General features: G+C 36.1%; 3 protein-coding genes, 1 long non-coding RNA gene and 1 other non-coding gene across 10 annotated transcripts in view; all 5 read right to left on the bottom strand.

The window, feature by feature from the left end:
• LOC115211485 overlaps nt 1-10,889 on the bottom strand; it is a 114,778-nt gene extending 103,889 nt beyond the window's left edge. For both annotated transcript variants that reach the window (XM_036502691.1, XM_029780120.2), the window contains exon 1: nt 10,741-10,889. In XM_036502691.1, the coding sequence (XP_036358584.1) occupies nt 10,741-10,854 (114 nt within the window). In that variant the 5' untranslated portion in view covers nt 10,855-10,889. The remainder of the gene's footprint in view (nt 1-10,740) is intronic.
• Nucleotides 4,487-7,564, bottom strand: LOC118763318. Its single transcript, XR_004999062.1, has 2 exons — nt 6,533-7,564; nt 4,487-5,507 (listed from the first exon to the last, which is right to left on the bottom strand). It is a non-coding gene; the product is annotated as an uncharacterized LOC118763318 (long non-coding RNA).
• Nucleotides 10,890-10,914: 25 nt separating the features above from the next.
• Nucleotides 10,915-44,839, bottom strand: LOC115211501 (SREBP regulating gene protein-like). Its single transcript, XM_029780121.2, has 5 exons — nt 44,688-44,839; nt 19,858-20,017; nt 17,320-17,471; nt 14,435-14,548; nt 10,915-11,540 (listed from the first exon to the last, which is right to left on the bottom strand). Exons 1-5 carry the CDS (start codon nt 44,778-44,780, stop codon nt 11,451-11,453), a joined length of 609 nt encoding a protein of 202 aa, XP_029635981.1. The 5' UTR covers nt 44,781-44,839; the 3' UTR covers nt 10,915-11,450.
• Nucleotides 44,840-54,006: 9,167 nt separating this feature from the next.
• Nucleotides 54,007-134,629, bottom strand: LOC115217443 (DNA repair protein RAD50). 5 transcript variants are annotated; one of them, XM_029787147.2, is made up of 41 exons: nt 134,056-134,551; nt 131,295-131,441; nt 130,446-130,532; nt 126,670-126,771; nt 125,711-125,812; nt 124,208-124,281; nt 122,775-122,880; nt 118,944-119,012; nt 117,351-117,440; nt 115,432-115,492; nt 114,518-114,595; nt 112,442-112,518; nt 110,492-110,593; nt 108,434-108,503; nt 105,805-105,905; nt 104,209-104,313; nt 102,272-102,373; nt 101,010-101,122; nt 99,294-99,392; nt 96,475-96,561; nt 91,979-92,071; nt 90,606-90,640; nt 89,845-89,935; nt 88,656-88,791; nt 87,241-87,354; nt 84,695-84,790; nt 83,922-84,075; nt 82,696-82,759; nt 81,071-81,272; nt 79,335-79,364; nt 76,228-76,308; nt 75,470-75,531; nt 73,341-73,488; nt 71,368-71,541; nt 68,628-68,753; nt 64,741-64,793; nt 62,441-62,526; nt 61,320-61,459; nt 59,071-59,204; nt 57,813-57,938; nt 54,007-54,171 (listed from the first exon to the last, which is right to left on the bottom strand). In XM_029787147.2, the coding sequence occupies exons 2-41, from the start codon at nt 131,421-131,423 to the stop codon at nt 54,102-54,104; spliced, it is 3,969 nt and encodes a 1,322-aa protein (XP_029643007.1). In that variant the 5' UTR covers nt 131,424-131,441; nt 134,056-134,551; the 3' UTR covers nt 54,007-54,101. The 5 variants fall into 5 exon arrangements, 4 of the variants coding, with proteins under 4 accessions (XP_029643007.1, XP_036358581.1, XP_036358582.1 ...); XM_036502688.1 differs by lacking the exon at nt 134,056-134,551 and adding an exon at nt 133,730-133,853; XM_036502689.1 differs by lacking the exon at nt 134,056-134,551 and adding an exon at nt 133,655-133,671.
• Nucleotides 134,630-135,637: 1,008 nt separating this feature from the next.
• Nucleotides 135,638-135,709, bottom strand: Trnaq-cug. Its single transcript has one exon. It is a non-coding gene; the product is annotated as a tRNA-Gln (tRNA).
• Nucleotides 135,710-144,179: the final 8,470 nt, after the last annotated feature.

Genomic DNA, 144,179 nt, shown 5'->3' with positions numbered 1-144,179 from the left:
CCCGCGCTCAACTGGTACTTATTTTATCAATCCTGAAAGAAGACCTTGGTGGAATTTGAACTCAGAACATAAAGATGGGCGAAATACTGCTAAGCATTTTTTCCAGCATGCTAATGATTCTGTAAGCTCACCATCTTAATAATAATAATAATAATAATAATAATAATAATAATCTGTTCTACTAAAGATACATGGCCTGAAATTTGGTGGGAGGAGACTAGTTGATTACATTGACCCCAGTGTTTTACTGATACTTAATTTATTGACCCTGAAAGGATGGAGAGCAAAGTCGAACTCGGCAGAATTTGAACTCAGAATGTAGTGACAGGCAAAATATCACTAAGCATTTCGTCCAGCGTGTTAACAATTCTGCCAGCTCTCTGCTTTATTAATACTACTCCTACTACAACTACTACTAATAATAATGATAGTAATAATAATCCTTTCTACTATAGGCACAAGGCCTGAAATTTTGAGGGAGGTGGCTAGTCAATTACATTAACCCTAGTGCTCAACTCGTACTTATTTTATTGACACCAAAAGGATAAAAGGCATACTCAAACCTTGGTGGAATTTGAACTCAGAACATAAAGCAGGGAGAAATGCCATGAAGCATTTTGCCCAGCAATTCTTCCAGCTTGCCACTTTAATAGTAAGATGCAATACCAGGTAGTGGCTCTCATCACATCTGATTTTAACTTATTGGAAGTGTTATCATGTATATTTTGTTATGGTTAAAAAGATGGGCTACAACAAATATGCAGTTCAATACCACAGATCTGCTTATCAGTTGCTTGATCTTAACCAATTGAGCATGATCCTTAGTGGCTGACAATATGTGCATCTCTGATCACAAGCAGGAGTAGTGGAAGAGCATCATAGCCAGGTGTTGAGAGGAATTCTTTGGGGTTTAAATAATTCACCCCTGGAAACAGGTGTTTCATTCATCATTCTTAAATAGCCCTTATTCAGAGACCTTCTGAACAGAATGAACTACTTAACCTGGAGGAATTTCTAGCTGGGCCCTACCTACAAGGTCATGCATTATCTTGATATAAGATCACCATGTCACACACATATGGTTATGATGCATGTGCCTAGTGTACCCTTATGAGACGGGTAGTCATGATGTGTATATTGGGCTTTGTATACTTGTATCCCAGTGTCACTTTGATGGCATGCATTTCTCTCTCACTCAATAATGATAAAAATAATGATAATAACATGCAGTACCAGACAGTGGCTCTCATGGCTTCTAATTTTAACTGTCTGGAAGTGTTATCATGTACATTGTTTTGTCTTGGTATAAAAGATAGGCAAATATTCTGTTTAGTACCACAGATCTGCTTGATCTTAACCAGTTGAGCTTAACCCTTAGTGGCTGATGATTTGTGCATCTCTGATCACGAGCAGAAGTAGTTAGGGGAGCATCATAGCCATGTTTTGAGAGGAATTCTTTGGGGTTTGGATAATTCACCTGTGGAAATGAGTGTTTCGTCCAACATCCTTAAACAACCCTTATTCAGGGACCTTTTGAGTGGGATGGGCAACTCAAACTGAAGAAAATTCTAACTGGGCCCCACCTGCAAGATCATGCGCTGTTTATCTTGATATGAAATCACCAGGTCGTGCATATATGGTTGTGATGCATGTGCCTGGTGTACCCTTATCACACAGGTAGTCATGAAGAGTATACTGGGCTTTGTATATTTTTACCCCAGTGTCACTTTGATGGCATGCACTGCTCTCTCATTCAATAATAAAGTAGACATCATTGCATTATGGATTAATAATGATATTTATTTCAAATTATTTCCATTCAAACATACATGATATAGATATTAAGGAAACAATACAATTTTGTGAGGGGATTTGGGGAATAAAAATGCTCTGAAATGAAGGTAGAAAAAAAAAAATCAGGGAGGAAAAAAATGAAAATGTTTGTTTTTTTAAAGACCTTATTGCAACGTTCCATTTTTGTTGCCTTTGTAAAATATATACGAATGACCATTTTCATGTAAATAATTGTTTAGATGGTTTAAAGCCATACTTGAGATTTTTGTTGAATTTTTTTTGTTTTTGTTTTTGTTTTTCATTGAGTGCAAAGATTGACTTTAAAATATTTACAAATGATTTTGTGTTTTAACCCTTTAGTATTCAGATACTTATGTATTCACATTGTTTTGAATTAATCGTGCATTATCTTTTAGCTTCAAGGTTTTGATGATGTGATTGCTTATTTTGAGGATGACATTGTAGAGTATGTGTGAGAGGCCAGATTTGGCTGGTTTGAACATAAAGCATGTAGAATATTTAGGCCTGATATGGCTGGTTTAAGTGCCAAAGGGTTAAATATTATGGAGTAAAAGCCAATGGTTCCTTTCTTGTAGCCTAATGGCTATAGGCTTGTTCCTTCTCTTGAGAAAGAAAGGAGGTGAATGCAAAAAGAAACTGGGACAAAATGAAAGAAGACCAAAATATTGAGAGAAATGATGCAGTGCAAAATCTGAATCAGTCATGGGTAAAATGGGACTTGCAGGCTGCATTGCATCCCATAGGACTTTCTGACTGGGATGCCTAATAAAAGTAATGTTTATCACCAATTTGTTAAATATCTAACAAAATTTACCTTGAATTTTTTTTAGTAGTGCAACCCAACCGATGATAAGCCATGACCCATGCAGCCCACTAGTTTGAGAAATGTTGCCCATGCCTGATCTAAATGTTGAACAATTCCAACCAAAATTTGAAAAAAATTTCATGGGAAAAGAGAAAAAAAACAAATCATCTCCTCAGTTCCTGTCCCCAGTCATACAATTTACACTAGGTTTTGTAAAATCTGTTAATGCTGCTTCAACTAAAATGTTCAGTTTCAGATACAAATTAAAGTGCTCCAAGCAAAGACGAAATGTAGAAATGAAAAACAAAAGGAAGGAGCAAAAACCAAAAGGATGAAAAAAGGAAATACATAGGTCTACATGAGATGTGCCACACCTCTCTCAAAGTATTAGATAAGCAAAATAAATATTTGATTCTGTTTTAACTAAAAAAGTTAATAGATGAAAACAAATGGAAAGTCGTCTGTACATATGTCAGGGCTATTTGACATGGTGATATCAAGCCGAAAGCAATAAATAGTAAAAGTATATACATAGTTGGTATTTATCAGCATTTTATTCTACTACTATAAGTATTCCAGTGTGGACTGTATCCAACCTATAAGAAATATTATTCATTTATCATCCCAATTCACTGAACTGACATTGGGAATAAGTAGCTGAGGAATAATATCCTGGGGGTTTAAAAGCATTGGCACATTCATCTTGATGGAAAATTCAGGTCTTCAGACATTAAGGGAATTTACCCCATCATATCGCACAACCATCAACCATCGCACAAACAATAACTCTGAGCACCTCTTCAAACTCCACCCATCTAACACCCGTGGACATATTTACAAAGTAAGAAAACAGCACAGCTCCCATGACTTTAGGAAACATTTTTTCACGCTGAGAGTTGCTGAAGCATGGAACAAACTGCCGGCATTGGTTGTTAGTTGTCGGAGCACTGCATCCTTCAAAACTTCCATGCTTCCTGAGATTCGCCAACACTACACTTGATTTTCTCCCCTCCATACACACACAAGCATGTATCTGACTCATACATTGTTCGCTTTCCAGACATTTCTACATTACTGCATGTACTTTATATGCACTTTCTGACAAGTTGTGGTGCACCTGAGCACTGTATACAATAATTTCATTATTATTATTATATATATCAAGGAACTCTGCACAAAGTGGGGTTGGACTGATGTTGAACAAGGTACTACAGGGCATCAGGTCAGAGAGTGATCATGTCCTTATAACTGAATTTGAAGGAAACTATTAGAACTGTTGTAGATAGCCACTTGCTTCCAAAACTCCATTGACAAAGAGGATATGGAGGAAAATCTATGTAAGACTTTGTGTCTTACTAGTGCAGCAAATAACATATGACCATCTTTGGTGATTTTAACATCTGATTTGATTTGGAAGACATGTCCTTCTCATTATTTAACCTCACTAAATAGAATGGCGTCTTTTTAGGAACACAACCTCACCTCTCCTACTACAGTTTTAGAAGTGTACTAGTGAACTGTGGATACATGAGGGTTGTGCAGCTCTAGCCAAGAATAACTTGACTACATCCTCATGAGAAAAAAAAAGTGTCATGAGTGTGATGAACCCAAAAGTTTACTATAGTTTCAACACATTTGGGTCTGATTACAGAATTGTGACAACAAAGTGAGCCTGAGATACTAAGTCCAGGAGACAAGAAGAATGAAGATATCTCCGCCAACCTTATTGGCATTGACAAAAACTGTTGAGTTGAAAAGGGTGCTGAAGTTAATAGGATCCCACCTGAGGTGCTCAAGTACGGCAACAGGAAAGCAGAAGGACACAACCACAACAATGGTCTCTTTCAAACATAATCATTTTTTTTAAAGTCCAGATCACTTACCAAGACTGACAACTATCATGGTATCAGGGTAACCTGCCTTTCTGCAGCTCTATATTCAGATAATCTCTCACAAGATAAATGTAGCCATTAGTCCCAAGCTGAGATACAACCAGAATAGTTTCCATATGAAGCAAGCAATATTGCACAGATCCTGGTCCTTTCTAAGAATAATAGAAGAGATGAAAAACCTATTCACTGTTATCTTGATATTTATCAACTTCAAGAAAGCACTTGATTCAATTCATAAGAGTAAAGAAATGATGAAGACCCTTAAGGTATAAGGAAAACTACTTCATATCCTTCAAGCCAGCAAGTCCACACACATACATGGCACAGAATAGTGAAATTAAAGTGCTTGAGAAGCAGGTTGGGGTTCTACACATGTTATCATTTTGGCTAAGCCCTCAACAAGCAATTGGGGATAATAAGAAACTAGAATTCATCATTACACCACGGGAAGCTCAAGAAGATTCGTTTGATGACACTAATTGATTTGAACCTTATCAATGACATCACTTTGATACTGGAAGAAATCACAAATGATCAGATCCTTCTGTCAGGGATATAAACTCAGTGCAACAAAGTCAGGCTATATCATAAGTCACTCAAGTTATTGAAGGGACTCCATTCAAGCAGGTTTATGATTCCAAGTTCTTGGAAACATTCACAGCAACCTTGGAGAGGGTGGGGGCATCAAAGTGCATAGAGGGTTGACTGGAAACTGCTCAGTGATATAAAGAATATGTAAACCTCCAACCTTTTCAGAAAAGACAAGAATAATATCTTTACAGCAGAAAGAAAACCCTCCTTTATGGATGTCAGACTTGTATCTTGGCTAACTTCACATCTTTTATATGATCTTTTATCAGCAATAGATGCAGAAAATTACCAATGAATACGTCTATGGCAACATCTCCAAGTTAATGAAAGATAGAAAAAAAGATGGGTGTGACTTAACTAGCACTCGGGGTTGCCTACCAGCCAAGTTATCACTTCGGTGAACCCTAGGCACCATTCTAAAATCATAGTCAAGACCTCGATGGAGGGCAGCACTGCTGTGACTGCTGATGAACTCATGACATTCCAAATAGAATATATTAGATGGCACATCTCTTACTACACCTGAAATATGTGCAAATTGTAGTCAACAGAAAAAACTATTACATCCACTAATATTTTAAAGAAACTGTGTTATGCATTTATGTGTGTATAAATAATATATTTCTATTCTATTTAGTTTTTTATATAACCCATACTTCATCCAGAGAGTGATATATTGGAACAGAGGAGGACAGTGATATATTAGAACAGAGGATGAAGTATGGGTTATATAACTTGCTAAAAAAAATCAATGCTTTTATAGACAATTATTTTTCAATTTTGCTAATAAGTCATTAATAAAAAAAATAGAAACTGATTTCCTAACTTTTGTAGTTTTTTTTTAAGTAAATGTAGAGATACAAAAAAGATGACAAAAACAGTGTCGCCTAATATTTTGGTAGTTGGATGGAGAATGATGGTAAGGGTACACAAAGGAACCAAAATTACAAATATTAAGTTTTTATTGAAACCGATTTTTTTTTTTTTAAATGTCAACAGTGTAAGGGGAGTAACTCTTCATCGTGAATTTTTTTTTTTTGTTTATTTATTCAAAAATTGTCAAGTTAAGGAATAGTGCAATAAATGCCATACGCAAAATGTCTTTAATTGAAATTTCCCATATAGTTGGAGGTAAAAAAAAAAAATTTTTTTTTAAACTAGCAGCAATTTTGTTAATGATTTTCAAGGGAATGTGGAGGCAATTTCAAGAAATAAGGTATCTCGAATTACCTCCTCTTCTCTAGAATTCACAGTAAAAGATAACAGCAATTGATTCACTAACAATCGCTATCAGTCTCTTTTACTGATCCGCTACGTTACAGGGATGTAAACAAACTAGCACTGGTTGTCGAACTATGATGAAGGGCAATCAAAAACATACACACACGCATGCATGCACACACACACACACACACACACACACACACACAAAGGGATTCTTTCAGTTTCTGTCTATACAAAATAGACACACAAGGCTTTGGTCGGCCTAGAGCTATAGCAGAAGAGCAGAAGGTGCTATGCAGTGGGACGGAACCCCAAAACATACGGTTGAGAAACTACTTACCGCACAACCATGTCTGTGCCTATTAGTTAGAGAAAGGAAGAAAAAAATCTATGAAAAAATAGTCTGTGGAGAAAATTTTAATTAAGAATTTTCTGCTTGCCTTTTGTCCAGTTGAGTTATTTCCCTTAGTTAATTTTTTTTCAGAATTTTTTTTTTTTAAATAAATTGTTACCAACAAAAAGCTTGGGAGTATTTCATGCCACAATGGAAAAGAAATGCTACAAAAGTTCTAATTCTAAATATGTTTTCAGGATCTCTCGATAACAAATGTTGGAGTGAGTCTTATGCATAAAGAATATTGTCAATATGGTGAACAGAAATTTTTTATATATACTTTTAAATATGGAGTTCCCTTGTGAGGTGCAGGCACAAATTGGAAGTGGTTGGTGCTCAGGACTTTCAAAGGACATTTAGTAATTTCAATGAAACAGTTTCAACTAAAACACAAAACTAGATCACAGACGTTTTTCTTAGTCAAGAACCACTCAGACACCATCATGGACTGAGTATGCATAAATTCAGTCTGTTGTTAATATAGTTTTGTACTTTTTTAACAACAGTTGTTTCACAGCAAGGATGAAGATTTACAGATTACTGACAAGAATTAATAGGAAAGGAATTTTATTGGGAGGTAATCCTCAGTATATTTGGTGATAAATTAGTAGAATGGATAAAATAGTGAATTAGGAGTTCATGGATTATGAGTTCAAATCTACTACGTATCTATGACTTAATTGTTGAACCAGATATTTTATACAGCAAGCTTTCTTCACAGTCAAAAGGGATTAAATACCTATTTTTTCTGTTATAGCTATAGTATTAAAGGTAAAAGTAGTTTAACGAACAGAATTCAAATTAAAAAATTGTATACATGTATGCACAAACATATACACACACACACATCTTTATATATATATATATATATATACACACACACACACATATATACATATATATACATATATATACATATATATATATATATACACACACACACACAGATAACAGGGACATGCTGCCTGGGTAAACAAGGTAGGCAGTGCCTACCCTGAATAAATTGGATCAATAGTAACATTTTCCTTTTATGGCAAAATATGCACATAATTCATTAAAACTATGAAGGTCACTCTGATTACTATGCATAAAATGCAAAATATTTTATTTTTTTGTAGATTAGGTAGGCATAATTCGCCCCTGACTTTCAATCTCAGTATTAAAGCTATGCATAGTACTGCTGTAGTACACGCACTACGTACATTCCTACAACGTTTTCTTTATGTGCTTATAAAGGCAGAAGTACCTCCAACTCATTCGTGTGTCCACGTTTTGCTTATTTTTGTGTGTGTTTTACTACATAAACGTCACCAACTGCCTACCCTGAGTAATTACTGATGGCACATTCCTGATATATATATATATATATGTATGTATATGTATGTGTGTGTGTGTATGTGTGTATACATATACATATATGTAAATGGGTGAATTAATTATCCTTTGTTTACCGTTAACATGGAAAATTTAATAAACAGTTAACAGGGTAGTAAAATTCTTGCAAGTAACAAGGATGTAGCGACCTATTCAAAGGTAGGAACCAGACCTCACTGTCTTTTTGAATTTTCAGAGAATACCTCTATACACACAAAAAAACCCACCCCAGCACCTGAGAAACTTTAGCAAGGTATAATTTCTCATTAAGACTCAGTACATACATTTTATATATATATACATACATACATAGATAGGTGTGTGTGTGTGTGTGTGTGTGTGTGTGTGTGTGTGCGTGCGTGCACACACACAAAATCAAATTAAATGAATACTCTAGATTTTGTCTCTAAAATTTATCAAATCTTTTCTCACAAGAATATATTCCCATTTTAATTCCTTTAGCTTTATTTGAACAAATAATACCCTACAAAATTCAACATATACCTTAATCTAAAACTGAAAATAAATCACTAAAATCTAAGAATAGTTGAAATAAATTTAACACAAATGGATGTAAGAAAATTTAACGCTTAGTATAAATTATTTTTTAAGTTGTTCCTGTAGAAAAATCCACAGATAATTTCATATCAGAGTTCATAAAATCCATTTCACATCAGTCTAAGACAGCTTTAGAGTTTTGTTTGTTTTTGTTTTCTTTTTTGTTTAGTATTGTTTTTTTTTTGTTTGTTTGTTTTTTTGGCAAGGAGGATCCTGACATTTTATTAATCTTTTTTATAAATTAACAGTTATGTCTGTTTAATTGCAACTTAAAATCACAACCTCTTTGTTTGAATTTCTAATATCAAATTATTGTTATCTAATTCATATGACTATTGAAAGATTCTATAAATTGAAATATTTTTATATCAAAGATTCTGCAATTCATTTGTGAAATGGGTGTACTGTCTAGATACAAGTCAATCAACCATGAACATTAAGAATGTGATGACCCTTGGCTAAAGGAGGATGTAGTTAGGATTGCAACATAAATTAAACTCATTAATCAAATTAATTACTCAATCATCACATCATCACTCTGTAGCAAAACTGAATTTGTTTGAAACATCCTAAATTTACTTTCATGTACAGAACTAATCTATTTTTCTGAAGAACAGTATGTTATCATACAATCAGCTGGATTTTACACGGGTTCTTGAAAAGAATTCTATCCAGGAATCCAGGTTTTTGACACAGAATCTCAGAACTAGGTATTCATCTCTATAACACTGTCTTACGCAAGATATCTCTTCAAAAGGATCAAAAGAAGTTCGTTCGTTATTGATCTTAGAAAATTAACTTAATGGTCTGCAACAACATTATCCAAATAATTGCATTTCCTTTCCTGTATTTAAATGATTTCTCACCTATTTTCCCCCACCCCATCATTACATGTATATGGTTTACTTATCCTCTGCTTAGTAGCCTGTGGGTCAACCCTTTAGCATTCAGATTATTCTGTCAAATATAAAGCATATTTATTCACATTGCTTTGAATTAATCATGCATTATCTCAAAGCTTCAAAATTATGATGATGGGATTGTTTGTTTTTAAAACAACATTGTAGGCTAGGCGTGAGAGGCCAGATATAGCCAGTTTGAACATAAAACAAGAAGAATATTTGGGCTGGATATGGCCAGTTTAAATGCCAAAGAGTTAGACATACTAGATATTCAAAACAATTGAAATGAGTATTGTCTGCTACAGTGATATTAGTTTCCCAAAACAGTGGCCCACACAAAACAATTTGAATAACAATAACTTGTAATAATAACCACAATGATATAGCTTCGTTTCAGATCTACTCCCTTCCAGATTTAACAGATTTTAAAATAATAATGAAAAAAAAAAGGAGGTGCTTGTGTGTATGTGTGTGTGTAATTCTTTTTAGAATTGGATTTCAAAGCACATAAATGCTATAAATAAAAGTATGTTAAAATTAGGCACAAAAACCCTTTTGGATAAAAAAAAAAAAAAAATGTTGAAGGCAGCCCATGGATCATGACCCCACATCTCTGGTAGACATGAAGGGCAGTCTTTGAAATTTTCTATCCAAAAGAGTTCTTCAACCCAATTTTTACATAATATTATTTATAGCATTTATGTGCTTCAAGATCTAATTCCCACCCCGCAAAAAAAAAAATTACTTCATGTTCTCTCAAGAGTTTATAAAATCTTATGACACAAACAATATATACATACATACATATATAAATATATATATATATATATATATATAATCTCTATAGTAATATTAGGGCTATCTATCAAAGTAAGAAAAATTTCTCACTGAGATGCAAGTTTAAGGGTAAGAGGGAGATCATGTGACATACATGCCTTTCCAGTAGCACTAGCAGGGTAAGAGATGAAGTGAATTTAGTTTCAGCCAAGAATCAAAAGTAAGTTACAGATTTACCTCTCTCTACACAACATCTATCATAACTATAATAATGGTAGGCTACCTCTAGGGTGGCTGTGTTTGTGTAAAGCAGAGCGCATATACAGAGAGTAAGAAAGAAAGGCAAAAACAAAAAAAAAGCAATTTAAAGTGAGGAGACATTTTCAAGGGAGACAAATGAGAGCTCACCTGTAACCAGGGAGCTCCAGGGTGGAGGGTGTATTGGTCATAAGCAGATAGCCATACATCCAGGTGAAACAGAGATTCATGCAAATCTAAATTTTTCCCTTCGCCTGCCATCATTGCTCCTGCTACTGCTGAAGATAACGTTAGGTTGTTTGCTTTATTTTGTCTTTTGCTGTCGTTTTTTTTTTTGCTTCTTTTTTATTTGTTTTATTTTTGTTTTTAAATTTTGTTTTTGTCTTTAAATAAAAGTCTGGCTCTGTAATTGGTTCCTTTCTGTGTTGATTAATGTAACCAGTTGAAAAGTTAAATCGCCAAGATGTTCCAGCATGAAATAGGACAATACTATTTCAATACAACAGAACATGATGGTAATTGAGAGACGAGAAGAAACATTCATTCCAATATTCTTGTTTTTTCGAAATGTTCTTTAACATAACATTTCCATATCTGTTCCTGTCATACAGAAACAAAACCAATGATAATGGGGGTTAAAAAAAAAAAGAATGGAAAAAAAAAATGGAAAAAGGTACTCTGTACATGTGGTTCGGTTCAGTGACAATGTGATTAAATAGCATGACAGTGAAGTTTCAAATGAGAACTGAAGATGTAGCAGTCAATGAGTGTCACAATGAAATATTTACAATAATGCTAACCCTGAGATGGAAATGGATGATCAAGATGAAAATAATTGCAGCCAGAAGCTGTAGTTAATGCTAGGGAATAAGTGGTTGTATATCTGGAGGATTTTCCCCATAACAGTGTTTAGCTTGTGGATTTCTATAGGAATTTTCATGTTGAACACTCTGAAAAGAAAAAGAAAAGAAAAAGAAAATTTAAATTAATATAAATGTTGACATAAAATTGTAATTTATATTTTTTTAACTCATTTCAGTCATTTGATTGCAGCCTTGCTGGAGCACTACCTTAAATGGAATTACAGAGATGTAAACACACCAACATCAGTTGTCAAGCAATGGTGGGGGCACAACACAGGCACAAAGACACACACACATAAATGTACATATATATACTGGGTGTGGTGAATAAATTATCGTCTAAATTACACAAAAATGAAAATAACACTGACATCTCATTTTAACAGATATATTTACCAAAATTACATTAAAATATCTTGAAATACTAAAGAGTAAATTTATTCAATAAAATCGCCCTTTGCTTCAACCACGGCCCCCAGATGACTTCAAAATCTCCTTCAACTCTTCTGGATGGCATTTTTGATGTTACAAGGAATTTTGCCCTACACATAATAATTCGAGAGGGTTGCAGTCTGGGGACTTAGGTGGCCAGATGTTAGGGGTGATGTGGTTGCAGAAATTGTCTGACAGCCATGACTGGATTCTTCTGCTTGTGTGGCATGGTGCAGAGTCCTGTTGCCAGACATAGGGTCTCCTAGCAGGCATCCTCTTGACCCAGTGCAGCACTATCTCCTCCAGGCACTTGATGTAGGCGTCTGAGGCCACGTGGGAAGATAAATGGAGGCACAGCATCACCATCACTAGTGATCACTCCAAACACTATAATGTTGACTGGATGTTTGATTTTTATCACTCTTGGTACATGTTCTCAGATTGCACTGTCCTCAGATTGACACCCAAACACTCTGGAATGTTCGTATTGGAGCTTCCAGCACGAATGCCTTGCAGTACAGCATGTCATTTTCAAATTTCTGTCAGTGTGTCATGGTGCTGTTTTTCTCACAGATGGTGCCCAGCTGAACCTACCGTACTGTGTAGTTGATAAAATCAAAAACAAACAATGCACATTGGTGAAATTAAAAACATAAAATGGCAACAATTTACCCATCACACCATGTATGTACGTACATATGTATGTATGTATGCATGTATGTACGTACATATGTACATGTGATTCTTTGTTTTAAGAATGACATTGTAGGGTAGGTGTGAGAGGCCAGATCTAGTTAGAACAGGAAGAAGAATATCTGGGCCTATATAGCCTGTTAGAATACTAAAAGATTAAAATTGATATTTTCAAATCTTTTTAATCAAGATGTACCCGAGTTCAGTTCCACTGCATGGCACCAAGGGCAAGTGTTTTCTGTTATAGCCTCAGGCCAACCAAAGCCTTGTGAGTGGATTTGGTAGACAGAAACTAAAAGAAGCCCATTGTATGTATGTATGAATGTACACAACTGGTACTCATTTTACTGACCCTGAAAGGATGAAAGACAAAGACAACCTTGGTAAAATTTGAACTCAGAACATAAAGATAGACTCAATGCTGCTCAGCACTTTTCCTATTGTGCAAATGATTTTGCCAGATCATTGCCTAGATACATTCTATTGTAAATTACTAATACAATAGTGACACTCGAGACTAAGCAGTGTGTAATATGCTGTAATGGTATTCTACACCAGCCAACAAATGTTACATCTGTCGAGTGCTCATTTCATTCATTCATTTATTTTTATGTTTTATCATGATAGTATCTGGATCTTAGATGATAATTCCATTCATATCTAGGAAGCTTTATAGAAATATTAAACCAATCCCAGTATCTGAGTGGTTACATCATTTTATTTACCTTCTCTTTCTGTCTCTTCATGTGCCATGCCTATAAGCATCAGTGATTATTTATCTCCTTATCAAACTCTGAAGATTTAGGATTTTTCTTAGGAAATATACAGCAGTGGTTTCTCATTACTTTTGCTGATTTATTTACAGTTTATTTTACTAGTGTCCTGCTCTCCCAGCTTACCCTTGAAGCATAAGATCTATATAACCCTTAAGAAAGCTGGGAGGTGGGGTGGAATGGTTCACATGACATCAGTTATGTCCACATACGTCCACATCCTGGTGGACATATGTAGCATGTCTATGGGCCAGTTCTTCCTTGAGACCTTTAGAATGAACTTATTGTATACAGTGCTCAAGTGCACTACAACTCATCATAAAATATAACCAAAACTGTATGAACACTATATAGAATACACACAGGAAGTGAACAGTGAATAAATCTACAAAAAAGGGGGAGGTTGCATCAGGTATACTGTTGGCATCAGATGTACATCTATCTTAGCTGCAGGACCATCTTCTGTGGGCCCTTGATAAGAACTACTTACTATCTTGGACCCGTTGGACCCAAGAGCTGTAATCACTAAGGAAAAACACCCTACCCACCCAAGACTAACTCTTGAACTCCCAAGCTGGAACCTTAACACTGAATGCAGTTTGCTATGTTACTCAGAAAATAAACCACCCTGCAAAGATGAAAGGCAAACTTTACATCAGTAGGACTTGAATTCAGAATGGTCTTCTATTATAGCCTTGGGCTGACCAATATCTTGTGAGGGAATTTGGTAGAGAGAAACTGTGGAAGCCCATCCTGTGTGTGTGTGTGTGTGTGTGTGTCTGTGTATGCGTGTGTGCATACCTGCATGTGTGTGTGTGTGTGTTTGTTTGTGTTTGTCCCCTACCATTTGACAGCTGGTGTTGGTTTGTTCACATCTCCATGACTTAGCAGTTTAGCAACAGGATAAATTCTAGACTTAAAAAAGAAAAAAACAAGTAATGGGATTGATTTGTTTGGCTAAACCTTCAAGGCAATGCCCCAGCATGACCAAAGCCCTGTGACTGAAACAAGTAAAAGATTAAAAACAAAAAAATAACACTGATGATTTTGCCACTCTATGGCCTACATCAATGAGAAGTTTACCTGTGAGGAAGTACGACACTTCATGAGACATAACTCGTAATGGTCCTTCAGAGATGAAAATAACTGACTGTATGTGTTAATTGGTTGCTTCAGGATCTTCTTTAGGATTTGTTGCTGAAACAAAGAACAAAAAAGACAGGTATAGAAGATGAAACTAATTTTTAAAAAAATACAACTGACTGGCATGCCCCAAACCAATCCAAGCTTTGTGAATTGATTTGGTAGACTAAAACTGAAAGAAGCTCATTACATGTGCATGTGTGTGTCTAGTGATTGTGCTTGTCCCCATCATACTTAGTTCGTTTCTGTTGCTGAAACAAAGAACGAAAAAAAAAACATCTATAGAAGATGAAACTAATTGAAAGAAACAACTGACAGGCATGCCCCTGACAAATCCAAGCTTTGTGAGTGGATTTGATAGACAGAAACTGAAAGAAGTTAGTTACATATATGTATATGTGCGTGTATGTGTCTGTGATTTTTCTTCCCACCACCACCACTTGGCTTGTTTATGTCCTTATAACTTACAAGTTCAGCAAAAAGAAATTAATAGAATAAGAGACCAATAGACTAGGCTTTATAAAAATATGTACTTGGTTCAATTAGTTCGATTAACTCCTTCAAAGTAGTACCCTAACGTGGTTGCACTCTAATGACTGAAAGAAGTGAAAGGTAAAATATTGATCATGTTCTCAGTGAATATTCAAGCAACTTGGCAAACTATTCCAGCAGCAACAAGGTATGACCATTTATATTAACCCTTTTTGATACCAACCCACCTGAGACTGCCCCAGGATCTATGACAAACTTTATTGTTTGGTCTAAATTTATCACTTTCTTTCTTCCATCTTTATCACTTTCTTTCTTCCATCAAAATGTTATACTAATTTGTCCCAGACCACAGTTTAATAATCATCATCATCATTATTTGACATCTGCTTTCCATGCTGGCATGGGTTAAATGGTTGGACTGGAACTGGTAAGTCGGAGGGCTACACAAGGTTCCAGTCTGATTTGGCATGGCTTCTATGGCTAGATGCTCTTCCAAATGCCAACCACTCCAAGAGCATAATGGGTGCTTCTTACATGCCACTGGTATGGGTGCCCTTTGCAGGACACTGGCAACAGCCACAGCTATGATTTCACAGGTGCCATTTATGTGACACTGGCGATGGCCACGACTATGATTTCACTTGGCTCGACAAGTTTTCTCAAGCACAGCAAATCGCCAATGGTCTCAATCACTTGTCATCACCTCCTTGAGGCCCAACATTCAAAGATCATGCTACCAGCAATGGCTATGATTATGATTTCGTGGGTACCATTTACATGATACCGGCAACAGCCTTGATTACAATTTCACTTGGCTTGACGAGTCTTCCCAAGCACAGCATATCATCAAAATTCTCAGTCACTAAATTCTTCGTTATTTTAAGAATTAATTGAAACAATGGCAGTACCTGTTGTTAGAAATATGGTAACAAAATGGTTAAAGTTTAAGTTAGGTCTGTCATGAGCCCTAGGACTAATAAGGTTAGAGCTTAAGCTTGTTTCAATGGCATATAAGTGATTGACACTGCAACACTCTTCCACTAAATAGGACACCATACCTTTGGCTGGGACTTGTTTACATCTAAGTAGACTGAAGCAACATGAACCACCTACATTTGGAGAGTGACTGCTGCTGCTAACATAACGCTGAGGAATTTGAATGGGTTAATGCAGCCTGTATATCTAGACATTTCTCAGACTGCTTTTCTTCTGAGGATGGGCCTTTGTGCTTGAAATATAAAGGTTTTGTGAAACTTTCTGCATTGTTTGAAGCTTTCCCACTTACCTTTTTTTCCCTTCTTTGATAATACAATGCTCTTATGAAATAAAGTATTTTGCTCAATGCACCAACCGGCCTGGGAATTGAAACCATGATTTCATGATCAAAAGTGCAACAAACTAATCACTAAGTTATGTGCAGCTATGTGCCTTCACCTAATGTTAAGTAAAATGAATTAAATAGAATTGAGTGTGTATGTGTGTGAAGGCAGAGCCTCTCAATCATTAATCAGAATTCAGCATGTTAAGCAACCAGATATCAAATTCCTAAAGATAAACGCTGATTGGTTTAGCTGAACTGCCACACCACTCACAAACACAGTACACAAACACATGCATACATACATAGAAAGGGGATACAAAACAAAGTGGGTGTGGCAACAAGAAAGAAAGAAAGAAAGAAAGAAAGAAAGAAAGAAAGAAAGAAAGAAAGAAGGAAGGAAGGAAGGAAGGAAGGAAGGAAGGAAGGAAGGAAGGAAGGAAGGAAGAAGAAGGAAGAAGGAAGGAAGGAAGGAAGGAAGGAAGGAAGGAAGGAAGGAAGGAAGAAAGAAAGAAAGAAAGAAAGAAGAAAGAAAGAAAGAAAGAAAGAAAGAAAGTGATAAAGTGTCTGTGTAAGAAAAGTGCATGGGAGAGTGTGTAAGAAAGGTAAAGTTAATATATAGAGGTGTAAGATAATGTGTGTGTGTGTGTGTGTAATAGTGATTGTGTCTATGTTTGTGTAAAAGTGACAGTGTGCGCATAAGACTAGTAGTTTATATATTTAAGAATAACTGCATGTGCATATAAGTGTCATAATGTTTGTAGAAGCAATAGTGTGTGTGTAAGAGTATTAGTGTATGCATGTAAGAGTGATAATGTCTGCATAAGAATAATAGAGTATTTGTGTCTCTGTGTGTGCATGTGCAGATATGTATGTAAGAGTGATAGAATAAATGTTCACATGTGTATGAGAGAGAAATGCATATGTATATAGGTGTGCATGTAGGAGTTAAAAGAAGCACAGAGAGAGAGAGAGAAAGGGAGATGGATGAGTGCATCAAGTTAAAATATCTTACCTTGTCAGGATGTAAACAGCAGGAAACACAGTACTCATAGATGACACAGCAGTGGTTCTCCTGGCAACTGTTACAGTTATAGCGACTGGTCTGTGGCACAGAGGCATCACAGCAGCCACCAGTCAAGATAGCTGACCGCTCACATACATAACCTGGCAAACAGAATACATAACTTTGCTATCAAAACAAGTTAATAGAGGAAATTCATGGGTTGGGAGGTGAAGCAGTGAATGTGGTAGTGTGTGGAAGTTGATGTAATTAACTAACCCCACTCCTTTTAAAATTGCCAACCTTGAGCCTAAATTCGAAACATTATTGTTACTCTTTTATCTCAGATTTTGTTGGAACTCCTGAAGACTTTTTATTATCATTCTTGAGTGAGAGAGCAATGCATGCCATCAGTGACACTGAGGTACAAATATATGAAGTCCAGTATACCCATCATGACTACACTAGGTACATGCATCCCAACCATATGTGCGCAACATGGTAAGCTCATATCAGGATAAACAGTGTATGACCTTGCTGGTGAGGCCCAGTTAGAATTTTCTTCAGGTCAAGTAGCCTATCCAAACTCAAAATGTCCCTGAATAGGGTTTAAAATGCTCGTGTTTCCAGAAGTGAATTATTCAAACCCCAAAGAATTCCTCTCATCACATGGCTATGATGCTCCCATACTAATCCTTCTCATGATCAGAGATGCACATATCATCAGCCACTAAGGGACATGTTCAATTGGATAAGGTCAAGCAACTGACAAGCAAAATCTGCGGTATTAAGCAGAATATTTGCTGTAGCCCACTTTTTATACCAAAACAAAACATGTTCATGATAACAATTCCAATCATTTAGATCAGAAACCATGAGAGTCAATGCCTGGTGCTGCATCAGCAGCATTTCGCCTGTCACTACGTTCTGAGTTCAAATTCCACCAAGGTCGACTTTGCTTTCATCCTTTTAGGGTCAATAAATTAAGTACCAATGAAACACTGAGGTCGATGTAGTCAACTAAACCCTCCCCCAAAATTTCAGGCTTTGTGCCTTTAGTGGTCACCTTAACTGACCATGGATCAAATTGAGCAGGCAACATCAATTATAAAGCATATGTGGTTTACTTTGTCCACCACCAATAAGTCTGGTTTGTTGTGCTCAAGCAACTGGTCTGCTTGAATTGAGAATTATTATTATTATTATTATTATTATAATTATTATTATTATCATCATCATCATTAAGGTGTATGGCTCAGTGGTTAGAGCGACAAGCTTACAATCATGAGGTTGTGAGTTCGAATCCCAGACCAGGCTGCATGTTGTGTTCTTGAGCAAGACACTTTATTTCACGTTGCTCCAGTTCACTCAGCAATAGAAATGAGTTGCGACATCACAGGTGCCAAGCTATATCAGCCCCTTTGCCTTTCCCTTGGATAACATTGGTGGCGTGGAGAGAGGAGGCTGGTATGCATGGGTGACTGCTGATCTTCCATAAACAACCTTGCCCGGGCTTGTTCCTAGGTGCAATCCCATGGTCAGTCATGGCTGAAGAGGGTCTCCACAAATTATCATTCAGGCAGTGAGCTGCAGAATTGTTAGCACACCAGGCAAAATGATTAGTAGTATTTCGCCTGACTTTACGTTCTGAGTTCAGATTCTACCAAGGTCAACTTTGCCTTTCATTCTTCCATAGTCGATAAATTAAGTATCAGTGAAACACTGGGGTTGATGTAATTGACTAGTTCCCTCCCCACCAAATTTCAGGCCTTGTGCCTTTAGTAGAAAGGATTATTATTATTATTCATTTTGAGTTCAAATTCTACCAAGATTGACTTTGCCTGTCATCCTCTCGAAGATAAAATAAGTACTAATTGAGTACTGGGGTTGATGTAGCCGACTTATCTCCTCCTCCAAAATTTCTGGCCTTGAGCCAAAATTTTGAAACCATTATTATCATTATTTAAAAGCAGCAAGCTGGCAGAATCATTAACATGCCGGACAAATTGCTTAGTGGCATTTCTTTCAGCTCTTTACATTCCGGGTTCAAATGCTGCCAAGGTCGACTTTGCCTTTCATTTTTTCGGGGTCGATAAAATAAGTACCAGCTGAGCATCGGGGTCAATGTAACTGATCAACTCCACCCCCCAAAATTACTGGCCTTGTGCCAAAATTTGAAACAACTATTATTACTATTAGTGACTATTTTATCTTGCAGTGATCAAATATAAATGTAGTGGTGGTGGTGTGGTGGTGGTGGTGGTGGTGGGTATGATGATGATGATAGATTAAAAAGACATTTGATGTGGTAGGGCAGTTTATATTACACAACACATAGAGTCAAGGGGTGGACTGGTCATATTCAGACAAACCAATTCTTCTGGGTTATAATATATGTATATACTATAAACATACACATATGTAAATTAGGTCACAAACAGTTAATAATTGGGAACATTCTCGGTTACAATCTTGACTACGCCTATGCTCTATAATTTCCTATATCACCAAATGCTGCCCTATAGTAAATATGACATTGTAAATACCTACCTCTGTCATCTGCTATTATTTGTATTCCTTGAATGGAATTCCGACATTTCAGCACCTTAGTTCCATTCTCATCGTCACCGATGTTTGGTTGCCATTGAAATGGTTGACGAAGGAGCGTGTGTTTCACTTCATATTCGTCAGTCAGCCAACCTTTTTCCTCCTGAAATCAATTAACAATGTCAATTATATAAACTAATAATGTATTAAATTATATACTTTATATAAATTATATATTGTTGTATTTCAGGATGGTCATTTTTTTTTTGTCAAATAAACACAGGCATTATATATTTGTTCTTCACTCGTTAATTACTGTTCTTATTTTAACTTATATCCATTGTCTGGAAATCTTTCATCACACATCTGTGACCTCTTCAACAACACTTTCTGTCCTTGTGCGTGCTCCTGCTCCAATTAGTCCATTCTGTTCTTCTATAATGTGTATCCTTATATGCGCATGCATTTGTGTCTGTATTTGTGTGTGTGTGTGTACATGTGCATACACATGTCTAAATTATATATATATATTATATCATACATAAATATAATTTATATATATTCTTTTACTTGTTTCAGTTATTTGACATGCTGGAACTGACTTAAAGGGTTTTTTTAGTCAAAGAAATTGACCCCAGGACTTATTCCATCGGTCTCTTTGTTGAACCACTAAGCTACAGGGACATAAGCACACTAACATTGGTTGTCAAGCAATGGTGGGGAGGACAAACACTGACACAAAGACATGCACACACATAAATATATACATATATATGACTGGGCTTCTTTCAGTTTCTGCCAACCAAATCCACACAAAAGGCCTTGGTCAGCCCAAAACCTTAGTTGAAGACACTTGCCCAAGGTACCACACAGTGGGACTGAATCTGGAACCATGCGTTGGAAAGCAAGCTTCTTACCACACAGCCAGTCCTGTGCCTGTATATATATATATATATATATATATATCATCATCATCATCATCATCATCATCGTTTAACGTCCATTCTCCATGCTAGCATGGGTTGGACGGTTCGACTGGGGATCTGGGAAGCCAGAAGGCTGCACCAGACTCCAGTCTTATCTGGCAATGTTTCTACAGCTGGATGCCCTTCCTAACGCCAATATATATATATATATATATATATATAAATGATATGATTTGAAATATTAAATTGGCCAATGCATGGTAAACGGATGTTAAACGATGATGATGAATAAATATAATATAAACATATTCATTTACTTGTTTCAGTCATTAAACTGCGACCATGCTGGAGCACTGCCTTGAAGAATTTTAGTCAAACGAATCAACCCTAGTACTTGTGTTTTTTTTAAGCGTGGTACTTATTCTATCAGTCTTTTTTTAACAAAGTGGTAAGTTACAAGGGTGTAAATACAACAACACCAGTTGTCAAACAGTGATAGGGGACAAACAGACACAAAGACACACACAGATATATATATATATACACGACAGATATATGTATATATATATATATACAAATTGAGATATGGGTTGTAAATGCAACCCTCCATATATACTCCAATATACTGCTAGTGAAGTACCCAACAAAGTTAATACATAAATGTTAATGATTGCGATGTAATCAATTCATTTACTGTATTATATGGGCAAAGGTAAAATGATTTACCACAAATTACTAATACAAGATAAGAAAATGGAGAAATACATCTAAATCAAATATCAATTATCAGATAATACTCAATCACATACTTTATTAAACCACCACATAAGAGACTGTAGGGTTAGATATAAAAGCAGGGGGTGGTGATCCCTGCTGTACTCTTTCACCACTCTTTCTCCCACTCTTTCTTCTGTTGGCCAGCTTGCTTAGCCAGCGGGGTGGCGTCATTCGAAGGCTAAAATAATGCGAACACATTGTGACCAGCGATGTGTAACAACATCTGATGGTCTGGTCGGTCACGTGATCACGTGATATATATATATATATATATATAGTGATGGTATGTTGTCAACTTAATGTGACAGTCCCATAAAAGGGAAGAATGTTACTGCTATTTAACCCTAGGAAACACTCTCTCTCTCTCTCTCTCTCTCTCTCTATATATATATATAATATATATATATATATATATATATATATATATAAAGGGAAAGTTTACGAAAATAAACAAAAAAAGAACGCAGGTGGTGTACAAACAAACAGATGCATTAGTATAGTACTCAGGAATAGAAAAAGTCTTTTCCGTTTCGAGCCTACGCTCTTCTACAGAAAAATACATAGAAGAAAACAAGGAGAGAAAAAAAATGTGTGTAGTAGCTAACGCTCTATCATGGTGTCTGACTTCGGACATACATACATACACACACGACAGGCTTCTTTCAGTTTCCATCTGCCAAATTCACTCACAGGGCTTTGGTCAACCCAAGGCTATAGTGGAAGACACCTACCACACTAAGCCCAGAACCATGTGGTTGAAAAGCAAACTGCTTACCACACAACCACACCTACGCCTATTAAATTATAAATAAATCTAAAATAAATTTTTTACCTAATTATATAGCTACACTATCATTACACAGATACTGAATTCATAATTATTTTATGTAAACCATAAAAAAATTTGAACTTACTTCACAACTTTTCTCTCTATCTAACTATCTTCTCCACCCACTATTCTTCACTCACTATTCTTGGGAGGGTTGATGGGGTAGAGACCCCGGGCACTTCTTCCATAGGGTCCTATTATTAGGCTTTCCCAAACATGACCAACTGAGACTATGGGTATCCAACCATTTCATTCTTGGACTACACTTAGATGTCCTACAACAACTTTAATCCTTTTGATACCAACTGCCCTTTGTTCTATGAAACAAATTTCCCTGTTTTAACCCTATAGCATTTAAATTGACCATATCCAGCCAAAATATTCTTCCTGTTTTATGTTCAAACAGGCCAGATATAGCCTCTCACACCTACCCTCCAATGTCAGTCTAAAAAATATAGGTACATAATCAAAATCTTGAGGCTACAAGAAAATCCAGGATAAATTCAAAACGGGGTAGTAGAGAAAACTGCCTATGGAGCAGAGACTGGAGTATCTGTTAGTGATTGAATGCTAATCAGTCAAGTGCCTACCCCCCAATCCCTCAAAAGTCCTAGTTATGGAGTGCATAACAAACTAAACTATTACCTTAACTACCATTATTTAAAATCCTTCATTAATATGGTTGTTGTTGTTTAATAGTCCTGTTCATTGCTGTGTCATTGTAGTTGCTTCCTGTTGCAGCAACTCATGTCTGAAAACCCAGTTTCATCTTTCACTTAGAAACTATTTCATTGTTCTACTGCTGCTGCCGCTGCTGCTGCTGCTGCTGTTGTTGTTGTTGTTGTTGTTGTTGCTTGTAGTACACCATACTTGCTACTATATAGGCTAAGACAAGCATAGATTCTGTGGAATTTAAATGGACTTTCTGCCAGTTTCAACAATAAATATCCCAGTTGTTTGATCAACAGAGTGACCTGTTCATTGAATTACAGTATAGATAATTAAATATCTATGGACATGTGTACTTTCAACATAATCCTCACCACCATCATTATTTAACATCCACCTTCCATGCTGACATGGTTTGGATAGTTTGACAAGAGCTACTGAACCAGAAGACTGCAAAAACCTCAAATGTCTGTTCTGGCATGGTTTCTACGGATGGATGTCTTCCTAATGCCAACCACTCTACAAAGTGTATTGAGTGCTTTTAACACAAGCACCAGTGAGGTCACCAAGTGCCTTGCAAGGCAAAACCCCTTAACTAAGAAGAGGAGTAGTATTGAGGGAGATGGCTTTGAACCAGGTAACAAGAAGTATGGTAGAGGGACAGAAATGAGTGTATTTCTCCAGAGGAGATACATGGCTACACCTGTTAAAAAGAGATTAGGGAGAGAGGGGGGAGAGAAGACAGTGGTGACAATGTGTTGGGCATATAAGTGAAGTGGTACAGATGATAGGAAGGGGTGAATGGGCAGGTAAGTTCATAAGAGGGTGAAAGGAAAGAAGGGATGGAGAGGAGGTGAATGCAGTGAGTAAACATAAGTGAAGGGGGTGGGTGTTAGGGATATGTTGTGGGGAATTGATTTGTCAGGGACAGATTACGTGCAAGGACATAGACATACACAACATGCCTTTAGGGCCTCAATTTTACTGAGATGAATGGGTCTCCTCAAGCACAGAATAATACCAATCATCATGGTCCTTTGTCATCACCTCTGTAAAGCTCAACATGTTATTTTATACGTCAAAGTTGACCCCCTTTAAATTACAGATATAACTCATCTAACAGGCTGCCACAGTTTTCATGTACCCAATTTCATTCACAAAGTTTGGGTTGGCCTGAAGCTATGGTAGAAGACACTAATCTAAAATGTCACAAACAGACCAAATTCAAGTCCCCATGGTTGCAATGGAAACTTATTCACCTCTTGGCCATGCCTATTATTATACTACACAAATGCAGTATAATAGTGTTGACATATTATGTGGCTACCAAGGTATAGTCCTAAAGAAAATAAGCAAACTTTGCAGGGTACATGACAGAGTACATGACAATTTAGATTTATGTGAGTCACTCTAAACTGTCACTCAGCCTGCCAGAAACAGCAGCCAAATTCTTTTCAAAACATACCCTGCCATCATAAAAATGGATATATTGTATTATGCAGCACTGGAGTTACCTGCACAAAGGATAAAGGCAAGACAGCCATGACTGGAATGTCTTGTTGATCATACGCCTATTCAATCAAGGATAACTAGGGGCTAAACAATAACAACTGAAGAAAGTTGTTGATAATCTAGCACAGAATATGAGACAGTGAAATGTTTGACACCGAAGTTGTTTTGATTACATATACTTTTGTTAACTTTGGGTCAGATGAGACATATATATATATTGTGAGTTGAGAATGATTTTAGAAGTATTATGAATATTAAGTAGGTGAGTTAGTTGTTCAGGACACAAAAGTTAGAACATAATAGTAAAATGAATTGTAATCTTTGATTGTCTAAGTGGTTTTTCAGGTGTAATATCTTTTTCCTGTGGGTGTGGTGTATATAAACACATGTATTGCCTCGTAGACAAGACAAATTATAATAAATTATTAAAATATATACATATTACAACTATTTTGGCTACAAAATAATAGCTGTAGTTTTGAACAGGTCTGAAGTTGCAGATCCACCCAATATTATGAATGTTAGTAGTAAGAACACAGGATAGGATAAGAAAGAATAGGACAAGATAGGATAAGAAAGAGAACAGAATAGAACACATGTACACTAGTTAAATTGCTAATAGAGGTTATATGAGATTGAAGTAACCTCAGAGTAACTTGAAATTAAGTAGTTAGGCCAAAGTTTAGAAAATTAGACATCAGATTGCCTAGTTTAGGAAAGGTACATATTCCTCTCTGAATGTTTAAACAAATTTGATAGGGTTAAATAGACATAATCCTTAAAATATCCACTCTCTGGTAACCAGGAGAAACTGAAGATCATAAATCAATAATTTAGGACTTAGTTTACTAATATAAGACATTAGGTTTTCTTATATCCTGAAACCAAATAACAACAGATAAAAGACAAGACATTGTGATAGTTGTAAAGTTTATGTCTCACCTACAGTTTTATTTATAACAGGTTTAACTAAGCTGCAGGCATGGCTGTGATTAAGAAGTTTGCTTCTCAACCACATGGGTTTGAGTTCAGTCCTACTGCATATCTTGGGCAAGCATTTTCTACTAAAACTCCAGGACAACCAAAGCTTTGTGAGTGAATTTGGCAGAGAGAAATTGAAAGAAATTTATCATATCATCATCATCATCATCATTAACCATCTGCTTTCCATGCTGGCATGGGTCGAACAGTTTGACATGGAGCTGGCTAGCAAGGAACTGTTCAGACTCCAATTATCTGTTGCGGCATGGTTTCTACAGCTGAATGCCCTTCCAAACACCAACGACTTAACAAAGTATGATAGGTGCTTTTTACATGCCACTGGCACAGGGGCTTTTTATGTGACACTGGCACCTGAAACAACAAGTGGAAGATGGCAGTTTTACTCAGCATATATATATATACTCTTTTACTTGACTGCAACCATGTTGGAGCACCGCCTTTAGTCAAGTAAATCGACTCCAGGACTTATTCTTTGTAAGCCTAGTACTTATTCTATCAGTCTCTTTTGCAGAACCACTAAGTTATGGGGACATAAACACACCAGCATGGGTTGTCAAGCGATGCTGGGGGTACAAACACAGACACACACACATATATATACATATATACGATGGGCTTCTTTCAGTTTCCGTCTACCAAATCCACTCACGAGGCTTTGGTCAGCTAGAGGCTATAGTAGGAAACACATGCCCAAAGTACCATGCAGTGGGACTGAATCCGGAACCATGTGGTTGGTAAGCAAGCTACTTACCACACAGCCACTCCTGTGCCTAAAGCCATATATATATATATATATATATACTAACTAATATAAACACTTCATCCAAATGTAAGATTTTTATTATTAAATTTCTGTCTGAAGAATTTCTAATAGGAAATTCCTTACATATCTATCGAACATTTAAAACTTTGTAATTCCTATTAGTAGATAAAACACATGTAATGGTGAATAAATAATATCGACAAATTTCCAATTTTCTGATTTGTTATATGTTTTTGCATGTGTGCACGTGCATGTGTGTGAGTGTGTTTGGGTAAGTATGTGTAAATTTGTGTCTCCTTATCGTGACACTATATAATAATTGTAAATGAGTATCACTGTCATTCATTTCCAATATTCTTCTAAAACATGTTTGGCCATAGGGAAATATTTGCCTTGCTGAGAGAACAAGTGAGGGTTAGCAACAAGAAGGGCATCCAGCTGTAGAAAATTTGACCCATGCAAGCATGGAAAAGTGGACATTAACCCTTTCAGTACTATATTTCAGTTGAAAAACATTGCCTTTGTTTCATTTAATTTTGAAAATTATGAAGAATTTAGAAAAGTAACTTTGTCATTATTAAGCTGGTGTTTGGAACATAAATTAACAGAGAATCTTAATGGGTTTTAAATTAGATCATTTTAAAACAGCAAGTTTGTACCACAGGGAGTTTGGTATCAAAAGGGTTAACTGATGATGGTGATGATAATGGCTAAAATTAGCTCAGAGCAAATGTAAATAGATTAGACTAAAGTTGGCAGGGAAAGGGGAGTTAAGAGTAGAAAAAAGAAGAGTGGTAACTACCAAGCTGAGTGGTTAAAAGGGAGATTTTACAACCAAGTAATTAAGCAATACAACAAAACTTGCCTTGACTTGCACATAAAAAATCAGTTATTTCTTTTATATGTTTCAGCTCAAAGGCTGTAGCCATAGTGAAACACCTCCATGTAGAGAAAACCTGAAGATATGGGAAAGAATGAATGGACAAAGAAAGAGATGTTGTTAAGGTAAACACATTGCCAGTGCAATGAATTAGCATGGGGTCTCTAAATCTAGAACAATGGAGGGTATCTGAAGCATGAACTGCTAAACTAATTGCCACATGCTACCATCATAAATCATGTATAAAACACAGTATTTTTTGTTCGTTATTTTAATATTTGCAATATGCTTTGTTTATGTGTGAATGTGTTTCTACAAATAGAAAGGTACTGTGACAATCATACGCCCCCCCATTTGTTTTTTTCAAAGGTATGGCTATGTGGCAAAAAGTTTGCTTCCCAGCCACATGGTTCTAGATTCAGTTCAACTGTATGCCACTTTTGGCAACTGTCTTCTACTACAGCCTCAGGCCAACCAAAATCTGTGTGGTAAGAAGCTTGCTTCATCATCATCGTTTAACATTCGCTTTCCATGCTGGCATGGGTTGGCGTGTTTGAGTGAGGACTGGTGACCCAGATGGCTGCACCAGACTCCAATCTGATCTGGCAGAGTTTCTACAGCTGGATGCCCTTCTTAACGCTAACCACTCCGAGAGTGTAGTGGGTGCTTTTACGTGCCACCGGCACGAGGGCCAGTCAGGTGGTACTGGCAACAGCCACACTCAAATGGTGTTTTTACATACCACCTGCACAGGAGCCAGTCCAGCAGCACTGGTAACAACCTTGCTTGAATGTTGTTTTTCATATGCCACCAGCACAAGTGCCAGTAAGGCAATGCTGGTAACGATCATGCTTGAATGGTGCATTTTATGTGCCACCAGCACGAGAGCCAGTCAGCAGCCCTGGCAACGATTACGCTCGGATGGAGATCTTAGCGCTCCACTGGCACGGGTGCCAGTCATACGGTGCTGTCATCGAATTTCATCGGGTGACCCTGTCAAAGGCTTTCTCCATGTCAACGAAAGCCATGTACAGAGGTTTAGCTTTGGCTAGGTATTTCTCCTGCAGCTGTCTTACCAGAAATATAGCATCAGTGGTGCTTTTCCCTGCCACGAACCCAAACTGCATCTCATCTAAACTGACTCTCTCTCTAATTAGTTGGACTATGAGCCTCTCCGTGACCTTCATTACTTGATCCAACAACTTGTTACCTTTAATTATTTGCATCTAAAGCATCACCTTTACCTTTGTAGCAGTTGACTATGGTGCTGCTACACCAGTCATTGGGTATGACTCCTTCGTGTATCACCTGGGTAACTAGGCTATAGCCAACACCACCAGAGCATCTCTACGATGATTCCTGATGGACCTGGGGCTTTCCCTGTCTTCATATTCTTAATTGCTTTATCTACCAAGGTACTGTCAATTCTGGTAGCTAGTCCCTCTATTGGGTCAACATTCGGCAGACTCTCTTTCTCCGATTCATTCTCTTTATTGAGCAACCTTTCATAGTAGCATCTCCAAACCTCTCTCTTTGCAGTCTCGTTTAACGCAAGTGAACCATCATCCATGCAAACACATTTCTCTTCTACGACATCACGATTCTCTCTCACACACTGTCTTGCAACACAAAATACTTCAAGTTTTTGGTCCTCACAGTGCAGAACATTGGCAAATTTTTTCTTATCTGCTTCTCCTCTGCCTAAATAAACCTGTCTCCTAGCTCCCCTTTTGGTAGTCTGATACAATTCCCTGTTACCACCGTTCTTCCAGTCCTTCCAAGCCTGTTTCTTTTCTCTGATAGCCCTGTTAACAACATTGTTCCACCACCACATTACCTTGGGTCGAGGGGGGACTCAACCATATAGTTCCGGGTTCAATCCCACTGCATGACACCTTGGGCAAGTGTCTTCTACTAAAGCCTCAGGCTGATCAAAGCCTTGTGAGTGGATTTGGCAAGTGGAAACTGAAAGAAACCTGTTGAATATATGTGTGTGTGTGTCTTTGTATCTGTGTTTGTTCCCCGACCATTGCTTGACAACCGGTGTCGGTGTGCATATGTCCCTGTAACTTAGCAGTTCAGCAAAGAGACCAATAGAATAAGTACAAGGACTTAGAAAATAAGTCCTGGGGTTGAATTGTTTGGCAAAAATACTTCAAGGTGGTGCTTCAGCATGGCTACAGTAAAATGACTGAAACAAATAAAAGAATAAAAGTGTTTGTGTGTGTGTGTGTGTGTGTGTGTGTGTGGTGTGTGTGTGTGTGTGTGTGTGCGTGCGCGCGTGCGTGTGTGTTTTATCCTTGCCTTGAAATCATGTGACAGCTGGAAATGTATGTAACCATCATTCAAGCAGTGTCCTCCATTTCCAATCTTCCAAGACATGTCTAGTCATGGGGAACTGTTAGCCTACATGGAAACAGGTGAGGATTGGTAACAAGGTCATTTGGTCATAGAAAATGTTCCCCAACAAATTCCATCTGACCCATGTAAGCATGGGATGTTAACATGGGGATGTACCAGTAAAATAATTGAATGAATTTACTTTAATCTAGACGCAATAGCAGCTCATGGACTTAGCTCTTTTAATGAAGCTCACCATGAACAAGAAAAAAATTTAATATATACAGAGAGAAACTATTAAATGTTACAAGACTTTTCTATCAATTCAACAAAAGGTTAAAACTTCAACAAATGACGAAGACAATAATCAAAATTCATACCAACTGTATTTCCTTAACTTTTTGGAGTTGAAGGCTACTAATTCTTTAATGGTGAAGACGATGGAAATATTTTTTTATTAGAAGCAAAAGAAATAGGGATGGTAATTAAAAATCAGTAAAAAAAATATCTGTATCTTAATATATGTGTGTGTGTGTGTGTGTGTGTGTGTGTGTGTGTGTGTGTGTGTGTGTGTCTGTCTGTCTGGAAATAATGAAATGATTGAGGGTTGATGATAAAAAGAACATCTGGTTGCAGAAAATCTGCTTTAACAAATTTTGTCGAACCCATACAAGCATAGAAAAGTGATGGTTAAAATGATAATGATGAGAATATACAATATATACTTATATATATATATTCTCCCTTTTAGCTTAAAAATGTTGTGTGTATAGATTGACAAATATAAGTTAAATAATACAAAGTAGATGTGAAAGTAAATCTTACCAGAATATTTATGATAATTGAGAACCAAATATATTGTGTTTCTATTAATTAATTTATATTAATGCACAGTGGATGTCAAAAGTAGTAACCTTGGTCATACACTTGTCAGAAGAAATACTGCTGTATATCCATCTAATCACTCTCACAATAAATACAGTGGTATTTACTTATTGCTATGAGTAACAAGACAAACCAATATACTTTTAAGTAATTTCTGACCTGTTTAAACTTGTTCACTGATCAAATGAGACTTGACCTGCCCTGACTCTATTTGTAATGAAAGGTCAATGCACATACAATTAATTCTTTTAATGGCCACAAGAACTCACATACAAAACATTAAGAGACATGCAACAACATAAAAGACAAAAACAGGATGATACAATGGGGCTTTGCACCCACAAAAGCAACAGGGGAAGAGCCCTTCTTTGATTACCTTTTAACAGGTGCATGCTCAGAATTGTTCCTCTCTTTCTGGCCATTCTTCCAATATTCACCCACCTTTCAACAAACCTGCTACAAGGCAACACTTCCCTCTCCACCCTCAACTTCATTTTCAAGTGAAGCTTGAAAAAGTTGATGAGGGCTTGGCTAAAGAGGAATGTGTTTGTCTTTAGCCCTTTCAAACAGGTCCACCATATTACCTCTTTAGCTACAGCCACTAGACAAATAAAAATTGCCTGCCCCTCCTGGCCAAAAGAGGGCAGCAGTGCAATCTTCACTATGGATTCAGCTGATAGCCAGATCCATCGTACACATGACACCAAGTGTTCGACATAAACCCACAAGTCAGCAATACTCAGGCACTGGACTAGGGCATGCAGAATGGTTTCATTGTTCTGGGCGCACCTTGGGCAGGCCTAGATGATGACACTTCCGTGCCTGTAAAGTTTATCCCAAACAGGCAGTGCCCCTCGGCAGCACTGCCAGGCAAGGGATTTCTGGAAGTTATCCATAGACCCAGGCCCAAAAGTTCTTCAAAACAGACAGGTTAGTTGATCTTCAATCATTGCCCAATGTACATACAATACAAGTAATATTTACCACCCCTGGTTATTTATAATGTATGGAGGATAATGCACAAATATAGCTTTATCTACCAACCTTATTTATAATGAATGTGCAATATACATACATCATCAACAACATCCGTATTCAATGCTAGCTTGGATTGAACAGTTTGATTGGATCCAATGGATTTTAGTAGTCCATAAGTGAGTCTGGTAGTTGAGCATGTGATGCTTGGCTAAATCAAAACTTCAACACTGGCTGCTCAGCAAGTTCTCTCGATTATATCAGCCGAAACGTTGAGTTAACAAACAAGATGAGGACAAATATCCATCAAATGTAAATAATGTACCTGCTATAGTCACTGACTTTTATAAAGTAAATTTTAAGAGGCATTGAGCAGATCTATTTTTTTATTCTTTTACTTGTTTCAGTCATTTGACTGCAGCCATGCTGGAGCAACATTTCAAAGGGTTTTTAGTCAAAGAAATTGACCTCAGGACTTATACTTTGCAAGCCAAGTACTTTTTCTATTGGTCTCTTTTGCCAAACTGCTAAGTCATGGAATGTAAACACACAAACATCAGTTGTCAAACAATGGTGGGGAGACAAACACAGACACAAACACAGCCTTGCCCTACTCCTAAGCAAATTTGAGAAGTCAAGCAGAGGCCACCAGTTCACAATTTTCCTGAAGATCCTATACAGGTTGAAGGGTAAAACCTAAATTATGTGAAGTCATTTACACATCTTGGTAGTAAAGTGAATTCAAGCGCTTCCCTTGATGATGAAATTATCAATCGTCTTGCAAAGGCAACCAATGCATTTGAAAAACTCCATCATTGCCTATGGAATGAAAGGGGCATTAAACTTGACACTAAAGTACATGTCTGTAAAGCTGCCATTCTTACTACTCTCTTCCATAGCTCAGAATCTTGGATATTCTATAGACAACACAGTAACCAACTAAACATCTTCCACAAAGGCTATCTCAGGACAATCTGCGGTTATTCACTAAAAGACAGAGTTTCTAATGCCAACCTGCTTAGCAAATGTAATATTGGTGGAATCGAGAGCTTCCTTATGCAGTTGCAATTGCACTGGGCAGGCCATATCGTCAGAACAAGTGACGAAAGAATACCTAAAGTCCTCATGTACAGCCAGCTTGATAGTGGGCACAGGAATGTTGGTCAACCATGGCTCAAATATAAGGACAAGCTGAAGAGTAACCTCTCAGCGATGAAAATAGCTCACAACACCTTTGAGTAAATACCCTGGAGTGAACAAAATGGAGATCACTGTGTCAAAATGATACAACTTTGTTGCCACCAGCATGAATAGGCTTAGCAGTGCAAAGCAAAGGTGAAAAATGGCTGCAAATATACCACCTGCACTGACCTGTAATCCTCATACTTGCAGCATCTTTTTGGGGCTTTTTTGCAAATCGTTGGCAGAATTTAAATGTTACATTCAACATAAGCATTGTGACTGACAAAGTAAGAGTAGGTTATCAGATCAGATCCACATCCACTGAAACCAATGAGAGAATCCATCATATGTACATATATATATGGTGGGCTTCTTTCAGTTTCTGTCCTCCAAATCCACTCATAAAGCTTTAGTCAGCCCAAGGGTATAGCAGAAGACACTTACCTAAGGTGCCATTCAGTGGGACTGAACCCAGAACCATGTAGTTGGGAAGCAAGTTTCTTACCACACAGCCATGCCTGTGCTTATAGTGCAGATGTTCAAACCACAACAAAAATACACAACTAATCTTATAGGTCAAAAACTAACTGATCAACATGTCCTCTTTTAAGACAGTAAGGCGTTATTTGAGAGAGATTTGGCTGCTATTTCTAGCAGACTGAGCAAATATGAAGAGGCTCTCACATTGGCTCCAGACTTTTGATTTGCATACCTTTTATGAATCTGAATCTAACAGACTGATTCACCATCGGTTTATCACCTATTTCTACAGTTGTCTAGTCTTTGTGTAACTTCAGTAGAGGAAAGACCTACTTCTTCCTGAGGAATTAATTATAAACAGAAAAGACATGTATCTCAGAAGGATCTACAAGCCAACACTCTCATACACTAGCATATTTATACAAAGCTACAATATTTTCATTGATTTTCTGGCATGTGTATTTAATTAAGAAGGTCTAGTGAACATTATTGACTCTGGACTACATAGAACAAGGTAATTATTTAACACAGCTGTCATATGCAATTAAAGTGACTGTTAAAATGACAAACTAGTCAATAAGCTACCAATATATTGTGATATCATCATCATCGTTGTTGTTATTATTAAGGCAGCAAGCTGACAAAATTGTTAGAGCACCAGACAAAATGCTTAGACACATTCGTCTTGACTCTTTACATTGGAAGTTCAAATTCCACTAAGGTCAACTTTAGCCTTCATCACTTAGGGATCAATGAAATAAGTACCAGTCAAATACTGGGATCAATGTAATTGACTTCTCCAACCCTTCAAAAACTGCTAGCCCTATGCAAAATTTGAAACCATTATTATTATTGTTATTATGAAAGATGTGGAGAGCTGGCAGAATCGTTAGCATGCCAGGCAAAATGCTTAATGGTATTTCTGCTCGTCTTTACATTCTGAGTTCAAATTCCACTGAGATCAACTTTGCCTTTCATCTTTTCAAGGTCAATAAATTAAGTACCAGTGAAGCACTAGGGTCAATGTAACTGACAAGTCCCCTTCCCATAAATTTCAGGCCTTGTGCCTTTAGTAGAAAGCATTATTATTATTATTATTATGAGTTTTTCTTCTTCTTTCAATTTTGTTTCCATTTCTTGCTGAGTGTCTTTCTGGCACCTAGGGCAAAGAAACTCACTGTATACATTTATAAACCGTTAAAATGAACACACCAAATTGTTCATTTACAAAATCAAATAAAGTTATGTAGAAAACAAATCATTTGCATGGAAGGTTATTGTTCTCACAGCAACAATGCTCTTCTCAATATGAGTGAAGTACCAGTTAAAACGATTCTTTGCACTTCTTGCAGGGATCATTCTCAAATAAATTTCAGGTCCTTTTTCTTTCATTCCTAGTGCTCCAATAATCACTGGTATTGCAATCATCTTGAGATGCCACATTTTTTCCAATTTTAATGCAAATCTCTATATTTCTTTTTATTAAAGGCAGCAATTTTTATTAATGGCAGAACCATTAGCACACCGGGCAAAATTTTGACAGCATGGAAGAGGTAGATCCAGGAAGATATGGGATGAGGTGGTGAAGCATGATCTTCGAATGTTGGGCCTCACAGAGGCAATGACAGAAGACCTAGACCTTTGGAAATATACTGCAATTGAGAAGACCCAGCAACTAAAGTGAAATCACAGCCATGCATGTCCGGCCCATTTAAAAGTACCCTTGATGTGTTGGGCAATATGATATGCTTGAAAAGACCTGTTGAGTCAAGTAAAACCAAAATCATAGCTGTGGCCAGTGCCCCCTGACTGGCTCCTGTGCTGGTGGCACATAAAAAGCTCCATTCAAGTGTGGCCAATGCCAGTACCTGCTGACTGGTTCCCATGCTGGTGGCACGTAAAAAGCACTATCCGAATGCATTTGATGCCAGACCTGCCTGACTGGCTCCTGTGCTGGTGGCACATAAAAAGCACCCACTACACTCTCGGAGTTGTTGGCATTAGAAAGGGCATCCAGCTGTGGAAACATTGCAAGATCAGATTGGAGCCTGGTGCAGCCACTGGCTTTCATAACTTCAGTCAAACCATCCAACTCATGCCAGCATAGAAAACAGACATTAAACGATGATGATGATGATGATGTTGTTGTTGTTGTAGCCATAGCTACATCTACTGATAACTGAAATTTATCACTACAGAAAAATAATCTTTTTTTACTGACAACTACTTTCCAAAGCTAAATGTATGTCAAAGTGTTCAGCATTCAAAAGACATCTTGTTCTCGAATAAGATCCCTGGTCTACAGAGTTTGGGCCAAGGGAAGATTTGAGCCTAACTTTAAATCCTTAAAAAAAAATTAAAACAGAAAGCAAACACTTGTCAATCATGCAGCCACTTGACATTTATAAAAGATAATGTACCTTTCAAGTATCTATTTATGGCCAGGTGAACTGAGCCATAAAAATCCCTTATCATTAGATCAAGACCATATAAATTTAGCCAGCTACATTTACTGATCTTTTAGCCTTTACTAATTTCAGTCAATGGGTTGTGGCCATGCTACAACACTGCCTTGAAGGATTTAGTCAAACAAATCAACCCCAGTACATATTTTTTTAATAAAGTCTAATACTTATTCTATCAGTTTCTTTTGCTGAACTGCTAGGTTACATGGAAGTAAATAAACTAACACCATTTGTCAGATGGCAGAGGTGACAAACACAAAGACATGTGTGCACGTGCTTACACACACACATTCATATACATAACTGGCTTCCACACAGTTTCTGTCTATCAAATTCACTCACAAGGGATTGATTGGCCTGTAGTTATAGTACAAGACATTTGCCCAAGGTGCCAGGCACTGGAACTAAACATGAAGCCATGTGGTTGGGAAGAAAGCTTTTTAACCACACAACCATTGCCTGCACCTATAAACATGGCGATTTCTAACATAGACTCATATATACCTCAGTTATTGACTAGTATTTACTTTATTGACTTCCAGAAGGATGAATAGCAAAGACAACTTCAGCAGGATTTGAACTCAGAATTTCAAGGATCATAACTAATTATATATGAAATTATGTCTAACAGCCATATAGATTACTATCCATCTAAAAATATTTTATTTCCTAGAAACTCTGTAAGTATATCTTACCAACCTTTACAGAGCTCACATGTTCAATCATGCTTATCGGAAGATCTTGTGTAAACTTATTTGCACCAAATTCCTATCCACATATTTAGAAATTAGATTTGTTTTGCTCTAATTCTGAAATAAACACAAACATAGTAGACATATATAACTAAATCATGATTTCTATACAACATACTTTTCTCATTTAAGCTTTACTTAACAGCTATATTTTAACAGCTAATATTTCCCACTTGCTATCAATTCATATATCTTAGTTCCAAGTCCACCAACTGTTTACCATCTGATGCACAGCAGTAGCTGGTATCCGATGCCATTTGTTGTCATGCATTGAAAGATGTACTCGCTGCTTTCTTTAAGGCTTTAACATATTAATATTACCATTTTTCATATCAGGTTCAAAGCAAAACAATTCCCTTTTATTTGAACCCAACTTTGATTCATTCTACATTAATTCATAGAAGTCAGTTGTATAGAATAGTCATGTGCGCTAGCATCTTCTGATGTTCATTCAGTTTTATATACATTCCTATCTATCTGCTACATAGATCAGACACCAAGACGTCACTGCTATATAGCAGTCAGTTCAGTTACAGAATAGACCTCCTAGCTGCATCACAATCCATCAACATGAACCATGACAGTTTGATGCTATATAAGAATCAATTCAGTCCAATAACTGAAACAATTAAAAGAATAAAAGAACATAATAACATTGCTCCATGAACTGAGTCTCACAGCTAAATGTATAATCAATCCATTCCAAAGACTAGACTTCACTGCTATATTACATTCAATCCATTCCTTCTACATCATGTATAATACAACCAAGCCATAGATCAACACCCACTACTACTCTCTTCAGTAAACAGAAGTTATTAATATTTGTGGCCCATGGGTTTCATCAACAGGTTTTTATTTCAGATATGCAACTCTTCATGGATTACATTAAGTAATATAGTATTCATTCTATTCTGCATCACTATCCACAGAAAAATCTCTTTTTCCATATCATATATTGATGCAGATTTGTGGAAGTAGTGTTACTATTTTCTTAATAGCCACAATGCTCAAGTGCTTTAAACACCCCACTGAAGCAAATGCTTATGATTCAGTTCAGCTTGTAAACAACTTTTAGCTACTTTCTGAAAGTGAGAGTCTTGCTACTAAGAGGAACCACTACATACCACTGTGACATCTGCAACACCTTTTTAATTTTTCTTTCATCCTTTTATTTTTTCTTTTAGTTATTTATTTATTTATTTTTAGATAGGCTCATCTAAATTGATGAAATGGATATTTAGTTTAAAAACACAGGAAAAACACTTCTGCATGGTCATCGAAACTGTTCTAAACAGCAACAAAGTCTCCCTCAGATAATACCCTTCTGTCTTAAAAAAGAGAATAACAAGAAAAACATATTTTATATAATGTGACCCTTAACACTCCTAAAAATAGAAGATGAATATGTTTGCTCAAGCACAACTGTCTTAGGACTAAAGAACAACAACAATATGTTCAAGAGGCAATTTTAGAGGGATACACAAGAACAAATTAGGTAAAGTGTTCTGCACAAAATCTGGGATGGGAAGAGTCATGAACAGGATGACAAGATAAAAAGAGACAAGTGAGCAAGGTGAACTGGGTAGAGTTGGTATGCAGACAGCTAGTTCAGCCCTTTAGCATTCAGATTACTTTGTCAAATGTATTTATTTATTCACATTTTTGAAAATTAATCATGTAATATCTTGTAGCTTCAAGATTTTAAAGATGTGATGGCTTATTTTTAGAATGACATTGTAGGGTAGGTGTGAGAGGCTGGATCTGGCCAGTTTGAACATGAAACAAGTAGACTATCTGGGCTGGATATAACCAGTTTAAATGCTAATGGGTTATAGAAACAAAGTTTGTTGTAGTAGCACAATAAGTGGGAGAGAGAAGAACCCATGTGTGAACTAATAGGATGTAGTGTGTTGGTTAGCAAATATTTGTAATCAGTTGGATGGTTTTTCTTTTATTCTGTGCAATCTAAAGTGTTAGTGTCTAGCAGCCATACTATCACTGACATGTGAACAGTCTTCAATGTAGGTTATATTTAAGATTTATAAAGAGCCTATAAATAAACAAAAGTGGAATATATTTTGGCCTAAAGATACACATTTGTCAACATTATATATGTGAAGTCACCATAGGAGGTTAATGATTTTCAAGCTTAACCTTCATAGCAACTGAAAGCTTTAGTTTCATGTTGTTCACACATAGAGTAAGTGTAATTTATTAGTATAAGTAGCAATTATACCTTTGTAGTTCTGAAGGTAACTAAGTTATGTTGCCATTAAATATTCTTCAAGACCTTTGTACACAGAAGTAGTGCATGTCTAGCATGAATTATCTAGATTGTATGTGAATGTTACCAAGAAAATTGGTGTAACAGAAAGCAAGTCATTAACGACATAAGTGTGTTGGAGACACAACTAAACTTTGTGGTATATCAATCGAAAGATTGTGAGGCAAAGAGAGCTCAGTAGTGCAAGTTTCATTGCACTATACACAGTAGGGCTCACTCCCATGGTCTCTCACCTTCCTCAGCAAAAGTTTTTGACTGAAAGGAGAAAGGCAAACAAATCTGGTAGATATGACTTCATAGAAACTAGAATGAATGTGTGTGAGAGAGAGAGAGAGAGAGACAGACAGACAGAGAGATCTTTTCAATGTCACATTTACTCACAGAAGAGAAAAAATTTTAATGGAAAAGCAGCAATCTCTATATAAGAAGGTCATTCGCTCTCATACAATGTCTGACACACTGCAAGTAGAAGAGATGATAATGATGGTGGTCTAGTCCCAAAATGGTGGACTGGTGACCATTTAAGTGTCAAGCAAAATGCTTTGCAGTGTTTGTTCCAGCTTTTTACATTTAGAGTTCAAATCCTACAGAGGTTAATTTTGCCTTTTCTCCTTCTGGGATTGATAAAATAAAGTACCAATCAAGAATTGGGGTTGATATAATCAACCACAAATTTCTGATTTGTACCTAGATAAAGGTTATTATTCAATTATTTGGAACTGATAGTATGGTAGAACAGTGAAAGCTCAATAGCCACAATTTTCCATTTCTTTCCTTTAAAAATATCAATTCTTGTGTGTATGTGAGACTCAATATTCATTATTATTCATTAGTCAGAGCCTTTAAGCCTCTTAAGTCCTCATAGATTGGAAGATTGAGGAAGGCTAAAGTAGTGTGGTTCATGTTTAATTTTAATTTAATTAACTGTGAGAAGTGTGATATAGTGTTTGAGAAAGATGAAGTTCTGGCAACATGTTTAGCATGAAACTGGAAGAAACATATATAGTGAAAAGATGAGATGGAGATGACAGAGTTAGCAATACAAAAGAAGTAGATGTCATTGTAGAAGAGACAAGTGAGATGAAGAAGAACAATGAGCCATTTGTTAATGAAAGGGAGTTTTTCTTAAGATCTCTTTCTAGGATGCAGTTTAATGTAAGTGCATGCGATTAGTACACACACACACACACACACACACACACACACATATATATATATATATATATATATATATATATATATATATAGCATGGATTATATTTGTGTACACAAATATTGGTAGTATTCTTATGTGGAGTGTATTTATGCCATCAAAGGGTTAGCAACTATCCAAAACTAGAGTATCTTTAAGACTTAAGGAGAAACTGATGTCAATTTAGATAAAACTTTATTATGTTAAGTCTTTGATGAGGATTATAAAATTAGCACGTGCAGTGATGACATATTGAGCTAAATATTTGATGCATGAGCTATTTATAGCATAAAGGTCATATACAAAAGACAATACTTATCAAATCTTCTTTCAACAAATTAAAGAAAACATCAATACTCATCTACATTATATTTTTCCATCTTGTCTTCTAGATATGTTCTTGTACTACCTCACCCATCCCTCTTAACTCACTCATCTTGTTACCCATATTGTTTGCATCCCACCCCATACACTTACCACTTTTCCTTAGCCTTTCCTTTCCAAAATATTATCCCTTTGCACTTTCCTCCTTGCCCATGTTTTTCCATCAGCTGTCAGTTATTCAAGAACATCAACTGTGTCTCTAGATAATTATTAAAATATAAACTATAATTTCTGGTCACTAATCACCCATACTAATGATTTATAATAGCTTTTAACAATATTTTCAGTTGTAAGGACATAAGCTGGTATAACTGTTAGCATGCCACACAAAATACCATTTCATCCATCTTTTTGTTCTGAGTTCAAGTTTTGCCCTATGTGAAATTGCTGGCCTTGCACCAAAATTTGAAACCAATATTTACAGTAGTATTTTAAACTGTTTCAATTCACTTCACACTTTGCATCTGTAATAGTCTGATAAATTGAATGTTTATGTTTCATTTGCCCTCTGCACACAACATGAAGGGGAAAATCTTCAGTAATGACCAAATAAATTATTGTTATATGTTCATTATATGCTTTTATTTAAAACCTAATCATTTACAAAATCACCTAAGCTGGTGATATTCTACTGCTCTATCACATTCCTTCCAATATCTCATACAGTAATGAAATAGGGCTTAACCCTTTCGTTACTGTATTTATTTTGAGATGCTCTGTGTTTCTTTGAATTACTTTAAATATAAAATATAATTTAGTAAAATAACTTGGTTATCATTCAGTTAGTGTTAGGAACATAAATTGTGACTTAGGTTTGGTGGAAGATTTAAATTCAAAACTTGTGAAAACAAGACATTTGTACTCAGAGCCAGAGCCGGTTTCAGCCGGGTTGGTAACAAAAGGGTTAAACAACCACTTTATTCATGACAGTAAGTTCTACTGCCTCCTTAGTCATTAATAAGATTTACTGCACAGCCAGTTTTGTAAAAAGACTTATTCTTTTATGTTACACATCAGTGGCCTTATTCCTGACAACTCTAATCCTTTAGCATTCAGATTTCTTTGTCAAATGTATTGCTAATTTATTCACATTGTTTTGAATTAATCACGCATTAACTTCTCGCTTCAAGATTTCAATGATGTGTTTGTATACTTTTAGAATGACATTATAGGGTAAACAAGAGAGGTTGGATCTGGTCTCTTTTAACATAAAGCAAGTAGAATATGTGGGCCAGATTAAATGTTAAAGGATTAAAACAAGGCAACATTGTTGCTCTTGACATCAGCAAAGTTAAGTCTTTGGCTCAGTCTTGAGAGACAGCTAAGTTGATAATGGGCTCTCTTGGATCAGAAGTTTCTTGTCAGACTACTTTATTGCAGTGTGCACACCTAGGGCTTTGTTCAACCCATACTAGCAACTGATATATTTTAAACTTGAGTTATATCTCCAACATTGTGTTGTATATAAATGGCCTAGCCTGTGTGATAAAAGGTTCATTACATTGGTGAATATTACCTTATAAATTTTAACATGTTACATGTTTAAATTAAAAAAACCAAAAAGTTTTTTTTAATTTATCTAAACATCACAGGGGTCATGATACTTATAATCCAAAATAAGTGACACAAAACATGATAGTTCTGTACTTCCAGACCCCAAATAAGACAAGAAGCAAACCAATGAGGAACCCTCAATGTAGTCGATCGATCTGCTAGGAAAAATAGTCAACTCTCCTTAATCACACTTTATTTAAAAACTAACAATACGTTGAATATGTAGCACTAAATACTTTGTGTTCGTCAAAAACAAAAACAATAAAAATGTAAGATGGTCACAGCTGGAGCTTCTTTGATAATAAGGTTAATCAATCAAAACTAGCTTGAAGCTCCTCCTTTGATTACAAGTTTGTTCATTCAAAGACTAGCTTAAGGCTAAGTAACAGGACAGAGCTAACACCATATTGAATGATAAATAACGTACGAGCCAACTAGGGAGCCGCTACATGGCGGCTCACTCCGTTAGAAATAGCAGGCTATTCTCCTGAATGTCTTAGAAAAGACAATTAGATAATGTGGTCCAGGAACCCTGCGCATAGAGAAAAGATGAGATGGTCATGGTTAGAATACCTTAGATCAGTGGTTCCCAACCTTTCCACTACCAAGATGAGTTATTTAAATGAGTTTTCCCATAGACCCCTTTTAATATGCTTATCCTGATATATATATATATATATATATATATATATATGTATGAAATTTTGAATTTAGTTCACAGACCCCCCCCCCAGTACTACCTTTACAGACCATCAGGGTTCCGCAGACCACAGGTTGGGAACCACTGCCTTAGATCATAGGTCTACTCAATCAGGGTTGACCTAAGAGTAAACAATAATGACAAGTAACATACTTCTCATAACAGACAATGTTTAAATACATTTTTAGAATAACACTTTTAAATAAACTGCTCTTGTTTCGTTATGAGAAGCATTCTGAAATATTTGCATTTGAACTGAACGTGTTTTGGTTTGCTGTCTAAAACTTAATGATTAAAATTTTGGAAGCAGTAGAACAAATAGGACGACCTCACAGTTATTTCTTTATCTTATTTTCTTTTCTGTTTGTTAGGGGTGGAGGATAATTCAAAGTCTATTTGTTTTGAAACTTAGTTAAGGGCACTTTATCGCGGTGCTACTCAAAATGAACAATTCTACCTTCTGGGACGGGGATAATGTGGATACTAGGACTAAAGGGGCGGTAAGGAGATTGTAGATTCATCTTTCAATTTTCAATTTTAATCTGTGTGCGAAGCATCTGGTAATATTAATGGTCGAAACCTTTTTTTTTTTTTTTACATTCCAAATAGTCTTTTAATAGTGATCAACCATCGGCAGCAAGTTTTTGCGGTGTATATAATTACGTACAATTACAGCAAAGGGGCTTTGAAAAAGGAAGCGAACGTTTGATAAGCACTGTTCTATCTGTATTAAATATTACTTTTGTAAACAGAAATATTCTGGCTAAGAATATTGTCGTTCATTGTCAAACTAAAATGGTTCAATTCCCTGTGCGACTGTTTGTTTACCTTTTATAAGATAATTTTTGTATTTAGAAACCATTTTGTATGCTTGTATGTATTTTTATGGGTTTATAGTAACTTATTGTGGTGGACATTATTACACTTTCAGTACCTTTACTAATGTTGTTTAACCCCTGCTGATTGAGCAAACCTAAGATCAAAGGCATTCCAGTTTTAACCATTGGCTGTATTTTATCAGGAATAGTAATATTTAGGACCAAATTATTTAATGTGTTTCACCTTTTTGTTAAGAACAATAAGGTATGACTGGGGGGGGGGGCTTCTGTAAATTGAACAACTCCGAGTTATGTTTATTGGAATCGGAGGTCGATAAAATAAGTATCAACCAAGCACAAGAGTCGATAAAATCGACTGTTCCTTCCCACAAAAGTTCTGGCACCGATGCAAAAAATCATTGTTACATATAAACATATACATATGCTCATCACGCAACTAAGATAATGCTACGACAGCAACAACCACCTTATATGAAAGAGATAAGCTCAAATCTTTTCTTGGAGACATACATACGTGGGTGACTTCGGGTGGAAAACAATATCAACTCGTTAATAATGGATTTATTTACTACCAACTACATGTGTTGATCAATCATTTGCAATGGTGTTTTGTTCAATAGAAGTTTTTAAAAAATGGCTTGTAATTAATGACTATAAACGCAGCAATAATAAGCGAGACGTCAGCGAAATTTATAAGATCAATTTACTGCTAAGAAAGCACCAGATGTTTAAACATGTGTCAAGGGGAGGTTTTTTAGCTGACTCTGCGAAAGTCGAAGATTTTACTCTTTTGAGTTGGTATCACATAAAAGCAAAATATTAATTCTAACGATGCACATTCTTCGCTTTATTGTGATTAAAACGAAATTTATATAAAAGAACTTCTAGAAAAAATAAACTAATCAAGGATGCGAATGTAATGCTAAAATAAAATTTACCATATATAAATTTTGGTAGTGTGTGCTTGGAAATTAAAGAGCAAAGATATAAAAAATATATATGTGTGTGTGTGTGTGTATATATATATATATATATATATATATATATATATATATATATAATTATTAGATATTGGCATCGATATAATCGATTGTTCCCCTCCCCAAATTTGTGGCCTTGCGCTTATGTTAAGCATGATCGTTATTATGTATTGACGGATATTTAATGTCTACGTACTAAAATAATAGAAAGATTCTATGTAAAGAGAATATTGTGTATTTTCGATATGGGATTGAATCCAAAGATTTCAATTTTATATCAAGTGTGTTTTAGTGATTAGATGGTGTCTTTTGATCGACGTCTGCTCTTTACTGGCATGGATCCAATTGGTGCGAGAAGATTCCCACTACCATTAAACAAACAGCAGGCTAAAGAAAATCATAAATAAAGGTTATTAAATGGAGGTGAGTAAAATAAATAGTAAATATAGATATGCCTTACCGGTCTCAAAAGTCTGACGATAAAATAGATAAAGGAACAAGCGAATATCACAGCTAAAACCCAACGTTTCCTAAGTAAGCGAGACGTAAACATCGGGTCTGGCGAAAAGTTGACATTAAGACGTTTAAAGTTAGCTCTGCTTGATCGCTTCGTATTCAAATGTGGACTTTAGCTTAAAGGAGTAAAGAAAACATTCCAATTTGATTTACATGTTATTTTTAATAGAAATCAAACACTATTCAGTTATTTTAATTTCAGGAGAAATATATTTATATATTGAATGCAGCATCAACCCATAAACAAATGTATAAATAGAAGTGTATATATAATATAAACAAATATTTCATGCAACTAGCTCTTTATGATTATATTTTGGTTTGTTTTTTGTCTTCGAATATTTTATTCTACTGCAGTGTTTACTTCCTCACCCAGTTTTATTGTAACTCTAATAATTCAGAGAATTTCTTCTTTAGCCTATGAAAATCCTTCTTAGTGTAGAAAGTGACATAAAGTTAGGGTGATCATTTCATCGAAAGTCATAGCGCTGTGGAAATGCTTCAGATTTCTTCAGTTTGGGTGGTGAAACCCTACTAACTGGAGATTTGGCATTTCTGTGACATAGAAGAAATTCTTTTGCATATTTTATCTTATAAACGACAATATTTCTCTCCAAAAAATGTAACAAGGGCAACAAACGGAAATAATTGTTGGATATACAGTGTACCACTTATTCGCAGTTCGGCTTTCGCGGAAACCACTGCATATTCGCAGAATCGGAAATATCATCCGCGATATTTTATGGCATTTTACGTGGCAATATATACTTTTTCACACTTTTCAAGGCTAAACTATTAATAATAATATATCGTATTTTCCAGTTTACTGGACGCCCCTTCGCTGAAGGTCCCTCTGATAAGAATAGCCGCGCATCAAGTCGCTTGATTTCTTTTAGATACAAGTACATTGTATCTTGTATCTCTTATTCCTGATTTCAATCAAAGCTTGCTAATTGGTATAGAGGCTACCAGGGGTTTTTGTAAAAATCATCGCTTCATTTTACCATACACAATGTTTATTTCAACAAGATAATTTTTAAGGTCGTGAGCCAATAAAGCTTCATTGAAATTAGGTTACTTGCTACTCTCTCTCTCTCTCTCTCTCTCATTATTATTATTATTATTATTATAGTATAGATTACTGTATCTAGAGGTAATATGAGCCAAATTTTTCAAAACCATGATTATTTTTAATCACTGCTTAATCTCCCATTGGTGGTATATGCATATTAGACGCAATGAAGATTTTTTTTGGGGGGGGGGGACTGCGTCCAGTAGCTATGCCCAGTATTTTGTTGAGTAGTGTTTTTTGCAGAGTGTAATTTAAGCTTTAAGGTGCCACCCAAACACCCTACACCTAAGCGACAGAAAAACGTTATGACGCTCCATGAGAAGGCACAACTGCTAGATATGCTCCAGGAAGGTAAAGGTTTTGCTTCAGTAGGTCACTATTATGTTGTCTATGAAAGCACCATGCTCTACATAAAGAAGAACGAGGTGGCAATCAGGACCACCGTAGCAGTAAGTTTCTGTGAAACGGCCAAAAAGATAATGATAGTGAGAAATAAACACTGTTGTGATGGAATCTGCCTTGGCATTGCGGATCAGTGACTGCAAGAAGAAAAACATTCCCTTGAGCAGTAACATCATCTGTGTGGAAATTATACCAGCAGTTTGACAGGAGACGGAGCAGAAAGCACCGAAGAACCGCAACCAAGACCATTGACAGCACCGAAGCCTGAAGATTTTCAAACCAGCAAGGGATGGTTTGACCATTTCCAGAAACAGTTTAAAATAAAGTCTGTTTAGCCACTGAGAAGAACCTTGAGACCTTCAGGTAGATCATCGAGGACAAGGGATACAAGCCAGAACAGGTTTTTAAGTATGGACGAGACTGGCTTGTTCTGGAAGAAGATACCTTCCAGAACATACATCATGAAAGATGAAACCAGAGCCCCAGCATTTAAGGCACAGAAGGACAGAGTGATGCTAATTACATGTCACAATGCTGCTGGCTTCATGATGAATCCAAGATTTAACTACAAGTCCTCAAACCCTTCAAAAATAAGAATAAAAATCTGCTGCCTGTTCACTGGATGTACAACCCCAAGGCCTGGATTACCAAAAGTCTAACTTTGAATTGGTTCCACCAATGCTTCATCCCTCAAGCCAAGGAATACCTCCAAAATGTTTGCATGGAATTCAAGGTGTTGCTTGTTATGGATAATGCTGGTGGTCACTCTTTGGATTTGAATCACAAAGGAGTTCAAGCCAAGTCCCTCCCTGCCAACACTAACTCCCTCATCCAGCCTATGGATCAAGGCATGATTCGTGCCTACAAGGCACTTTACACTTGGAACTCCCTCCAACACCTTGTGAATGCAATGGATTCAGACGAGAATTTCGAGTTAAAGGAGTACTGGTGTAACTTCACAATCACAACGTGCCTATCAGTCATCCATGCTGCTCTTAAAGACATGAAAGGACACGTGGCTGTCAACAATGCTGTGAAACAGGCAAAGGTACTTAGTGGCGAAGGTTTTCATGATGTCACACAAGATGAGGTCAATGACCTCATTAATGCCCACTCTGAAACCCTGACAGATGAGGTTTGTTGGAGTTAACAAAGTCTGTTAGCGAAGAGGAGGAGGAAGAGGAAGATGAGGTGGGCCTAGCAATCGAATGTCTGTCTAAACTTTTAAGGACAGCAAAGGAATTGCAAGGGAAGGTGGAAGCATGGGATCTCTATATGGTTCAGTCTCTCCAATTTAAAAACGCCATCGATGCTGCCATGCCGACATATAAAACTCTCCTCGCCACCATGAAGAAACGACAGCAACTTCCCATCACACTGTTCCTCAAGCCCACCAAGAAAGCCTTACACAAAGATATGATATCCCCTAAAACACCTAAAGAAAAGGCATCACTTAAAGAGCTTTAAATCTTCTATGCTGTGCAGTCATTACCTTCATTATTTTCATCATCATTTTCTTAAACCAATAGCATTCATTATTGGTGAGCAACAGTACATTTTACTTTAATTTTTATTCAATTATTATTAAATATTATATTTTACGTTATATTTTGACATTTATAGGCATTTTTCTGGACCACTTCCAATATTCGCGGTTTTTCACTATTCCCAGGTGCTCTAGGAACATAACCCCAGTGAATACTGGAGGACTACTGTACACAGAAATGAGAGGAAGCAATCTCAATAGATTAAGTTCATGGTGCTTGAATAGTTCCAAAGTCAACCATTTACTCTAACAACCAAGCAGATATCAATGTACATTACATTATGACAATCCATACATGGAAGACAGGATCAAAACCAGCTGCCATAAAAACAACCACCTGAGTATTGGTGGTCAACCCCATTGAAACATTTCGATTGGTTTAAATTGATCAGGATCCTATCTGTGTCAGGTTTTTCACCCACACTCTCAATGATGTATTGCATGAATTGCATATGGTGAAGGTGAAGGCATGGATAGATCATTTTGGCATGTTGCATGTTTGCGCATCACCAATTACACTATCATGTTTGTGCATCACCAATTAGACTACCAATGACAAGCACCAACCTCTTTACAAACATCTTGGCCAAAATTTTGAGCTCAGCCTCTTTTGCCAGGAGCCATAACAGGCCATCAAAGTAGGTAGTGAAATCCATCTTGCATTCGAAGCTACCATTTGTTCTGAACAGTCAACCAGAGTACTATTGAAAAGTTGTACACATTTGCATAGGATCAAGTAACATGCACCCATTATGTTTTATCAAAGATCAGATTATGGCTTTGCTGGCAATTTGTGCCTCTGCCACCAGGCCCATTGAACAGCTTTCATCCTCTTGTATCTTAAAGCTCACACCTTAGCTCTAAAAATGCAGTTTTTATATGCTTTGCATTGAAGAATTGGTCAAGGGATGATCTCACCATGACCACATCAGTTGTAATGCCTTCCTTCAGTGCCTCTTTCAATGTTTCTAAGTCACTTCCTATTTTAATTTTCTCTTCGTTATAACTTCACCAAACTTTATTGTTTCTACTCTAATCATTTTTGTCAGGGTGAACCACCATTTGTTGTTGACGACTGTTCCCATCAATACACCTACTTAGCTAATTCACTAATTTAGTCTCTGTAAGCTTAGTACACCAGGAGTGATGCGTTTAGCTTCCAGTAACTAGATCTCTGCATATGAAGCCTTTTGAGGTTGAACATACAAATTGATAAATTATGTACCAATCAAGGCCCCCACCCCCAAGTTCAGGCCTTACATATATGGCAGAATTATTTGATTATATTAAATGTAGTAGATGGCTAAAATCAATAAAGAGCAGGACAAAATGCCTTAGGGCATTACTGAAGACATTTTACATCAGTGTTCATATATATATAAAAGAAGAAAAGAAAATGGTGATTAAGAAGTTAATAATTGTTTATTATAAACAAATTGGTCATCTTCGCTTCTTACAGCTGTTTCATGACTAATTTGTTATTAATAATAACCAATCATTAACTTCCTAATCTCCATTTTCTTTTCTTCTTTTAAATGGATATAAACCTATTGTTTTAAGAGAATTTAATACCCCCAAATACTAGCTATTGAACCAACCACTCCACAAAATGTATGCTTTTTATGTGGCACTAGCACCTGTGCTTTTTACATGATACCTTAGTTTTAGGATTTCAGTTCTGTTGTGGTGGGCAGGTCTTCTCAAGTACAGCAATACACCACACATCTCAGTCCTCCATCATCTCCTTCATAAGGTTCAGTGTTTTGAGATCAGCCTTCAATTACTGTGTACCATGTCATGCTGGGACCATGTCCCTCTTCAACAACTTCCTTCCACTTTAAGTGATTAGAAGTTTTTTATACAACTGTCTCTTCTCTTGCATGCTGCATATAATTCCTCTTAAGACTGACTTCTTTCTTAATACACCAATGCTTTATTGTTCATGCACACTGACACTGCACATCCAGCCAAGCACACTAGCTTTGTTCCTCTCCAGCCTTCACATGACCTCTGCATTCGGGTCCCATGTCTCACTACCATGCAACATCCCAATTTATACACATACATCATACAATCTTCCCTTCACTTGGAGAGATAGGCCTTTGGTTGCCAACAGAGGTAAAAGCTGTCTGAACTTTATCCACCCTATTCTTATTCTAGCAATTACATTTCCACCACAGCTAATTAGGTAACCTAGGTAGCAGAATTTATCAACAACTTCCAGAGAGCAACTGGGACATTTAAGGAAATCAGTATCCCATGTATTTGTGGTACTTTATGACTCCTGTACATCTTCCACATATGAACACTGATTCCTCTGCACCTCTTGTATGTTCATAGTTTGCACTGAGTACACTAAATGGAATTTCTGCCTATATCTTTTCTACGTATCATGCAAGGCCATTTACCAGAATGGTTCTGTCTGATTTCTTGCTTACTAGGACCTTGGTCATTGCTAAGTTTACTTTAAGACCCTTTCACTCCAGGTTCTGTTTCCATACCTGGAATTTCATTTCTAGTTCTGTTACAGATTCTGCTAGTAGGACAAGATCATCAGCATATAATAGTTCCCATGGGATCACAGTTTTAAATTCCTCTGTTACAACCAGGAGGACAATGATGAATAGGAGGATGCTGAGGACTGACCCTAGGTGAACACCTACATGTACACTAACTGCTTTCACAAGCCATTCATCTAATCCTAGCTTCCTCAGAGACCACCATATCACAGAGCAAGGTACTTTGTCGAAGGCTTTCTCTAGATCAGCAAATGCCAAGTACAACAGCTTGTTCTTAGCTAAATACTTCTATTGCAGTTGCCTATGAAAAAAGCATCTGTGGTGCCTCTTCCCTGGACAAAATCAAACTGCATTGCATCTAGTCTAATTCTGTTCCTAATTAAGTTATAACTCTCTCCACAACTTTATCACCTGGTACAGTAATCTAATGCCTCTATAATTGTAGCAGATGATTATGAGGCTGCACCAGTCACTAAGGATTACACCTTGCTGAATAACCTCACACACACACACGCACGCACACACACATACATACACACAATCTTTTATCTTTTACTTGATTCAGTCATTTGCCTGTAGTCATGCTGGGATACCACCTTGAAGAGTTTTAGTTCAACAAATCACACCTAGGACTTTTTTTAAGCCTAGTACTTATTCTATTGGTCTTTTTTGCCCAACTGTTAAGTTACCAGGATATAAACACACCAACACCAGGGTGGAGGGAAACAAACACAAAGACACACATGCATATCATCATCATTCAACGTCTGTTGTCCATACTGGCATAGGTTGGACCATATACATATATATATATATATATATATAATAATAAATATTAGGGAATGAATCCAAAATTACAGGGAAAAATCAGATTTAGGGTTAAATCCAATTTTATAGTAAAATATTATATAATATAATTCGAGACAAAACCACTATTTTAAAACCAAACAAGAAAAGACTTAATCAATACATAAAATTTTAATATAAATTAAATAAATTATTTAATTTATATTAAAATTTTATGTATTGATTAAGTCTTTTCTTGTTTGGTTTTAAAATAGTGGTTTTGTCTCGAATTATATTATATATATATATATATATAAATGGTATTTTTATATAAGCTTAAAGCTATCACTGTGCAATGACTAAAGAAAATAGTCTAATAACGGGGCATATGAGCCCTTGACAGAAAAAAGGCTTTCCTATCTGCATGGGACACAAACCCACATCCCTTTGTTAACGTGACTAAGTGTGTTACCTTTACACCAGCAAATTAGCCTCCTTGTTTCTACCAAATTTAAGAACTATGTTAGTGTATATTTTTTTTTAATGTAAACAAACTTTCTATATGCTTTCGGTGTGAATGGTTTTGTTATATGGCACCATATTTTACAATCCCGTAAATAATAATAATGGTATTTTTATATAAGCTTAAAGCTTATGGAGATCACCATGCAATGACTAAGGAAAATAGTCTCATAACGGGGCATATAAGCCCTTGACAGGAAAAAGACTTTCCTATCCACAGGGCTTATATACTCCATTATTAGACTTATTTTCCTCAGTCATTTAAGCTTATATAAAAATACCATTATTATTATTTACAGGAATATAAAATATGGTGCCATATAACAAAACCATATTCTTTCAGTTTCCGTCTACCAAATCCACTCACAAGGCTTTGGTCGGCCTGATGCTATAGTAGAAAACACTTTCCCAAGGTGCCAGTGCCATGCCTGTATGTATATATATATTCTTTTTCTGTTCGTTTGTTTCAGTCATTTGATTGCAGCCATGCTGGAGGACCACCTTCAGTCGAACAAATCGACCCTAGTACTTATCCTACTGGTCTCTTTTGCTGTACTGCTAAGTTACGGGGACGTAAACATACCAACACCAGATGTCAAGCAATGGTGGTGGTGGGGGGGACAAACACAAGCATATGTACGTATATATCTGTTACATGCAAAAAAAGCAGTATTGGATTAAAATAGCCATCTGTGTATCACACTTAATGTAAATACATCACCTAAAGCAAATTTATTGCAGTATTCTTCCAGGGGTATTTCTTATAGACAAGCTGCATTTAAAAATGCAATATATATTGGAGGCAGATGAGAATCATCCTAGCAGTGGCTGGCAAGAATGCCAGATGCATTTCTTCTTATTTGGGGATTATCAGTATCTGGCATTCTCACCAGCTGCTGCTTGGAAGATTTTCCCCCTTTTCTCTTTCCCTTCCTCTTTCTACATTTATAATGCTTTGTCCTTTCTGAACTGGATTTCCAAACTGATTTTTCCTCCAATTTGCACTCGTAAACTCCTGCTAATGATAATATTTCTCTATTTATAATTTTATTTTTACCCTTTCCTAAAAGATTTTGCAATCAGGACTTCTGCAGTAACCTTTCTCTCCCTCCTCCTCACTCTGTTCATACAAAATCCATACACTATCTTTCTGATGAATGTTGACTATTACTACCTTCACACATAGCTCCCATGTCATGATCATTGGTTTGTAATATGATTGTCATTAAACTATGTACACATGTGTGTATGTATGTGCATGTCCTCCTCATCATCATCATTTTTGTATCCATTTTCTATGCTGGCATGAGTTGAACGGTTTGACAGATGCTGACCACCTGAAGGGCTGTTCAGGCTCCATGTCTGTTTTGGCATGGTTTCTATGGCTGTATGCCCTTCCTAATGCCAACCACTTTATAGAATATACTGAGTGCTTTTACGCAGCACTGGTATGGGTGCTTTTTACATGGCACCAACACTTATGAGCCTGCAAGATTAGGGATGCTCAGCTGAAAAGGGTTGCAAGGGACACATATATACATATGTATGTAATTCTCCAAAGGTGTAGACATTAGCAAATAAAGATCAGCTAATATTCAACCAGCAGTTACTCAATCTTAACATTGACGGCATGTAAAACTAAGGGAACAGTAATTGTTAATATAGCCCAACATCAGTGTTCTAATGGAACTTTCAGAACCAGACTTCTTTAGAGACCTAGCTTTTGTAAAAAAAAGCATAGCTGCAACGAAGCGTTAATTTGGAATATGAGTTGTAGGGAAAACAAATACATTGGTCATTATCAGTTTCAACAATGAGTAATAAACTGTTTGAACAACTGAACAATATGCTCATTGAATTTGCATGTAAATGGTTGAACACTCCAAAAACATGTGTATCCTTAACACAATTCTCAGGTAGAATCAGCATGATTGTGTGACAGCACTGCACCTTGTTCTTATAAACATCTGTAATTACACACTTTGTGCATCTTTTTCTCTTCTTTTGCCATGATTTCTCCTACCTGTCTTACACACTCTTTCTCTCTGCTAACCCCATCTGCATCTGTTTTCTAACTTTCATAAATTTATCTCACACAATCTTTGTCTCGTCTATCTTTCTTGACGTGGCTATGGAAAAATTCAGATAAGCAAACCTCTAACTACTCTTCTTTCTTCCTATCATTCTCCATTCAAATTACAAGTACAATCCATTTGTTAGGGTTTTCCACAGTTTCCATCTACCCAATTTCAATCACATGGTTTCAGTTGACCTGAGGCTAAGATAAAAGAGTTGCCCAAAATGCAGTGTATTGGGATTGAACCTGGAACTGTGGAACTACAAAGCAAACTTCTAAACTATTTGACCATGCTATATCATATTACATATTATATTACATAAAAATTAAATAAAAAAATAAATAAAGCAACAGTTACATTTTATTTATATACACTGAAACATGAATAATATCATAACTGAAAATTTTGACAAAACTTGTCTTTATTAAGGCCACTAATGAAGGTCATTGTCTCCATCTGAGTCAACTCTCCACACAGATACACGTTTGATTCGAGAACATCCACTGTAAATAAAGAAAGGGAAAATGTTAGACAAGGTTTAGAAATAGCAACAAGCTAACAAAGGAGCTTTTTATGTAATCACTGAACTTACTAATTTAAAAAAGAAAGGACAGATTGAATAACATAGTTTTAGATAATCATCATCAACAGCAGCAGCATTTAACATCCATTTTCCATACCAGCATGGGCTGGACAGCTTGACATGAACTGGCAAGGCCAGAGGCCAAACCAGGTTCCATAGCCTGTTTTGGTTTGGTTTCTATGGCTGGATGCATTTCCTAATGCCAACCACCCCACAGAGGGTACCAGGTGTTTTTTACAAGGCACCATCAGTATTTCTTATGTGGCACCAGCACCAGTACTATTTAAGTAACTTTTGTTCTTCATACCTCAATGATCAATGCTAAGTACCACTAGCTTGCTAGTTTTGTTGAACCAATTAATTATAACCCATCTTTACAAATATTATTTTCTCTATTCAAAGAACTTGACAAGAGTTTGCTGCCTTTTGCAAAATAGTTAGTTAATAATTTTGGTCTTAAAGCCTTTGATGTTTAATCTAGAGCATTCTTAATATTCTGTTACAAATTGAGGGGTATGTTGGAGGGTGGGAGTAGAGGTAGAGTCTATTTAAAAATTGATTTCTAGGCTGAGGCGTGGCTGTAATATGAAGTTTGCTTCCCAAGCAATGGTCCTAGCTTCATTCCCACTGCATAGCATCTAGGACATCTGCTATAGTCTCAGGCCAACCAAAGCCATGTGAGTGAATTTGGTAGATGGAAGCTAAAACAAGTCTGCCATGTGTGTGTATGTGTGCGCGCATGCATGTGTGTGTCTTTATGCTTATGTTCGTCCTCTACCAATGCTTGACAACCATTGGTGGTTTGTTTATGTCCCTGTAACTTATCAACTTGGTGAAAGAGGCTGATAAAATAAGTAGCAGATTTTATAAAATAAGTACTGGGGTCAATTTGTTCAACTAAAAATCTTTTAAGATGATGCTCTAGCATGCCACAATCCAATGACTAAAATAACTAAAAGATGCAAGATATGGTTAGCCATTTGTCTCTTTCCTTTTTAACTATTTAGTTAGCAAGGGAAGTACAATGTCCTTAACTCTGTATTTTAGCAGGGATCTGAAAATAGTGAAAGGAAAGGAGAAAATTATTCTTAAAACAGAAACCTGCCCTGAATGCTTGCAAAAGTGGGAACTTTGCCAAGGAACCTGAGGTCCAAGTGACTGGGTGACAGATGAGGGCACTCACAAAAGAACACAGAATATAAAGTATATCTATCAAATGTTCTAACAATTCCATCAGTCTACCACCACTCAGGACTGGTACTTTCCTCAATCAACCCTGAAAGAATACAAGTTGACTTTCGTTGGATTTGAACACAGAGCACAGAGATCTGCAACAAATACTGCAAGGTATTTTGGACTATGCTTTAATGACTCTGCCAATTTGCCAACTAGTCTATTCAAAACTATAGCTCAGTAGTTTCCAAACCTTTTCAGGCTACTGCCCCTTGACACCCAGGCCACATTCCTAGTGCACAACACATATAGACCACTTTCTACAGTAAATTCAAAACAACTGCATTTCACAAATAAAACTTTACCTAATTAACCCCTTATTTTGGTTTTTCTTATATCCATTACCCACTTTTAGTCACCCTGTTTCTCTTTAATGTACCCCACCCCCACTTTGGAAACTACTGCTATAGCTGTAGATTTTATCACTACTGTTATCTTCCATAAATGACCAGCTAGTTACAATTTCTCAATGAAGGTCCTAATTCAGAACACAGAGAGCTGGAACAAATACTTCAAAGTATTTTGAACTATGCTCTAATGACTTTGCCAATTTTCCAATTAATCCTTTCAAGATTATACCTGGAAATATTATCACTACTGTTATTACATGTTATCTTCCATAAATGATCATCATTTACGATTTCTCACTGAAGATTTTGATGCTTTTCTACTTTTTGTTCCTTGATCACAATTCTACTGTTGCCAGGTATTACAATATCAATTATTTTACATTCACTTGATTTCTTATTCACAACAATATAAAGCCTTCCCTCTCTCTCCCTGTTGCGAAATCTTAAACCACTGGTTTTCAACCATTTTTTGCTTATGGACTCCTATTTTACTTTACTAGACTCATATAGCCATTCAATGAATATAAAAAGAAATCCTATTGTAATTTTTGTAATTTAATATTATGAATTGCATAAAATAATTAAAATAATCTGTGTATTGTAGATGTATGACCAGTTTATTGCACATAAATTTTAACAACAAAATTAAATATGTACCCCTAAGAGCCATATGGAACCTAGTAGAGAACCACTTTCTTAAACGGTTTTGCTAACTTAAGACATTGTTATACTGGACAAGGGTATGCTCATACCATTCCTCTATCTTTTCTAACTTCTATTTTCTACATGATTCCCAGTGGACAGGTGTGACTGTGTGGTAAGAAGTTTGTTTGACATCCCCAGAGTTCTGGTTTCAGTCCCACTGCATGGCACTTGGGCGAGTATTTTCTACTATAGCTTCAATCAGGTTAATGAAAGCTTTGTGAGTGAATTTGGTAGATGGCAACAAAAAGAAGCATATCGTGTGTGTGAGTGTGTAAGCATGTATTTATGTGCGTATGTCTTTGTGCTTGTAAAGGCACACAGTTTAGTGGCTAGGGTATTCAGCTCATGATTGTAAGGATGTGAGTTTGATACCTGGTTGTGTATTGTGTCCTTGAGCAAGACACTTTAGTTTTCATTGCTCCAGTCCACTCGGCTGGTGAAAATGACTAGCACTTATAGTTCAAAGGGCCAGCCTTGTCACATTCTATCGTCACACTGAATCTCCAAGAGAATTACATTAAGAGTACAATTGTCTGTGGAGTGCTCAGCCACCTGCATGCTAATTTCACAAGCAAGCTGTTCTGCTGACCATATCCTCTGGAACACTCATCACTGTAACCAAGAGAGAGCCAGGCCATTGTCCCCATCACCATTTGACTATTGGTTTGTTTATGTCCCTACAGCTTAGTGGTTCAACAAAAAGAGAGACAGAATAAGCACCAGCCTTAAAAAAAAAAGTATTACACTTTGAAGATTTGTTTGACTAAATTTTTAGGTGGTACAGGAGCATGGCTGCAGTCCAATGACTGGAACAAGTAAAAGATAACATAATTAAAAGACTTTATAAAACAACATCCAAGCTGTTACACAGACATGGTTACAACAACAACCGCCGCTGCCACCAACACCACCATCATCGTTTAACGTCTGCCTTCCATGCTGGCATGAGTTGAACAGTTTAACAGAAGCTGACTAGGCAGAAGACTGCACCAGACTTCTGTGTCTGTTTTGGCATGACTTTTACAGCTGGATGCCCTTCCTAACACCAACCACCCCACAGAGTGGACTGAGTGCATTTTACATGGCACCAGCACAAGTGAGGTTAGTTTTGACATGGTTTTTACAGCTGGATGCCTTTCCAGATGCCAACCACTTTACAGTGTGGACTGGATGCTTTTTACATGACACCAGCACTGGCAGAGTCACCAAGTAACTTGCTATATTGTTATATATGATATCACTGAATGGGAGGGAAACCATAAAATATACTTACTTCTCGTTCTTTTTCACTCGATAATATTCCTTAACATCCAAACGACCAAGTATCTGCACAAAGTTCTCATCATGGGTAATAATTACCAGCTGGAAATTTTGTTGTTCTTGTCGGCTTTTGATGATACTAGAAAGGGGAAGAAAACAGAAAAAAAAAAGAAGAAATTTTATAATGGTGCAGGTATGGATGTGGCTGTAAGGTTAAGAAGTAAACTTTGCAACCAGGTGATTCTGGGTTCAATGTGGCACCTTCAGAAAGCATCTTCTGCTACAGCTTAGAATCAATTGAATCCTTATGAGTGAAATATGGTAGACAAAAACTACCATATGCCAGAAGCCAGTTTTGTGTGTGTGCATGCATTAGTGTGCCTTGGGTGTGACTTTAAACCACATCCGATAATAGGGCCCTGGTTTGGGAGTTCCAGGATCTTGAGGGGTGTAGAACCTTGTCTTAGCCACTATTGTTCCCAGGTCTATTCTGACCTGGAGTAGTAGCACTTGTCACAATCCCAGTTATGGGTTAATTAGCATGTTCAGGCTTGCCTACTTATGCATATGAAGACTGGATGTGACAGACCCGATGGAAGAAACCTTCCTGGTTCAATGGAGAAAGCACCTGCAGCAACACATTGTGGAATGCAGAGAGTGAGATGAGGCAAGTAAAACATCTTGGTCATCCACTGCATTTGTCTTGACCTTGTCTTGCCACTGGATTGAAGATGGTTGGGGATGAGAGAGGGAGGTTGATGTGTAACTATTCTTCATTTTAAACAAAAGTCACTATATGCTTGTGCCATGTAAAAAGCACTCAGTCCACTCTGCTGGGTGGTTGGTATCAGAAAGGGCATCCAGTAGTAAAAACCCTGCCAAAACAGACACAGAAGTCTGGTGCAGGCTCCTGTCAAACTGTCCACCCCATGCCACCATGGAAGGCAAATGTTAAATGATGATGATGACTATACACACCAGCAGTCAACCTTAAGACCAGCTGGTACTTGTTGCTCTGATGGATGAACATGTGTGAGTATGAGTGAGGGATGGCAGAACTCAATGAGTTGAATGAAAATATTTTGAGGCATGTGTTTATACCTAAAAGCCTTCAGGTCAGCCCTATCTGTACAGCTCCAGCTAAGGCTGCCAATAACAATTATGTTGTATATCTTCATGTTTCCACTTTGTTTAAAATGTAACTATAATAATCGATCAATTCAAGGCTAACTAACAATAAATTTAAGTACAATAACAAATATTATACATACTCCACCAAAGCATTAGCCAAACTTTCAATATTTTCTTGGTCCAAATTAGTTGTAGGTTCGTCTAAAGTAAGAATGCCACAATTGATACAGAATGTCTCAGCCAGAGCCAACCGGATTACTATTGAAGCAAGAACCTAGAAATACAAAAAATGGGCAATAATGATAATCTTTTATGAGATGCAATATGAATGAAGTGATTTATATCAAAGGTCCTGGTGTGACAAATCTACAATACAGGTTTGATTCCCAGTATACTCATTCATTTTGCCTGCATACACTTTTTTCCTGGGATTTTTAGTCATAGTCAATAACTTCAATAATAATGGACTACAAGAGATTGACTAGCCTTCTATATATTTGAGAGGGTACATGGTTTAGTGGTTAAGGTGTTGCACTCATGATCTAGTGATCTTGATTTCAATTCCTAGACTGAGTGGTGCATTGTGTTCTTGAGAAAAACACTTCATCTCATGTTGCTCTGTGATCAATTCGACACCATGCACCTTTTCAGACAACATTGATTTGATAGAAAGAGTGAGCTAATGTGAGGCACAAACATTCAATCACTATAAACAAATAAATTGTGCAGGTTGTTTGGTAAAAGTTGAACACTCATATGTTGTCTTTGACAGGAGAATCCATCACACACACACACAACAGTACTTTGAACTATCATAAATCTGTTTTCATTCATTTGTAGATATTTTAGGATTGTCAGTAAATTTCTGTGATTTTCTAAGAATTTTGCTCAAAAAATAAACTTCAGGAGTGGTTTACAAGAAGTTTTAATAATCTCTTCCAGTGGGGTTGTGAAATCAGAGCCATTAATTTGTTTTAATAAGCAGATATACCATTTACAATTTGCATTCAGCTTTCATTGATTAAGGCTTAGAAACACACCCATATGTGTGTGCGTGTGTGTGTGGTTAGGAAGCTTGCTTCTCAACCTCATGGTTTCAGGTTCAGTCACACAGCATGGCACCTTGGGCAAGTGTCTTCTGCTACAGCCTCAGGCTGACTGAAGCCTTGTCATTGAATTTTGTAGAAAGTTCCTGTCATGTGTATACATGTGTGTGAAAGTGCTTGTGCCTCTTAACATAGAAGAGGATATACACACACTCTCTCTCTCTCTCTCTCACACACACACACATGCACACAAACACACAGTGATTTCCACTTCATTACAAAAGATGGCCTTCTCTTTAATTAGTAAACAACATCATGAAATAGATCATACTGCAGATGTTTCAAGCATTTCCAGATAAAAAAAGTGTCTGGGATTGAAGTCAAGTCTTGCTTATAAAGAGCTCATTTCAAAATGGAGCATCTGTTTCAAATACTTTACAACTGTGCTTCAAATACATTACAATTACTGCATCTCACTTCTTTCCAAACCAATTCATTTTCCAGCAACTGCTCCCAACCTTCAACATCCACATTAGAAGCTACTTTTAGAAACTTCAAAATCAGCTCAATGGAACTTCTTCCACTGAAAAATGGAGCTATGTCAAAGAATTCAACATAGCAATCATCTACAGTACAGAACATATGTTCAATTGTGAAGGAACATGGCTCAGTGGTTAGAGCATTGGGCTCACAATCATGAAGTCGTAAGTTCGATTCTCAGACAAGGCTGTGCGTTGTGTTCTTGAGCAAGACACTTTATTTCACTTTGCTTCAGTTCACTCAGCTGTAGAAGTGACTTGCAACTTCACTGGTGCCAAGCTGCATTGGCCTTTGCCTTTCCCTTGGATAACATCAGTGGCAAAGAGAGAGGAGGTAACTGATGGTCTTCCATAAACAACCTTACCTGGACTTGTGCCTCAGAGGGTAACTTTCTAGGTGCAATCCCAAGGTCATTCATGATCAAAGGGGGTCTTTACCCTTTTAAATGCTTCATACAAAATAAGCAACAAGGCTACATAAAAGATAATGATAAAAATTACATTACTGAAATTACCAACCTGATAAAAACTAGATGCAATTTCAAGCACAACACACCAATAACACACATAACAGAAAACTTAATGTTAAGAAACTAAACAAGGAAATAAGTGGAGACTAAATCATTGAAAATATGTCTTGGCCATGAACACAAACACACACTCTCACTGAAAATTGATAACTAATCATTTAGCCAGCAGGTCAATGTCCTACTAACATAGCAAACTGGGAGTTTTTCCTTAAACAAAAACAAAATATATATCTACAGGCAGTATTTTGTTTAGATCACAAAGACAACAATTCACCTTCTGGCCTGCACTGCATCTTCCCCTCATGTCAATAACTGCATCTCCTTTAATCATGACCACATGATAGTTATAATTACGTCGACTCTTCATGATTCCGCTTTCATCCTCACTAGAGCGGATCTCAATAGTTTCTATATCTGAAATGGATTATAAAGCCATTATAAGTTATAATAAATCATTACTTGAAATAGTAAATTAGGAGAATTGTTAAAGTGTTGGACAAAATGTTTTGTAATATTTGTTCCAGTTTTTTTTCTTCTTCTTTCCATTTTGAGATCAACCCCCACTGAGATCTACTTTGCTTTTCATTCTTCTGAGATCGATAAAATAAAGTACCAGGTCTAAACCAGTGGACTTGCAAAATTGTGAAAGCTGTGAATAAAATTCTAAGACCACTTGACAACTTTGAGGTTACTGGCAGACACACACATGAAATCAATAAAACACCAAAGCTAACTTGGAATAAGACAGACATTCTTGGCATAGTATGGTGAAGTGCATCATGATTGCTATTGCTGGAGGAAGAAAATAATGTGTATTAGAGCTAATGAATCATACTATCTCAGTGACACTGCGCCAACTATAGCAAAGAAACCTCTTATCTCTACCAGATCCAGTCCACCTAGCTGTAAATAGATTAAAGGGAACTATTTACATTATTTACATTGTACAGATATTTGTCCTCATCTTGTTGTTAACACAACGTTTGCTGCTGATATACCCGCCAGCCTTCTTCAGGTGTCTTGGGGAAATTTTGAACCTGGGTTCTCATTTCTAAGGTATTTTTCAGTGTTATTATTATTATTATCATTATTATTATTATAAAAGGATATTGAGGGGTTATATGGTGTGCTTAAACCAGAATTCCACCAATTACACTACTGAGGCCTGGGTAATGGAAATTCATTCTAGTGTTTTTTGGTTTGTTTTTACATTGTTTTTAAAGGGATTGGAAAAACCCTATTTAAAACTCACTTGCTATATTTAATTTTAAAGTCTCATGTCAATCAAAATTTACAATGAATTTAAATGAAGGCAGGAAGGATAAAGAATATATAAAACAGCAGCAATGATCCACCCCCTACTACTTCCATGTTAGTTAAGATGGGATTTTTTACCATTTCCTCTATATGTGTTTCTCCAAAGATCTCGGATGATTTTGTTGATCTCTTTCATCTTCAAGTTATGGTACTTCATGATGGCACTAAATTAAAGACAAAACAAAATTTAGGTGATTTTTTTTAAGCTGCTTAAATACATACCATATTTGATGATTTATAAAAGACAATTCATTCCATCTGCCACCCACCAAAAATGCTTCATAAAATCACCCTGGGCCCTATATGCAAATTTAGGCCTCTCAAAAGCTTATTTTGTCCTTGACAGTCAGTGTCAGCATCATTTAAACATCCGTTTTTCTTACTGGCACAGGTTGGACAGTGTGACAGGAGCTGGCAAGCCAAAGGACTGCATCAACCTTTACTGTCTGCTTTGGAGCTTGACAGAGTCCTCTGGCTTACCCATGTGTATATGTGGTTTTCCATGTTTACATGGGTTTAACATATATGAGGTATTGTTTTACAGCCAGCTGCCCTTCCTCATGCTAACCCTTACATGTGTTTCAACTAAGGGATTTCACATTCCACACAACTTTGAAGGCACAAAATGATTGGATGATATGCTGACAGGAGAAACCAATTACAATGCTGCTCACTGCACCGTACAAGTGATTGCAGATGTAAACAGATACAATCATATCCTTTCAGTTTCCAATCTACCAAATCCATTCACAAGGCTTAGTTCAGCTTGGAACTATAGCCTGAGGTACCCTACAGTGAGATTGAGCTCAAAAAATTTCTAGTTGGAAAATGAACATCTCAACCACATATTGAAAATTATTTATGGTTGCTACTTATATATGTGACCTCCTTCGTTCATGAATGACCATGGAATTGCACCTAGAAAGTTACCCTCCGAGGTACAAGTCTGGACAAGGTTGTTTATGGAAGACCAGCAGTCACCCACACATACCAGCCTCCCCTCTCCACACCACAATGTTATCCAAGGGAAAGGCAAAGGCCGATGCAGCTTGGCACCAGTGACGTCGCAGCTCATTTATTAATGTGCAAGTGGCTGAGCACTCCACAGACAAGTGTACCCTTAACGTAGTTCTCGGGGAGATTCAGCATGACACAGAGTGTGACAAGGCTGGCCCTTTGAAATACAGGTACAACAGAAACAGGAAGAAACAGTGAGAGAAAGTTGTGGTGAAAGAGTACAGCAGGGTTCACCACCACTCCCTGCCGGAGCCTTGTGGAGCTTTTAGGTGTTTTTGCTCAATAAACACTCACAATGCCCGGTCTGGGAATCGAAACCGCGATCCTACGACCGTGAGTCCGCTGCCTTAACCACTGGGACATTGCGCCTCCATACTACTTATATATACATTACAATAAAGTGTATATATTTGAGCTCAACTCCCCCCCTTTCATCTAACCTCTTCCCCGACTCCTACTTCTCTTCACTCCTACATCTTTTCACCCCTACTCTCTTCCCCTCTTTTCCCTCTGCTCCCTAACTCTCCTTCTCTCCCCCTCCCCCATAAACCCACCCACCCACCCCTACTCCACCTTCCTTATCCTTCACATCCCCCCACCCTCCCCCACATACCTCACCTCTAACACCACCCTCTACCTACCCTAACCCCCAGCCGAACCCACACCCCACCTGTGCTTTCCCCACTCTCGCCTCCCCCACCTCCCCACATCATACCACACTACATTCTACATCACATGCCTCCCCCATCTCCCCACACCACACTACACTACACCATACAACATTACACATCACATCACAACACACCACCCACACACCCATCCCCACATCTTTACACCTACACATTACATACACACATCACATTACCCACACACCCACACATACATACACACACACGTCTAGACCACCAGCCCTCCTTCACACGCACATACATACTCTCTTATACACACACGCACCTTTGTGTTGGGGGCCCCTTCGTATTGGAGGTCATCTTGACCTTGTTATCTCCTCAACTTCCCCTCTCCCGTCTGACCATTCTGTCCGAAGTCATACGCCATGATAGATCGTTAGCTACTACACACATTTTTTTCTCTCTTTGATTTTTTCTGTGTATCTTTCTGTCGAAGAGCATAGGCTTGAAACGTAAAAGACTTTTTCTATTCCTGAGCGCTATACTAATACATCTGTTTGTTTGTACACCACCTGCCTTCGTCTTTTGTTTATTTTCGTAAACTTTCCCTTTATATACACACACACACACACACACACACACACACACACATGCAGTCTATATAATCAGAGAAACACAAACATTTTATTTAGAATCTATCTTACTGGAAAATAAAAAAAATTCATTACTCACACATCAAGAGCCGCGTAATATTTCTGTAAATCTAAGTTGGCCATTTCAGTGGTCTGAAAACAAGTTAGTTATAGTAATAAGAAGTGGGATAAGAAGGTTAGAACAAAACACCATCATCAATGTTTTAAACTTCCACTTTTCCATGCTTGCACATGTTAAACAGCCAAATGCCTTTCCTATCGTAAGCCTTACCTGTTTCCAAGTAAAGTAATATTTCCCCCATGACCAGACATGTTTTTACAGAATACTAGAAACAAAAAACACCACTTGCATGATGGAGGCATTAATTTTACCACTATCACATGATGTTAAAGCAAAGAGACTGTAAGACACACATACACGTGCATGCGTGTGTGTGTGAAGGCGCTTAGCCTAGTGGTTAGGGTGTTGCACTCACAGTCATGAGATTATGATTTCAATTCCCATTGTGTTCTTGAGCAGAGCACTTCATTATATGTTGGTCCAGTCTACTCAGTTGTAATTGGGTAATCCTGCAATGTACTGGCATTCTGTTCAGAGGAATGTTGGTCTGACCATCTAGGAAGTGGGGTGACATCATGCAAAAGCTAAAATAATGTGAAGCACATTGTGACCAGTGATGTATAACAACATCCAATAGTCCAGTTGCTACTGTAATACCATGATGCACACACACACGTTTATGACAGGAAATTCCATCATGTGTGTCTCTCTGTCTATCTATAAAGGGTAAAAACCCCCTTCGGTTATGAATAGCCATGGGACTGCACCTAGAAAGTTACCCTCTGAGGCACAAGTCTGAACAAGATTGTTTATGGAAGATCAGCAATCTCCCATGCATACCAGCCTCCCCTCTTCACACCACTGATGTTATCCAAGGGAAAGGCAAAGGCTCATAGAGTTTGGCACCAATAACATTGCAACTCATTTCTATAGCTGAGTGAACTTGAGCAACATGAAATAAAGTGATTTGCTCAAGAACGCAACACAGCCCAGTCTGGGAATCAAACTCAGTATCTCATGATTGTGAGCCTGATGCTTTAACCCCTGAGCAACACACACAAACACATAACAGGTTTCTTCCAGAGTTTCTTCACCAAATATACTCACTAGGCTCTGGTCAGCCTATGGCTATAGTAGAAGACACTTGCCCAAGGTGCCACACAGTGGAACTGAACTTGGGACCATGTGATCTTCAAGTATAAGAAGACAGTGAAAGAATCTGTACATGCTTGCTTGACATGCAAGAGATAACAGTTAAATCTCCTTCAAATAACACCCTACAATCTTAAACTAGCAAAACACACTGGATATCTTTATTTTCAATCTAGTGTGTCTGAAAATAAAAGACACGATGGCTGAAATAAAAGACTTTGATTGTAGGTCTGTCTACACAAACAGACTAAACAAAAGTTTGAACAAAAAAATTAAAAAACAAAAAACTAAAAAATTAACAATAAAACAAAAATGTAGTAAGCTTGAAATTTCAAAAAATTACTTATTTGAATATCTATAGACAAAGCACTTTAAATAAAACAATGAAGTTAATAATAATACTTTCTAATTTTGGCACAAGGCCAGAAATTTTGTGTGGGAGGATTACATCAACCCCAGTACTTGAGTAATACTTGTTTTGTCAACCGCCAAATGTTGAGAGGCAAAGTCAACTTTGGCGGCATATGAACTGAGAAAGTAATTCCAAAACAAACGTCCTTTTTCTGTTTTTTTTTCTTAAACTTGTTTTGGTCATTAGACTGTAGCCTTGCTGGAGTACTGTTTGAAGAATTGTTAGTCGAATATATCGACCCCAGTACTAATATTCTTTTTTAAAACCTGGTAATTATTCTATCGGTCTCCTTTGCTGAAAAGCTAAGTTACAGGGACGTAAACAACCACAGCCAGTTGTCAAGCAGTGGGAGCCAAATACAAACACGTAACATAGATATATATGCATGTATATATGACAAGCTACTTTCAGTTTGTGTCTACCAAATCCACTCACAAGGCTATAGAACAAGACACTTGCCCAAGGTGCCATGCAGTGGAACTGAACCCTGAACCATGTGATTGGGAAGGTTCTTAAGCATTTTCCAGTATGTTAATGACTCTATCAGCTCGTCACCCTAACAATAATAATGAACATGGTTTCTAATTTTGACACACAGCATACTTCAGTGGTACTTATTGCCCCTGGGAGGGCGAAAAAAGTCTGATCACAGTGGGATTTGATTGACAAACATAAAGTGATGTATCTAAAAACCATGACTTTTTGTCTGTTATTGTTATCTTTTACTTGTTTCAGTCATTAGACTGTGACCAAGCTGGGGCACCGCCTAAAAATATTTTAGCTGAATGAATAGACATCAGTACTTATTTTTTAAACCTGGTACATTCTCTTGGTCTCTTTTGCTAAACTGCTAAAGTACAGTGACGTATACAAACACACACATAACAGGCTTCTTTCAGTGGGATTGAACCTGGAACCATGTGGTTGAGAAGCAAACTTCTTACCACACAGCCATGCCCATGCCTATATACATATTCTTCCTATAAAGTCATAGTACCATCTACTTACTGAATCATTGTACATTGTAATAAGTATTAGTGTGTATATTTATATGAAGCCCTTTATTCAGACAATGTTCATTCTATATATGTGTATAAAATACATTGTGTGTGTATGTAGACGCAGGCATGAATGTATGGCTAATAAATTTGTTTCACTACCAAGTGATTTTGGATTCAATCCCATCTTGGGCAAGTTTCTTTTACTTTCACCCTGGTCTGACCAATGCCAGGGAATGGGCTTTAAGATGTCTGTATGTGTAGAAAACACATGTTTGTATGTGTAGCAACACTGATCCAATTGTGGGACCAGTATTCAATTGCAGGGTTTCACCTGAGCTTTGTACAGGATTTTTACTTGAAAGTACATTGTTGAATAATGTCTTTGCATGGTTACTGGTTGAACAGCAGTGATGTTTGCTTATGTCCCCCAACTTGGCACTTCAATGAGACAAAACTATTGGAAACAAAATTTGGCATCAGGAAGTCTTGCAGAACCTGTGCTAGCATCAGGAAGTTTTATACAACCCATACTAGCATGGAATAAGTTGACAAAAAATAAAAAAGGACAATGAACACAATGTTCAAACTATATCAATGACAGATTCTCCGGTCATAGACAACAGATGAGAATCCTACACTTTCTTGTTGAACAACCTGCACAGATGATTTGTTTATAGTGATCAAATGCTTATGCAGCGCATTAGCCCACTCTCTTCTGCAAATTGATATTGCCTGCACTGGTGCACGGTGTGCCACAAGTCAGATGTCCAAGTGATTACAGAGCAATACGAAATGAAATGTTTTGCTCAAGATCACAATACACTACCCAGTCCAAGAATTGAAACCACAATCTTGCAATCGTGAATGAAACACCTGAACCACTAGGCCATGCACCCTCATATATTTTATAGCCACACATCAACTTCTCCAAGCTTTGGAGCAAACTATCACCACTCAACAACTTTCCATTCCTCCATACATGCACTGTGTTATTATATCAAACAGACTATTAGATGTGGTTACACACTGCTGGTCAGAAAGCACTTCCTTGCATTGTTGTAGCTTTCAAATGATACCAACCCACTGGCTAAGCAGGCAGGCCAACATTCTCTCTGAACAGAATACTGGTCTGTCACAAGGCTACTCATTTGCAACTGAATGGACTGAAGTAACATGAAATGGAGTGTTTTGCTCCAGAACACAATATCCAGCCAGTCTGGGAATCAAAACCATGACCTTGCAATCATGAGTGCAACACTCTAACCATTAGGCCATGCAGCTTCACATAAAAACTAATATGATAGTAAAACATAAGACATACAAAGAGAGGAGCAACTTACCCGTAAGTCAATTAATGTTTGCTGATATCTTTGGAAAGCATTTTTGTACATGTCAGATGCAAGTTCTTCATTGATTGAAGCAATGTGTACTTGAAAGCCATCTTGGCGTCCTACAGCAATGTCTTTCTATAGACAAAACAAAGAGAAAGTATGATGTGATTACACTGGGTAACAAAATTTGTATTTTTTTTTTGTCGTTTGTCATTTGTTAGTAAGTGTTATTTCCTATTTGCTTCTATCTAGAAATCAAAGGAAATGACCACTATTCTTCAAACTTTGCTTTTTCTTTATTACATTTCAGACAGATTCAGTGTCGAGGTTGCTGAAGCAGAAATATTGTTATAGCAATAATCAGCTCAATACCACAGATTTGCTTGTCAGTTGCTTTACCTGAACCCAGTGTTTCTCAACTGGGGATCCCTGGAACCCTAGGGTTCCGCGAGAAAGAGTGAGATAAGCTAATGCTAATTTCATGATCATAATATTACTATAGAAGCACAGCATATTATTGGTTATTGTAATATTGTAATATAGACATCATCTTGTTGTCATAACCTATTATATTATCCTATTATGTCATCATTCTTATAGTTATAACCTATTATGTTATCAAAAACATTGGGGGGATATATATATGATATTTACCACATGAACTACAATGAAAAAAATGAAAAAGATATGGTATATAATTGTTTTTTTGTGCAGGGGTTCCTTGAGACATGTAATTTATTTTAAGGGTTACGCAAGGGTAAAAAGGTTGAGAAACATTGTCTTAACCACTTGAGTATGTCTCTTAGTGGCTGACAGTATGTACATCTCTAATCATGAGCAAGAGTAATGGGGAACATCATAGCCATGTGTTCAGAAAGATTCTTTGGGGTTTGAATAAATGTAACAACAGCAAAGTTTGAAGCAAATGTTAGCCATTTTTAATACGTTCTGAGGGTAAGCAAATAGGAAATAACAGTTGCTACCCAAGGACAAAATTTGTGATACACAGGGTTATTTTTTTTAGATAATATATAAAGGAAACCAAAGTTCTACAACTAACATAGAATCATAGCCAATGCCAGAACAGAAAAACACTCTCTCACAATAAATAGTGCATCAATATTGTTGTAATACTCTATATAACATATATTTTATGCAGTACCCTCATCCAAAACTTCATATTAAAACAATTCGTTCATTCACAAAGGTACATATCTCTCCATCTGGAGAAACCTCTTCTCTTGATCCTATTTAGCACTATTTGTTTGGTGCCAGCCTTTGTTTTGAGTATTTGCTTTACTTGCCACACTAGGCTTGTGAGATGGCAAGAGCTTTTTAAGCACTTGGGTAGAATTTGACCATAAAGGTATAGAACCAGAACAAATACCACAAGGTATCTGATCTGACATTCTTAGAGTTATAACAATCCACCACTATGAATAAGTATTGTTTATTCTTTTATTTGTTTCAGTCATGCTGGAGCACAGCCTTCAGTCGAGCAAATCGACCCAGGACTTATTCTTTGTAAGCCTAGTACTTATTCTATTGGTCTTTGGCTGAACTGCTAAGTTACAGGGATGTAAACACACCAACATCGGTGTCAAGTGATGGTGGGGGGGACAAAGATAGACATACAAATACATATATATATAATTGACAGGCTTCTTTCAGTTTCTGTCTACCAAATCTACTCACAAGGATTTGGTTGGCCTGAGGCTATAGTATAAGACACTTACCCAAAGTGCCATGCAGTGGGACTGAACCCAGAACTATGTGGCTGGGAAGCAAGCGTCTTACCACACAGCCACTTCTGTGCCTACTTTATTATCAAGCCCGAAAGGATGACAGGCAAAGTTGAACTTGGCAGGATTTGAACTCAGAGAGTACAGCAAATCAGAACTAATACCACAACACATTCAATCAAATGCTCTAATAAATCTGCCAATTCACTGCCTAATATAATATTATATTCAACATAGTACTTTATCAAACGTTTCATACAATATTTATTTCTTTATTGCCCACAGGGGGCTAAGCATTGAAGGGACAAACAAGGACAGACAAAGAGATTAAGTTGATTACATCGACCCCAGTGCATAACTGGTACTTATTTAATTGACCCTGAAAGGATGAAAAGCAAAGTCGACTTCGGCAGAATTTGAACTCAGAACATAACGGCAGATGAAATACCACTAAACATTTTGCCCAGCGTGCTAACAATTCTGCTAGCTCGCTACTCTTGTCTCATACAATAGTAATATTGTACGAGACAAGAGCAGCTATATTGAATGTTTGACGCAACATTGGTTTCAAATTTCGGTACAATGCCAGCAATTTCAGTGTGGGTATAAATCGATTACATTAACACCAATATTCAACTGGTTCTTATTTTATCGACCTTGAAAGAATGAAAGGAAAAGTTGACCTCAGCAGAATTTGAACTCAGAACATAAAGATGGATGAAATGACGCTAAGCATTTTGCCCAGCATGTTAACAATTCTGTCAGCACACTGCCTTTATCTAATGCAATAATACATTCCATACAGTATTATATTGAATACCTAATACAATATTATATATTCAATACAGTACTATATTGAATGCTTAATATGGTACCACATTCAACACAGTTCTATATCAAAAGCTGTTAAATATCCAAAGCAGCATATTACAACAAACACAGTGCATTATAACCAACTCCACAACCAACACACCACAGCACAAAACTAAAAGAAGACATCAACTAACCTCCCTGTCAAGTTTTTCCTGCTTTTTCTTCAATGAGCGAAGCTGTTCAGCTAAACTGCTGTCACCATAATCACCGAGTTTCTTCTTAAGAATTTCTACTTTATCTTGCAATTTCTCAATGTCTTTCTCTTTCTCACGTAACAGAAAAGTATCATCAAGTTCCCGCTTCCTCATCTGATGCAAACCAAAAAAAAAAAGAAAGAGTTAAAATGTTCACAAGCAGCAAGTTTTAAAAATAAAAATCATAAGAAGTCTGTAGCAAATTATAATATAAAAATAAAGGTTATAAAACAAACATGCAACAAAATTATAGGTACAAGTGTAGCTGTGTGATAAGAAGCTCCAGGTTCAGTCCTACAGCATGGCACCTTGGACAAGTGTCTTCTACTATAGCCTTGGGCTAACCAAAGCCCTGTGAGTGAATTTGGTAGGCAGAACCTCAAAGAACTGAAAAAAGCCTGTTATATATGTGTGTGTGTGTGCGTGTGTATGAATATGTATATATATCTATATATATATATATATATATATATATATATATATATTTGTATGTGTGTATGTGTGTGTGTGTGTGTCTTTGTGTCTGAGTTTGCTCCTCTGCCATCGCTTGACTACCTATGTTGGTGTGTTTATGTCTCCATAACTTAGTGGTTCGGCAAAAGAAACCAGTAGAACAATTACTAGGTTTACAAAGAATGATGGGTTTCATAAGTTTCACCACATGCACATTGCTGGGGTAAATAATTTTAGAATTTGATGCTCTTCCAGTCACTAACCACTTAATTAACAGACGTGCAGGAAGTGGAGAAATGTGTGTGTGTGTGTGCAGGCAAGTCAATCATCAAACCTCACAATGTCGCTATGTATATGCAAACAGGGTTCATTAGCTGCAGTGGGGACACATGTACAATCATTCAACCTGCTAAAAACAGCAGCCAAATTTGTCCCAAATCCCACCTTACCGTCTTAAATATAAAACACTACATTGAACAATGTAGTTCATGACTTACAAAGGGATAGGATGATTAGGCCTGGAATCCCTGCTTGATCAGAGGTGAGTAAAACCTAAATAATAACAACAAACAACTCATAGGTGCAAGTGTGGCCATGTGGTAAGTAGCTTGCTTCCCAATCACATGGTTCCGGGTTTAGTCCACTGTGTGGCACCTTGAGCAAGTGTCTTCCACTATATCCTCAGGCTGACCAAAGCCCTATGAGTGGATTTGGAAAACAGAAACTGAAAAGAAACCCATTGTGTGTATATATATATATATATATATATATATATATATATATATAGGTGCAAGAGTGGCTGTGTGATAAGTAGCTTGCTTACCAACCACATGGTTCCAGGTTCAGTCCCACTAGTGGCATCTTGGGCAAGTGTCTTCTACTATAGCCTCGGGCTGACCAAAACCTTGTGAGTGGATTTGGTAGACGGAAACTGAAAGAAGCCCGTCGTATATATGTATATATATATATATATATATGTGTGTGTGTGTGTGCGTGTATGTTTGTATGTCTGTGTTTGTCCCCCTAGCATTGCTTGACAACCGATGCTGGTGTGTTTATGTCCCCGTCACTTAGCAGTTCGGCAAAAGAGATCGATAGAATAAGTACTGGGCTTACAAAGAATAAGTCCCGGGGTCGAGTTGCTCGACTAAAGGCGGTGCTCCAACATGGCCGCAGTCAACTGACTGAAACAAGTAAAAGAGTATATATATGTATAAGTATATATCTATGTGTGTGTGTCTGTTTCTGTATTTGTCTCTCCCCACCCCCACTGCTTGACAACAAAATATTGGTGAGCTCACATCCCCGTAAGAGAATAAGTACCAGACTTAAAAAAGATAAGTCCTGAGATCGATTTGCTCAACTCAAACACTTCAAGGCAGTGCCCAAGCATGGTTGCTGTTCAATGACTGAAACAAGTAAAAAAATAAAAGATAAAAATTAGTAAAAAATTTAACAACCTTCTCTTTTGACAATTCTTTCCTGATTTTAGACACACTATCTTGTAATTGGTTTCTTTTATTGGTGATCCGCTCAACTTTGTCATTCAGACTCTTACATCTCTCCTTCTTCTCTTCCAAAAGTGCAGCCTTACCGGATTTCTCATAACTAAATACAAACAAATATCAAAATAAAAGAAGTTTAGGGATTGATTTCTAAACTAAGCAAGAGAGTATTGTACAAGAAGAGAAAAGAGAACCGACGAGTGAAATTAATGGGTTTGCTAATGACAATAGCAGAACAAATTTTTCCAACTAGGAGCTAAAAGCATGCATCAGAATTGGTTTGCTAAGAAATTACCTCCTGATCAAGGTTATGCACCACAGTTTAGTTATTACTGTTAACTGGGATGATAATGATCTGTGACGCTGTTTTACATTTCTCATTGGCTAACTTGAACCTAAAGAAATAAAGTACTGAACAAGACACTATAAAACCAGCTTGTTATAACCACCAACCTATTTCTGTTATGAATAAGGTGGTTACAGTCCAGTTTGTCAATCAGCTTCTTCTTCCGCCACATCAAACACGCACATATTAAATACACTGATTGTAAAACAAACTGAGGATGGTCGCAGATGAACAGATATTGATCATAGTGCCACTGGATTAGAGCTGATGTAGGCCTTTCTAGTGTGACATATGTAACAATTAGAAATACAAATTATGAAATAACTAAGCTGTAAATCTTGAACAGTGAAGGCCCATCATGAGTTCAATTCCTGGCAACACGTTGTGTCCTTGAGCAAGACACTTTATTTCACACTGCTCCAGGCCACTCAGCTGGCAAAAATGAGTGGAACCTGTATTTCAAAAGGCCAGTTTTGTCACATTCTGTGTCACACTGAATCTCCCTGAGAACTATGTTATGGGTGCACGTGTCTGTGGAGTACTCAGGCACTTGCATGTTAATTTCACAAGTAGGTTATTCCATTTACTGGATCAACTGGAACCCTCATCATCATAACTGACAGAATGTCGTAAAATCTTGTACATTTATAAGAATTGTATTAATTCATTTTTCACAGAAAAATTTGACTACCCAAGCAAGTATTGAGCAAAAAAAATTTTTTTACCGGTAACGTACACTGAATGCTTTTTAAGAGGATTTTAAAAGTTTGATGTACATGACACTACACAAAATAACTTTTTTCACCTGAAAATATCAACTGCCAATTTATTTGAATGTCTCTAGAGCAGCATAGAAAGCCTCATGGTGTTTATTTACATTGATCTTGAAATTTTTTTTAAAATGCTGAGTTTCCAAGGCAAAAATGTCAGTTGTCACAGTTTTCATTTACTTGGTGCAACATGTTCGACAAAAATGTATGTGACATTTTCAAGACAAATATTTTCTATACCTTCCAAATAGTGTAGATCTCAAATTGTTTCACTATCAATATCATCATCATCATCATCATCGTTTAACGTCCGTTCTCCATGCTAGCATGGGTTGGACGGTTCGACCGGGGATCTGGGAAGCCAGAAGGCTGCACCAGGCTCCAGTCTTATCTGGCAATGTTTCTACAGCAGGATGCCCTTCCTAACGCCAACCACTCCGTGAGTGTAGTGGGTGCTTTTTACGTGCCACCTGCACAGGTGCCAGGCGAGGCTGGCAACGGCCACGGTCGGATTGGTGCATTTTACGTGCCACCGGCACGGAAGCCAGTCGAGGCGGTGCTGGCATCGGCCACGAGTTGGATAGTGCTTTTTACGTACCACCAGTCCAGGGGTCCTGGCTGGTTCAATTCGATTTCAATTTCGCTTGCCCCAACATGTCTTTGCAAGCAAAGGGGGTTGGCATGGGTGCCTGTCGTCGGATGAGGTTCTATATCAACTTCGCTTGCCTCTTGGTTGAAAATGAACCATTTCAACACACCTTTACAAATACATAGACATATAGTGATTTTTCAAGGCACTCTAAAAGTTTTTGAAACCTGTTTTGCTTTAACTTTCATGGAAATGGTCCATCTGAGCTACACAACACATAGAGTCCTGAACTGTAGAACAAACAAGACATTCAAGTAATGACAAGTCAACAGACAGCAAAGTGATGTTTCTGAAAAAATAGACCACAATATAAACTTACTTGAGAATAATTGACATGTAGCTTTTTAACTGACTGACACCCTTCTGTTGGATTTCTTCAGCCTAAAAGAAGCAAGAAAACAAAATACATGCAAAAATAAATTACAAAATAGGCAAAAACAAAACAAAAATTCTAAAATTTTGAAATTATTGTAAATTGTACCGTTTTAAATTCTGTTTTATTTCAAAACTTCTACATTTTATTTTTGAAAATTTTCTTTAGAAATATTGGCTTCAAATTTTGGCAGAAGGCCAGCAGTTTTGGAGGAGGAGGCAAGTTGATTAAATTGACCCCAGTTCTCAACTGGTACTTATTTTATCGACCCCATAAGGATGACAGGCAAAATCAACCTCAGTGAAATTTGAACTTGGAATGTAAAGATGGATGAAATGCCGCAAAGCATGAAATATTACCAAGCATTATGCCATGTTATAAGTGTCCTCAGAACCAGAGAAATCTAGACTATCAACGCTAACAGAGTCCACCTCTGCTGCTAATGAAAAAAAACCAACACAGTAAAGTAAACAGAACATAACCGTACAGTCACACAATACTATAAAACATGCTGAAACAGATTTACTGTATATCACAACATGATCAAACTTTCACACTTCAACTAAAACAGTCAGGTCAAGTCACCACTTCTAATGTCCAACAAAAATTACTTACTCTTATTAGTTTTTGTTTGATATAAACAATGGCATGAAATTTCAATGTTTCAAAAGTTATTTGTCAAAATCATGTCTCTAAAGACTCACCTGCTTTCTTCTTTTCTCAAGTGTGTCTTCTTTGCATGTGGTTATAGAATCCTTTTCATCAACTAACTTGTCTATGCTAGCCTTTGGTAAAAATAAAAATAAAATGCCAAAAAATTAACAATATTGATATCTTAGTCATAAATCAACATATTTCAGGGAAGCATATAGTATTTTGTGCTTAATTATCATTTATTAATGAGGCACATGGAAATTCTGCATTTTATTATTTTTTCACTTAGGTCTTCAATTTGCTTCCATAGTTAAGCTTTAGTATTCAAATTACTGTTTCAAAAATCATTTTAAATTAATCATGCATTATTTCATAGCTTGGAGATTTCGATGATGCGACTATTTATTTTTAAAATGACTCAGTAAGGTAGGTGTGAAAGGCTAGATATGACCAGTGTGAAGATAAAACAGGTAGAATATTTTGGCCGGATATGGCTGGTTTAAATGCTTAAGGGTAAAAGTGTAACACTCAAACTGGCTTAACTTGATGATAAAGATGTTGATTATGTTTTACCATCCACAACACTTGTCATCATTTATGTTTGTTATCATACTGGCATGGGATAGATGAGTCATCATAGTTCAAACCAGCTCTTATTTGGAGTTACTGCCTTCCTAAGCTGGTAGGAGAACACATTTTGTTAATGTTTCCCTTTTGGCATAGTTTCTACAGCTGGATGCCCTTCCTAACACCAATGACATTAGAGTATACTAGTGTCTTTTATCATGACACCAACTCTAGAGAAGTTGTTAAGTCATTCAAATGCCACCCACTTTACAGTGTACTTGTTTACATTTTAAAGGGCACCAATACTAGACAGGTTGTCTTGTCTCACTTTTACATCAGTGGTTCCCAAACTTTTCTGGCTGCTGCCCCCTTGGCCACATTCCTAGCCCCTTCCCTACCACAAACGCAGACCACTTTCTGCAGCAAATTCAAACAAGCTGTCTTTCACAAATAAAAATTAACTAATCAACCCATTATTTTGTTGCTGTTTTTACATCCACCGTCCCCTTTTGGCCACCCCATTATTGATCCTCCTTTCTTCAATGCCCCCCCACCTCTGGATCTCCCCTCACACCCAATCCAGGGGAGCAGTACTACCTACTTTGGGAACCACTGCTCTATATAATCTCAGTTCTTTTCAAAACAAACATGACTGGGAGTGTGGTTAGAAGAAAAGTGATGACTCAGATGATGAAGAGGAAAGAGTATGAATATCAGAGTGTGATAAGAGAAACAGACTAATGGGATGGTGAAAGAGAGGGCAAAGGACAGTGATAACTACAAACTGGTTGCTGGTAAGAGGTTAAACATAAAAACAACAGGAGTAGCTCAATTAGACACAAATAAAAGTGTATCATAGTAAGGTGATGGTAAGAGTAGATGTCAACTAAGAGTCACATGGCAAAGGGAAGGTAGTTGGAAGTACAGAGTGACAGAAGAGAGGTGTTGACTACAAGCAGATCCAATGCCATCCCTTGTTACACTGGTACCATAATGAGTAGCCTTGTGACAGACCAGTATTCTGTTCATGGAGAATGTTGGCCTGCCTGCTTAAGGAGTGGGTTGGTATCATTTGAAAGCTACAACAATGCAAGGAAGTGCTTTCTGACCAGCAGTGTGTAACCACATCTAATAGTCTGGTTGATATAATAACACAGTGCATGTATGGAGGAATGGAAAGTTGTTGAGTGGTGATAGTTTGCTCCAAAGCTTGGAGAAGTTGATGTGTGGCTATAAAATATATGAGGGTGCATGGCCTAGTGGTTCATGTGTTTCATTCATGATTGCAAGATTGTGGTTTCAATTCTTGGACTGGGCAGTGTATTGTGATCTTGAGCAAAACATTTCATTTTACATTGCTCTGCTGCATTTCACATGGACTTTTTGGTCCTCCAAAATCATCTTGGTGTATAAGTCAACCTACTTTTGTTGACTGTAAATTTTTGCCTAAAAAGTTTGACTTATATGCTGGAAGATATGGCAACTGCTGATCTCACCAGCTACAGAGGGCATACAGAAGTCATATCTGAGTGTCTGTCCCAATAACTTTTTTTTAATTCCATTATCCCTTGCAAGCATGGGTTAGCTGAAATTATTGAAGAGTTCCTTTACTACCAGATGCCTATTCTGTTGCTAACCCTTACCTGTTTTTTGAGTAAGAGATATTCTTATTCCACACATCTTCGAAAATGCAAAGAAATTACACCATATCACCTCCCGTAGCTCAGAATTTTGGAGAAGTGCAATGGCAAACAACCATGCAGAGCCACCCCTCACACCTCCACACACAATGGGCTTTTGCACAGTTTCAATCAACCAAATTCACTAACAAAGGAATTGGTTAGCCCAAGGTGAAAGTAAAAGACACTTGCCCAAGGTGGGATTGAATGCCAAATCACTTGGTAGTGAAACAAATTTATTAGCTACACAGTCATGCCTGCATCTACACACACACACACAGAATGCGTATTTTATACATATATAAAGAATGAACATTGTCTGAATAAAGGGCTTCGTACAAATGTACACACTAATATTTATTATAATTTCATTGGTAATGAACCTAGGTAGTATATTCTTAGTTCATCTAAGAGAAATATTCAATTACTGAGCATGTACAATGACTCAGTAAGTAGTTGGTGCTTTGACTAAGACACAGGCATGGCTGTGTGGTTAGAAGTTCGCTTCTCACCCACATGGTTCCAGGTTCAATCCCAAATTTTGGAATGAGAAGGTGAGAGGTAGGGTAATGGGAATGGTGGGAGAGAGTGATAATGATGACAGTGAAGAATATAGAGTGTGAGAGGGTAATGGATATGACAGGAGATCGAGAAATAAGAGTATTAACAGGAGTAGGTAGACTTAATCTATTACTCAGTTTAACACAGTCATATGACCCTTGGATACCTTCAGCCAGGCCTACTATATTACAAGCATTTAGACAGATCTCAAATCTAAGGATAAACTATAAGCCATGACTTTTTAACCTCCTTTTCACATACAAGTCCCAGACATCCTGCCAAGAGGTGATTGGCATAGCCCTTCCTCCTTTGACTATACAATATTAAAAAAAAGCAATAAAAAGATTTACCTGTAGAGGTTTCAATTCTTCTTTGAGTTTCTGAAAGATTTAAAAACAAAAATATAGAATCAGCCCACATGTCATTATAAACACACACATACACGTTGTCAACCCTATTCACATCTATATGCATACCAAATCAAAGAAAGAACTTAAAATCCAAGTTATGCCAGTGAAGATACAGATTCAAATAAATTTTATATGCATTCATTTATTCATTTATCTGTACTAGCCTGGGTTCTTCTTTTATCTTTTTGTACTTGCTTCAGTAATTGGACTGTGGCCATGCTGGGGCACTGCTACGAAATGTTTAACCCTTTATCATTCAGATTACTCATTGAAGTGTAATGCTTATTATTCACATGATTTAGGAGGAAAACTGGGTGTAAGAGGCATCAAGTGTGTGTAAGAGAGAAGACTGCATTGGTTTGGTCATGTGATGCATATGGATGAGGATAGCTGCATAAAGAAGTGTCGAGCTCTAATTGTCAAACTAAGTAAAAACGCTGTCTTCCACACATACAGGCTTGTCCTTTCAGGTGCCAGTGCCACTAAAAAAGCACTCATGCCAGTGACATATTAACGCTCTTGTGTCAGTGGCATGTAGAGGCACCTAATCCAAAGACTGAAACGAGTAAAAGAAGAACGATATTGTTTTACAACCAGATAGCATTCCTGTTTTCAAATGCACAAAGCCAGTACATGATTGGTTAACACGAAAAATAACAAAAACATCACCATTTGTAACTCACCAATTTTCAGAGAAGCACAAACGTAACCAAACAAACAGAACCCTTCCACACACCACACACACACACACACACACACACATACATACACACATGTATATATGTTCTATGTTAGTTTCCCATGCAAGCATGGGTTAAGTGTATGAGTGGTTGCTGAAAAGTTCCTGGTTATGGGCAAGAGAAAATACAGGAATATCAATTAATTATGATTTTATTCAACATATTTTTCTCTCAGATTCATGCACTCATAGCAGCGGTCCTTCGGGTTTGGCCTCCAGGTTTTGCCATACCCTTAAAACCAGGAACTTTTCAGCACCCCATTGTGTGTGTATGTGTACACACACACAAGGGGGTGGTGAAAAATTTCTGGTTTTGGGTAAAAGAAAATACAGGAGGATCAGTTAATTATGTTTTTATTAAACATATCCCCCTCTCAGATTCACACACTTATTGCAGTAATCTTTCAGTTTTTCTAAGCCCTGTAAAAGAGAGTGGAAGGTTGGGCCTCCAACCAAGCCTTTTGTGATACCCTTAAAGCCAGGAACTTTTCAGCACTCTTTCATATATATCACTGATATATATATGAAGTTCCACATATCAGATGTTAGCAAGTTTATGGCTCACCAAGAGAGAATGCATGGACTTTCGGGGCCTTCCTCTCAATAGCATTACTGCACAATGACCAACCTCCACCCTATGAGGCCCTGCTTTCTAGATCAACTGGTTGCTAGGTTTTGCTTAATATTATTCTAGCCATTGCTTAGTCTCCATTTAACCAAATCCAGTGGCATGCCTTCTCCACTGTTGCCTGGATATCACTCATGACAGTATTTGCTTTATGAGTTAGGCCTAGCAACAACAACAATTGCCTCACACAGATACACAAAACTGAAAAACTTGGGTTAGCTACAGAGTAATTTTCTCCCCTTTATTTTTCTTTCTCTCACTTCATCTCTGTCACACACACACAACGGTCTATTCAGTGAAATGATCTACCTTTATCGAAGCCTTATGAGTCACGTTCTGATTATGTAAATCATCCTTGTTCTCCTCAAGCTTTATCTTCTCTTGAAGGTTCTTTTCAATCTGCAGTTTCTCTGAATTTAATGAATTAACCCGACTGTGCAGTTCGTTCACTTTATCAGAATAATTGCTAAGTTTTTGTCGTTGAAGCTCCAACTCATGATTAGTGGAACGCCTGGCCAAAGAAAGAGGTGAAGAGCAACATATTATTTATACAGTCTGACAAAAATTCTTTGTTTAGTTTGTCATTTATCTCTTTTTTTTTAAAAATCTTTTACTTGTTTTAGTCATTAGACTGTGGCCATGCTGGGGCACTGCCTTGAAGACTCTTTTAGCTGAACAAATCAACCCTACCAGGGATTATTTTTTTTTTAAGTCTGACAAGCTCATTTTAGTTTCCATCTACCAAATCCACTCACAAGGCTTTGGTTGGCGAAAGGCTATAATAGAAGACACTTGGCAAAGGTGCCATGCAGTGGAATTGAAACCAGAACCATGTGGTTGGGAAGTAAGCGTCTTACCACACAGCTACACCAGCGCCAATAGTTGTCAAGGATATTTGAATAAAAACCAGAATATTTTAGAATTTTTAAATCTAAAAGTGACATTAGTTTTGCTGAATTGGTTTTAGTTTATGAGATACTAAAGAATCCTCAAATAATGATTTTACCCTGGCCTATAGTTGCCAACAGATACAAAGAGGCTAAGTTTAGCTTTTCGCTCTTCAACATTATTTTTATTCAATCTAGTTTTTTTTTTTATCACCATCATCATCATTTTAATATCCACATGTCCACTTTTCTATGCTTGTATGGGTCAGACAAAGTTTACTGAGGCAGATTTTTCTACAACCAGATGCCCTTGCTGTCACCAACCCTCACCTGTTTTCAAGCAAGGTATTATTTCCTCAACCAGACATGTTCTCGCAGAATATTGGAAATGAATGACACTGTTTGCAAGACAGTGACAATCATTTTACAACGATCACATAACATCAACACATGGAAACATATACACACTCACATACATGTATGTGTGCACATGTGTGTGTATATATATATATATATATAGAGAGAGAGAGAGAGAGAGAGAAAGAGAGAGAACAGGCTTCTTTCAGTTTCCATCTACCAAATCCATTCACAAGGATTTGGTCAGCCCAGGGCTATAATAAGAGACACTTTCTCAAGATGCCACACAGTTGTAGGACTGAACCCAGAGCCATGTGGTTGGGAAGCAAGCTTTTTACCATACAGATATAAATTTATCTTTAATATAGGCTTATTGTTTTCACACATTAATATCAAAGAAGCTACTTCAACAATTTTAAAGCACTATGCTACTTTCAGTGAATACACTTAGCAAAAAAAAAAAATGTCTGAGGTAAGTTTTCAAAAGGACTTACAAGCTCCTATGATTTACAAATGTGTCTAGAGTACCTCTTACTGTGGAAAAAGGGGAAAGTTAGAATTGAGATGTGCTTATGGAATTAAGAAAATGAGAAAACACTATAATGACTGATATTTTTGTATTGTGACTGTTAAATGAGTTTAATCACTAAATGAAACAATAAAAATATGTAAACGATATATATAACTTACAACTTGGACTGTATGGTGTCTTTTTCACTAGACACATCCTCAAGACTGCGATCACCAAGGGAATCTTTCAAGCAAGAAAAAGAAATATAAGCAGTTGTGTTAAAAGCAAAAGCTTTCTCATTAGATTAAATAACAGCTAGCTCGTGTATTCTATACAAAGTACAATAAATATCACATTTATAAAGTTGTAGGGATTTGAACTCCTAACACAAAATTGTTTGTTCATTGTCATGAGTGAGCCACAGCATTTTCACATGGGCAACCTAAGAATTTACTAATCATCTTGAAACATATTTTAGCAATGTGGGAGTTCTGTTAGAACAAACTTTACTGTGAGAGAAACTCTTGTATGGGCTTTTGGCCTCACTAGCAGGGAGACAAATCTCCTCCAACTCCAGCACCGAGACCACCAGCAGTTGAGCATCCATCACCAATAAAAGCAAAGAAGGTTGAAATCACATGATCTGGTAGCCTTGGTGCTTGAGTTGGTGGAGATTTGTTTCCCCTCTAGTAATATTAACAAGCATGCATTTTGCACCAAAAGCCTATACCAGTTTCTCTCATGGTATCTACTGCAGTCAAGTTTGTTTTAACAGAACGCCCTAAATTTAAGGAGGAATAAATATAATCATCTTGAAGTGATGTCATGAACATCATCTCAAATCTTCTTGAAATTCGCACCCTTTTGCACTAGTTAAAGAGTTCTGACACCTAAATCACAGCAGATCATTAACTGCATTTCAAGCAGGACAGATCTCAGCTCTCACAAAAAAAAAGACAAGAAAAGAGCCGTAACAAGTTTCAAGGAACTCATATCTTTTCATCTCTCACTTTCTAGATAATAAATGGCTGAGCAAATACAGTTAAGTGCATTCCTACATCCTAGTCTCGTTACCAGTGAGGATTTTCAAAATATATTTGTGTATACAAAAATAGCCTTCTCTTAATAAAATCTGTCATTAAACATTCACAAGGTTGCTTTCGTTGTAATACACACAGCTGGCTTTATCTCATACCAAGATTAACACAGCATCATCATCACTTTGACTATGATACAACACCTCAACACAGTCAAACAATGCAAACACTAGATAACCAATGCATTTTAAATGTACAACCCCATATTCAGATACACAAGAGTGAAATCCCATTTAAGTTGCTCTGAAATTGCACAATTGGCTTCCACATGTGCAGCTAATGCAAAGAATGAAACATATGAAGCTTACCCATATCTACATCAGATATCAATGATTTCTGGATCCTTGACTTCTTGTTGAGTTCTTTCACTTCAGCAAGATAGCGATCAATCATGAGGATGTCGGGCAGGATACTTTTACCCAAGGACTCATCACTCATAAGGTCTTGCTGGTCTTCTTCTGCCTATAAGTTACAGAATATAGGCCTTTAGGAGTAGAATTAATGTGTTCAATGTGTCGTTAAATCTGCATTCCACTCACATTCTGTTACTTAATTAGAATATTAACCAAATATAAACCAGAAATTTATCAAGTAAAACCAAATCAAAATTTTTCCCCTAAATAAGAAGTCATTATTTGACTGTTTTACACTAGTAACCATTAAAGCTAGCATTATCTAAAAGCTGGTGGAATCATTAGCATGTGGGGTGAAATGCTTAATGGTATTTTGTCTGTCTTAGCCCTTCCCCCAAAATTGCTGGCCTCGTGGCAAAAAATTTCAAACCAATATCTAAAAGAAATTGTTATGCTATGTACCTCTCTGCATTTTTTTTTACATATAACTGATTATGTTTGTCTGTATAACTTGTAGTTCATCCAGTGAATAATTAATATGTTGAAATAAATAATGATTAAAAAATAAGTAAACAAACTATCCCATTTGTGACTGTAAATTTTAATACAGTAAAGAAAACAATTTGTATTAATCTTCCCATCCTGCTTGTCTATGTATCTACTGTATCCAACTATCTAGTTTATATACTGCAATTTTAGTTTTGTATTTAAAAATAAATTATACAAACCTCTTGAATACTTTTGTTCAGTTTCACAATGGCATTGTTGACACTGTCTAATTTATTTTTAATGTCAGGTAGATCAGTTGTAGAAAGAAGAGTCAGCTAGAAATTGAAAAGGAACAGAAATTATTGTGAACAATATTACAATATTAAGCAAAAAAAAATTGCGTTTAGAAAATATACTATTCAAGATAACAAGTGATTGAGACCTTTCACAATTTGCTATGCTTGAGAAGACCCATTGAGCCAAGTGAAATCATAGTCGTGACCAGTACCGGTGACACATAAATGGCACCTGTACCAGTGACATGTAAAAGGCATCAACTACATTACACAGTCATAGGAACCAAGCCAAATAAGAATGAAACCTGGTACAGCTCTTTGGCTTACCAGTTCCAGTCAGACCATCTAACCCATGCCAGCATGAAAAACGGAACTAAATGATGATGATGAAGATACACATACATTTCATACATGGGAACTAATAAAGGATCTATGTTGTCACTCGACCTACAGTATGTGCTGACCAAATCTTCTTAAAATGTTCCGTATGCCTTTAAAATGGTATCAGTGCATGTGGAAAATACACAGACAGATACATATTATTCAAAAAAATATAATCATTTTTCAAATAGCCTCATACATATGTGGTGAAGTTTTTATGTGGTCATTTCACTTGTTTGACATGGCAGCAAATTCTCTTAGCAAACACTTTACTGTCTTTAAAGTAAAGACCACTTTTTGGAACCCACAATAAAAACAAGACAGTCAGAGTTAAAATACTGATTAAAGAGAAAAGTCTGATGCAAAATGACATTAAGCATCTTATATGGACGTGTGTCAAATTGAACTTAAGAGATGTTTCTAAACATTCAGCTATCTCTTTCTGTGAAAAATTGACTGAGCTAGCTCAACAGTAACAATAACAACACATATGCACAAGCCAACAAAAAGCTTTTACATAACCACTTCTCTTTTGAAGAAATAGCATCCAAATCTCCCTTAAATTACACTTTGTCATCTTAAAAATGGAAAGATACATTAGATAATGAAGTTCTAGATACTCTTTGATTAATAAAAAAAAAAGACAAGATGGTCGTAGCTGAAATGCCTTTCATCATATGTCTGCTCAATTTCAACTGACTTGGAGCTACACAAACAATACAAATCCATGGAGTTGAAAACATAAGTATGTTCAAAATTGATGTTTTGAACTTCAAATTTCATTCTGAACTATCCTGTGTCCTTTAAGGTTTGAAACGTTAAATTTCCACAGTACCTAAATGTTTCCACTAATATTCATATCAATTGAAGATAATGAAAGTATCTTAGCATTGGCAGGGTCACCAAGTAACTTGCAAGACAACGATCCTTTGAAAGAAATGGAATCATTTCCTCCAATGCCTGCTCCCCTCTCAAAGGAGCTTTGTCTTGCAAGTTACTTGGTGATCCTACCAGTGCTGATGCCACATAAAAAGTATCTAGTCAATACCGTAAAGTGGTTGGTGTTAGGAAGGGCATCCAGCAGTAAAAACTCTGCCAAAACAGACAATCCATGCCAGCATGGAAGGCAGATGTTAAAGTGCTGGTTCATCATTTTTTAATGTTCATTTTTCCATACTTGTATGGGTCAGACAGAGTTTATTGACACAGATCTTCTACAGCGAGATGTTCTTCCTGTCACCAACCCTCACATGTTTTCAGGCAAGTTAATATTTCCCCCATGCCTGGACATGCTTTTAAAGAATATTGACAATGAATGACGCTGCTTCTACGACCATGACAATCATTTGCAACAATCACATGGTATCAAGACAAGAACCAGGCTGGACCCACAAGCAAGACCAACCAAGCTCATGGATGTTATCCAACCATTTCGTCTGCAGTCTATCCTTGGGTCTCCTGTCGGTTGGTTTTGCCAGTAAAACTTGTCCAGCAATTTTTTCCTGAGACATTCTAACCACATGTCCATCATATTGGAGATGCGATCTCTCAATTTGGAGAAGTACTGGTTGTACTTGGAATACCTTTCTGATTTCTGTGCTATGTACTCTATCAAGTGACATTGCTCCAAAGACCTTTCGAAGGTCACCCATTTCTGCTCCTTCTACTCGTAATTGTATTCCTTTGGTCATTACCCCAGGTTTATGACCATAGATATGAGTAGGTACAAACACCGAAATGAGGATAGTGAGTTTGGCTTTTATACCTACCTTCCTCCTTCTGATGACTGAATGCTGAAACTGGTTCTTTTACTACACCAACATCTGCAATTCTTGCACTTAATAATTCAGTCCTTCCACCATTCCTGTATAACGGGTCTTTTTCAGTTTCCGTCTACTAAATTAACTCAAGGTTTTTAATGGGCCTGGGGCTATAGTGGAAGACATTTGTGCAAGTTGTCATGCAGTGGGACTGAACACAAAACCATATGGTTGGGAAGCAAACTACTAAACCATGCGACACTGCTTCTGCCTATCAGTTCTCATCTGAAGTTTCAAAGCAACAATAACAAGACTGCAGCATTACAGAAATGTATATGAAAAACTTACATTTTCCTTAATTGGTTTCAACTGTTGTAGAGTGTCATATTCTTTCTGGTATTGTTCAAGTTCTCTTTCACTTTTATGCAGTTTAGATGGGACCATCCGTAATTTATTCTCAAGCTACAAGATAAAAGAAAGGAAATGTCATGATAATTAAGAAGCATTGCAAAACCCATTATTCTATGGTGATGTAGGTTGGACAGGTCTTCAGTACAGCATATCACTATTTGTCATCTCCTGTAAGAAGCCAAAAATCCCTACATCCCCAGGTCTAACCTCACTATATTCTCAAGTATTTTGTGATATATCTACTAAAACTACTCTCTAATGTTAACAAATAATGAAATTATTAGTTCATTTTATTCATACAAAGGAAGAAAGTATATCAAAAGTATTTCTTTAAAAAAAGAAATAAAATAATCTTAATATGCTTTCCTTCTTGAAACAAAAGATTGGATGAACCACTAATTAAGCTGTTTATAAAGTGAAATACAACTGGATCAACCACTACTGTGAGAGGTTTCCATTTGGACAAAAATGGATGTGTGATTGATGTAGCTCACAAACAATGATCCAGAAAAATACAAGACATGTACACAACTCACTCATTCCTTTGGAACATATCCACACACACACACACACACTTGATGTCTGACACTTGAAAGACAAGGTTACTGATGGAAAATTTCCATCACACACTTCAATTTGAAAAATGTTTTCACTTGGCATATATTAGCCATTCACATTACAAGTCCACATCAGTCCAACTGACCATCCTTGTGATGCTCCAAATTCTTCCTTAGCTCAATTTTGGTTGTTTTCACATAAAAATAACAATAGCCAATATTCAGCTCTTTGGTCACTTTAGATTGTCTGCTTCCATCACCCAGGCTTCACCACCATGCAACATGACACTTGTCACAAATATTTGTTACATGCACCCTCAATTGAAGGGGTGTAGCACTGACAGAGCTGGCTTTACGCCAGGTGATGAGAGGTTAAAGTATGAGAGAGGGACAAAAATAGGAATCTTGTTGTAGATAAATGGCTACTCCAGTTGGAAAAGAAAATGAAGGGGAAAATGTATCAAGGTATACCCACAAGTTACAGGAGACTGGCAGATGGATGGACATGGAGATTGCCAACCACTTTATAGAGTGTAATGGGTGCTTTTAAACAGAATTGGTACAGGTGCTTTTCCACAGCACTGGTACAGGTGTTTTATATGTGTCACCAGCACCTACAAGCCAACATGATCAGGATTGTTCAGCTGGTATAATATAAACTGTTATATTATACCAATGGTCCTCTATAAGGCACAAATTTGGACAATATACAGAGAAATGGAAAAGTAAATGTCTTTGAGATGAGGATTTTTCACAGATTGGGCAGAATAAGCTGAAATTACAGGGGAAACTCACCTCTAATATTAATTCCCGAATTTCTTGCTCCTGTTCAAAGCCTCGATGACATAATGGACAACATGGACTATCTTTCTTCAGGTCAACAACAAATTTCTTGAAAAAATGTTCTGAACCCATTAAAGACCCACGTTGGCTTTACAAAAGGTGAAAAGAAAAAAATAAACCATAAATTATCATATCACAAAATTATAAAATGAAAAGATATAGTTGATTGATTACAGACATACACAAACACAAGGCCTGTGTTCTAGTGATTCAGCCTATCAACAATAATAATCTCTATCTCCAGCTTTAAATAGAGCTTGTGTTAAAACATAGATTACTGCATTATTTACCTTGAGAGGATCTCACATAAGGGTTCATAGTGCATAAAAGCACTCGTAATTATATTATTGACAGATGAGCATCAACTGCTATGGCTACCAGATCATGTGATTTCACCTTGCTATGGATTCCTCAGTAACGGATGACCAGCTGCTCAATAACAGCTGAATCTCCCATCAATTATATATAGAATCTCAGTGTCTACTTAGGAACTGGTGTTGCAAATAGCCAGTGGGCTGATTAAAGAAGAATTAATAGCAACAGAAGCAGTATTAATACCAAACGGTAATCTTGACCTTCAATTTAAGTGGAGCATGAATTAGAACACAGGTTACTGCATTATTTACCTTAAGAGGGTATCTCATTAGGATTTGTGGTGCATAAAAGCATTCATAATTATATTGTTGATAGGTGATAATGGTTTCTAATTTAGGCACAAGACCAGTTATTTTGAGGAGAGAGTGTTAATCAATTACATCAACTCTAGTGAGCCCAAAGGGATGAAAGGAAAAGCTGGCTTTGATGTGATTTGAATGTAGAGAACTGGAACAAATAGTGCAAGGCATTTTTTCAGATGCTCTAATTTGTAAAACTGCCAGCTGGCTGTCTCCAATGATAATTATTTCAAATTTAGGTAAGTGACTAGAAACTGGGGAAGAAACTGTATGTGGAACAAGTGATTGTACCAACCCCAGTACTCGAGTAGTAAATAAATAAACTATCCCAGTAAACTGAAAAAAACAAACTGATCTTAATGACTGGTATGGACACTGTATTTTGTTATGTAACTATAATATACTACAAAGTATATTAATATAATTTCTACAGAAAATATGTAGAGATAACCTTAAAGTGATCTTACTCTTGCACTTGAGTGAGCTTTAGCTGTATGCTCTGTAAGCTATCTTCAAAAGTGTCCTCTCCACAAGCATCTTGCAGCTTTTCTTCCAGCTCTGCAGAAATAGTCACCAAAAGAAAAGTAAGTTAGGGAAACAAGTGATTTGAAATATTATTTATGCCACAAAAAAAATTAATAAATAAAAATTTTTAAAAAGTCCGAGTGAGATGTGATCTTTGATCTGTTTAGGAGGGTAATAATTCTGAATAAAAATTTGCTAACTTGGACAGTGGTGACTCTACCAACTTACATTAGCAACCAGATGGAGTTGATCGAGTAGACCTATGATAAGGAATCCGTTTGTAACCCTCCTGTCTTTTTTCAGGAATAGTTTATTTAGGACTACAAAATCTGTGTTGCTCCTTTTCTTAAAATGGTAGAGTGTGTATGAGGGAGATTTGAATGCTACTTCTAGTAGATCAAACAAGAATGGTAACTGTTGGTGTTGTTACTGAGAAATGGATTAAGGCAGTGATTTGACAGAATTGTTAAGGCATTAGAGAAAATGCTTCATATTATTTAGTTACAGGTCTTAACATTCTGTGTTCAAATCCTGCCACAGTCAACTTTCAACACATTAGATTCTTTTAAGATTTAAACTCAGAACATGAAAAGTAATTAAAATCTCATGGCACTTTGCCGAATGCTCAGCTAATTCTGCCAATCCAACACATTGTCATTGTTATATGCTGTTATGAAAAAAAAACAAAAACATTTTTACTCACTTTTTAATTCATTCTCTCTTTTCCGCATCTCTTCTCTGCATGAAATGAAAATGTAAATTTTATAAGATAAATTATGTTACAAAATAAAAAAAAAAGTTTATAAAATAACAGTGAAACAATTTTTTTTTTTTGTCTTTGGTCAGTAAGTGTTATTTCCTTTAGCTCCTATTTAGAAATCAAAGGAAATGACTATGATTCCCGTCAAACTTTGCTTTTGTGACCTGAACATCAATGTTTTGAATCTGACCTACTTTTCATTACACTTCAGACAGATTCAATTCTAAGTTGCTGAAGTAGAAGTATGATTATAGCCAATATTCTGCTCAATACCACAGATTTGCTTGTCAGTTGCTTGACCATAACCACTTGAGCATGTCCCTTAGTGGCTGATAATATATGCATCTCTGATCATGAGCAGGAATAGTGTAGGAGCATCACAGCCATATGTTCAGTGGGATTAAGTGTAACAAATGCAAAATTTCAAGGAAATATTAGCCATTTTTCATAGTTTCTAAGGGTAAGCAAATAAGAAATAATGGTTGCTACCCAAGGACAAAAATCATGTTACACAGTGTAATAGGTACAAAAGTGGAAAACTAATTCCAAGTAATTTCATAAGTATAACCTGAAGTTACTACATAGAGGAAACCAACTTTGGTGCAAGATATGCCAGGAGATAAGAACTTGCTACAGACAGTGTAATTTGGCTTTCTTTACTTGGCTGGTCTTTGTCTCATAGATGTGTGCATGAATGTACATGCATGTCAAGCACATGTATGCATGTGTGTGTATGTAGTGTTTGTTTGTTGAGTATGATGGCTGTAAATGACGTTTTTCAGTGATGCTTATAAGAAAATTATGGATTATATAGGTGTTTCTTTAAGTAGTCTATTTTCTTAAAGCTATATTTTTCAGTGGTTGATGCTGGTTTAGAATAGTTTGTGCTGTTAAATTGGCTATGAGTAGAAAGAGAAGTTACATAAGAGAAAAAGCAGAAAGTGAACACAGTGTATCAGATGGGTTTTAGTTATAGCTTGTTGGTGAACAGAGGTATGTTAATTAGTCAGATGGTTGAGTAGTTAACATTATGAAGGGTTCTAAGTATTTAATGACCCTTCCTGACACAAGTACATTCTATATCATACCAAATAGTAAAAGGAATGTCCATTCTGTATTGAACACTTTGTTCAAGATTTCTCTTCAAAATTATACTCTTGAAATTCTGCCTGTCCACAACATCTCTCAAAATCCCACTTCTAGTCTTCAACAATTCAAAGTTAATATCAACTGCTATCAATCAAGAACAGAAACTCCACTACATATATTCAATGAAGATAAAAAGGTTAAAAACAAAACAAAATACATCAACTTACAAGAGCATTCTCTTCTGAGTTTCTTTACTGGACAGGTCTTGCCTTAATTTATCCAACTTTTCAGTTGACTTTTGAACATTATTTGACTGTTTGCTGCAGAAAATTTGAAAAATATCAATGCTTGATTTATAGATATTTTGTGTGTGTGTGTGGTGTGTGTGTGAGTGCGAGTGATCGATATCATCCTTTGACATCCATTTTCCATGCTGCATCGGGTTGGACAGTTTGACCAAAAGTGGCAAGAAGCTGGGAAGCTGAACTAGGTTCCAGTTTGATTTAACTTGGTTTCTATGGCTGAATGCCCTTCCTAATGCCAACCACATTACAGTGTGTGCTGGATGCTTTTACATGGGACCAACACAAGACTCTTGGCTAATCCTCTTCACCAGAGGATGCAGCCTTAACACTTCTGCTATGGAGGATGGGTCTTCTAGAGTACAGAACATAAAGACGGATGAAATGCCACAAAGAGTTTTGCCCAGTGTGCTAATGATTCTGTCAGCTCACCACATAGGGTTCACATTTTGGTACAAGGCCAGCAATTTTAGGGAGGGGATAAGTCAATTACATCGACCCCAGTATTCAGCTGGTACTTATTTTATCAACTCTGAAAAGATGAAAGGCAAATTCAACCTTGGCGGAATTTGAACTCAGAATGTAAAGATGGACAAAATGCCACTAAGCATTATGCCTGGCATGCTAACGATTCTGCCACCTTGCTGCCTTTGTCTTTGTTAATAATGAAATCTATCACTAGAATATATAATAAAAGACACATGTTGATTAAATGACTTGCTTTATAAATATACCTAAATAACTCAAAATATAGCTAAAAATACTACATACAGTTGACATGATGTTCACAGTACATTAACTTCAGGAGATGAGTTAGAAGCAGCATCATATTTTTCTTTTCTTTTTTTTTTAATGGATTAATCAAATGACTTAGCGGTGGCTGCACTGCCACCATCAACTTTACCATTTAAAATCAACTTTTCCATTCTTGCATAGGTCAGACAGAATTTGTTGAGGCAAGTTTTCTACAGCCAGATGCTCTTCCTGTCACAACTCTCACCAGTTTCCAGCCGAGATAATATTTCCTCAGGGCTGAACATGTTTTTCAAAGAAGACTAGGAACAAACAACAACGCTTGTATGACAGTGATGCTTGTTTACAACCACCACATGATATCAAGACAAGGGTACAACACACACATACATATGCATATATATACATACATCTGTATGTACTTATAAGTATTAGGTTGTTCTGAAAATAATGGCTGATTTCAGAAACATAATTTTATTCTGGAAAAATAAAAAATAAAAATGTTTTGATTAGTCAAAGTATGAGCTGTGAATATCTATGCATCTCTGCCATCAATCAACATAATTATTTATACCTCGTTAATAAAAATTTATTGGCTTTGATGCTAAGAAATGTTTGAAAGCTGATTCCACCTCTGGTTTGGACCTAAAAGTTTTATCACTTAAAAACATGTTTAAATGCTTAAAAAAATGGTAGTCAGTGGGTGAAAGATCAGGAGAAATATGGAGGATGTGGTAAAGTCTTGTATCCCAAGTCTGTGAGTTTCTGCAGCGTCATTCTTGCAATATGTGACTTTGCATTATCGTGGAACAGAATTGGACCATGCTATTCATCAATGCAGGTCTTATTTTTAGCAAGTGAGCATGCATTTCAGTGAGTTGATTGTAGTAAACCTCAGCTATAATGTTCTGATTGGTTTCCAGAAAGCTGTAATGGACAACCATAATTGCAGACCACCAGACAGTCACCATAATCTTTTGCTGATGCAACTTTGGCTTTGGGAAATGTTTAGAACACTCATTGTGATCAAGCCATTGACCTGATCATTTACAGTTATCATAAAGGATCTACTTTTTGTCACACAAGTGACTATTTGGTCAAGAAAAGAATCATTGTTGTTTCACAAAAGGAGCATCAAGCACACTTCAAATGCCAAACTTTTTGAGTTTCATTAAGCTCATACAGTACCCATTTATCAAGCTTTTTCACCTTACCAATCTTCTGCAGATTGCGTGAGACTGCTGTAATTCCAAGTGCCTGAGACATTTCTCTGACACTTTGACACGGGGTTTTGTTCAACAATTACTTTCAATTGTTCACTGTCAAGACTGCATAACCATCCTCTACCTTCTTCATCTTCAAGGCTCTCATTACCACTATGGAATTTCTGAAACCACCTTTGTTCTGTGCGATCACTTGTGGACCCCTCCCCCATGCTCTGTTGATATTGGCAGCAGTTTGGGAGGCATCGTGTCCAAGCTTGAACTCATGCAAGAAAAGTAAGCGAAGGTCCTTTTTTGTCATATTCATAATTAACGGTGCTTATGCTTCAAGAATGTTTTCTGTCTGAAATAACTAGAATATTATTAAAGAGCATACATCAATTATTAAGTATGTTGAAATTCACCTAACATATAATTAAAATACTATGATAAATTTGCGTTTCAAAACACAACACTTAGAGCAGCCATTATTTTCGGAACAACCTAGTACATGTTTGTGTGTGCGTGTGTGTGTGTAAAAGACTAGGTATAAATAATGGTCATTAAATATTTTTCTTTATCGTAGTAAACCAGTATAACTGGAACAGAACTATGAATTTACAATATAGAATGATGATGACTATGACCTCAGACCCTGCCACAAGTATATGTGGAGTTATTTACTACTCTAAACAATATTGTTAGCCTAGTGTGCTATCAGAGAGCTTATAAAGTATTTTGCCTGGATTGATATCTCTCTAATAACTATATATATATATATTATATATATATATATATATATATATATATATATATATGAATTTGTGTTGCAAGATTCTTGATGTGAAGTCATGTGTTGAAACAGATATTGCTGTATTTCAGGATGGTTATTTTTTTATTTTTTGCTAAATAAACACACACAATATATTCGCTCTTCACTCATTTATTAATGATTTTATTCTAAATCACGTCCATTGTCCGGAAATCTTTTGTCACACATCTGTGACTTCCTCAGCAACACTGTCCATCTTCGGGTGTGCTCTTGCTCTGCTTATTCTATTAGAATGGAATAAGCAAAGCAAGAGCACACACAAAGATGGAAAGTGTCACTGAGAAGGTCACAAATGTGTGATGAAAGATTTCTGGACAATGGACATGAGTTAGAATAAGAACAGTAATAAACGAGTGAAGAATGATTATATTAGTGCATGTGTTTATTTGGCAAAAAGAAAACAAAAAAAGACCATCCCAAAATACAACAATACATGTGTATGTATGAATGTACAATGTATATGTTATACATGCATACACAATGGAGTGTCTTCTTTAGTTTCCTTCTAAAAACTCTGCTCACAAGTCTTTGGTTAGCCAAGATCTATGATAGAAGACACTGGCCTAAGATACCATGCTGTGGGGTTGAACCCAAGACCACATGGTTAGGAAGCAAGCTTCTTAAGTTGTGCTAAAATCCATTTCAAGGCCTTTGTGACTGACAGGGGTAATTTATCATCAGACCAGAGTCATAACTCGGCCTAAACGTTTTCAACGAAGTGGATGCTGCTTAAGATTTTCCAAGGGCCAGTTTGTGGTGTTAAATACAACCTTTATTGACCTTACAAATGCACTGAACACTGTCAGTCATGAAGGACTCAAGAGATTCATGGTCATGTACACATGTCCTGACAAGTTTACTGCTCTGGTGTAGTGAATTTTGCCACACCAAGACAGAAGACAATTGAAAGTTGATGACAGCCTTACAAGTGACAAATGGTATTAAATAAGGATGTGTGCTGGTATATATACTTTTCAGAATGTCATGTGTACCTTCAGCTGATTGGGTATACATTTTAAAAGCATAACTTTAATATGGACTTTTGAGACTAGTGTTAGTCAACCAAAATATCTTTGTATGCTGACTGGCAGTGGAAGGCATGATACACGTGAGGGAAAGTTTTTACCACTTTCAAGTCATACTCCATTGCAAGTGACATCTGATATGTATGTGTTTGTGTGTATTCACATGCACAAACACACATCTACCAAATCCCACTTGCAAGGTATTGGCCAATCCAAGGCTATAAAAGAAGACATTTACCCAAGGAGCCATGCAGCAAAATCAAACCTAGAAGCACATACATACTTGCAAAGCCACTTTGTTTGCCATACAGCCATACCTGCTGTTGTCTCAATGTCCTGACTTCAAAAAAATTTCACAAGGATGAAGTCTGCAAGTTCTAATTTAATGTCATTTAATTTTTACTCAAAGCTGATTCTAGGTCTCTCACTTCAAAGTCTATTTCTATATGACTTTATATCCTCACAACTATCACACTTGGTTTGCAATACAAAGAACCAATTTAAATTGTTTGTTTAGACAGAAGCCTAAAAATGACCCTCTCCACTAAGGCTGATAAAAATTAACTTCTTCACTATGGCAGAATTATGATAAATATAAAGGGTTTTTACCTCACATATTCATCCAAAGTTCCACGGAGATCATTACGTGGCATTTCTCCCAAAAGATGAATAATGCTGGTTTCATGGCGTGATTTACTAATAACAAAAGAATGAAAATAAAGTTATATTTTGATGTTCTGAATTAGACCTGCATGGTATTTCTTTGAATATAATTGCTGGAGACAATACTATATTTTTAGATAAAGCAAATAAAATTTTAAATACTTCCTATTTATATTATGAATACAGGAAAGAGAGGAAAATTCAGATTTTTAACTTAACTGATGCAAACATATTTATAAAACAACTTTCTCCTTTGATGATAATTTTTGTCAGATGATATCTAAGCTTTCATTTATGCCACACATCAATTTTAAATGTTTCAGACCTAATCTACTAGCTACAGAAAATAACATCAGGTTTCTATATAAATTCTCATTTTTCTCTCTATGAAAATAATTATGTCAATCCATAGGTATATCTATCAATTAGCTGCTTAACACTACAGATATTGAATTTAAGTATTAGAGAGTAAAAGTACATTCACAAACTTGGAAACTTTGATACTGTAGTAGCAATGGTTTTTTAAAGCCATACATACATAGTATAACACAAAATTCTAAATGGAAATAGAAACAGTTTAAATCAGTGGTTCCCAAAGTGGGTGGTGGAAAGTTGCAAGGGGGCATTGAAGTGGGGTGATAAAGGGGTAGTGATTCATGTAAAAGTAACAAAATAATGGGCTCATTAGGTTAAGTATTATTTGTGAAATACAGTTGTTTTGAATTTGCTTCAGAAAGAGGTCTATGTTTGTGATGGTTAGTTGGGGTGGGGGCACTAGGAATGTGGCCTGTGTGTTAAGAGGGAGGCAGCCTGGAAAAGTTTGGGAACCATTGGTTTAAATCTAGTAAGTGAGGCAAACAGAATCTTATAAATAAAAAAAATAAATTATGAATAAAAATTCAAACCTTCTACCAAAGTATGCTTGTACCTGGATTACAAAAAATACTTTATCGCTTATAGCAGCAGTGTTTGGATATACTAACTGCTAAAAAAGGCTTCACTCAGCTATAAATTATCTTGTAGTCAAAGAATGACTTCCTTTATACAAAGATGCATTCAAAATGTATCTGACTTTATTCTTTCTTGCCAAACTAATGCCACCTTTCCTGTGCATACATCTAGATTACAAATGTGTAGTGCAAGCTTGGATTTTTCTTTGCATGCAAGATGACTGAATGTGTTAGGCTCTAAGCTTAGGTGAAGTTAACTAACCTAGGAGATGGAAAACTCTGACAAACAAGCCTAAAGCACATTGTTTATTGAGTTTGTGGCAAACATTTGCACCACATTTCTGCTATCAGCATTTCCAAAGAGTATGGTGTGGCTGATTTTATGCAAAACTTCACTAATGAAAACAAAGCAGCTGTTTAGGCAGTCTCACAACTATTGGTTGTTAGACACTCATATGTTGAAGCTGACAAGAGAATCCAATATATATATATATATATATATATATATATATACGTGGGCACATGGTTTGGTGGACAGGGGGTTGTACTCACAATCATGAAATCATGATTTTAATTGCTAGACCAGGTGTTATGTTGTGCTCTTGAGCAAAACACTTCATTTTATGTTGCTCTGAGATCACTTCAACATCTGACAGTGCATGTTCAAATAACATCATTTGGATGGAGAGAGTGAGATAATGTGTGGCACGAACATTTGATCACTATAAACAAATCATTTGTGTGCCGGTTGTTTGGCAAAAGCAGAATGCTCAACAGGAGAGTTCATCATATATATATAATATATATTTATGTATAAAAAGCTCTGTCTGGCCCCCGTGTCGGTGGCACGTAAAAGCACCATCCGTTCGTGTTCGTTGCCAGCCTCGGCTGGCCCCCGTGCCGGTGACACGTAAAAGCACTGTCCGTTCGTGGCCGTTTGCCAGCTCTGTCTGGCACCTGTGCAGGTGGCACGTAAAAAACACCCACTACACTCGCGGAGTGGTTGGCGTTAGGAAGGGCATCCAGCCGTAGAAACACTGCCAAATCTGACTGGGCCTGATGAAGCCTTCCGGCTTCACAGACCCCAGTTAAACCGTCCAACCCATGCTAGCATGGAAAACGGACGCTAAATGATGATGATGATGAAACATATACACACAGATAAAAGAATCTGATGAAGACAGGGACTTGCTCTTGCATGTATTATTTAAAGGTAACACAGGGAACACTTTCAGGGTTAGTAACTTTATTAGTTTGAAGTAAGTGCAACGACAGGTACTGTACTACCACTAACTATAGTTTTAAATTCATCCAGTGCTGTGCTGGTGATCAACACAGATAGCCTTTCTTGAGCTAGCTTGCTAGATTTCAGTCCTGGGAGAAAGTAATAGGAAGGGGGTCTAACTTAACACTTAGTAGAGACTTTAGCTTAGCAGATAGTGATAGAGGGAGTATCCAACTGAACAGATAATTACTTCAAACGAATATTTTCTAAAATGTCAAAACAGTGGAAACAAAAAACCTAGAATGACTGTGCCCAGTGTGTAACCATGTGTAACATATCGAAACCTTTTGATACCAACCCACCTTAGTCCTAAGATATAAACTTTTTGTTTCAAAGTGATCTGAATTAAAACCTTCAGTTAAAATTTCATGTTAATTTATGTTTCAAATGCCAGCTTCATGATGAAAAAGTTATTTTTATGAATTCTTTGTTATTTTCAAAATTAATTGAAACAAGTGTAATATGGTGACAAAAGGGTAAATTAAATCAGTCACGAGAAAAAGTTCCATGCTAGAAAACACATTTCATACCATTTTTTAATTTGTTCTTCTTTTGCAGTTTTCTCTTTGTCTAACATACTGATCTGAGTCTGTACAGTAGAATGTTGATGCATCTTTTTTAGAAGACCACTGAAAAGAGATACTGAAAACATCAGAATTTAACAAATTAATGACAATAACAACTATTATGGTTAGAAGTGATACCTCATCATCATTTAATGTCTGTCTTCTCTGCTGGCATGGTTTCTACAGCTGGATGCCTTTTCTAATGCTCATCACTTTGTCGAGTGTACTGGATGCTTTTTATGTGGCACCAGCACTGGTGCTTTTGACGTGGCACCAACACCAGCAGGGTTGCCAAAAATCTTACAAAACAAAGACTTCTCAACTGGGAGAGGGAATGGATTTGAGGGTGGTGGCTTTTTGCCAGTTGAGAGATTGAAACATAATAGAAGGATAGATATGTGTCTTACTATAGAGGAGATACTTGGCCACCCCAGTAGGAAAAGAAAGGCGAAAAGAGGAGGATGTTCTATAAGAGTTTAAGGGGAGATGTTTAGAGAAGGGAAAAGGAGACTGTAGTAAGTAATGGTGAGGAAAACTGAAGTGGCTGGGAGGTGGGAATGGTAGATATGTGAGGGCATGGAGTGTGTGTAGGCAAGCATGTTAGGAATAGTGGAGGGGCATGCAGCGGGTGGTGATCATGAGTGGTGGGTACTCCACACTCCAAAATTTAAATAAAATTAAATGCAGTTTACTAAGGGCTAATTTTGACCTAAACACATACATAAAATAGCTAATCAAAAGAAAGGCGTGGAGGGAATTAACAAATTTAATTGCCAAAAGCGCATGGCAATTTGGCTAAATATTTTCTACATTAGTCATGGGCCAACTAAAGCCTAGTGAGTGGATCTGATAGATGGAGACTGTGTGGAAGCCCACACAGTGTGTACATTACTATCTCCTTGCCATGATATTACAGGATAGTTGTAAGTGGGTATCACTGTCATGCAAGCAGTATCCTTCATTTTCAATCTTCTGAGATATATCTGGTCATGGGGAAATATTACCTGTCACCAACCCTCACCTAAGGGTTGGTGACAGGAAGGGCATCCAGCTGTAGAAAATCTGCCTCAATAAATTCTGTCTAACTCATGCAATGAGAAATGGCTGTTAAATGGCAATGATGAACGGTGATGATGTTGTTATTAGTAAATATAAATAGGTAGTCTTCAATGACACATCAGTGCTACTGCTACTAATAAAAACTATATGCAATCACTACTGAACTCCCAAAAATGACAGAAATCACATGCCACATATTCTACACAACAAACAGATGAAACACTCAAGTAAACTAGAAACACTACAATTATAGAAAAGAGTATACAAACAGCAATTCTACTCTCTTAAAAGACAATGTTGCACACACCTCAGGAATCTGAAAGTGTACTGGACACTGCATAACAACAACAATAATAATCTTTTCTACAATGTGTATACTCACACACAAATCCATGTGAGATTGCATGCTCATTTGTACCTTTCACTTTATTTTGATGAAGATATAAACATCAGCCCAAAAGAAGAAGAGAAAAAGCAGTGCTCTTAAAAGTTTACCAAGTTTACCTTGCCACTATTACTCTCAGTGAACAAACCACTAATTGGCTAATTGGAAATTTGTAACCAATGATGATATTATTTGAAAATTGCAATATCAAAATATTAAATTAAATAATTACATACTCAAGTTCATCATATTGTTCTTCCAGAGTTTTCTTCTCCTGAGACATATTCTGAATTTCTTTCTTTAGTTCAGCAACATTGATGGATTCCTCAGTAGCTTTCAATGACTTTTGCTTTATTAACACAACAGAACAGAAATGCATTATTGAAATATTAATCAGATAAAGTAATACATTTTACAATATATTATGTGAACTTAAAAAATACTTGCTTCTAAGCTGAAGAATCATTAGTCATCTTTTTACTGGCATGAATTGTAGAGGCTTTCTACAGCAGTATTTTACAGCCAGATACCCTTTCTGATGCCAACCCTTTTAGTTACCTCTTACAATTAACCAGGGTACAGTGTACCTGTTCTAAGACCTAATTTTTAGTATAGGACACTCAGAAATTTGTGGGATGGCACAAGTACAGCTGTGTGATAATGAAATTTGCTTTTCAAACATACAGTTTTGGGTTCAGTCTTACTGCATGGTGCCTTAGGCAAGTGTCTTCTACTATGGCCCTACGCTGACCAAAGCCTTATAAATAGATCTGGTAAAAGGAAACTGAAAGAATCCAGTCATGTATTGTGATGTTTATGTTAGAATTGCAAAACTGCATAGTAGTAAGACATGAGCCTTGAATGTAAAGGACTTGAAAAGACTAGAAAGAAATTATGTTAGCATGTTCTACTGGATGTGTAACGTTAAGTGTGGATGAATAACAAAGTACAAATATGTTGAGAGAAAAATTAATAAGAAGAATCAAATGTAGTATGCAAGAAAGAAGACTGTGATGCATATGGATGAGACAGCTGACACAACAAAAAAAAAGGTAACATATTTGAGCCTTAAATCTTAGATCAACATCATGTCACTTAGGCTGGCCAGGGTCAAAGTCCCACATTATTAATATTAGCATAATGACTCCCTAGACACAAAAAAAAAAAGGAAACATATATTTGAGCTTTAAATCTTTGATCAACATCATGTCCTTTTGGCTATCCAGGGTCAAAATCCCTATGTTATTGATGTAATGACTCCCTAAACACAACAAAAAAAGGGAAACATATTTGAGCCTTAAATCTTAGATCATTATGTCCCTTAGGCTGATCATTGGTTACATTTGATCAGCTCAAGTGAGGCTTAGTAATGCAATATCATCTAATGATCTTGATCCTTTAGTTTAACAACCTCTCAAAAAGGGGACAAACATAGCCCTACTGCTGCAAAATTAATAATAAAATTAAGAAAGAAAATTAAAATTGTAATGTAGCTTACAGCAGATTTCAAATCAGCAGAGATTTCATCACGGTATCTGGCAGAACTTTCCATTTGTTGCAGGGCATACTCACATTTTTGAATTTCTGCTATGTTCTTTTTCTGGAAATAAAACATGCACATTTGTCAGAACTCATCTACATACTCAAAGTTATTATTTTTTTATTTTTTTATCTTTTACTTGTTTCAGTCACTGAACTGTGACCATGCTGGGATACTGCCTTGAAGAATATAGTCAAATGAGTAAACCTTACAATTTTTATATATTTTTGAGTCTGGTACTTATTCTATTGTTTCTTGTGTTGAACCGCTAAGTTACAGGAATGTAAACAAACCAATACCAGTTGTAAATCACACACACAACCGGCTTCTTTCCAACTACCAAATACACTCCAAAATCTTTGGTTGACCCAGGACTTTAATAGAAGACACTTGCACATGGTGTGACACAGTGGGACTGAACTCAGAAATATGTGACTAGGAAGTAAACTTCTTATCACAAAGCCATGCCTGCACTTATTTTTAGAAATATGGTGCAAGAATGGTAGTTTTTTTTTCAATGTTAAAAAGGTGAAAATCAAAGATGATCCTGGTGGGATCTGAACAAATAGCAGAGAGGTGAGGTCGATAAAATACAGTTTACCAGCACTTTGTCTGCTAAAGAAGCAAGGCCTAAACTCTTTGCATTTGAGGAAGTTATCAATGATGATATTTATTCTTCAGATGAAGAGTTTATTCTTATGTAGATAATGAGTAATTCAGACAATCAAAATGGTGAAAGTGATGAAGAAAGTAGCAATTCAGGTGGACAAATAACATACTTGAGAGATAAGCCTATTATTATCATTATTCTGAGTTTTTTGTGATTCTGTCCATTAGTTTGCCTTCAATCATTACTCTTGAGTTGTGTATGCAACTATTTGTTTTTTTGCTCAGGAGCCCAGAGGAATGTAAAGTTAGACACAGGGGCTCAGGTCTGAGAGAGTTAATGACCTCAGAAAAATGAAAGCTAAAGTCCCCCATGGCAAGATCCCTGTATTAATATTTCAATTTTGTGTTCATCAACATGGTTTCATCACCAATTTGATAAATAGAATGGTTCAATTAACAGAGATTGATGAAGTAGGTAGAAGATTAAGAGAGTAGGTTCAATAAGATCACTTAAAAATCCTCAAAGTTAGTGCTACCAGCAAGGCTGCAGCAGAATGACTGAAACATAAACTCTCATCATCATTTAAAGTCTATTTCCCATGCTGACATGAGCTAGACCAGTGGTTCTCAGGAGGGCTCCATGTGGCCCTGGGGAGTGGGGGTGGTGGCTATAAGATTTTTTTGTTAAAATATTTTGTGTATTGTAGAAGCATAATCAATTCATTACACATAATTCTTAATTTTTTTATAAAATTCTTAATATTTAATTCTAAAAATACAGGAAGATGTATTTTTTTTTATACACATCAAATGGCTATGGAAGTCCATTAGCATAAAATAGGAATCAAAGGGGTCCATAGGGAAATATGGTTGAGAACCACTGGGTTAGGTGATGCATCAGGAGCTGGTGAGCCAGACGACTGTACCAAACACTCCAATGTCTGCTTTGACATGGTTTCTAAGGTTGAATGCCCTTTCTTTGCCAACCACTGAACAGGGTGCTTTTTATGTAACACCAGCACTAGTGAAGTCACTCACCGAGTTGCAAGACAAGAACTCCTCGACTGAAGGAGGAATAGTAGTATCAAATTAGGTGGCTATACAGGTGTCTTGAAGTAAGAAGACAGATATATACAGGTGTTTTGATGTAGAAAGACAGTTACCCCAGTTGGAAAAGAAAGAAAACAGTGGTAAAGATGAGTCAGGGTGCACCCTCAAGTTACAAGAAGGGGTATATAGGAAAGTGAATAACAATAAAACAATAACTAAATCAACATATTTCTCACCGTTATTTCTTCTTCCATCTTAATTCTCTGTTCAAGTTGAACCTTTTTTTCTTTAACCCCATCCATTTCTTGCTGTATACTTTGCTCCTTCTCTTCAAATCTTTTCTATTTGAAGAATTAACACAAGTTTCAATTGGAGGTAAGGGACAAAAAAAAAAAAGAAAGAAAAAATTTTTTTATCAGTTTGGCCCCAGCATTTTAATTTATCTTGACTAGTCAATAGATAAAATACACCCAAAATCTCAGCTTTATGTAATTTAACCCTTTAGCATTCAAACTGGTCTTATCCAAGCATAAATATTCTACCAGTTTTGTGTTAAAATTGGCCAGACCTGGTCTCTCACAGCTATCCTACATCATTCTAAAAATAAGCAATCACACTATGAAAATCTCTTGTTGACTTTGAGCTTCAACTATCCATTGATGGAATGTTTACAGACTCAACTTCAACAAAGAGCTAACCTTCTGCTTTACATCTTTTTCAAGTATAACAAAAAAAATAATAAACACACCTATGTCAATAAAAAAAACAATTAAGAAAGTTAATTCTGTGAGCACAACATAATAGTTGTAAGAATGGGACTCAATTTTGATAATGTTGATATTGTTTAACACCAAGTTTCACCCTCATTAAACTTATCAAAGGCCTTCTGACCATGACCATCCTGTCTTTTCCCAGACATAGTGTACACATAACAGATTAGTACAGATCAGATACATTAGCACACAGAGGCCAATATCTAAATCAAATCCATGAGTACATAGGTCAGTAGTTCTTAAAACTACATGACTTAAAGGCTCACTGGAGATCAAGTATGACAAAATTACTGATGCAATTCATATGGAAAGTATCAAATAAAATTAACTTAAAATTAAAAATTTGGAAAAAATAATGAAAATTACTGCTTACCTTATATTATATATCCTACTTGTGAAGAGCAAAATTATAAATAACAAGTTTTCTGAAACACTCTGGTATTAGTATGGCAATTCTAAAACTTTGACCTTCTGAACCTACAAGTATGCTTTAGCAGGTATTTCATTTGATTATACACCCCTGGGAAAGGCAGTGAGCTGCTAGAATTGTTAGTACACTAGGCAAAATGCTTAGCAGCATTTTGTCCGTCTTTACGTTCTGAGTTCAAATTTGCCTTTCACCCTTTCGGGGTTGATGAAATAAGTGCCAGTTGAGCACTAAGATCAATGTAATCAACTAGCCCCTCCCCCAAGTTTGTAGAAAGGATTACTATACCCTTGGAAGATGCAAAAAAAAAGGTGGCCACATGGTTTTGTCATTACAGCTCAAAACTATATTGCCAGTCACTTTTGCATCTTCTAAGAGTATAGTCAAATGTAATCACACCTGCTAAAGCATATTTGCAGATTTAAAGGATTAAATAGCATTATTTAAAATCTGCAGTGTATCTAGATGCCCTCTCAATGAATAAGCACATCACAATGGACCATATGAAAACCACTGAGTACAAAGCTCAGTATCTAGGGTCAGATATGTCAGAACTCATGACTAGCTGACAGAGATCAAAATCATTGAACAAAGCACACATGAATACACAAAAATATACAATGAATACATACCTTTTCTATTTTGACATCAGACATCAATTGTTGATGGGTGTTATTCAACATCTCTATAAAATTTTTTGTGGTCTTGTTGTCTATGGTATTCTTATCAAAGTCTGAAAGAATTTAACAACAGTATTTGTTCGCTTGTTTTATATGGGCATGGGTTGGAAGGAGATTTATTAAGGCAGTACTTTACAGCTGGATACACTATTCTTTCAAAGCTCAAAGCCACAGGAAGTATTGTTTACAGGGAATATAAAGACAAAATCACCATTTTGTGCAAGTGGTGTCATACAAAATCGAATATAAACACTCACACACAATTGCTCTGATACAGTTTCTGCCAAGCAGTTTATATACAAGAGACAACACATAACTTGGCGTAACTAAGATAAATTCAGTTGACAAATGTTAAGACAAATTTGTGATATTACCAACATCATCACTATTATCATCATAACAGCAGTGGCGGCAGCGAGGAGGAGGATATTATTAATTAATTCTGCTTGATAACAGCTGAGTGAAATAAAAGACAGGTAGGTCTCTAACTACAAAATACATCCCTAGCAAAACTCAGAACTCTACTTCATCCAGTCACTAAGCAAGCATAATAAATCATATAGGCAGTGTTCTTAGAGTATCAGATTAAATGCCTAGTGGGTATTTGTTCCAGCTCTGTGCATTCTAGCATCAAATCCTACTGATGTCAACTTTATTTCCATCCTTTCAGGATCACTGAGTACCATTCCATGGCAATGGTTTTCATGGAATCACGAGAACATTAAATAGAATGCTTTGCAGCATCTAATCCAGCTCTGTACTTTCTGCGTCCAAAATCCTGCCTAGAATACCATTACAAGGATTAACCTCTTCCAGGTGAACTTGTAGCAAGAGTCGAATCCAAGTCGCAACATTATGGGGTCAATAAAAAAAGTATTAGTTGAGAACAAGAGTCAATGTGATCAACTGGTCCTATCCCAACAAAATTTCAGGCCTTGTACCTATAGGTGAAAAAAATATAATTATTAAGGTGATGAGCTGGCAGAATTGTTAGCATGCTGGACAAAATGTTTAGCAGCATTTCTTCCACCTTTACATTCTAAGTTCAAATCCCACTGAGGTTGACTTGTCCTTTTGTCCTTTCAGGGTCAATGAAATAAGTACTAGTTGAGAACTGGAGTTAATGTAATTAACTAGCCTCTTCTCTTCAAATTTCAAGCTTTGTACCTATATTAGAAAGAATTATTATCATTATTGAAGACAGTGAGCTAACATAATTGTTAGCATATCAAACAAAATATTTAGGTTTTCTTCTAGCTCCTTACATTCTGAATTCAAATTCTGCTGAGGCCAACTTTGCCTCTAATCCTTTTTGGACCGATAAAATAAAGTACCAGTCAATGTAATTGACTTGCCCCCTCTTCCAAAAATTGTTGGCCATCACCTACCTCCCCTCCCATGCCCCCAACATCACTCTCTCAACTGAGAGATCCTAGTCTTGCGGGCACATCAGCACAGGTACCACATAAAAGCACTTGTGCCAGTGCTACATAATAACACCCATGCCAGTGCCATGTAAAAGCACCCATGCCAGTGCCACATAAAAAGCACCCAGCACACACTGTAAAGTGGTTGGCATTAGGAAAGGTATCCAGCCTTAGATAATCCAAAACAGACAAATGTCTCCAGGGCAACTCTCCAGCTGGCCAACTCCTGTCAAACCATCCAACCCATGCTAGCATGGAGAACGGATGTTAAATGAAGGTGATGATGATGATGATGAAGTGTGCTGACAAACTGGAAAAATCAATAACAATAGTACTAATTATTTATAAATTATCAAAATAAAAATGTCTGAGTGCAATAATAATTTCTAACAAAGGTACAAGACCATATATTTAAGGAAGATAGAACAGATGATTATATTAATCTCAATTTTACAGATACTTCATTTTGGTTGGGTTTTTTTACCCTACAAGAATGAAAAACAAAGTTAATTTTGGCAGGATCAGAACTCAAAACATCAAAACCAGGGATATTTTGTCCATCACTCTGTCTCTTTTGCATATCTGTTTCTTCAAATTCCTCTCCTGCTTATTTATGTCCCATATTTAAAGACATGGTCTAACAGCTGCACTAGTAATACCGCTAAGTAGATACATGTTTTGCAACTCATCATACAACAATAAAAACTTCTAACTCCTACTATTAGCATGGGAAAAGGATTAATAAAAAAACAATAGGCACAATAGGCTGTGTGGTAAGAAGTTGCTTCTCAACATGGTTCCAGGTTCAGTCTCACTGCACATCTTAGGCAAGTGTCTTCTACTATAGCCTCAGACCAACCAAAGCCTTGTGAGTAGATTTGGTAGATGGAAACTGAAAGAAGCCCAGTGTGTGTGTGTGTGCATGCGTGTGTGTGTGTGTGCGTGTTTGTGTGTGTCTGTGTTTACTCCTAGTAACTTAGCAGTTTAGCAAAAAGGGAACTAATAGAGTAAGTACTAGGCTTCAAAAAGTAAGTCCTAGGGTCAAATGACTGAAACAACTAAAAGATAAAAGATACAAGATACAAAGCCAATTTTTTTGTATTCCAATATGAAAAAAATGAATGTGAAGCAAATAGAAGGAAAAATGTTCTCACCATCAATATTATATTTTGTAGCCAGACGCATTACCAAATCTGCACGGGCTTGTATATTTTCTTCATTGTTCTAAAATAGCAAAATTGATTTAAAAAATAAATAAATAAATAAAAAAAATAATAATGGTTTCTGATTTAGGCTCAAGGCCAGCAACTTAAAGGGGTAGTGGTTGGTTGATATCATCAACAAAAGTACTTGACTGTTATTTTATTGACCAGTTGGTGGGAGGTAAAGCAAAATTGACTGTGACAGGATTTCAATACAGATTGTAAAGAGCCAGGACAAATAATACAAAGCTCTTTGATGCTCTAATGATTCACTTCTATCTTCACTTCTATAATAATAACCATTTCAACTTTTGTCCCCAGCGCTAAACCAGTACTTACTTTTTCAACCCCAAAAGGATGAAAGGCAAAGTCAACCTTGGTGGAATTTGAGTCAGAACATAAAGATGTGCAAAATGTCACTAAGCATTTTGCCCAATGTCCTAACAATTCTGCCAGCTCACCACCTTCTATAAAGCAAAAATAATGACAAACATTTTAAGGCCATTTTTCCTATTAAATTATCAGTTTGCCTTATGGAAGCAAAACAGTCTTATTTGACTTATCATGGTTTCCTCTTTTAAAAGAACATTTTGCAGCTGAATGCCTTTCCAGTGACATTGCAACTCATTTCTACAACTGAGTGAAATGGAGCAACATGAAATAAAGTGTCTTGCTCAAGAATACAACACACAACCCGGTCCCAGAATCAAACTCACTACCTCATGATTGTGAGCCCAATGCTCTAACCACTAAGCCATGATATGATATACAGGATACTATATTGTTTGATTATGTCTTTTAGAGGACATAGTGAATCTAGGACTATATTATCTAATATGTCCTCTCTTTATCCCTTCAGTATTTTGATTACTCTGTCAAATGTAATACCTATTTATTCATAATGTACCAACAATATTTGTAATGTTAATTTTTTACATGCAGACTTGATATTTTGTCAGTAGGTGTTTAAATACTGATGATTTACAATTATGAATTTTCAATAGAATTGGGAATGTATTAATATTGTATTGTCTGACCATATTAGTGTCTCAAAGATCTCCATCGTGTTTGTTATCAAAATACTCTTCCTTGTCAGAACTTCAGAAACATCTATACCTGATTCATCCAAAGACAAGTAACTTATTTTCATTTTCACCTTCTATATTTTGTAATTCTTCGAGTGCAAATCCTTCAAATTGGAATTGCTACTTGCTGAAGCCATACATTTATTACAAAAGTCAATTTCCATTTTAAACATTGAAAAAAATCTGTAAGCAGTTGAAAAATTCACAGTATATATAATTGTATTTAGGCAGAAATGGCTTTATCGCACATTACCTCAAAGCTACAAGATTTTTATGACATGACTGTTTACTTCAGTGGTTAGAGCTTTGGGCTCACAACCATGAGGTAGTGAGTTTGATTCCCAGACTGGGCTGAGTGTTGTGTTCTTGAGCAAGACACTTTATTTTATGTTGCTCCAGTTCATTCAGCTTTAGAAATGAGTTGCAATGTCACTGGTGCCAAGCTGTATTGGCTTTTGCCTTTCCTTTGCATAACATTGGTGGCGTGGAGAGGGGACGCTGGTATGCATGGGTAACTGCTTGTTTTCCATAAACAACCTTGCCTAGACTTGTGCCTTGGAGGGGAACTTTCTATGTGCAACCCCCTGCTCATTTATGACTGAAAGGGATCTTTACCCTTTATATCATATCTGAAAAAAAATTGTCACAAGTAGAACACCTTTGACCATATCTGTTCTATCAAGACTGGCTGGGGGTTGAACAATAGCTACATATAAAGCACATACAAACCAAAAGGAAGCTGCTACATGGTCATTCAACTTGCTATTTATAACAGCCAAATTCCCATCAAATCACTCACCACAGACGAAAGAAGCTACCTATTTTAATGACTCATAAGACATGAGCAGCTAATGCAAGCACTATAAGAACTTGGGTGGGACATTGCATGAAGAAGAATACTGATAATGTCTGCCTTGAAACTTACTGTAGCTTCTTGGTCCAGTTTGCCAATCTCTACCAACAAAATGGATTTTTCTTGTTCATAACCTTCATTCTCATTTGCAAGTTTGTCGAGTTTCTTATTAAACTGAAAAATATAAACATTTTTTAAAACTTAATTATTATTCCTAATAGCATTAACAAAGTGAAAAAAGTGTAAGGACTCAACACAATTCACATGGTGCTTACCTTTCCTCTGTAGTGCTCACCACTATTATGATTTCATATACTGACACAAGATTAGAAATTTGTAAAAGTGGGAAAGGACTAAAGTCCATGCTTGGAACTAATTTATTTGGCCCAGGAGGGATGAAAGACAAACGTAGCCAGGGCAAGATTTGAATTCATAACATAAAAGAAGGGACCCTTCTCTACTCTTTATCTCCTGGCATAAAGTTGCACACTCCATTCCCAGTCTGGGGTTCATAGTTTTGCAACCTCACTAGTGCTGGTGGCACAAAAAAAAGCACCTGGTACATGCGGTAAAGTAGAGGGTGTTAGGAAGTGCATCCAGCTGTAGAAATCATACCAAAGCAGACATTGAAGCATGATGCAGTCTTTGGGCCCATCAGACCCTGTCAAACTGGCCAACTAATGCCAGTATGCAATATAGACATAAACCCTTTAGCATTTAAATAGGTCACATCCAGTCAAAATATTCTACCTGTTTTATGTTCAAACTGACCAGATCTGGCCTTTCACACCAACCTTACAATGTTAATAAACAAGCATTTTGACAGAATAATGTAAATGTCAAAGGGTTAAACAATGGGTTAAACTGTAAACCAACAAATCTTTCATCATCACTAGAGAGTTGCTACTCTATGAAACCTTTTTAGAATGAGATGGATTTAAGAATCTCAGCAGTACATAATTGCCACTGAGAAGATATGAAGCACTTGTTTCTCACCTGGTTGTCTGGGACACAATTACTTGATTGTCAATGCTTTCAAAATATCACTATTTCAACTTATTTGGGACTCATTAGCTTTAGTAAAGTCATTATATACACTTCCATCAGACTATATGAATAAATATTCAGTGTCCTCTATGTAATACTTAAGAGGTGGCAATTTGGGAAAATGTCTTCTACTCTAACCTCAGGTTGATCAACACAATGCAAGTGGAATTTGGTAGTCACAAACAGCAAAACTCATTGTGTGTGTATGTGTGTGATTGTGATTATAGTTTGTTTCCCAACTCTGTGATTTTTGGTTTAGTCCCACTGCATGACACCTTGGGCAAGTGTCTTCTACCATAGTCTTGTGAATGGATTTGGCAGACGGAAGATGAAAGATGTGTGTGTATGCTTGTTTCTCTTTGTCTTTACATGATGTGTATGTGTTTTTATGTCTACACATCTAAAAACCAGTGTTGATTATGTGTCCCTTTATGTATTGTAACTTTGGGGTCAATATGAGTGACTAAACACTTGAATGAGTATGATTGCAGTCCAATCAATAAAAGAATAATTAGATACTTATACACTATGCAGAAAATGAATTAGTTATATATATCAGTAAACATATGCAGAGAGAATGTTTGTTTGACAAACAATTTCTTAACAATCTTAATGTAACCAAAAACACCTGCTTTCTGACCAAATTGTATAGTCTATGTTATATAATAAGATGGTGAGCTGGCAGAATTGTTAGTATACCAAACAAAATGCTTAGCAGTATTTCAGCCATCTTTACATTCTGAATTCAAATTCCACCGATGTTGATTTTGCCTTTCATCCTTTTGAGGGTAATAAAGTAAGTACCAGTTGAGCACTGGGGTTGATGCAATCAACCAGCCACATCCCACAAAATTTCAACCTTGTGCCTATAGAAGAAAGGATTCTATAGTGTGATGCACCACCCTTCTTGGTTCCAAGTTTAAATCCTGCCACAGAAATAATGAATACTAGCTGAGAAGCAATAGCAATGATTACCTCTGAAAGAGAGTCTTCTTTTTCTTGCAAGTTGTCTTCAAATTTATTTATCATTGTCTGCAACTCAGCAGTGCTTCCTGTAAGAACAGAAACAAATTTATTATGTTAAGGGCTGAAGATTGATTTCTCATACTTAATAGAAAACAAGTGGTTAACAAAACTTACATGTGCATCTGATTGTTTACCTAATTAAAGTAAATAATTATAATTACTATTAATTTATGTATTTAACAACTATTTCATATCTTATCATCATCATCATCGTCGTTTAACGTCCGTTCTCCATGCTAGTATGGGTTGGACGGTTCGACCGGGGTTCTGGGAAGCCAGAAGGCTGCACCAGGCTCCAGTCTAATCTGGCAATGTTTCTACAGCTGGATGCCCTTCCTAACGCCAAATATCTATTTGTTTTTAAATGAGTGAGAAATAGACTGTTAAAGTAAGTTAACAGAAGATGAGGCTCCACATCTACAATGCATCAGCTCTCTATGGATCTTTTCCTTTTGATGGACGGAATTCAACACAATTTCTAGTTAACTAAACAATTTGAAACTTCGTATACTGGTAGAATGTGTGAAAAGAAAACATTATTTTCACTTGGCTTTTTTGATAAATTTGTAATTTGTAAGTTTAACGTAGTTTAATTCTTCGAATTTTAACCAATCGTATGCTCTCTTTTGAGCTCAAATCATTTGCTGCGTTATCGATATTGATAAACAAACGAGGAGGCATGTGCTAGAAATAACAGCCATATCTCTTAAATATCAAAAGGAAAAGATCCCACACGCATACAAACACTTGCATATACAAGCGCGCCTGCATATAGAAGTAAATATACATACACACGCACACATAGACAAGTATACATATACTTACACAAAGATACATGCTTATACGCATATACGCACGCCGCATACACACACACGTACACTTGCACACACACACACACTCCAGAGCTGACACAGAATCACCAGTGATGGAGAGCACTGGTGGACCTGGTTAGCTCTAAGCATGATGATGTCTCTGGAACCACTAACCTTCATCATGCAAGAGCATGAAACAGCAACTGGACATCATTGCTCCTGTTACTCATTCAATCAAGAAAACTAAGTAAAGTATGTTTGTCAGCTGTGTAAGATGAGTTATAGTAAGATGAGCATATTTCATAGTTATATCGGTAACTACTCATTTTACAAGAAGCAAGCTTATAGTGAATGAATAAGGAATCCTCAACATGGCTGCCCTAACTACTAGAAATAGTAATCAAAGCTCCTTAAAACTCTACTGTCACAATAAGATCCATGCATTGCATTAAAATCTAATTAGAGTCACAATAAGAGGTGTTGGACTTATGAGAAAATCAAACACCATTGCCACAAATTCAGATATTAACCTTTTAGCATTCACATTACTCTGTCAAACATAATGCTTATTTAATCCCATTGTTTTGAATTAATCATGTATTATCTCATAAAATTGAGACTTCTATGATGTAACTGTTTATTTTTAGAATGATATTGTAGGGTTGATGTGAGAGGCCAGATCTGGCCACTTTCAACATGAAAGTGGTGGAATATTTGGGTTGGATATGGCTGGTTTAAATGCTAAAGGCTTAATAACATTTATGCTACATACATTACTATTAGAAATAAGATCTATTTATTTCATTGATATTGCATGAAGATTTTAAAGAAGTGTTGAGAACTCATTGTTAATGTATGTTCCTTCATATTAGAAGAGACACCTCAAAACATCACAAAATGCACCTATGGCTTTCAAAATTGTATCTGTAGCTATCACACACAGTTTCTGTAATTGGATAAACATTACAACATGTATAACAACTAAACCAAGTCAAGCCAATGAAGAAGCTTCCATATGATCTTCCACCCTACTAGAAGTCATATAAGGAATATCCCTCAAATGACACCACACCATCTTTAACAGAAAGAACACATTGGACAATATAGTTCTAGATACACAATGCCCGAAATTATGATAAAATAGTAATGACTGGAACAGCCATGAATACAAGGTTGCTTGATTCGAACTGACCTCGAGATATTATGAACTTACCTTCAAATTCAGTTTCAATATTTTTTCTTAATTCCTCAACAGATATCTGTAACTGCTTTCTTTCAGTTCGGACAACCTCTAAAAATGGAACCAGAAATAAAAATCAAGTCTTTTTTTCCCCTTTTTCCTGCATCTTGAACAACTTGGAATATTATTTTACAAAAATACTAAAAACAATAAACTTTTATGTAACTGTGTAACTTACTAGAATTAGCAGCCAAATCTCTCTCAAATCACATCCACCCCAGAAAAAGAGGGATACATTTAACAATGCAGTCCCAAACTTTATGAATCTCAGTAGGATTTGAATTCAGAATGCATAGGGCAAGGACAATTACGCAGTATTTGTCTGATGCTCAAATAACCATCATTTTCCAGGCTTGAATGGGCCAGACGAAATTTGTGGTGGCAGATTTTCTATAGCCAGATGTCCTTCCTGTTGCCAAACAACATATTTCCTATGGCCAGATATGTTTTTCAAAAAAGACTGGAACCAAACATTATTGTATGATGGTGATGCTGACTTACATGTGAGCATCATAACAAGCACACACACATACAAATAACAGGCTTTGATCAGTTTCTGTCAGCCTCAATAAATTCTGCTTGACCCATGCAAGCATGAGAGAAGGTGGACATTAAAACAATGATAATGATAATAAAGTAAAAATAATATGTAAAAGAAAAAATTATAGATAAGTATAAATTACAGCCGTCATCTTAAATGGGGGAAAGAAGGTGTAATAAAAAAAAGCATTTTGAAAGTAAATTTTTAACTTATAAGCTAATCTCCAAGTATACTTGGACAATGGTAGCTTGACAACACTGATGAATTTACCAAATCAGATGAGTAATAATTGCATATGAAATATGAGAACATAAAACTAAATTCTCAAATATATCTGAAAACCTACCAATGTCATTCTTTAGTTTGTACATTTCTTCAGAGCGTACATTGATGCTATGGATTTTCTCCTGAAAATATTATACAAATTTTATAAGTAACCTATAGAGAGGATCAATATCACATAGATAAATCACTTATGTGATAAAACTGAAATCTATCTCGTGTAACTTTCTCAAGCAATCTAATACATATTCATCATTGTCATCTCGATATCTACTTTTCCATGCTTGCACAGGTCAGGTGGATTTTTATTTTTGTTACCAACCCTCACCTGTTTCCAAGTAAGGTAATATTTCCACATGATCAGACATGTTTTCACAGAAAATTGGAAATGAAGGACAGAGCAAGTAGAGAGTAATACATATGCATGAACACACACATTTATGCATGCATATATATATATATATATATTATATATATATATATATATATATATATATACACATACATACATACAAAGGTATTCTTTCAGTTTTCATCTACCAAATCCACTCACAGCCTGGCTGGAGCCATAGCAGAAGACACTCGTCCAAGGTATCACGCAGTTAGACTGAACCCAAAACCACATGCTTAGACAGTAAGCTTCTTACCACACAGCCACATCTGCACTGATAATTAGGATGAAAAATCTAAAAGATATAGAATTAAATGTGCTGCCCAAATACAGTGGAACCTTGTTTACAAATTTAATTCATTCCTGACGGTTGTTCACCATCTAAAATATTGGTAAACCAAAACTATTTTTCCCATAGGAAACTCAAGAGAAATCATAGCAAATTCAAGCAATGATGTGCATTGAGAGAAAGCTAGACAGTAACTCACACTCTCCCACTGATATTCCCAGTGCATTGTCAACTGTTGTTGCTGGCTTGTATGTTTGTTACTCAAGACACCATTCATCACCCAAGACATTTTTATGTTTGAAAAATTGTTCATAAGCTGATTTGTTTATGATGAGAGGTGTTCACAAACCAAGGTTCCACTGTCATACATAGTGAATCCTACAGCTGGAATTCAACGAGGCAAATGCATATGACCATTAACTTCCATTGTCAAAAGTTCAAAAATACATGGATATATTTTTATGGTTTATTATATTTACATGTTACAATGTGAAAAATTCAACACAAAATATCAGGGTCAAAATTAAAGGGTGATAAGTTATACTCACATAAAAAAGGTAATAGGATAAAATATATTGCAGGTTTTTAAGTTCAAAAACTGAAGATTGTATTATACTTAAGATGACTTTGTGCTTGAGAAACTATGGTAGTTTAAGAAGGAAGGACAGAGTCAAAAACTTTTTTTGAAGATCATCCAAAACAGTAAAAAGAGAGAAAGAAAGCCCACCTCATGGGTCGTTCTTAGACTAAAAACCTGGTCCTAATGCTTGCAGAGAGTGAACATAGTTATAGGTATCCAAGGGCATGGTACAGGAGTTAAATCAGACAATGGTTTAACCCTTTAGCATTAAAACTGGCCATATCTGGCCCAAATATTCTACCATGTTTTATGTTCAAACTGACCAGATCCAACCTATCACAACTACTCTACAATGTCATTCTAAAAATATACAATTGCGCTATCAAAATCTCAAAGCTACAAGATAATAAATGATTAATTCAAAACAAAGTGAATAAATAAGCATTAAATTTGACGGAGTAAGCTGAATGCTAAAGGGCTAAGTATATCACCAAAATCAGATATGATCCATCCAATGCGCTTCTCTACAGTTTCTATCAACCAAAATTTACTCACATGGCTTGAGTCAATCCCAAGAAATGGTAAAGGCACTTGCTTAAAATATCATACAATAGGATTGAACTGAAAAACCACTTAATTGCAAAACAAATTTCTTCGCCTGAAACTTCTAATCAGAAAATGTAAAATAATTAAAATAAATAAATAAATAAATAAAACACTTACTTTAATTGGTTCTAGCTCTTCCATCATTTTCTTCACCGAATCCTTGGAAGCTGCATACTTACTTTCCAGTTCTGATTTGTTATTTTCTAACTAAAAACAAAAAAATAAAAACATAAAAAGGTAATCAATTAATAAATTTAACTAAACATAAGAATATTTTCAGGCAATTCTTTAGCTTTTGGAAACTACCATCATCCCTATTGCATACAGAACTCCACTTGTGTACAACATATTACACTTAGTGCACTGTTTGCTATACTTTGTACCTTATTGTGGTTGTTGTGGGAAGATTGGGGACCCAGGTAGGACTAGTAAAGCTGTAGAAACCAAACCAAAACAGAGTATGAAACCAGGAGCAGCCCCTGGTCTTGCTAGTTCCTTTCAAGCTGTCCAACCCATGCCAACATAGAAAACAAGACGTTAAATGTTGATAATGATGATACCCTTGTATTCAGAAATTTTAACATTTTCAGTTACTGACCTGAGGCCATAAGATGAATCCACCTTTTGAATTTAGCTGATCATAAACTACTTATTTTAGTTTGGTGCATATCAAACTATTTTTGCCAAATCAATTTTGACACAATATCAGTTTTTCATAAACATAAATACTGATACAAACAAAAGGTCACACACACCTATGAGATGTTATTCCAAATATAACAAAGAATACAACCCATGCCAGCATGGAAAAGCAGATGTACAAACAATATAAATAGCAGCAGTGATGGTAATGATGATAATGCTGAAACTTGTACAAGGAACAACAAAAATATTTGCAAATACAGAAGTTGCTAAAAGTTGATTAAATCAAATATAAGTATAATCATCATCACAATTTAGCATTCACTTTCCATGCTTGCATGGGTGGACAGTTTGACAGAATCCAGTGAGTTGTGAGGCCACTTTAGGCTCCAATGTCAGCTTCGGCATGGTTTCTACAACAGGATGTCCTTCTTAATATCAACCACTCCACAGTGTACTGGGTGCTTTTTTTTGTGCCAACCAGCATTAGTAAAGTTGCCAAGTAACTTGCAAGATAGAAAACAAGGAGAGGAATGAATGTAATTTATTTCAGTCAGCCAAAACCAAACTGGCTGAAACTTTTCAACAAATACTGCTACATTTTTTCTTCAGTTAGCTATTTTGATTCAAAATAAGATACAGCTTTGTTTGTAGACACTCGACATTTCAGTCATATTGTTTCAGCTAACTAAATTAAATAATTTACACTATAAAACCACTTTTGATACATTTTTGCCACTACTTACCATCAATGGACATGCAAAAACACACAATATACACACAAATAAACAAACACATTTAGATGTACAAACAAGAGTACTCATATATACATTGAAGTTTATTTAATTGTTCAAAGCTGATGATTTACAGTATTTCTCACTATGTACAATCATTCTGATAACAAAAAGATTATTCCTTTTATCACCTGAAAAATTTCACATAACAAGAAACTCCAACAAGCAAATGATCAACTTTGAATGAAGAAATGAAATATATTCCTTTAAGCAAAAGATACAACACCTACTAAAAGCATAATAATAATAAACAAAGAAGAAGTTTTAAACTTACTTGTGTGACTTTTTCTTTGTGTTCTTTCAGATACTTTAGATCCGTTTTCTTTTCTTTTATGGAACCATCCTGAGAGAATTAAACACGAGATTTATCACAATTTATTTTATAAATCAGCAAAAGCAGGGGTTCAAAATGTGATCAGCAGCAAGATAATTGAAACAGCAATACAGATCATCATCTCTTATTCTTGACTCAATGCAATAGCAAATGTTTTCAGGCTATTTTTACCTTTTAAAGCAGCCTAACAGGCACTAATGGATGTTTTCTAATCATACTCGTCATGGTTCTCTTTTTAAAACAGTGTTTTATAACCAGATGTCTTTCCTGTTAGCAACTCTCTTTACAATGCATTGTATATAGTACAGATTATTCTTTGCAATTATCAGTGATGGACTGTCAAAGGCTCACATGTTTACAATTAAAATAGTCAGGCAGTAGCTGTTCTTAACTGTTGTACAGAGTAGATTAACTAATCATTTATAATTAGTGCAGTCCATATATATATTAGCCATAAGATATTGCTACCAAATAATAGAGACTTGAAAGGATTAACTCACTGCCAATAGGATTTAAGAGAAAATAATGTTTGGATGATTAATCACTGGCTCAGTGCGTTTCTTTGGAGAAAATGGCTAGAAAGTGTCTATCTTAGTGCATTTCATTCAAAAAGCATCAGTTTGACTCCTATTCTAAACAGGTTAGATGCCCAGTGTGTCTTTATGATTAGTGTTAATTTTAATTGTATATATGGGCATATGGCCCAGCGGTTTGGGTGCTGCACTCATGATTGCGAAATTGTGGGTTCAATAATTCCAAACAGGGTGATTGCATTGTGTTCTTGAATAAAGTGCAAAACATTTCATCTCACATTGCTCTTAATACCTTTAGTCAATTAGGCCTCAAAATCACTGTAAATACTAATCTGTCAAAAGCACATTTTTTAGATGTTTCCCTAGATCTAAACTCCTGCTCTTATAAACCATATCATAAGCCAAACAAGAAACTCTCCCACATACACCCTACTATAGTGTTTAAAAACCTGATAGCTAACATTAGTAATAGGATATCTAATCACTCTTCTTCTAAAGAAATAGTTAATAAGGCAGCCTCCTACTATAACAATACCTTAGCTAACAGCAGCTTCAAAGATAACACATATTACAACCCTCCAAGTAAAAATATGAATCATAAAAATAGACCTAGAAAAATAATATGGTTCATTCCCCGTTTTCCTTTAACGTTAAAACTAATGTAGACAAGAAATTCCTGTCTTTTATATAAGCATTTCCCAGTAAACCATAAATACAAGAAGATTTTTAACGACACACAAATTATGCTGCCCCAATATGAAGAACATTATTACTTGTAAGCATCACCAAGAGCCCACTCTCAATTGTAACTGTCAAGAACTTGAAGCTTGCTCTATTGACCAGGCATGTATGATAAACTCTGACATATATGAGGTAGAAGTCACAGCAACACTTCAAAATTCAACCTAACTGAAAATAAAAATTATACTGGGTTATGCAATGGTGTTTTCAAAAGACATTATGCAAACCACCTATCTTTTCAGTACATCAATAAACGTAAAGCCCTCTAAGTTGGCTAGCTACATATCAAATTTCAACACAATATCCAGATAGTATTTAACCTGAAAACGATGCAAATGCTTTGTGTGTAATGACCCAATTACAAGCATTAATTTTGACCATCCTCTTCCTTTTTCTATCGAATGCCTCCCCTCTTCTTTTTATTCCTTCCTCTCTTCCCCTTAGTTCTTCTTTTCTCAATCATCACTTCTCTCCCTCTTCCTCTCTATCTCTCTTCTTATTGCCTCTATTCACTCCCTTCCCCATACCTATACCATTTCTTTCAGAAATGACTGACGAAAGTAGCATTAATTTTCTAGGTGATTCAATTTTTCTCAACCAATCAATGGGCCAAATCAATAACAATACCTATCATTACTGAAAACAACTGTAAGTCAAATTTACTACTATAAAGGAAAATATGTAATGACAGTTGTTAATGCCTTGTCCTGTATATTAATCTGGGTAAAAGCCAGTATAACTGGAACACAACCATGGATCTACAATATAGAATGGTATTGAACTATAACTTCAGTCCCTGTCATAAAAATACACGGAGTTCTTTACTAATTTAAACAATATTGATAGCCTGGTGTAGTAACAGAGAACTTATAACGTATTTGTTCCAGTTGGTAATCCCTCATTAATAACTTTATATATATAGTTTTTATATATATATAGTTTATATTTATATATATATATATATATATATATATTTATATATGGATATAAATTAGATTTATAAATATTTTTTAAAAATTTACCTTGTTTTTATCTACTTGTAAGATGCAGGATAAATTTTGATTAATTTGTATTGTGAATCATTATATGTATATATGTGAGTTTATTTCATTTAATTGGTGGTATTTTATTTCTTAGTTTCCTTCAAAAATAAATTCCAATATTTTGTTGTTTTACCTTTACTTTACACCTATATTATGTCCATTAATTTCAACTGATAGATAATCCACAATTTGCACAATTTTTTATATTAAAATTTTGTTGTATACTCAATCAACTATTATCTAATAACTCATTTTCCATGCTGATGCTTGAAGACAATTTAAATACCTATTGTCATCATCATCGTTTAATGTCTGTTTTCCATGCTGGCATGGGTTGAACAGTTTGACTGAGATCTGGAGAGCCAGCGGCTGCACAGGGCTCCAATCTGATCTGGCAATGTTTCTACAGCTGGATGCCCTTCCTAATATCAACTACTCCAAAAGTGTAGTGGGTGCTTTTTACATGCCACTGGTACAGGAGCCAGTCAGATGGGCCTGGCATCGATCCTGTTTGGATGGTGCTTTCTATGTGCCACCGACATAAGAGCCAGTCAGCAGGTACTGGCATTAGCCATGATCAGTGGGTGTTTTTTATGTTCCACCGACATGGGAACCAGTCAGGCAGACCTGGCATCGACCACGTTTAGATGGTGTTTTTTACATTCCACTGGCACGGGAGCCAGTGTGGGAGTACTGGCATTGGCCATGTTCGGTTGGTGCTTTTTATGTGCCATTGGCACAGGAGCCAAAAATTACATTGTGTTGATAAATATAAAAAATTAGAGTTACAGTTCAATATTTAAGAGATGAGGAATTATGTACATTATTTACATTTGACGGATATTTGTCCTCATCATGTTGTTAACACGTTTCGGCTGATATACCCTCCAGCCTTCATCAGGTGTCTTGGGGAAATTTCGAACTGGGGTTCTTGTTCCTTAGGTATTTTTCGATGTTATTATTATTATTATTATTCAGGTCACTGCTTGGAATCAAACTCAGAATCTTGGGGTGAAGAGCACGGGCCACTAATTTGAGATTCCGAGTTCGATTCCAAGCAGTGACCTGAATAATAATAATGATGATAATAATAACATCGAAAAATACTTTAGGAATGAGAACCCAGGTTCGAAATTTCCCCAAGACACCTGATGAAGGCTGGAGGGTATATCAGCCAAAATGTTGTGTTAACAACAAACAAGAAGAGGACAAAATATCTGCCAAATGTAAGTAATGTCAAAATTATAATTGTTTATGAAACTTGTCTTAATTCTTGATTATTTTAGAATTTAATTGAAATATGTAAGAGGTGCATTTTGGTTAGAAATACAGTAACGAAAGAGTTAATGTCATATACTAGTCTTCCTCACAAGTCCTAATGAGACTTTCAGAATTTTGAAGGTAGTTTATTTTGATTAATAAAGCTGATAGTTAACAATAAAAATCATTCTTACTTGTACTTGTTTATATTTACGAATTGATTCTAAGGCTTTGACATAGCGAGTTGAAGCAAATATAGCATCAAATTTCTCTTTTAAAACTTTTCCTTCACTCAGTGGCCTATAAAAGGGTAAAAAGAATGCACAAAAGATGTACTAAACTTGCATTTTGAAAATATAATTCTGTTTTACATTCATTTTTCCATGTTAGACATAATAGGATGTTGTGTGAAAATACAAAGAAATAATTGAGTATGATCTTTTAGAGCATATGTTTTACAATTGGATGGTCACTCTGCTGAGAATTACTCATATGTGAAGTAGCATTGTAACTTATTTGGGATATATATCTTACAGCTCATGCTCTGAATAAGAAAGTTCTTGTTTGTGTTCAATTATCTAATATCTTAACTTCAATGCCAAATAAAATGTACCCAGATTATATCAATAAAGATAATGTATGCATGTCTTTAACTTCATAGCTTTTTAACAAAGAATTGAGCTTCTTTGGAAGTTTATGTCAGTACATAACCAGCAAGTTCTGATTCATGACAATAAGTTCAGGAAAAGAAATGTTCCAAACCACAACCAATTTACTACCACCAGCCTTTTTAACACAATCTCTTTTAATATCCATACAATACCAGACACTTCTTACACTTCATATAACCTGCTTTTGTACAGAGGAAGAAATTTTAGCTATAAAACTATAGATTTATATGGTAGGCATCTTAAATGGTCTCTTGTATCTACTGTTGCAAAAGCACATACTCAATGTATCCTACTCTTTGCATTTAATTTTGAGCTTCAAAAAAGAAGACAACATCTCTAATAATCATATTTACAAGAACAAGAAACATGTACGCACTTTTTCATTTTCCACCACATACACTGAACAGGACAGGTCTCATGACTTAATGTTTGCTTGCCTATGAGATTTTATATGAGTCTTGACATACATTACACAGATACGAGTGAGCAAGACTCCACCATTAGAACACAAGAATGTTCTAAACCACAATCCTCTCTATTTTAGCTTATCTGCTTTCTCAATGAAATGATCTAGTTGCATGGAGGAATTCATAAGATACTCTTAAAAGCAAAAGAGAACCTTATCTATGGAAAACACTGCTGTCTCTCCATTTGATACTAAAAGGTTCTGATATACTGAGAGCAGTGTAATATCAGAGCTTTTGTTGTTTACAAAATAAACCTTGGTAAAATAGAATGAGAAAAATACAGGTATTTCAAAACAAAATCTAAATGAACAAAGAAAGGGAAGAAATTTAATTGATATTAAATCCTTAGAAAGCTAGGACTCCCAAGCAAGCAAAATGGCACAAGATAGTAATAACTAAGATATGCAACTGTAAATTTACTAGCACAGAAAACAATAAATTTTAAGGTGGTAGTAGTTTAATGATGATAATGTGTTTAATTATACGTACCAGTTAGCCTCTTCTTGGTGACAGAAAATGACATTTTCTAATACTGCTTTTGAGACACCCAAAGAAATAATCATCTAAAGAGAAAGAAATTAAACAAAAACATGATAAGCTGAAATGTGAGGCAACTAGTGATATTCTGCATTAACAAGTCATACATAGTTCAAACAATTAAATATGCTTTATACCATAAAGAAGATAAGTTCAACATTTCAAATGCATCCTTCTTCAGAAAGAGAGGAAAATAATATGTCACTAGGCTATAAAACTGCAGACAAATAAGATGAAAGATGTGGAAAAGTGAGGTCAAGGGGTAATTGTGAAGAGAGGGAAGGACAAACGGACAGATAGATATGTAAGATATAAATATGAACAACAGAAGCAGTATTGATACCAAAAGCAATCTTTATATTCTACTAAACATGAATGTATGATTAAGGCACTAAATACTGCGATATTTCCCTTGAGAGAGATCCTTTTAGCATGGTTCTAAAAGCACAGGTATATATCATAGCAGATGAGAACCATCTGGTATGGGTGTTGAAACTGCCATATCATGTGACTTCAGCATACTGCACTTCCTCAATGGTAGGTATCCAGCCCTGCATACCATCCAAATCTCACTGCCAATGACATATAGAATAATAGTGGCTTTTCAGTCACTGAGTTGCAAACAGCCATAAGATTATTGAAAAATAAATATTAGCAATGAAAGCAGTAGTATGAAAAAGCAATCTTTATATCATACCAAATGTGGATATAGTAGCAGAAGGAACTAAAATAAGTAGAAGATAGAATTGGCTGACTAAGAGAAATAGAAGTTATTGAAACAGTAATAGAAAAAGCAAAGAGAGTATATAGCTCAACAATATACCTATGTTTGTTGTCCCTGCTTAGCCCAAGATCAGCATTGATTGAGTAGCCTATGATCCAAAGCATTTCAACAATGACCATTCAATCTAATTTTTTTTTCTCAGGAATAGTGCACCCAGGAAACATTATCCAGTATGTCCTTCCTTATTTCAAGGTAGTAGGATATAATATTACAGAGATTTTGCAGATATTTCTTTCAGTTATTAGGCCTTAAGCAAGGCTACATTATTTTATTTGTCTCAAACAGGCTGAATCAGAAATTTTTGCTGAGTATTTTTGCTGAGTATTTTTACTAGAATGGTAAAAATATTTACAAAATTAACTTTAAAAAACCCTCAAAAAGCAGGATAAAGGAGGATTGCGGTTTCAATTCCTGGACTGAGCAACATACTGTCCTCTTGAGTAAAACACTTCATTTCACGTTGCTCCAGTCCACTCAGCTGGTAAAAGTGAGTAATCCTGCAACAGACCAGCATCCCATCCAAGTGGGGAATATATAAGCTATAGAAACTGGGAAACCAGTCCTATGAGTCTAGAGTCTATATGAATCAGGAAGGATCTTTATCATTATCCTCAAAAAGCAAGTAATTTACATTGATTTAAATTTCCAAAAAATAACGAGTGATTTTGTACTTCTCTATTTATTTCAGCACATTTCTGAGTGAGGCTCTTGTCTCCATCAGTTGATCTTCTTGTTATAACACCATCTAAAGTTCGCGTTTCAACTTTTTTAGCCTGTGAAAAGAAAGGACAGCATTTGAAATTAGGTGGGACTTGTCTTCAACCCAAATAAAAGAGGAAAAATTCCATCACTAGATGGAGAATCAATAAGACACAAAATTCAGTCATAAATTTGTGAGGAAGCAACTTTCATAAAATTTTACTATGTATGTTTGCATTCATTCATGCATGCATACATGTATGCATATAATGTGTGTGTGTTTGAGCATATGTACGCAAGTATGAATATGTGTGTGTATATATACATATATGTAGATATATATATATCATCCAATCATCAGTCCTCTACATAACTTTATCATAGTTCGATACCAAATACTACATATTAATTTTATATGAATGTTTACAGACATAAGTTACGTGAGAATTTAGGTTTTGTATTTTTTATTATTATTAATTTTATTTGAATTAAATTATGGCTTGCACAGTAAGGCCCGGCGAATCTATTTACACATACGCATACTTATCTGTTAAAATTAAAATATAGTATTTGGCATCGAACTATGATAAAGTTATTTAAAGGCCTGATGATTGGGGTTACATTTTAAATGTTCCTGTAAAACACTGCGTGCTTAAGGAACCGTAAAAGAACCTCAAGAAACATGTGTAGCAGAGAAATGAGTAGTAAGTAATTAAATTAAAATTCTTTTATATGGTGTGATGATGAGGACTACTATCTCTAAATAACACACACACATATATATATATATATATATATGTATATATATATATATATATACTTCAAGAAAACTAATATTTCTGAAGAACTCATCCCTATTTTCCTAGTTGTGCAAAAAATGTCGAGCTGATAGATTGGTGAAGTTATCTTAAATATGATAAACAACTCACACCTTTTGTGTTCCTGTCATTGCTCGTGATACAATAACATCTTTCTGAATAATGTCTTTGAAATGTAACTTGACTTGTGCTTTAACTTCTTTCTCATGGGCAATCTGGAAGGAAAAAAACGTCAAACAACAAGTATTAAATAACTGATAGTTATCTGAGAAGCTATTTGTTTCGAGTGATACCTCAGAAGTATCATCACTTTCATTTAATATCAACTTTTCCATGCTTATATGGGTCGGATGGAATTTGTTGAGGTGGATTTTTTACAGCTGGATGTCGTTCCTGTAGCCAACCTTCATTTGTTTCCAAGTAAGGTAATATTTCCCCATGATTAGATATGTTTTCTCAGAAGACTAGAAATGAAGGACACTGCTTGCCTGATGGTAACATTCATTTACAACTATTACATGACGTCAAGGCAAGAAGACTAGTACACACAAATACATGTGTGGGTGTGAACTTTCGGTTTGTTTAAATATGTTTGTGACATGTTTCAACAGCTAAAGGTAAAATCATTGCAGTTACATTGGAGAAAGAAATTCTCTTTTATGGTGAAAAAGATGTAAAAACACCATATCTGCCTAGTGCTGCCACCTGGCAGATTCTCAGACTTTGAGGTTTCAAGCTTTTTAGCCATTATCAATGGCAACTACCTAAAAGAAGCAACTCTGGATAGATCTAATGAAGCCGTGGCTTTAATTAAAATACAGTCAACAACATCGATAGATTTGTGCCAATAGACCGTCAAGGTCATGACAATGACAGTAATATCAGTGCTAAGCCATGTTTAGGCATAAACAAACTTTAGGTTAAATTATATATGTTTGTGATATATTTCAACTGCTAAAGGCAATATATATACATACATATCATCATCATTTAATGTCCGCTTTCCATGCAGGTATGGGTTGGATGGTTTGACTTGGAAACTGGTAAGCCAGGGGTCTGCACCAGGTTCCACTCTGATTTGGCAATGTTTCTACAGCTGGATGCCCTTCCTAACACCAACCTCTCCAAGAGTGTAGTGGGTGCTTTTTACGTGCCACTGACCTGACACTGACATTGACCATGACATGATCTCACTTGGCTTGACAGGCCAACACAAACATGGTATATCACTAAGGGTCTTGATCACCTGTTACTGCCTCCATGAGGCCCAAAGCTTGAATGGTGCTTTTTATATGCCAGTCAGACAGCTCTGGCATCAGCTACAACTATGATTTCACTCAGTTTAACGGGTCTTCACAAACACAGCATATCACTCAATGATTAAAAGGTGCTTTTAACAGATCCGTTACGCAACACTGGCATCAGCCATGACTAGTCTCATCTGGCTTGACATCACTGCCTCCATGAGGCCCAGTGCACTAACAGTGCTTTTTATGTGCTACCAGCATGGGTGCCAGTCAGATGGCACTGGCATCAGCCACGACTATGATTCACTTGATTTGACAGGTCTTTACAAGCACAGCATATCGCCCAACGACTGAAGGGTGCTTTTAATGGGCCAGTTACGCAACACTGGCATCAACCACAGCTACGATCTCACTTGGCTTGCCGGGTCTTCTCAAGTATAGCATATCTCCAAAGGTCTCAATCGCTTGTCATTGCCTCTGTGAGGCCCAACATTCGAAGATCATGCTTCACCACCTCATCCCATGTCTTTCTGCGTCTACCTCTTCCACAGGTTCCCTCCACCGGTAGAGTGTGACACTTCGCACAACTGTCCTCATCCATACTCATCACATGACCATACCAGCGCAGTCATCTCTCTTGCACACCACATCTGATGCTTCTTAGGTCCAACTTTTCACTCAAGCCGCTTACATTCTGTTGTGCATGCACACTGACATTACACATCTAGCAGAGCATGCTAGCTTCATCTCTTACAAGCCTACACATGTCCTCAGCAGTCACAGTCCATGTTTCACTGCCATGTAGCATGCCTAGCTATCATACAGTCTGCCTTTCACTCTGAGCGAGAGGCCCTTTGTTACCTGCAGAGGTAGGAGCTCTCAGAACTTTGCCTAGCCTATTCTTATTCTAGCAGCTGTGCTCTCAGAGCATCCACCTCTGCTACTGACTTGGTCACCTAGGTAACGGACGCTATCAACTACTTTTAGTTTTCCCCACTGGCATGTAATGGAATGTATTTTCTGTACATTTTTGGTGTTTATTGTACCTGTGCACCTTCCAACACACACAAAAATATATTCCGTTAACCTTCCTCTGATATTACTGCACCTCTTATGTGTCTATAGCTTACACCGGGTACATCTTATGGAGTTTTATCTACATCTTTTCTACAGATTGAGCAGGGCCATCTACCTGAAGGGATTCGTGATTTGCCTGCCTTTCTACTTACTAAGACTTTGATTTTTGTTAGGTTAACTCTAAGGCCCTTCAATTCTAGACCTGGCTTCAACTCTTGAAGCTTTTCCTCTAGTATTGGTAGTGATTCGGCTATAAGAGCAAGGTCATCAGCATAGAGGAGTTCCCAGGAGCAGCCTGTCTTAAATTCCTCTGTTATCGCCTGGAGGACTATGATGAACAAGAAGGAGCTGAGGACTGATCCTTGGTCAACCCCTACTTGCACCTCGAATTCTTCACTATACTTGTTGCCAACCATCACCTTACTGACAGTGTCCTTGTACATGGCTCGTACAGCTCTCACCAACCACTTGTCTATCCTTAGTTTCCACATTGACCACCAGATAGGGGATCGGGGGACCCTGTCAACAAAAGCCAAAAAGAGAGGTTTATCTTTGGCTATGTATTTCTCCTGCAGCTTTCTTACCAGAAACAAAGCATCAGTAGTGCTTCTCCTTGGCACAAACCCAAACTGCATCTCATCTAAACTAACTCTCTCCCTAATTAGCTAGGCTATGACCCTCTCTGCAACTTTCATCACATAGAATTTGTTTTGGGGTTTGAAAATGCACCTAAATCTCAAAAGATGTAGTCGTTTTTGAATTTTGTAATAGATTTATTCAAAATCCACTCACAAAGCTTTGGTCAACCTGGGGCTTTAGTTGAAGACACTTTCCCAAGCTATCACACAGTGGGACTGAACCCAAGACCATATGATTGGGAAACCAATTTCTTATCACACAACTACACCTGAAGATATTATATCAAGGATGAGAAGAAAATAAGAACTAGATGGTTACTGAGTCAATGTCTTATAAGGGATGAATAAAATGGTTGAAGTGTTAAGGCAGTGAATCACCAATTCAACACTAAAAATTTGTAGCAGTTCATTCCTTCCTAGGAATTGAACTTTACCTTTTTGATTTACATCATTTTTACAATTATCAATAAAAAACTACTTGCAACTAACCAGGTCTTCAATAACTTATGACTAATCAATCATTTTCCTTCTTACCTGCTTTATTTTGATGCTGAAATTATGGAAAAAATTAGCTTTTTTAAGCTGCTAAAACACAACACAAAACAACTGAAGTGAATTTTTAACCTGTTGTCTAAATCTTAAAACATTAGCTTATCAGGCTTTAATAGGATTTGAACTCAGAACATAAAGCAAGATTAAATGCCCCAAAGCATTTTGTGCTAATGATTCTGCCAGCTTGCCACCTTTTTTTGAATATAACAATCACACCATGAAAACCTTGAGGCTGCAAGATGATGCATGATTAATTTTAAAAAATGTGAATAAATAAGTACTACATCTGACAGAGTAATCTGAATGCAAAAGGGTTAAAGTGTAGGAAAGGGTTTGTTTCATCCCTGATGTGTAAAGTATTAACCATTTACTTACCTTTGGATCATGGACAAAAGCACCATTTGTTTTAGATCCAGGTGGTAAGTCACCTGTTGTAATATATTTCAAAGATTCTATAATAGTCTGTAAAATAAAACATAAATTAGATGTTACTTTCAAATAATAAATAACCTACCAAATTAAGTTTGATATTATATAAATAAAATGATATCAATCTAAACTTTATATTTTATGAAAGAATCAAGAAACTTTAAATTTTTAAGCATGAGAGAAAGAGCGACATTATGCATTTTTAAACAGCATCAACTAAATAATTAGGCTTCAATATTTCAGATAAGAGGAATTAGATGTAGTATGCAAGAGAGAAGACTGTGCTAGTTTGGTCATGTGAAGCAGATGGATGCCAATAGCTCCATAAAGATGTGCTGTTCACTGAAAGTGAATGGAAATCATGGAAAAGAGAGACCCAGGAAGACATGGAACAAAGTACAGAAGGACCTCAGAAAAATTAACTTTACAAATGAAATGACAAAGGACCAAGATACCTGTTGCTTTGTTGTACTCAAGAAGACCTCTTCTCCACAACAGAAGTGTTAAGGCCACATCCCCTGATGAAGAGGATTGGCCAGCAATGTGCTTGTACCAAATATAAAGCACTCATGCCAGTGCCACATTAAAAGCATCCAACACACACTGTAAAGTGATTGGCAGTAGGAAGGGCATTGCCATAGAAACCAAGTCAAATCAGACTGGAACCTAGAGCAGCTCTCTAGTTGGCCAGCTCTAGTCAAACTGTCCAACCCATGCCAGCATGGAAAACAGACATTAAAGGATGATCATGATTTTATAGAAACGAAATACATAGACAATTCCAAAAATACTCACTGTTTTACCAGTTCCATTCTGTCCTAATATCAAAGTCAAAGGGCAGAAGAAAGATATGACTTGTTTATCACTATCTTCAGGGCCAAAACTACGTATCCCTTGGATACTCATCTTTTTTATTGTCGACATATTTATTTAGTGCTGGTTCTGAAAATAAATCAGATACATTACAATAGCGATAAAGATTAAAGAAAGTAATGTAAAATATAAATATGTTTAAAAATGATTCTGATCCTTATAATTAATAATAATGCTTACTACAACATATTAGTATTTTAATTGTAAATCTTGCACACTCATTAAAGAGTGCTAAGACTCATAAGATCAGTTTCCCAGTTTCCATGACATATAAATGATGAAGATCACAGTATTCTCCTGAAAGGGATGCCAGTTCATTGCATTAAGGCTAGCATTTTGAAGGGAAGAGACAAGTCAATTACAATGATCCTGGTACTTGACTGGTACTTTATTTTATTAACCCCAAAAGGATGAAAGGCAAAATTGACATTAATAGGATATGAACTCAGAACTTGAAGTGTTGGAAGAAATGTAAAGCATTTTGTTTGGTAAGCTAACAATTCTGCCAGTTTACAGCATTATAAAATGAAAATATCACCAGCATAATATGCCATGCCATCACTTTCATAGTCACTCTCTATTTGTCATTCAGCAGCTTCTTCCTTCAACACTGTCATTAGTAAGGCAATGCACAAAAAGTTTAATGATTTTGTAAATAACTCAATATCTTCATTCAGAAAAATTAGCTTAATTAAAAAAAAATACATCATACTATATCTTCGAAAAATATAACAAACAATATCAAGTGTTAAGGTTTATTTTATTTCCACCTGATGTTGTGTCTTACACCACTCAGAAGTCCCTCCAAAGTCTACCTTTTCATCACATAATCCAGATTTAAATTCTTTATATGCTGCTCATACTTTTTATAGCACATTTGACTTATCTTGATGGCTCACCATAAAAATCCATAATCAGGATTATTGATAGTCTGATTACTTCTGATACTTCCAATAGCCTTCCAGATGGGTGAATGCTCATGTCTCCAAAATTCTAATTGTCATATAGATTTTTATGAGCCTCATCAATGGTTGCCTAATGGGCATTCCATAACTGTGAGGAAACAAGCAAGGAATTCTCCACAAGCACAGTGAAGGAAGATGGTTGGATATGGCAACAAATGCAAAACATACAGGTACTACTGAAATAATCCAATAGACCATCTAGCCCTTCGACATTAAGTGTAATCACTCACCATCAGACAATCCATCCCAATGGTCATAGATAGACCTAAACAGTCCATCAAATATTCTATAAAAATGTTCCACTCAATCATCACTCCTGTATGCAGTGGTCAGTTCTAAGTTTTGCACTTTTCTCTATGTATTTTGGATTAGATGATAGAAACAAGATGACAAATGTGGTCACATAAATATAGAAATAGCAGTGATTATAGCATATTCACGAGTAATTTTGCTGACAGAAAGGTGTACATGCGTTAGAGATAACCCAAAGCGAACTGGGATGATGTATATTGAAATCCAGTCTTCATCACCTACCATACACACATGTAAAAACTCACCATCTTAAAAACACACATACAATGCAAATGGAAATAATAGAACATGAGCAAAATTCGGTTAATATAGGGCGAATTTTTTTTTTCATATTCGTTCATAGGAAGTTGTTTTACACCTATTACACACATTTTTTTTTTGATTTTCTGATAATCGTAACGCCCTATATTAACCCAAAATTCACCATTGGAATCTGAGACATGTCCAAAGAGAAGTGCATGAGGGATACACGATAACATCACAAACTGTTGAAAGAACTTTGACAACCCCCACCTCCAAAAAATAATCAATTTATTTATTTAAATAATCTAATCAATTCAAAATAGAATTCAAACGAAAATGAAATGAAAAATCAGACTTCACAAAAAACGTTCCACTTTTAATATGTCTGTATTGCAACAAGATTTTTTTCTACATGTAACCCAACTGAACTTTACAAGGAGGAACTATTTGCTATAACAAGAAATGTGGTACATGTGAATCCCAAAACCTTGTTCTCGGTGATGTTTTAGTGCTAATTAATAAAAATGGTTGTCATTACATTCGTTATCAGGAAATTCTAATGTAATAAAAAAAAAAACTCATGTTGAGTGCTGGATGAAAGTGAAAGCAAATTAGTTACGTACACAGTTAATTTTCTAGTCATTTAATTTAAACAATTAGTCTGTGATCAATAATCAAATACAAGGAACAACGAATTGCTGACATTTTCGTCCAACTAAAGACTTGATTTAATTTAAAAACCATTTTTACAAAAAGTATTACTTTTTATATTCGTACATATCACTGTAGTCGAGGAAAATCTAATGTAGTGCTAAAACTAATTAATGGGTCTCCTACTTTGATTGTATGATGACCAAAGATCGCTGGCAACTGTAAAATATGCCATTGTAGTACATTTAACAGTGTTCATGATGAATTAATCAATGACACTCCGAAAAAAAATTCCTATAAACTTCAATACTGTGCATGAAGCCCAACGAAAAGCGCGCCACTTTTGGATTATTTAATTATAAGAGGAAAACCACTTGTGGGAGTTTTTTTAACAATTAAGAATAGACACAATTAAGAATATTTTCTAACCAATTACTTTTCGAAAGAGCATTATCTTTTATATTCCATATATATCACTGTAGTCGAGGGAAAATACGATCTCATAAACTTACCAATAAAATGCCCGTTCCTATAGAATATCGGAATGAAATGTCAACAACATTCAAAGTCCGAAGTCAAAAGTTAGGTATATTTCTTTTTACTTAGTTTTAACTTACTGAATGAAAGATGAAACGATCATGACGCTCATCAGAGTATTTGCGTAGTTAAAATAATGTTGGCGATATATCAAACCACTAATTAAATAAATTTTAGAATACTTAGACACGTGAATACACAAACAGAAAATATTAGCTGGTCCTTTTCTAAGGGGAAACAACTCTTGTATGCTTCTCAATACCACAAAAATAACATGGAAGTAGCAATTAGGTTGCGAGGCGATAGTGTCTTTTTAATTAAGGGCATTATACAATATTGGTCAGTGCCATATTAAGACATGGGCACACCGGACAGTTGCCCATGGGGCCTTGCAGGTCTGAGTTTCGAATTCTGGTCTATATATGTTGTTACATACTGTCAATAAATAACTTCTATAAGGCCCTGCTGTTAAGACAGCCCCTATATTGGTGTTGATAAATTACTCTTGAGGTATATTATAGACAGCTGTTCTTCAATAAAGCCATATAACATGCTTATTTTAATTCATATATAAAATAACTTCAATTCAGTCACTGGAGTTAGCAATGTTAACCGGTTACTACGGAGGTAGGACAGTGGAAACTTTTGCCAAATGTCTGTAAGACAGCGATGAAGATGATAGCGACTGCATTACCGTATGCTCTGACTTCAAATGTCACCGAGTTTCATGAAATAGTTAGCCACATATTTTAACTGAAATTAAGTATAGCCTTTTGCTACAAGACTAAGCCACCAGTATGGTGTCTTCTCCCGCTTCTTATCTTTTCTGTCTCTGACAAAGAAACAAGTTTCAAAACTTGTCTTTACTCTTCCGGTGCAACCACTTTTAAAAAATTTCCTATCGTTATTTTTGGTGGTACTTTTGAAGAAAGTTTAAACAGCACAGCTCTATTAATTTTCTTTTTCTATCTCATACATTTGTAAAGAAAGATTATTAAAGCAATGAGATATTATGAGATATTTCAGATATTATGATATAGACATCAAGATATTTGATAGTACTTTTAAATTGGGTAGGAGACTACATTATCCAATGTGTACTTCCTTTTAAAGATTGTAGGTTGTTGATTATAGATAGATTTGGCTGCTATCTTTAGCTTTCAAAAGACGGCAGAGAAACTCCTCGTTGGCCCGCGGCAATATCTACAATACATGATGATATCAGGCAACAAATATAGAATTTTTTTAATATGGTGCAAAAAACGCAATTAAGTCAATAGTTTTACTGCTTTTTTAATAATCAATTTATTAATAAGGAAGCTACAGGTTGACCACAGAACAAGAATATATATTGTAACCTAAGTGTGGACAACAAGAAAGAGGAATAATAATGATCTTTAATAGCCGGATTGTGTCTCAAGAAATCTAAGCATTTAATCAAATCAAGATAGATCGAAATAAACAGTAAAACTTAATTGTCTCTGACAATACCAATTACAAATAATAAAAACCAAATATCTTAAATGAGATATGGAAAAAAATGAAGGAGCAATTATTAGGTTCTACCGAGATTTGAACTCGGATCGCTGGATTCAGAGTCCAGAGTGCTAACCATTACACCATAGAACCTTCCCCAGTACCCACCATGCAAATATTACTTTATAAACTAAATCAAGAAAGATTTTTTTGTTTTGGTTTTTAAATATATTTGCCATTGTATTCTAAGACGTTTTTTAAACAAACATCATCTCGTCGAAGTTTTTAGGACACTGTGACAACATTTTTCTTTGGTAATTGTCAACTCAAAATGAGTGTGTTTTAATTGCCTATCGCATAGAGGACTTAGCGGTTTCGTATATTCCTTCTGTTCCTTTTTATCTTATGTGTATCGATTGATAGATAATATTTACTCAATTATGATGGTATTTTTACTAAATATTTCTATATATGCCAAAATCCCAACGTTGTTGAGTTTACCTTTCGTTTCACGGAGGTTCGTAAAACAGTTATCAGTGGTATATTTGATTAGATTCTATAAGCGATATCTATTTCCTTGCAAATTATTTGTGTCTTTTGAAATATAAAACAAAGTATAGAGCTACATCTAAGTTTTCTGTTAAATTCTTTCGGAGTCGACTTTGGCCCGTTGTTTCTATTGACTGTGTACCTCACCGTGAAATCTATAGTTATCCAATGTAACAAATCATTCATTAATACATATTACGGTAGAAGAATTATTAGTATAATTCAGCTCGTTGCAGCATGTGATCGAGCGTTACTTTCTTAAAATTCTTAGTTTATGGAAGGAAATCGAAGACATAACTGACATTTTTTAACTTAAGGAAACAAATTTGATTGTTACACTTTAAGTAAACTTAACTATAGGTCGAAATCGAAGACATAATCGAATAAATATGAAGATTTATAAATTAATGCATCTGTGCCGTATGAATATGTCCCTCGTTTGAGAAACAGATAGGGTTTATTTACATTTGTGAAGAAAAAAATATACCCTTCCCCCACCCCTAACCCTAGCCCTAAAATAGATTGAAATGCAATAGATCGATACTAGGGTCATAATTATGGGTGACAATTTCATATCACACCGCTAGAAAAAACTGCCGTTCAAACCGAAAAGATCCAATATGTGATTTTTGTCATAAGTATTCAAAAGTACAACAGTTTGAAAATATTCTTGTGGTTATTTCAGAAAATTCTAGTGGTCGAAAAGAATGTTGTTTACCTCAATGGACGTCAGTAATTGGTTGAAATTGCTGAAATTGAAGCAAAAAAACAACAAATATCTTACAAACTATAGAATTTTCTCAATAAAGCAAAGAGAAAAAGATGTTTTATAAACACATTCTACCAGTATACGAAGTTAAATTTTTTTAGTTACCTAGAAATTATGTTAAAAACTGCCGTTCAAACCGAAAAGATCCCATATATTTTGTCTAGACTTTACCGACAGAAAGTTAAAAGCAGTTAAAATTGTGTAATTTTAGCCAATCGGAGGCCTCCATTGCAGACATACCAGAAGTCAACTGTCTGTTGCCATGGAAATCATAAGACAACGAAGCTGAAATCTTTACGTGGACTGTCGACCAGGGCCGGATTTCATTGGAGGTCGAAGGGGGCAATTGCCCCGGGCTCCCCATAGATATTAGGCCTCCCTGCTATGGAGAATATGTAGCATTCAATACAGGAGGGCCCCACTTCCCAGCAATCTTGCATGCAAATGCACTCTTTCAATAAACAAATATATCTTGAAAAATGTAATAGATCCTCATTTTCGCTAAATAACCATAGTTTTAACCACATCAGTGCCATCAATTCATTCAATTAAAAAGCAGCTACAATTCCCTTGGGAATTAATTTTAGCTGCTTTTAGGACGTCAGACAAAATGAAAACAATGAAACACTCATAAAAATGTATTTGTGTATGTGTGTGTGTGTGTGAGAGAGAGAGAGAGAGTATGAATTTATCTGAAGATAGGATAAGGAGATTGACCGAAAGAAATTATTTATTGTCTCTAGTTCAAATTCCTTTCAACACATGACTGAGCAGTGACCTTGGATTGACCACTTGCAATTAAAGATGCACACATGCACACACAAACATGAATATGCACACACATATATTGCCATTATAAACTTCATTATTTCAGTGAGGCATTGAAAACTGGTCTTATTTTATGAAAGAGAAAGTGAATAATGAATATGTTCCAAAATTTAAATTTTAAATTTAGCTTTAGTTATAAAATTACATCTCCCACCAGTTCAAAGTATTTTTTCAGTTTTAGACTTATTACTTTTATGCTCACATGTTTTTCATTAAATTGAATCATTTTCATTCTTTTTTTTTTTTTTTCAATATTTTTCATCATTTTAAGGCGGTGAGCTGGCAGAAATGTTAGCACACCAGGTGGAATGCTTAGCAGTATTTTGTCTGTCTTTACGTTCTGAGTTCAAGTTCCACTGAGGTCAACTTTGCCTTTCATCCTTTTGGGGTTGATAAATTAAGTACCAGTTACATACTGGGGTCGATCTAATCGACTGGCCCCCTCCTCACAAAATTTCGGGCTTTGTGTTTAGAGTAGAAAAAAATATTTTTCATCATTTTGTCAAATACTTGAAATAACTATAGAGGAGTGGGGGCAAAATGAGTAAAATTTTAATTTCTTCTTATTTTTTCAATATCTGTTTGGAATCATTACACTGCAAATATTGCCTCACTATTTTGTACTTTTACATCACCTTTAGGAGTAAACATTGGCCACCATAGTTGTTGTTGCAGTTGAGACAGTTTGAAACAGTAGAGGTAACAGGTACTTCTTTCAAGAAAAGTTTCCTCAACTTTGACCCAATTATAATTGAGGTTGCTAATAAAATATCTAGATGATTTTTGGTGTTTAATAATCAATATTCTTTTGTCTGTTGGATTTCAAGTCAATTTTTTCCCATAATAATGTCTATAATTTGATAACTTTCAATTTTCAAAATCTGATGTCTAAACTGGGGCAAAATGAGTAATGAATAATATCAATTATTTATTTTCTTTAACTGATGTGTAAATATATCAGAAAGAGAACCACTCCTGCAGATTGTGAAGAAGCTACAGGGAATATTTTATGTTGAGTTTTTAGATTTAGTTAAGTTTCATTAATTTCACGTCGTGCCATTTTTCCATGATATTCTTGGTGTTTAACAATCAATATTCTTTTCTCTGTTGGATTGCACATCAATTTTTTCATATATTAATGTCCAATTTGATCATTCTCAGTTTTCGAAAAATTTATATCTCAATTGGGACAAAGTGAGTAATGACTAATTTCAATAATCTCTTCTCTTTAATCCTTTTATTACCAACCTGGCTGAAACTGGCTTTGGCTCTGAGTACAAATGTCTTGTTTTCATAAGTTTTGAATCAAAATCTTCCACCAAACCTTAGTCACAATTTATGTTCCTAACACTAACTGAATAATAATTAAGTTATTTTACTAAATTCTTTGTTATACTTAAAGTAATTGAAAGAAAATAAATGCAGTAATGAATGGGTTAACTGCATGGTGCATAAATGTATCAGGAAGAGAGCCAGATAGAATTCTGCTTTAAGCACCCCTTATAACCCCTCATAATTTTTTTTATTCCTTGGAATTTTCAGAAAATTTTTGCAAAATTCTACACACATCTGACTATGAAAAAGCCCCACCAAAATTTTTGTGTGTGATATAAGGACTTTTTAGCTGTTATTTTTAACACATCTCATGACCACCTGATATCCTCCTTGTTTCTTTGTCACTCTGATGTAGTGTTGCTTTCAATATCTTTCTCCCCCTAAACACATTAAATGGTCTCTTTTTTTTTTTCATAGTTGTATGAATTCTCATGTGTAGAACATAAATTTTCAAAAATGTTTTGAAAATTTCAAAAATTAAAAAAAGTTATGAGGTGTTATATGGGGTGCTTAAACCAGAATTCTGTTGAGAGCCACTCCAACAGATCATGAAGAAGCTATAGAGAATATTTTATGTTGAGTTTTTTGATTTAGCCAAGTTTCATTAATTTCATATCATGCCATTTTTCCATGATTCCCTTTCATTTGACCAAAATATTAAAATTTTTGTTGAATATCTGATCTTTCTGGTGTCTAAGAATGGATATTGATGTGTATGAGTTTTTTAAATTTAATTCTGGAGAATTGAAAAAGAAAATTTCCCTTACTTTGGCTTACTCATTTTGCACCATCTAAATTTGTCTTTTACATGCTCGAAGGGAATGCAGATAATTTTCTGAAATAGTGTTCTGAATATGTTATAGTGTTTTAATGCATTTAGAGAAAGCCATTTGCTTAGCTGATATAGTTTTTGTTAAGTAGTGAACATTTATAAAAATATTTTTTTTCTCAATCAAAAATGCAGTAAATATTACTTATTGTGACCCACCACACATTACTGAAAACTGGAAAAGTAGACTTTTAGATGGCTGGGTTCCAGCAAAGTCTACCCACCACACTTTTCGGTTCATCATCACTACCTCAAGGTCTTTGATACATTCCAGGCTGGTGTTTACAATCAAGTTGACAATGTAAGTGTGACAATATTTTTCTCTGCTTACATCACAATGAAGTGGGTTCCACAAGACTAATTTGGATGCTTGCATTTCGGGGTGGAGCACACAGTGATCAGATAGCTGCAGTCATCTTTGCTTGATCTTTTTGCTAACTTTGATAGGTCTCCTTAAAAACATTCATTTGTCATATGTTGCTGCCATTTCACATTTAGAGCCATTTGCAGCATCCTTGTGTAGCATCTATTTAGCATGTTTGATAATTTCTTTGTTAGTATCCATGTTTTACCACCATATAATAATACTGATTCAACAGTTGCAATGAACAGCTTGATTTTGATTTGCTGGAGCAATTTGGTGTTCCAGATTTTCTTTAGTTTGTGATAGGCTATCCATGTTTGTGCCTTCCTGATCTTGATGTCTGCTTCGAAATTGCTTGCCCAACTACCTAAGTACTTGAAGTATTCAGCAACATTCAATTTGGAACCATTCAGAGCAAACAGTTCAGTATCACTTGGTTGTTTGAAAGACATGTATTCCATTTTCTTGACATTTCTGTGCAGTCCTATCTTAGCAGCTGATGTTTCTACTCTGCTGAACAGTTGTTGAGCTTGATCTGTTAGATATGATCTATTAGATATAAGTGCTGTATCATCTGTGAAGTCCAGGTTTGTGGTACTCTCCATTATTTTTGCCAGTCTCTGATGAAACCAAGGTCTTCATCACTGTTGTCTATGGGATTATACATTGCATAATCCAATACAATTGCAAACAGGTAAGGTACAAGTGTATCTCCTTGTAGCATCCCAGCTAGTATTTGAAAGAATTCAGAGTACCAAGAATAGACTGAAAGAGACAAGCTGCTGACCCTGATGAAATTCCCCCTGTAGTTATCAAGAGGTGCAAACTGGATGAAATAACACTGGATTTTGTGAATAAGCTCTTGTAGAACCAAGAAAGTCCAGATAAGTGGTCTGAGATTGACTTGATATACTTTTCTTTTTCATAACTTTCTCTCATTTTATCATATTCTACATTCTGAAACATTTGTAACTCCCTCTTCCTTCCTTCATTGTACTTCTCATAATGAAGGAAAAGTCAAACACTGAAAGTTGATGTGTGAGAGAAAAAATTAAATTTTGAAAAGTGTGTCTATAAAGCGACATTTTCAATTGTTTATTTAAACTTTCTCTACTAACTTGTCAAATACAATTACATGCAAAAGATGGGCTTTGAGATTTAAATTTGCTAATTTTCCAAGGGGCCCACCAAATTTGAAGTCCTTCAGCTCCCCACCTCATGTATTAAATCTGACCCGGTAAGGAATAAATGATACCAGTAAGTTCATTCTTTGGCTTGTTATATATATATATATATATATATATATTAGAAAAGCTTAGAGAATTACTAAATACAGTTTTTGAAGTGTACAGGTGACTTTTTTTTTTAGATAAAACAAAAATTAATGTTATGAAATCCATTATGAGGGTGTTACTAACCTTTTTGGCGAGGAAGTTTTTTTCTAGTGTGCAAGCACTTTTGTTTAACCCTTTATATATATATATATATCTATATATATAAAACTCTAGTTGTGTGAGTGTCTGTCCCCTTCGATTTAGATTCCTAACTCCTCCCACATTTTGCGGTGCAGTTTAACCAAATTCGGGTATCTTATAGTCGTGATTAATATCGAGCCCGTCTGGCTATTAGCGCGCGTCTACGATGAGTCTACGATTTTAAAAATAATTTAACATCATTTTTTATTCCATTTTAATGCATAATTTTTCGTGTGTCGATGACGGCGGAGTTGGTGTCCACGCTCAAACACCTGCACCTGTGTTTGCTTCTCCCCCTTCTTCCCTCCCCCGTGAAGCTGTGGGGAAGGGAGTTTAAGGAAATCAACGTCGTAATGCGTTGTCAAGGAGACCAGCGTTCTTTTAGAACAACGACTTCATGGCTTGAAGACACCAAAACAGAAATGGCTAAGAAAGCCCGAATTGGCATCTATAAGGGAAGTAAGTCTCTAAAAATGCTTATATAGTTATTTCCCTTACAAACCCGAGCAATGCCGGGCGATACTGCTAGTATATATATATATATATATATATATATATATATATATATATATACACTTTTATACACTTTACTACTTATTTATTTTTATCCCATTTTTAAATCATTATCATCATTATCACTGTCATCAACATTGTCTTCTTCATCATCTCAATAGCAACAATAATGACAACAACTGCTGTCAAATGAAACTAAAGTAAACACATTCATGTACATTATATTAAGGCTATGCATTAGAAGAAAATATTTCATTTTAGTATTTTAATCACTTAGGTAACAATACTATATATCAGTAAAATCACATAATGTTTTAGCATTTAAGCTGTGTATTTTTATATTTGGTTTTGAAAGAGAATCAAAATTTATAGCAAAGAGTGCACCATTTTTATTTACTGCAGAGAAACTTTTGGTTTGAGGCATTACCATAAAAGTTGATGGTGTTGATATACAGAAAAAAAATGGTAGAGAAGGATTTACTTGCTGGATCTGGGAGGGAAAAGAATTGCCCATGGTTTTCACAGTCTCTCCTAGATGGTGAGTTTAATGCAATTAATGTTCCTTTTAAATCTTTGTACATTAATACCTGCAAGAAATGAACAGAGAAATGATTCCAGAGGACCAACATTGGAAAGAGGGAGGACTGGGCATAGTGAATAGTGTGAAGTCTGGGATGTTAAGCATAATAAGGGTGATGAGAAGAGAAGAGATAAATGGATAGAGAATGCTGAATGTGAGTGGCATGAACCCAACCGACCAACTCTGAGGTGCAAAAGCCTTCATTGTAATGGTAGAAAAGGTAGAGACAGAAGACAACACCCTTGTGGGCCAGAGACTTCGAATGAGTTTGTGAGTGACTGTGTGTCAATCAGTTGAGTTGCCCTTTACTTGGTGTGGTTCTGTGTAGCAACAGCATCCCAAATCTGAGAACAATACTCAGGCTTCAGTTGAGCTTAGTAGAGTGCCAATGATTGGAAGGGTATGGAATACCTTCTGATTTTGAAGAGGAAAGCTGGTTATTTGAGTGCACTCCTAGCTATGTTAAGGCTTTGCTTTCACCAGGAGAGATCTTCAGTGATAGTGAGCAGTGGCGGGTTGCCAGCTTGCCTGATGGTAAGTGGGCCCCTGCACAATTAAGAATCCATATATGGGGGCCCATTCCCTCAAGTTTGAAAAGTTTTAATTCACTCCTGGAAGAATGCATAAATTATTTCAGCCTGGCTGTGTTTGAAGACAGTTGAAAAGAATACTTTTAACAAAAAAAAAAAAAAATTTAAATGATAGCATTGTAGATGCAGGTGGGCCTCCTTAGTCTCCTAGCAACCAATATTTTTAGACCCAGCCCACCACTGATAGTGGGAGCCATTGTTTGGAGTTAGTGGTGCTCATGATTAAGGGATATAGTTTGATGATGTTTTCTTGATATGAACTGCATTAGTGATTTCTTGCTGCTGAAAGAGACAAGAATGATATATCCCCAGTGGACAATGCTTTCAAAGTCTCTGCTCATGATGTCTTTGCAGGTTTGGTGTGTGGATAAGCATTGTTGAGGAATGTTTGTGGGGAACAGCAATGTCATCCATGTAAGAGTAGGCATTGTTGGATATAGGGATAAGTAAGTCATTAATATATAGAGAGAGTAAGGAACAAAAACTTGATCTGGACATGCTGGAGTTGGTGAAATGACAGACAAAAAGTGCTTCATCAACACATCTGATAGGAACTGTAAATTTCTGGTGTATTGGGGATATTGGTGGTTACTAGATATTGATGGCTTGTTCAAAAATGTCACACATTTCTGTATTTTTGAGTGGTGGGAGCCTTATCTGAGGTCCTTTTTAAAGGTGGGAATCGCAATGAAGGAAGGAATGCTAACATAATTTACTGTATAAGCCATTCTCTTTCGGAACTAAACTAAATATTTCAAATATGTCATTTTCTAGCAGGTAAATATTAAATT

Source organism: Octopus sinensis, linkage group LG1 (assembly GCF_006345805.1).
Source record: "Octopus sinensis linkage group LG1, ASM634580v1, whole genome shotgun sequence".
In the NCBI taxonomy this organism is placed as follows: Eukaryota; Metazoa; Mollusca; class Cephalopoda; order Octopoda; family Octopodidae; genus Octopus; species Octopus sinensis.
Note: the sequence above shows the minus strand (reverse complement) of the source record. Positions and strands in the feature narration are given on the sequence as shown.

Excerpts from the sequence above, each read along its gene's own strand:
- LOC115217443 (XM_029787147.2), bottom strand. The coding sequence starts at position 131,423 with ATGTCGACAATAAAAAAGATGAGTATCCAAGGGATACGTAGTTTTGGC. Across the intron at positions 114,596-115,431 it reads CAAACTAAAGAATGACATTG|AGGTTGTCCGAACTGAAAGA; the intron begins GTAGGTTTTCAG and ends TTCCATTTTTAG. Across the intron at positions 64,794-68,627 it reads AAACATTAATTGACTTACGG|ACCACTGAAATGGCCAACTT; the intron begins GTAAGTTGCTCC and ends ACTTGTTTTCAG.
- LOC115211501 (XM_029780121.2), bottom strand. The coding sequence starts at position 44,780 with ATGTTTACGTCTCGCTTACTTAGGAAACGTTGGGTTTTAGCTGTGATA. Across the intron at positions 17,472-19,857 it reads AATAATAGCAGATGACAGAG|GTTATGTATGTGAGCGGTCA; the intron begins GTAGGTATTTAC and ends TCTGTTTGCCAG. Across the intron at positions 11,541-14,434 it reads AGTGTCGTACTTCCTCACAG|AGTGTTCAACATGAAAATTC; the intron begins GTAAACTTCTCA and ends TTTTCTTTTCAG.